The 144,179-nt window shown below is 37.8% G+C and overlaps 2 protein-coding genes and 1 long non-coding RNA gene across 12 annotated transcripts in view; 2 read left to right on the forward strand and 1 right to left on the reverse strand.

Moving 5' to 3' along the window:
- Positions 1 to 34,253: 34,253 nt before the first annotated feature.
- FBXL4 (F-box and leucine rich repeat protein 4) lies at positions 34,254 to 109,193 on the forward strand. Of its 10 annotated transcripts, none has more exons than XM_005552302.4 (11): positions 34,254 to 34,396; positions 53,264 to 53,381; positions 55,425 to 55,504; positions 60,829 to 60,946; positions 61,579 to 62,162; positions 70,877 to 71,222; positions 77,039 to 77,283; positions 83,540 to 83,753; positions 102,991 to 103,062; positions 107,378 to 107,690; positions 108,670 to 109,193. In XM_005552302.4, the coding sequence occupies exons 5-11, from the start codon at positions 61,651 to 61,653 to the stop codon at positions 108,831 to 108,833; spliced, it is 1,866 nt and encodes a 621-aa protein (XP_005552359.2). In that variant the 5' UTR covers positions 34,254 to 34,396; positions 53,264 to 53,381; positions 55,425 to 55,504; positions 60,829 to 60,946; positions 61,579 to 61,650; the 3' UTR covers positions 108,834 to 109,193. The 10 variants fall into 10 exon arrangements, with proteins under 10 accessions (XP_005552359.2, XP_073893521.1, XP_073893525.1 ...); XM_074037420.1 differs by having other exon boundaries at positions 107,613 to 107,690; XM_074037424.1 differs by having other exon boundaries at positions 71,026 to 71,222.
- LOC141410090 (uncharacterized) lies at positions 99,001 to 100,351 on the forward strand. The gene is made up of 2 exons (XR_012433595.1): positions 99,001 to 99,125; positions 100,218 to 100,351. It is a non-coding gene; the product is annotated as an uncharacterized lncRNA (long non-coding RNA).
- A 32,526-nt stretch (positions 109,194 to 141,719) lies between the features above and the next one.
- POU3F2 (POU class 3 homeobox 2) overlaps positions 141,720 to 144,179 on the reverse strand; it is a 4,223-nt gene continuing 1,763 nt past the window's right edge. Inside the window, exon 1 of the mRNA XM_045391255.3 lies at positions 141,720 to 144,179. This exon is cut by the window's right edge and continues 1,763 nt beyond it. The gene's annotated coding sequence lies outside the window, so the exon portion shown is untranslated.

Raw genomic sequence — 144,179 nt, forward strand, 5'->3', positions numbered from 1 at the left:
TTTACAACTCTATTTTTAATGAACTGATTTAACTATAGATATTATAACTGCAAATAAAACACATTTACAAAAAGCTGTTGTCTTTAGAATTGTAAATCTGGCAAGGTTTTTAGCAGTAGAGTCTTAGATAAATAAAAAGTTGCATCTTTTTAAACTGTGGGTGTTAATTGGGCTTTTCTTATCATCATGAAGAGTAAAAGCAGATGTTGATCTGAAACAATGCCTTATCATGCATAGTGGTCCTAAGGGAATGCATTTTCTTTGATGCCCTTATTTTTTCTGATTTATTATCAGCCAGATTTACCTGCTGGTCACATACTTATTCTGACTTGGAAATACCAACCAATGGTAATTCAGGAGATAGCTATTACTAGAGAGAAAGTATCCAACAAGAATGTCACAAACGTGTTTTGTCAGTGGACTATAGCTGTGTCAAGGTGAGATAAACTAATCGTTTCACCTTGACGTGCTAAATTAAGTAGTGTGAAGAAATCAGAAGACAATGGTGAATAAAATGAGCTGAGTGAATAACTTGCTATTTCCTTGCATAAATAAATTTTTTGTGATGATTAGAGCTTAGTGAATAAGTTCGGGGGTGGGGGTGGGAGAGGCAATTATTTCACATAACAGAAGAAAGCATCTATAATTATTTCATGATGACTATTTAGAGTCAAACAGAAGTTATCAGAACGGATGTAGTTGTAAATTTATTTAGTAAGCTAGGAAAGGCAGACTTTGCCGTTCAAACTCTGAAAAGTTGTATTCAAACCCATATCTTTCCAAATGAAAAAGAAATACTATAAACATGGTCATTTAGGAGAAGATCAAGTACTAAGGGAATGAATGTAAATACTAGAACCTGTTGGGTTTAAAGCAAGTAGTAGAAGAATGAACAAAAACAAGAAAGCTTGCTCTTGTCTTCCTCTCTTTCTTGATTGTACTCTTTTTCTCCTTCATTTAGTTCATTTCACTTCAAAGACAGTATTTATTGAACATTTTCTAAGTTCAGGGTTCCATGCCAATAGGCACTATGAATGCAACAGAATCAGTTACTATACACCAGGAACTCTAGGTAGACAGTAGTTCTAGTAGATGAATTTCTTGCTTTATTTAAGTGCTGCCCAACTGGGAGATTTTCCACAACAGATTGGATATGAAAAAGTAGCCTCAAAACAGCTAATCAAGGCTGAACAAAACAAATACATATTACTAGATAAAATGTTGATGAGCAACAGCTTCTTCTTGGGAGTGTGCAGTTAGCGTCTCCCTCAGCTGTGTGTGCACATGTCTGTACATGTACATGTACATGTGTACATGGATATGTGAGTGAGCACATGTCTCTGCTTATGTATGTATTTCTGTGTGTGTATATATATATGTGTGTGTGTATATATATATATGTGCCTCTAGTAGATCAACAGTCAGTATGGCATGGAATCTTGCAAGGTTAAGTGTGTAAGTCCAGGACTTTAATAATTCTGCTTTTATATTACTATTTATTCTATTTCTAAAGTTGGTGATTTTCCATTGTGTATGTATTCTAACAGAAAGCTTCCCCAAATTTCCCTCATTTACATTGTTCCCACTTGCAGGTTTACATTATGCCAACATTTTGGTTGAAACTTCTCTTGCCTACCCTAACTCTCTTTGGTTTATATTCTTTTTTTTTTTTTTTTAACCAATCCTAACTAAAAAAAAAAACTTTACTAAAGCTAGTGCAGCACACATGTACTTGGAATTTTTTTTGCTTTCCTTACAGAGGAGCAAGCTGACAATGTCACTGAGAGTTGTAACATTGCATTTTTTCCATTGAAATGGGGCAAAGCAAGGTCAAATGCCAAACCTATTATGCTTGGCTGCTGCTTACAAGAGTGTAAATTCAGGTTTCCTGCCTAGCACCATATGAGGGTTATGACAAGCTATTGTCATAGGAAGGGTACTGGGCTTAGGCTATGTAGTGGAGGGAGTCTTCCTGGAGGAGGCACTGTCTAAACTGAGATGTGAACGATGAGTAGGAGCTAGCCAGGCAAAAGGGAGAGGAAGAGGGAGAGAAAGCACATTTCAGGTAGAGAACCCAACAAGGGTTATTTCAGAGGTTAGAGAAAGTTATACATTTAAGAAGCTTGTATTAGTTTGCTAGGGCTGCCATAACAAAAGGCTGGATGGCTTAAACAACTGAAATTGATTTTCTCAGCATCCTGGAGGCTAGAAGTCTAAGATTAGGTTGTCAGCATGGTTGGTTTCCCCGAGACCTCTCTCCCAGGCTTACAGATAACTACCTCCCCTCTTGCTGCCTCTTCACATGGTTTTTTTTATCTGCACACTCATATCCCTGATATCTCTCGTTTTGTGTTTAAATTTCTTATTCTTATAAGGACACCAGACAGATTGGATTAAGGCCCATTTTAACAGCCTTGCTTTAACATAATCATCTCTTTAAAGGTTCTGTCTCCAAATACAGTCACATTCTGCATTTGTACTCTGGTGCATAAATACTGGGGATTCAACATATGAATTTTGGGGGACACAATTCAGCCCCATAACACAGCTTAATGCAAAATTCAATATTATCAAAGCACTTATTAAAGACAAAATATATGCCTAAATCTTACAATCAAACCACAACATCAAACACATCAATATTCTGAGACAACTCAAGAGACTGCATTAACTGTTTCACAAGGAACTACTGGTCTATCTCCTCTCCCCTCCAAATGGAACTGAAGACAATACATTTTCTACATGAGTTGAAGATCTGGGGTTAAAAACATCTTAGCAACTTGATAGTAGCAGTTTCTGGAATATTTGTTAGACAAACAAAACCTCTGCTTTAAACCTGAAGGACTTTGGGGAAGAACTAACAACACTACCATGTGTGATTCTTGTCCAAGCACCTAGAGAGACATTGCCATGAAAAGGCCTGTTGGCCAAGAGTTACTTTTGTCAGCTGATGACACAGTGTGCCATCATTTTTATTAAGACTAAAGAAAGTCGGTACATGTATAGAGCATATGCCTGTCTGGGTAAACTTGTAACGAAAAAGGTAATCACAAATAAGGTTTGGGCCTTTGGGGCATATCACGATGGTCTAACTAAGAGAGTGACCTCTGCCTGAGGTGTCAAGAGACCCAATCTGAGTACAAGTTCTGCTGCTTAGTATGATCCTGATGTCACTTTTGGCACTGATATTCTGTGATTCTATATTCCTAGTATATCAAGTCATGTCTGAAAAGGATCACAGCTAAAGAGTTAAGGCTGTACTTATTCTTTGTCAACATCTCCAATCCCGAACGATGAGGTGATGTCAGAAAGCTGGCCTCACATGCCCCCAGCCCTGAGACCGTGGGGATGGCACTATTAATGGTAGGACGCCTCGCTTTTCTTTTCTGGGCCTCTGGGCACTAGGCAGTGAAACCGTGCAAAACTTAGAAAGCTCTTGCCTGCATGATTTATGGCTATAGCCAGTTCTTTATTCCCTCACTTTCATAAGCACCATATTCTCTTAGAAAACTTAGGGGAAAATCTGCCAATCCTGGGCTATTTTGGGGTTTCTTCATCATCTCTTGACCTTTGATTTGACAAGCCAAATAGCGAAATGAAAAATGGGCTCTGTAGTCTTGCCCGTGATTACCAGCCAGGACAGGCAGCATCCGGAAGGAAAAACAAAAAAGCCACCAAGCATTTGGAGTAAAAGGCTCTGAGCTAGTAGCAAAGGAGGAACTTGAGAATTTGGACACAATGTCCCAATAAAGGAAAGTAAATTATTTTAAGTTTGACAAATTTTGTTTCTAATTTGCATCTATCTTTGTGAGATAGAAATGGAAGCTTCAGGAATTGCTTGCTGTTTTAAGTGGCCGTCTGCATCAGGCACATCTTAAAGGGTAATTTTGACATTCTTGACTTCTATGGGAATGAGCCTATTGGGTCTATATAGTCTACTTGGTATTATTAATATCTTTAAGATAGTCTGCAAAGTTAACATTTTAAAATTGTGCTTACCAACAATCATCATTTTCCTGTATCATGTTGTAATTTCATATGAACATCAAGGTATTTCAGTATTGTTGACAGTTTTCCATTCTTGCTATATATAACATGTCTAAATTTGAAAGTGAAAGCAAAGTAATGAGGAAATTTGCAAAGCACAGAAATATATTCCACTCGTTCCCTTCCTGAATTTTTCCTTGCAGGTAAGGAAGAAGGTGCAATGTGCCAGTTAATCTATTTAAATGAAACCATAGCTTTTTAAGATTTGAGGGAAAATATTTTTCAGACATTTACATGCATAAACAATTGCTCTATGAAAGCTAAACTTAGTCATACAATCTACCTAGATCTTTAGAACATGCGCATACATTAAACCACTTCAAAATTAATAAAACTCTCTAAATTATGCATAGCGCAGAGGGTGAAAAAAGTTGATAACAGGAACTGCTGCCTGGCTGGTGCTATGAATTTGGTAATGCACTGAGAGCAACCCTATGGCTATGCACTAGAGAAGATCATAATAAGGTATAATTGTTGCTTGCTCATTTGTTCGAACTCTAAAACTATATCAAATAACACTTAATTATACACATAGAATACCATTACAGCAAAGAACTCACACTTGAATAGCTCAGTATAAGTGAGGACATTTAATATTATTTGGCTCCAATAGGTGCAAAAAAGATACAAAGTAGCAGCTGCTAATTAATCTGGAGTTCTAGGTTTGCAACCTCAAAAGAAAATCTAAAGAATATTTCCTGGAGTTTGAATATGTAAAGTTTTAACTGCTCCATCTGGTACATGCCCTCTGATTATCCACAATGTTGGCTGGCAGTTTGAGGGACGCATTTGATAGCCAGCCAAGTTTAAAGGTCTATTGGAGGTAAAACAATGCCCACCCTTTAACAAGAGTGCCATTGTTCCTTAACAATGAAGCTCTCTGGCTTATTTGAATGTCAACAATTCAGAAAAGTTGATGTTTGGAGCCATCAAATAAAATGTTTTTGTGAAACAGTTTATTATTTCAGTGGTAATTATTTGAATCATTCATGGTAAAGGATGTTTGCTAATGAGAGCTTGGCTGCTGTAAATTCCAGAGAGACTGAATGCTCTTTGTGCTGACAAAAAGACCCAAATCACTGGAGAGCGACTGACTGGACAAATCATTCATCTATGCAAATGCCAGCCGAAATGGTCAGATGCATTTATTACCCTCCTCATTATAGTAAACAAGGCAGGAATCGTGACTGGCAGTTATCAACTTGCCCTGAAGTATGATTTGTTCTCCTACCACTATTTAAATGAGAGGAAAAAAGGCATGCCACCAGGGACTTTGTTGGTTTATAAAAGAGTAAATGTCACATAGCCCAGTGCTTAAAGACTTTTGATTGACAAATGTTTTATTTGACATATCAAACAATGATGGTTTTCATATCAAATAGTCCATATTTGTTAGCAAAAATCTTAACCCCTTGAAGTTTGGCCAATGCTTTTAGCTCGCTTCTGCCAATGCTTAGAAACTAGAACACAGATGGCAAGTTACATTAAAGGCAATACCAAATATCTCTACACATAATGTGCAAAGACCTAAAAATACTCTGCATTGGGTGACAGAAATGACACAGTGTTTTATCACAACACATATAGTGTAAAATGTTCTTCTGAACTGATAATGCAAATTAAAGTGATGTTGACCTACTTGCACTTACTAAGTATTCTTCTGCTGTTTAGTGCAAGATAAGCTAAACATTAAAGAATTTATACAGCATATGTCACAGTGAAATCTAAATTGTCTGGTGTAACTCTTCTTAAATGTCACAACAGTGTCACAACACGCTCAGGGTTTCAGAGCTTACAGTTAAAGCCACAGCACCCTTACATAACCCCTTGTTCTCGTGTGCTCAAAACTTTTCCCTTCTTATTTCCTGTGACTTAAGTTTTATAGGCTTCATTTCAGCCTGGTTGATATTTACAAGTATACCTCATAATACAGAAGCATGCTAGGCAGATATGTGAGCTTATAGAATTTGTAATTGAGGTTGTCACTTGATAAACATCATATGACAACTTGCCTGGGAGACACTTAGGGTGATGTGTTCCCACACATGCTCTCCTCTCCTTTGTTGCTATATTTTAGGCTGTCACCACTGCTGGAGTTTGGTGCCTCTTCATTCTCTGAACTGCAATGGAATTGTTCATTTTGAAAAGCCAGAAGTAACTACAATCACTGGAAAAAGTTCTAAACAAACCTAAAACTGTGGTTTGTTTTCCTAGCATAGAATACGATATGAAATTTTCATGGAAACGAAAGGTTTTTCAGGCCATTGTGTTTCATTCAGTTAAGCTGACGTATTTTTTTGCCTTGAGTATTATATTTCAAAACATAAAAATACGTTTAGTAGTCTTCACTGATATAATTTGAGTATTTAAATATGCATTTTATCAGAAGGAATAATAGCATCCCTCCTTTAAAATATGATTATAAAAGTTTGGTGGTTCTTAAGTAAAATCATATCATCTTGGATTTGAACTTTGTCCATAGAAACATTTCCATTTTATGATAAGTTGTAATCACAAAAGAGAATATAATTGTTAGGGGATAACAGTTATTCCTAATGCTCCTGCTTCCTTCCATGTGCGTGGGGGGGCCGTCCATTAGGAAACCCTCAGCCTATGTTGTCCCCATGACTCAGTGGTTTCTGGGCCTGGTGCACTTGGGAAAAGACTAACCTTTTCTCTGACTGTCACTTTGGGGTACATCTGCCTGGAGAAAGCACGAGCTCTGATCTGCCCCTGGAGTGGGAAGGTTGGATCTTCAGCTCCTCCTGACACTGAGTGTGTAAATCTGCCTAATTCTGGGTGCAGCATTAGGAAGCCCACAGGAATGCCATGGTCTACAGTAGTTCCATTGGAAATTTGAACATTATCCCCTTGACTCTTTTATCTCTCAGTCAGTTCAGAACTTGGATGAGCAGGAGAAGTATATTAATATTAATGTACAATGAAATTTGTTTCATTAACAAGGTTTTGAGAACATATTTCTTCTGTACAAGATGGCACAAATGAATTAAGAAAGTCTGGACTCAGCTGGCTCTGGTAAGTTCAGAGATTTGGGAGTTGAACAAGAAAGAGATGGGATCATGAGAAGTAGTAACACAGAATAAAGTTACTGGGTAGTGCCCTGATAGGGCTGCATGAGAGGGGAAGTGCCTGCTAGCGAGAGACCTTCCAGTAAGAGCAGCAAGAGGCCACCACCTAAAAGGGGTATAGGGCAGGGAAACTCACAAGGGAGAGTGGAAAATCAGAGAGGGGGCTTCCATGTCTAGGTGATGTTGCTCAGCAACAAGGTGGGGTGTTTCGAGGTCAGAGAACTCTGAAAGGCAACAGAGTTTTGGCATCTTTTATAGCTACAGGCTTTGTCTTATCTATGGCGAGCAGATGTTGGGTGCAGTTTCATGGAGTATATAAGTAGGTAGACTCTGAATGGCTAAAAATATGTTTATTTGGACTATATTTAATGGATATGAGGGAATTTGGGTTTGCTGTTGGTGGGTTTTGGGCTAATGGTTCCAGCCTACTGTGAGGAAGTAACATTGGAGTCATTCTAGGCTAATAAAGAGGACCTGTCTCTGGCTCATTTATATAACACTTGCTCAGTCAAATTTCATTTCTTTTAGAGGATATATATATATAAAAAGCACTAGGCTTTGTTCTCTAACTCACTAAAATTTCTCTGGGTTGGGAGATTTTGGCTTAAGCAGAAGGGAATATAAAAGGTCCAAAGTGAAAGAACTTTTCTGACCAAATGAAAACTTGTAGTCCTGAAATCACACTATATACATGGCTACCTATTTCACTTTCCGTATGGGCTGAGAAGTACATTTCTTGATGGAAAGCTTCCCGAGGGCACACTGTTTCAGATCAATGGCATTTGCTTTGGCTTCAGCTATCGACTTTGCAGTTTTTCATTGACAGTGAGATTCCATGTATGAATTTGTCTAGTCGAACCTGGACTAGACCAGCTATTTTTCTTACACTGTCCATAGTCAAACCAAACCCTGTCTTTTGGTTTGTGGTTAAAGCTGCTCCTTAAAGAAATAACCATCTTTGTCACATGGCTTTTGCTGAAGAAATGGTTTCATCTCGCATGGTAATTTCTGTCTATTGCTATTGATGATAAGTATGACATAGTGTTACTCTTCTGGTTTATGCCCCAAACACAGCCTTCATTTTCCAACTATGAGTGTCTTCATCCAATTGACTCTGCCTATTGAAATTCTACTCTCTGAAATGTTACCTTGGTCACCTTTGGATGACAGGATTATGAGCACTGAGATTATTTTTGCTACTTTAGCCCACTTTATATTGTCTTTATGCTTTGCTAAGTTTCATTTTATAATTAAGAAAAGACTATGAAGCTATAAATAGAAAATACTCAGATTCAAATTATGTCATCAGTTGCTCTCTGGTTCCTCTTTCTTTACTGCTGGACTATGCTTTATTTATGTTGATCTTATTCTCAGACTTACATTCTTTTCATTTATGCAAGATGGCTGCCGACTGTCCCTGGGATTACAGTCTTCCTGGCTCATGACCAACAGGAAAATGTGAGAGTGTTAGTTCCAGCATTCTCATTAAAAATCCTGAAATTTACTTTTTTGGACCAGGTTAAGTCATGAGTTTATTTGAACCAACCACTGTGGTCATGAAATATGATATACTGCTTGACTTAGGCCTGGGACTACCCTCTAGAGCCAGGAGGAAGCCTCACCTCACCCCGACAATGAGAACTGGGCATAGGGGAGAGAAGCATCACTAGTCAGGAATTATCCAGTGAAGAACAAATTTCCACTCTGTGTTTTGGCCACCTTCATGTGAAGTGGCCAAAAGAATAGTTACTAACACTACAATGTTGGTAGGATTCTTATGACTCTCTCTACACATACCTGAGTTACCTTTCCTGTGTTGGTGGCTATGATTTTTGTCACAAAGAATTTTAAAAGTTATTTCATTTTTCAGAAGTTCCATATAGTTTCATGTATAGCACCTTGAGTTCCAGTTATTCCAGAACAAAATTTAAAAATAACAATACATTAGCACACATGAAGTTTTGTAAATCATACAGACCTGCTAAGTCAACTGTTGATAGATCTACAATGGGAGATTGAATATACAAACAGGCAATAGCCAGGTTGTATATAAAAATAAAACTCTGGCCCACAGTGTGCAGCAATCACTCCAGGAAACTAACTCATTATCTGCAATAACCAGCATGGAAGTCAGTCTGCTGTAAGTCAGATTTGTAGGAAGTAAGACCACCATCTCTAGCAATTGATTCTAGAAGCCAAATAATAACCTTTGTAACAACTGGCCCCAAATGGCCAGGATTTTATTAGTAACAGACAGCTTTATAGTTTTTCTTCTTGCTCCCAACTTAGGACCAACCAGAGAAAGCCAAATTTGAACCCTTAACCAATCATGTGAGATATCTCACTTTTAGTTGGTCTACCTACAGCTTCCCCATGCCAACAACCTCCAATCAGAGCATACCTAAAGTTTTGTTGTTGTAGTTATTGTTTTTCTCAACTATAAAGCTTTCCCATTCTTCTGCCTGCCTGTGAATCTTTGCCAAAATGCAAGTGATGGTGGCTGACTCCTTCGATATGTTATAGCAAGTCCTGAATATAGAGCCTTTGTTTGTTCTCTTACCAATAGTCTTTATTTATTTCCATAAGTTACTTGAGAAACCACCTAATCAATTAAAGCATGTATCCTCTAGTCTTTTGTATGCCTGCAAAGAAATCTGTAATTCTGTTCACTAGAATGGTATTTTTCAGTTACATAGTAGCAGATGTTTAAAAATATTAATTCTGGCAGAGTCCTCATATTGGCATCTCTATTTTACAAATGAAGTGACCTAAAACCACTAAACTGAGTTACTTATAATGAATAAAAGGCAGAGTTAGAATTTGAACTTGACAGTTTTGTTTCACAACTGATCTTTAAACAAACAGATAATAGAAACTATAAGAGAAAAATAGGGCTAAAATTAGATTTCTTTTTTTATATCAGTGTCTGAAGAGAGAAAAGATTGAAGTTTATAAAATAAAGAAATAAATCTATACCATGGATATCCTCTGATATTTGAAAGGCGACATTAAGGCAAATGAAATAAATTGCTATTTTATTTGGATGACATAAAACATATTTCTTAGTTGCTGTGTTCTTTGAACTGGTAAAGGATAATAGGAAAGTGGAAGAATTGTGTAGTTAAGCAAAAATCAAAGGCCTACCTACTTACTTCCCAGGACTGATTATATCCATCTTAGCAATCATGGACAAGCCACTTTATCTCTCTGGACCTCAATTTTCTCATATTCTAAAATGAGGTTTGTAACCTCTATCTGCAGGGATTAAATGAGGTAACATGTGAGAATATCCTCAGTAACTGGCATTTAATACATACTGGTTCCTTTTTCCTCTCTGTTCAGGGTGTTATCACTATCAGAATCATGGCTGTACATAGATGGCATAGTATCATTATTACTGATTTGCCAGTCATTCTCTCTCCAGATTGGATTTCTCCAGGATAGGAATGGAAACTTAGTTACCTTTGTAAAATTAGTGCCTGCTTGGACATAAACACTCTGCAAATGATCACTAATGTAGATAATCTTGGACTTCAGGAAGCACGTACTCCACAAGAAAAAAATAATGTGTGTGATGTGATAAAGGAATGACATAAGACAGCAAAAACTAAAATGATAAAATGGAAGGCACTGAGTAAATGCACAAAAAAGGGTAGGTGATGTTGGGAAAAACATCACTGGAGATGGATGAGCCTTGAGGTAGACGTTAGCAAGGGAGAGGATTTTGCTACCAAAAAATAGGTACAAAATGTAGTGTAAGAGGAATGTGCAAAGGCATAGAGGTAGAAATAGACATGCATGTCTCGGAGGAATGCTGAAAATATAAGCTTAACTAGTAGAAAATTCATCTGACAATGAAAAAAAAAAAAAGAAGATTGAATAGCTATGGTCACTAATGTAGATAATCTTGGACTTCAGGAAGTACATACTCCACAAGAAAAGAATAACACATGTGATGTAATATAGGAATGACATGAGACAGCAAAAACTAAAGTGATAAAATGTGAGGCACTGTGTTTATGTCCTATCAGGCACTAGTGATACAGAGATAACCGAGTTTCCATTCCTATCCTGGAAAAATTCAATCTGGAGAGAGAATGACCGGCAAATCAATAATGATGATACTATGCCATCAATGTACAGCTATGATTCTATTTAATCTGTTAAATCGGGTCTTGAGTTTGTCAACAAGCATATCTGAGTACCTAATAATTGCCTGTGCTTGCAACAGCCTATATCCTCTGATAAACAAACAAAAGAAAGTCATTACATAAAAACAGACTATTCAAAGAGTAGAGCAAGAGTCCCTACAAAGACTCCCAAAGCCCTGCTGATCTGACCCTCCATGGTGCTGCCCTGACTGCCTCTCCTTCCACTATCCTCCTGGCCTGCTCCGGTCCACTCACACCAGCTTCCTGTTTCTGGAATATTCGAGGCAACGACCCACAGTAGAGTCTTTGCACTTGCTGTTCCCTCTGCCTGGAATGCTCTTTCTTTCTGGCATTTCCTTCACATCCTTCAGGTTTGTTCTCCTTTGTCATCTCCAGGAGGTTGGCTTGATCTCCACCTTTAAAACAGCAGCACCTCCACCCTACCCTACTCTCTTTATTCCTTCCTACCCTGCTCTACATTTTCTTCTTCTCAGAGCACCAATCACCTCCTCACCTACCATAGATGTACTTATTTGTCATGCTTATTTTATATCACCACCCTAGTGTAAGCTTCATGAGTGGAAAGTCTGAGTTTTGTTCACTGAGGTATACTGACTACCTGGCACAGAGTAAGCCTCAACAATCAATCATTCAGCGAATACATGAAGAAATAGAAAATATTCAGTTTTACCAAATGAAAACAAGAATGAGGTTCCAGATTCAAGTAAACCCTCTGTCTAGTAGTCAGTTTTAGGATTATTGTTATTTTAGCATTTTAATTTAAGATCCTGACCATTTTACATATTCAGACCTATACAGAATCTGGACTTGTATTTTTTTCACTCATTTACTCCACTGGAAGTCACTTGAACTTTATAGAAGTTGGAGAAAAAAAGAGAAAATAATAGAGGGCCACAGATTTCACACTGACATTAGCTGCAGCCAAGGAGACAAATGCAGAACGGAAAGCCCTCAATCAATGAACTTGGTTTCAAATGTGTATTAAGAAAGCCTGAAGTCTTAATTCCTTTTCTCAGAAATGAAGAAAGGTCAGGAACCTTGGTGACAGAATTTTGTTTGATCTTTCAGCTGAGGTTTCCAAGTGTTTTCCAGATATTTAAATGTGGATGAAAGGTCAAACATCTTGAACTAAAAATTACAACTAGGCTTTAAAACTTGGTGCGTTAAACACTTACACAAACTAAATCGTCGTTCATCAGGGAGCAAGAGTAACTTAGAAACAAAAGCTATGACACTTACACATTGTCAGCACAAATGGTAATTTGGCAATCAGCTTAATTCTGGGTAAGAAAACTTCTTTTCCCAGTGGGGATAACGGTTCTAAGTGTAATGAGAATCTTGTGCCAAATGGAAGAAAATAATTTAATCGTACACTAAAAATTCAAAGAGAAGTTTCTTATTAGGATGAATAATATTATTTACCCATGGTACTCCAATCATGTGCCTTTGATACTTTAGACAGGAATTAAAAATTGAAACACAGGAGTCGTCTTTAACTTTTGTTTTTTACTTCTTAATACGCTGTATTATATTAATCAATCATCAGAGTTTATAAACTTTTCTTTTGAAATAGAGTGGGCTAGGTCAAGCAGCTCCCTCTCCACCTCCACATCATCACTATCTCTGTTCCTGTCCTCGGTCACCACAGCCACAGACCATTTGCTGTGTCCCCACGAGTGGCTCAGGAGCTCAGACTCTCCCAAATTACTCTTTTGAAAATTTACTAGTGCTTATACCTGTCTTTTGCTCTGGGCAGGTGGTGGGGTCTGAATACCTGAGATCAGTCATATGTCACTGCACGCCTACAAGACTTCAATAGACTAAATGATCTATATGTGGAAACTTAATTCCTAACGTGATATATTTGGAGGTGGGGCCTTTTGAGGTGATTTGGTCATGCCAGTGGAACCCTCATGGATAGGATTAGTGCTCTTATATAAAAGGAACCCCAGAGCACTCCCTTGCCCCTTTCTGCCGTTGAGGTTAGAGTGAGAAGGTACTGTCTATGAAGATATTATGAACCAGAAAATGGCCCTTCTCCAGATACTGAATCTACTACTGCCCTGATCTTGACCTTCCCAGCCTCCTGAACTGTGAGAAATAAATTTCTGTTGTTTAAAAGTGCTGTGGTTTGTCCCCACCAAAAGTCATGCTGAAGTTTAATTGCCAGTGTGGCAGTGTTGGGAGGTAGAGCCTAGTGGAAGGTGTTTGGGTCATGGGAATAGATTAATGCCTGTTAATCTTTGAAGTAAGTGAGTGAGTTCTCACTCTCTCAGGACTGGATTCGTTCTCTCAAGAATGAGTTGTTATAAAGTGACTTGTTTTGTCTCTCTCTGCACATTCCACTTGCCTTTCTGCTTACCCACCACGTCTTGATACAGCACATGGCCATCACCAAAAGCTGAGCAGAGGCTGGCACTTGAACTTTCCAGCCACCACAATCATGAGCTAGAAAAACCTATTTTTTTTTTTTTCAAATAAATTACCCAGCCCCAGGTATTCTGTTATAACAACACAAAATGGACTAAGACAAGAAGTCACTCAGTTTATGGCATTTTGTGATAGCAGCCTGAACAGACTAAGACAATGACCGACCCCAGTAAAAACGTTGAACTCAAGACTCAGTTGAGTTGCTTGTTTGACAACTTCATATATGTTGTCACCCATTGTTGCTGGGAGAATTAGTGTGTCTTTGTGCAACTCCATTGGGAGGGGATACCTAGAAGCTTGTGCCGGGTGTTTCCTGAACTTTGCCCTATGTCTTTTTTCCCTTTGTTGATCTTTATCTGTATCTTCTTAATGTAATAAACCATAATTATGAGTATATTAGTTTTTTTGACTCTTGGTACACATGCATATGCACGCAAACCCACAAATTATTTTTTCAAAAGTAATCACATAATTAGATTTCAAATATCTTTTCAGACAAATTTATGTTTGTTACATTATAAACTATTTTCATCATCTATTAGTTTAATGCCATCATTTTCATCTAATTTAGGGGAGAGTCAGGAGATCAAAGAGTGAAAACATTAGAAAGTGACATCTGCTTTGGGCATTATCCTCAAAAGTACAACCAGCTGGGACATATCCAAGTCCTCAATAGACCATGCTCTGTTCCATACAGGCAGGCTCTTTAGGATAATGGGGCAGTGCTAGTGGCTCATATCAACTCTATTAATATGAAGTGAGTTTCTTGGTTGGAGGAAATGTTTTGTAGAAGGAAATGAGGGTTATAATGTATTCGAAGAGTCAATGAAAAGAGTTTATGGCAAAGGCATCAGGTGTCGAAGGTGGGTAGGGAAACCAAATTCAAATTCAGAATAATTATCTATTCCCAAAAGGACAAACTGCTCTACCCTCTATGATGAAAAGAGGCTAAAATGATCAACTTGTCAGCTGAAATCTGTCATTTCCCACCCAGTCTTATGCTCTGACTACTTTGGGCTCTTCGTGGTTCCCCACATGTATCACAGTATTTCACATCTCTTAGTGTTTGTGCATACTCTCTTCTCTGCTTGGAATACCTTTCCATTGCTTCTCCACATGGGTAACTGCTTATGTAGGTTTTTTTTTTTTTTTTGACTTTCATGCTTAGCAGAGCAGAAACACAGTGAATGTTCATTGAATTAAATGGAAGATGATCTTACCAAAAGAGAATAGAGTGAGAATAAAACCTGATGAAAAACCTTAGAGAATACTTAAATTTAGGCCATATGATATATAATTCTCTATCCAAGGTCTAAATATATATATGATGATATATTATATATTATTACATATAATCAATATATAATTATATATAATATATATCATTAAATTATATATAACATATATAATAAAATAGATTATATCAATTATATATATTATGTTATATATAATATATAATACATGTAGTATACTATTATATATCATTATAAACTATATATCTCCAATACTGTAACTATATTTGGCTATATATATGATGTGAAGTCAAAGAGGAGAGGGTCTCAGGAAGGAGAGTTGATTGACTATCAGATATTGCAGATAAGTTGGGGGACCTAATTAGATCTCATTCTCCAGGCTCCTCATTGGACTTTATTCTCAGACTGATTCTCTCCATATGGTGGTCACTTCCAATTCAATGTTTATATCCTCCTGTTTAAGAATTCCAGTGGAGGCCGGGCGCGGTGGCTCAAGCCTGTAATCCCAGCACTTTGGGAGGCCGAGACGGGCGGATCACGAGGTCAGGAGATCGAGACCATCCTGGCTAACACGGTGAAACCCCTTCTCTACTAAAAAAAATACAAAAAACTAGCCGGGCGAGGTGATGGGCGCCTGTAGTCCCAGCTACTCGGGAGGCTGAGGCAGGAGAATGGCGGGAACCCGGGAGGCGGAGCTTGCAGTGAGCTGAGATCCGGCCACTGCAGTCCAGCCTGGGCGACAGAGCCAGACTCCGTCTCAAAAAAAAAAAAAAAAAAAAAAAAAGAATTCCAGTGGAAAAAAACAGCATCTGTTTCCCAATAACTTCTTCAAGAGACCTACATCTAACCCTCACTGACTCTGATGAACCAGTCACTGGGCAGGGGGACATGATGCTCTGCTGGGCCAATCCTAATTCAAGTGGCCAACCCAGAGCTATTGGGATGGGGTCAGCCCATCTGAATTTCTTCAGTGGATTTTCCCTAAAGAAAGTGCAGGTGGGCCAGGTGTGGTGGCTCATGCCTGCAATCCTAGTACTTTGGGAGGCTGAGTGGGGAAGATCATTTGAGCCTAGGAATTCAAGACCAACCTGGACAACATAGGAAAACCCCAACTCTACAAAAAAAAATAATAATAATAATAATAAAGAAATTAGTCAGGCATGGTGGTACAAATCTGTGGTTCTAGCTCTTTGGGAGGCTGAAGTGGGAGGATCACTTGGGCCTGGGAGTTTGAGGCTTCAGTGAGCCATGAAGGTGCCACTGCACTCCAGCCTGGGTGACAGAACAAGAACCTGTCTCAAAAAAAATTTTTTAAATAAATTTAAAGAAAAGAAAGTTCAGGTGGTGTCACTAGAAAAAGGTGAATGAGTGTTAGGCAAAAACAATAGAAATCCACCCTAGCAGTATTTGAAGTAGCATAATTCTCAGCATAGTTAATAAAATACTCTACCAACATGTAGTTCATAAGAGGAACTACAGAAAGGAAAATTATTTTTAAAAATTCTGTACACGTTTGAATCTGTCTCCCTCCTTCTGTGTGGAATGGCAAAATTTGTGGATGGTGGAGAGCAGTCAGTGCCTTTGGAGTGACTGGAGGAGATCTGTGTGAATGCTTACCTAGAGTTCTGTTTTTGAGGCAACAAATTCCAGACATATGTGTGTATATGTATGCGTGTGTATATGTTTTACATACTACCCCTTAAAATTGGCTACAATATACATTTCAAAGTAATATAAATTAAATTCACTATTTTTTCATTCATTAGTTACATTTTTATTTAAGCTTGAAATACTGGTTAGAAGAGGGTACAACAAAACCATATTTGTATCTATCTTATTATCGCCCATATCTGGCTATATCCATGACGCATTACTTCAAATAATAAAATCTGGCCAGAGCACTTCCTATTAGTAAATCCATTTCCTCATATCAGCATTACAAAGGTATTCTACTATGAATGTAATATGGATTTTAGAGTAGTAAGGGACTACAATTCTGCACTGATCATCCAGCGAGACTGGTCATTTTACAAATGAATAAACTGAAGGCCAGAGAACTGAGTAACTTGCCCAAGATATGTCGATGTCAGAGCCAGATCTAGAGCAGGAAGACTGGGACTAGAATTGTGCTTTTGTTATTATATCCCAATGCTCAATGCTCTCAGACCCTAATGGAAACATCCATAAACATTTAAATACATGTTGCATTTGGATATATGTGGCCCAGTCAAGACTTCTGGTCTTTATTTGAGTCTGTCTCAAAATTTGAAGGATGAGATACTTAGTACACAGGAACTCATCTTAAATCATCATCCTCCTATTCTACTGTTTAGCCTGAAATTCCTAGGAGCTTCTCAGTCTTTTATTCAAGATCTATCTCTCTGTCTCTCTCTCTCGTTCTTTCTCTCTCTGATCCTGAACATTCACCATCCATTATCCTACTCTCCCACTTATCTGTTTATTCCATGCTACCTTTACATGACACATTCTCATGCCACTCACAACTATCTATGGATTATTGTTCTTTCTTCTGCTTTGACTTTTTTATTTTTTAAAGGTAATCCATGTAGATGTTGTGCCTGTTTTTCTCTAAGAGCAAGGATGGGTACAGAAAATACCAGGAGATGCTAGAAGGGCAGTGTGAGGGAAAGCATACACCTATGGAGGTGTACAGTAATTTATACCGAAAAGCCTATCCTTATATTTCAAATCTGGGCTTGCTCTGTCAATAAGCAGAACTGCAGCTCACCCTTGCTCAGGACATCTTTGTTCTCATAAGAAATGATTGTGTGGATTTGCCACCAGTCAAGAAGGAATGCTCCATTTAAACAGGTGTTGGATCCACCATTAGGTTGCCTTTGGTTCCTATATCAAGCTCTTTCGAATCTGCAGTTGCTAAAGTGGCAGAGTTGTTTTGCTTGAAGCTGGAGGCATATCTCATGCCAGCTTTTGAGGGGGGATAAAACACAGTTTAGTAGACTCTCCGTAAAAAGTGGCTGAATATCCTGCAGGCCCTTAGGTCTTCATGGACTTTTGTAACATGACAAGCACACTGCTCCTTCCTTACCCTACAGGTTGTACAATGAACTTAACTATCAATAAATATTCAAAACTCCAGGGCATACCCAGTGTGGTTCCAGGTGTGGCTAAGGTAGTGGTTTCTGTCCTGTTCTGGTTGACTTCTCTTCTTGTATTGAACTGGCTTATTGATTTTTTTTCTGTATCCCACACTGTTCACGTTCTCTATAGTCTGTGTGTTACAGATCACCTCTTCATACCAGAGCTGTTATTGTCAGTTCCCGAGCATGGGCAGCCTTTCCATCAGCATCTGCTTCTTTATCAGCTGTATTTCTCCCCGACAACATGTTCAGCAATAATGCCTGCTGTAGCTGCTTGTTTTCCTAGGAGTGGGGTTTTTATACCTGTGCAGTGTTCGCTGCTCGCTATCTTGTCTCCCTGTAATCTGTACCCTCTCTGCTCCAGGGCAGTGCTGTGGGAAGCACTTTGCAACCCATTCTCCATTTCTGAAAGAAAGGAATAGGTAGAATTAGACCAAAACAAATTCCTCCACTGTACGGAATGTTTGGAGTTTATGATGCTTTGTGGAGTCTCAGGGTTTTATTGTTTAACCATTTCATACCATTTAAAAAGTAGATGATAGTTATGGCAAACGTGGAATATGCATGCATTTTCCTAGTTCAAGTTTATCAAAATAAATGTCCTTTTTGTATTACAGGATGATGACATGATTTTTCTCTTTTGATCTATTAATAAATTTTCTACCATCTAATTAACCTTGCATTTCTGCAATTAATTTACTAGGCCATTCTCTAACATTTAAGAATATTTAAAGTAATTAAGCATATCTTTTGTTTAGGAGTTTTGAGTCAGTTCTTTTAAGGGCGATTGTTCTGAAGTTTGTGCTTTCTTTGTTAGATGGATGCTGACTTCATATAAAGAATAGAGACAGTTTCTTTCTTTATCTATGTTCTGGACCAGTTTATATAGCATAGAAACAATTTGTTCCTGGAAAGTTTGAAATAATTCATCTGTAAAACCATCTGGGTCCTGCACATTTTTGAGGAGTAGTTCTGTGACAACTTTATTTTTTCCATGAAAATTGATTTATTTAGGTTTTCTACCTCTTCAAGGGCCAATTTTGGTAATTTATATTTTCTTAGACTACTGTTCATTTCTTTAAGATTTTATTAATATGGAGTTGTGCAAAGTATTTTCTTGGAGTTCTTTTAATAGTCTCTTGGTTCCCTTTTCATTTCTAAGCTTGTGTATAGGCCACTTCTGACAGCATAATTGGTTCTTGTACAATAGTTAGAAGTCAAGTCATGCTTAGGCAAATTCTTTTTATCCTATTTATGCAATCTTACAAATTAGAGTTCTGGTTCTGTTCATACTATAAAAATACCAATTTTAATCACAGAAGCAAATGCAAGGAAAATACAAAATATACTTGTTAACTAGAAGCAAATATTTATAAATACATAAAACAAATATTTAGAATAAAATATAGATTTCAAATATTTAAAATACTCCATTTGAAAGATTTTTTTTCTGTGGAATTACACTAGGTAAGCTTTTTCAAAGTGAATTTAGAATGTTTGGATAGAGGGTTTTTTTTTTTTTTTTTTTTAACTTTTTTTCTTTTGCTTGAAAATACCTTGAGGCACACAGAGGTCCTCTTCATTAATCCAATGAAGATCTGCCTTGAAAATTTCCATTGCATAAAGTTATTGAATGGTAAATTCTGGAGGATGGGTTTATTTTCATGATAGTTCTATACGGCTCATCATAGGATGACTAGGTAGAGGTGAATCTAGAGACAGAGGCAGGGAGCGGAGAACAATGTGTCATGCATATTATGTACCATATATAGAATTTGGGGCCAGATCTTGTAGATAGTGGGAGGCTATTGAAGAGTTTGAACCATTTGTGTATTAGGTTGGTGCAAAAGGAATCGTGGGTTTGCAATTACTTTTCATTGCAAGAAGCACAATTACTTTTGCACCAACCCATTTTGCACTTTATAAATACAACTCTGACAGCAATGTGAGGCATAGATTAGAAGGAAGAAAACATGAAGGCAGGGATACTAGCTATAACAGAAGGGAAATAAGTTAGAGGTCAGAAGGGTCAGATCCAAGTAATATTTAAAAGGCATAAGGGCAAGACTTAGAGACCAGTTGAACATGAGGAGTAAGGTGAGAAGAAACATTCAGATTGGTTTACAGATCACCCATCGCCTGAATAATTGAATGAATTATGGTAACAATTCAATTACTCAAGGTAATTCAGACAGGCCCCTCCATTTTAGGATTATTTTCTCAAATATTTTTAAATCTAAAACTGCTACTCCCCCTCCCTAGTGGGTTTCAACTGGAGTACACAGTAATGCCTAGTGCCTGCACTTGCATTCTCAGCTGAGAGACTCTTACCCCAGTGACCTCTTATGCCTTCCCAGCCATCTTCTCTGTGTACTGAGCTTGTCAGATGGTTACCAACAAAGCATTACCAGATGACTCGCTTTTCCATTTCTTTGAGTACTCTGTAGACTCCCAGTGAAAATTTATAATGTTGGTGAATGCAATCCTCAGTTGTCCTGGGCAATTTAAAGAATTAAAATTATTGTGTATGTACTCCTTAGAAAATCACTTTCTGATTTAGAATTTCTTCACATACCAATCTGTACTCAAAAACTATTTTCACAGTCTTGATGAAAGCAGGTGAAATTCTGGATAAAACACTTTGAGGAAGGAGATGCTTTACTGTTTTTTCCATAATCCCTCTCTCATCACCAATCCCAATATACTTCCAGCCTTTTTTCCCCTTTGTCTTAGTCTGTTTTTTGCTGCTACAATAGAATACCTAAGACTGGGTAATTTATAATGAAGATAAATTTATTGACTGACAGCTCTGGAGGCTGAGAAGTACAATATCAAGGTGCTAGCATCTGGTGAGGGCCTTCTTGCTGTGTCATCTCATGGTGGAAGGAGGAAGGGCCAAGAGAGGACCCAAGTTATCCTGTGATAATGGCACCAATCCCATCCATAAGGGTAGAGTCCTCATGGCCTAATCACCTCTTAAGGGTCCACCTCTTAATACTGTTACAATGGCAATTAAATTTCAACATGAGTTTTGGAGGGGACAAAATTCAAACAACAGAACCCCTGCATGCTTTTGTTCATGCTACTGTCTTTGTTGGGAAATCCTAGAAATTGTACCTTTTTTTTTAAGCTCAGTTCAATATGCCAACTCCTTTAAAAAGCTGGTCCTAGTGGCAATCTTGTCTTATTTTATGCTCCCATAGATTTTTACTCGTGATACTTTTAAACCCTCTTCTTGTGGATTATTTGTACACATGGATTATGTCCTTGGCTTGATAGTGAGGTCCTTGTTAGTCTTTATTTCTCCTACAACATTTAGCATAGTGCCTTTCACATAATAAATCATCAAAACAAATTTGTTGAGTTAAATTTCTAACTGAAAAGGAATGATAAAATATTATAACAAGGTTTATATGTTATATATTATGATAAGCTTTAGGTATTTTAAACTGATGAGAGGCCTTGACTTGAGACTCGGGGTGTGTGTTCGTGTATATGTATGTGTGTGTGTGCACATGTATATTTCATGCAATATATATTGATATATCATTTCCTTCAGCATTTCTATAAATTATTGTTCTCACTATTTGGACTTAACTTTGTGTATAAATTTGCAAAGATCTGAAGGGCCTACCTGGGAAAACCAAGGAATTTGAGTGATGGCAAGTTATGACACACATCTAGTGTTTAATTTGGATAGTAACTGGAAGTTTATACTAATTATTCAGGTCTGATTACAAATTAACAAACCCTAATAGCAGCTAAATGTGAAAATTTGAACATCAAAAGTGATAGCAAATATTATAAGAAAGAGCAAGAAAGAAATTTCAATACTTTACTATAGTTCCTACTTTAATTTGAAAAATGTATTAGCATTTTGCTATCTCAAAATATTTGCTAGATATATGGAATAGTGTCTATTTTGGAAGGGAGATAAACCTCATAAAGTAGTTATTTAGAACATGTACACATTTATGAATTATATCTCACTAACAATATAATATACATCTTCCATTCAAATATATTAATATCAATTATTTGATATTTGAGAATTTTTTTTTCAGTTGCAGCATTCCAACTAACATAACCATCTCTTTCCATAAACAGGGATCTGTGCTAGTTTCACACTAATTCCTAAGATGATTAATTGATATATTGGATGTAATGCTTTAAAAAATCTGAACCTTGTTTGGTGCTTGAAGTAACAAGCCCTAAGCCATGGGTTAATCAAGAAAACTATACATTGGTCTTCATTAACATATCAAGAATCAGCCCACCAATAACAGAATCACTAAACATGTACATTTACTGTGGAAAACTCAATTACACTTAACTCAGCTTGAAAATATCAGTGTCTTAATAATCTCTTGTTTGATATAGACTAGAACTTTTCCTGTGGAGAGAGCATAGTTCTTTTGCAGATTTTCTTTGATTAACCACATTTAAGAGCAGATACCATTATCCACACTTGACAAAATATCTAGAAAGTGAAGTAATTCAGCCAACGTCACACTGTCAGAGAGAGACCTAAATCAGCTCTAGACATCTTGGCTGCAATTAACATTCTCCTGAATCCAGAAATAAGTAGGAAAACATGTATTTCTATGCTTGGACAGTTCCAAGTTGTTGTAAGGTCCCAGATGATGCTGTCACCAACCTCTGCTTCCCTCCAAATGCTAATGAAGGGTGAAAAGTGATGGAGGAGACACCTGACAGGAGTTTTCCTGGAAAAGGATATAGATGAGAACCTGAGACACGACTATGTGTCCAACTCTTGTGAGCTGTGGATTGGCAACAAACATTCTATATCATGATTTAAATTTGCGATAACGTGGTCATTCGTGAGTGTAGAATGAGTCACAAAGCACCCAAGGGCAATACGTGTCCCTTTGAATATACTGGAGAACAACAGTTGCCATGGATGTGTTCTGGGGATCCCCTGGTGCTGGTTAATGATAAAACAAGAGGTAGGAGAAGTTTGAAGGTAAGGTGAAGTTGGTAGAGTTGTCCTAGGCTCTTGGTATCTTGGTATAATCCTTCCTCAGATTTAATTTTGGTGCCTGGTTGATACTTTTATCTTACATAGAGGATGCCAGAAAATGGGGAAAAGAAAAGGAAAGAAAAGAAAAAAGAAAAGAAGAACATGGAATAGAAGTTTTGGTTGGTATTAGATCTGGATTAGAAAATAAAAGGCACATCTCCTGACATTTCTCTATCATATGGCACTGGAAGTGAAACCTATTTGTCACCGAGGACTAGATGCTCTTTAGAAATCATTCTTAGTTGTATCGTTATTTTATTGCACTTAAGTAAAGAGCTTTTGAAAATTATAGAAGAACAAAATTTATTCCCCACATGCCTTATTCTCATTAATTGCCCTCTGTGAATGCATAGAAGTGTGGCTGTTTTTTTCAAACAGATAACTTAAGGCAAATAAAGTATTACAAGGTCTTATTGACAGCAACAGGTAAAAGAGCAAGATGTCCTCTATTTAGATATAAAAACAGCATAGCTCAAAGAGAACGTGAACTTACTGATTCAACGTGTTTTCAGAAGATGAAGGTCTGTTAGAGTCCTGAAGAAAACAAGACTGAGAAAAGTTTGCCCATAAATCAGCAATTACTGGTGGTTAGTCAATATTACAGGTTTGATAAAGTGCCAGAGCCCACTAATGATATGAGAACATTAAGTCTTTGGTCACAAAGTCACAGCAAGTCCTTGCTCAGATTTACTTTGGAGCTGTCTAGACTTGGAGCTGTTGCTATGAATAATAAATCTGATGTTTTTCTTATGCCCTCATTTCTGTGGCATTGTGCTGCACTCACACTTGGTGAAAACTAAGTTGGGCCGAAATGCAACAGCAGCTGCAGACGTGACACTACTGGTTTAGAATTTTTACATATAGAAAGTGAAACTGATCAAGCTCATGTATTCTTGGTACATGCCAAAATTCTGTCTCCCAAATTCTGCTGATATTGGTTACTGGGTTGCTCAATTACTTTCAAGAAGGGCCAGGTATTTAGTCTTCTGAAATGGAAGGGATGCCCACTTGTGCCATCACCTCCTAGGTTTTTAATCTTGCACTTGCCTTTACAGTAAAATGAAAATAGAATATGGAATACCTCTCCCCATTCCCAAGGAAATTCAAAAACTGTCTAAAGGAGTCAACACAGATTTTTAACAAGATTCTATCCATTTGCTTGGCTTGTGTCTCCAGCTAAAGTTAAGGCATTGCTTTATAATTTTAGTACCTGTTCATGGTCAGTCTTCATAGTTCAGATAAAATATTCTGCAAGTGAAATAGTCTACAACTTTCTACTCAGGTGTAGTTCTGGATTCGGTGACATCTGTATCACCTGGGAGCTTGTTATTAATTTAGAACTCAGGCCCCACCCAGAATCAGAACCTGCATTTTAACATGATCTCCAGAAGATTCATAAGCACATTAAAGTTTGAGAAGTATTGGCCTGTACAACTTTCCTACTTTTACTGCAAATGGTATTTGTCAGGCATTTTATGTAAAAGAATGCCTGCTTAGATACGTGTCTGAGGCAGTTGGAGGCACAAAATGGAATAGAATATCCTACCAAACACAATTTATATGTAAGACCTAACTTGTAGTTTAAGTAAACATAAATTCTTATTAGTGATTGAATAAAATACTAATACTGTTATTACCAAAAAATGGCCTCTCCTGCCATCAAAATGCTATCTTCAAAGAAAGCAGCTCAAAACTCTACACTTCTGAGTTTCAAATACTTGTGTTAGTCCCCTAAAGAGTTTTTTTTAAAGTAATTGCATTAGGATTCCCTTCTAGCTGCACTAATGGCTATGGAAGAGTATTCATTTTTAGGGAAATAGAACATAAAAATATGAAATTAGTTCAAGACCTCTCATCCTATAAAATGGTCCAACACTATATGAATAGCAATCTACTTAGTAAATAGTAAATAAAGTGCTTGGTTCCATAATGGATTGACCACACCGACCATCATTAAATCTTGTCTGATCCAGCTCCAATTTGTTTATACTGCCCTGGCAGCCACAGGCAATCTCAAAGGGCAAGAGGCCAGGAGCCAGGAGGAAGGAAAAATGCTGCCTGCAGCCCTTCCTGGATTATCATCCTCTTGTACTCCTAGTGGCTTGCTTTGTGAGTCATCTGTTTTGAAGGAAAGACCCCTACTCTAAAGCAATCAAATCTCTCACCATTAAAGGCTGAAATTATAAGCAAGAAAAAAATAGTAAGAGAATGATGTAAAAATAGTAAGGAGCTTTATCCTTGGTCACTTTATTATTATCATTATTACACTTGAAGTTCTGGGGTACATGTGCATAAAGTGCAGGTTTGTTGCATAGGTATACACATGCCATGGTGGTTTGCTGCACCCATGAACCCGTCACCTATATTAGCTATTTCTCCTAACGCTATCCCCTGCCAACCCCACCACCCCCTGACAGGCCCCAGTGTGTGATCTTCCCCTCCCTGTGTGCAGGTGTTCTCATTGTTCGACTCCCACTTATGGGTGAGAACATGTGGTGTTTGGTTTCCTGTTTCTGTGTTAGCTTGCTGAGAATCATGGTTTCCAGTTTCATCCATGTCCCTGCAAAGGACATGAACTCATCTTTTATGGCTACATAGTATTCCATGGTGTATATGTGCCACATTTTCTTTATCCAGTCTATCATTGATGGACATTTGGGTTGGTTCCAAGTCTTTGCTATTGTGAATAGTGCTGCAATAAATATACATGTGCATGTGTCTTTATAGTAGAATGATTTATAATCCTTTGGTTATGTACTTAGTAATGGGATTGCTGGGTCAAATGGTATTTCTGGTTCTACATCCTTGAGGAATCGCCACACTGTCTTCCACAATGTTTGAGCTAATTTACACTCCTACCAACAGTGTAAAAGTGTTCCTACTTCTCCACATCCTCTCCAGCATCTGTTGTTTCCTGACTTTTTAATGATTGCCATTCTAACTGGCATGAGATGGCATCTCGTTGTGGTTTTGATTTGCATTTCTCTAATGCTTGGTCACGTTTTTGATCAGCACATTAAAGAGGCAAAGGCATTTTCACCTCAAAATTCTAGAGACCTTCTACCAACGTATAACCAAAAGAAAAAAAGGGAAAGCATATTTTAAAAATCATTTTCTTTATTTCTTTTTAAATGACTCTGAAACGGAGGAATTTTTCCCAACAAGGCACTGAAGAATCTGGCCAAGAAACCCCTTAACAGTTATAGTATCACAAAGGATGATATTTAAAGATGCACTTTAAATTTCTATAGATTAGCATGTCACTGTATGAACAGACCACAGGCACCTGCCTAATACAGATATACAGAAGCTCTTTCGAAAGCATCTCCACTTAAAAAAGGAGAAAGTAGGGAGGAAAGGAATTGTAGCCTCAGTTGAGCTTACCCAAGGCCCTGGCTGTAAGCTTCATTTTCCTAGCTGTTGGTAGGTGTAAAGTTACCTCAGGAAGAGGGCTCTTTGGTCCTTTGTCTCTAGGTAGTATTTCTCCTGCATTACTCCTGACAACTGACAATCTTGATTAATGCTAAGTTTTTGAGTATATAACCCAGGCTACAGAAAAAGGGACAAATCAAATCAAAACAGCACAAACAGAACAAATTGCTGAGGTTTTTGGTTTTCAAATATATTTCAAAATATTGCTTGTAGGCCTGTGTGAATTCAGTTTTAAGTTTTATGATATCATTTTAAAGAACCTTGTAATTGATATTCACTTATTAAGGATATTAGAAATTGTTCAGTGGAAGCTGCAAGTTAAGAGACCTACATTCAAGTCTTCACTTTGCAAGCAACTTGTCACAAATCTTTGGGTAAGTCATCCAGTCTTTCTAGGCTTTTCTTTCTTCTGGTGACAATTAAAAGGGTTAGACTAGAATGAACTTGAAGGTTCTATTCTGACATTTTGTGTTGGAAAGGCTCAATTACTGATCTTCCACGTGTTTTAATAAATATTAATAAAATTCACACATTTGCATACTACCTTGTAGCTCACAAAGTACTTTCATATATATGATCTCTTTTAAATCTCTCTAGTACCTGTGAGTTAGGAACGTTTCATAAAAGCGAGAAAATTCAGAGAAGTTGCAACTTATCTAGGATCACAAAACTACTAAAATGGCAGAGCTGGATAGCAGGTCTTCCTACTTCCAAGTTCAATTTTTCCTTCTATTATATTCAGCTACTTCAAGGTTATGCTAATATGGGAGCATATTTAGTTAAGTTTATTGAAGTGTAAAGAAATATGATATCATAAGAAAAACCCAAATTTTTGAATTTAAAGTCACAGAACTAGATTTCATTGACAGCTCTGTCACTCTGATTTGGAGAATTCATTTTGTCTCTCTAAGCCTCAGTTTCCTCATCTATTAAAAAAAAAAGCGTTTGGACTCCATGGATTTGGACTTCTTATTTAAAATTCTAGTTTTTGGGCCGGGTGTGGTGGCTCACCCCTGTAATCCCAGCACTTTGGGAGGCCCAGGCAGGCAGATTACTTGAGGCCAGGAGTTTGAGACCTGCCTGGCCAACACGGTAAAATCCCGTCACTACTGAAAATACAAAAATCAGTGAAGTGTGGTAGTGCACGGCTGTAATCCCAGCTACTTGGGAGCCTGAGGCATGAGAACCGCTTGAACCCAGTAGGCAGAGGCTGCAGTGAGCCGAGATCGTGCCACTGCACTCCAGCCTGGGAGACAGAACGAGACTCTGTCTCAAAAATAAATAAATAGGTTTTGTGCAGTGGCTCATGCCTGTAATCCCAGTACTTTGAGAGGCAGAGGTGGGTAGATCACTTGAGGTCAGGAGTTTGAGACCAGCCTGGCCAACATGGTGAAACCCTGTCTCTACTAAAAATACAAATAATTAGCTGGGTGTGGTGGTGCACGCCTGTAATCCCAGCTACTCGGGAGGCTGAGACAGGAGAACCTGGGAGGCGGAGGTTGCAGCAAGCTGAGATCATGCCATTGCACTCCAGCCTGGGTGACAGAGTGAGCCTTCATCTCAAAAAGTAAACAAATAAATAAATAAGTAAATAAAATAAAATTATGGTTTTCTTTTTAATAACTGTGACTGCTTCTAGATTAATATTGTGGCAGATTAATATTAATTGAAACCTTTTTATGGACTATAAGAGGTTAAAGAAAAAACTAGACTCCAAAATTAGTCCTACTGGCTACTGTTCATGCTCTTTGGCCACTGGGATATTAAAAATCTGAACTCTGCTTTCCGACAAACTAGTTAACCTAAGATTTCACAGAAGGACAAATTATTTTAGCTGAGTTATGTAGAAAATGTATGGAGTTGCATTTTCTGAGAGATCTTGACTTGAGAGAAGAACTTTCTTAGAAACCAATGATAGAAAACCAAAGGGAACTTATTGTGAAGACATTTTTGAACCTCTGCAATGTTCTGATTCTCTACCCTCTGACATTGTCATGCATACTTACAGTCCTGAAAGTTAATACTTGGTAGACATTTTATTTTAAGATGAAGAAAAATTACTTAAAAATAGTCAAGGGTATGATGGTGAGTGTTTCAAGAGTTAGGGACAAAGAAGAGTTTTGAACCTGCTGCTTTTTTGCCCGCCTCCCCATCTGAGTAGAACATTGCAACTTTTGAAGCTCACATAGAATAGATCATAACCAGCTTGCTGAGTTGGTGACTTTATGCACAATTAAGCCTTGTTTGGACTTTCTTTATTTGTAATAGTGCTGTTACAGCGTGGGAAGCTATTCATTTCCAAACAACATTCCATTTAATAACTAGGCATTAGTTCACCCATTAAATCAGGGCCATCACTAACTGATAAGCATCGCCTTTTTTTTTTTTTTTTTTTTGGCCTCACTTGGTTCTCCTGCCCAGCAAACAAAGCATGACAACAACATGGCCCTTGAGATGTGAAGGTTGGAGGAAGAGTAGATTAAGCAATGATGACCAAAATTCCATCTAGTCACAGAAATCTAACATTCTCCTAGGCTTTTCCTTTCTTTAAATAAGAACTTTTTATTTCTAAGCAGCACTTAAAGTGCCATTACAAACAAAGGTGAACAAAAAAACTAAATAAATAATAGCACCAAATTCCACATCTCTTAAACATTGAAGAGATGAAAATGTATGGAGGGAAATGCAACAGGTATGCACCCAAAAGATAAGAACAAGAATGTTAAGAGCAGCATTGCTTACAATAATCAAAACTAAAAACAGCTCAATGTTTATCAAGAGTAGAACAGATAAATAAATTATGGTATATTTATATAATAGAAACTCAAGAAACTATCATTACACTTGACAACATGAATAACCCTTACAAACTTAATGTTGTGAGAAAGAAGCCAGACTCAGAAGAGTGTGTAACGTATGATCCCATCTACCTAAAGGTCAAAACTTAGGAAAATTAATCTCTGGTGTTAGAATTCAGGACAATGGTTACCTTTGGGCAGGAGTAAGAGGAAGAGATTTAAGAGAGAATCTGGGAGGTTTCTGAGTACTGGTAATTTTTTTTTTTTTTTTATCTGAATGGTGAATACAAGGGTGTGTACACTCATCTTTTGTGTTATCTTCTGAATATACTTTATACTTAAATAAAAACTTTAGACGTTATCTAGGATTAAGAAACCACTGTTAGACTGAATTTGAGCACTGAGTTGATGCTTATCAACTCAATGAAGTCTCACCAGCAACGATAAACAGATCAGTCTTATTTACTTATTATATTTATTTTTAATCCAGTTTTAATTTTATAATTGGTTTAGATTTACAGAAAAGTTCCAGTGAATAGACTGACATTTACAAAAGAGTTGTAATGATAATACAGAGCTCCCATTTATCACTCGTCTAGTTTCCCTTTATTGTTAAAAGCTCATGTTACAATAGTATGTTTATTATAACTAAGAAACCAGTATTGGTGTATTATTATTAAATAAATTCTACTCTTCATTCTAATTTCACTAGTTTTTCTACTAACCTTCATTTTCTGTTCCAGGATCTCATTCAAAATTCGATTTTTTGAAAAGATAAGCAAAATCAACAAACTTTTAGCCAGACTAAGAAAAAATGAGAAATGACCCAAATAAATAAAATCAGAGATAAAATAGGAGACATTACAACTGATACCAGAGGAATATAAAAATCAGAAGAAACTATTAGGAACAATGCTATGCCAACAAATTTGGTAACCCAGACAAAAGGGAAACATTTCTGGACACATACAACCTACCAATACTGAATCATGAAGCTATAGAAAATGTGAACAGATCAGTAACAAGTGGCGGATTGAACTAGTATAAAAGGTTTCCTATTAAAGAAAAGCCCAGGACATGTTGACTTTACTTCTATCAAACATTTAAATAACAAATTCTAATTCTTCTCAAACTCTTCCAAAAAATTGAAGAGGAGGAAATACTGCCAAGGTCCTTCTATGGGGCAGGCATTGCCCTGATAGCAAAATCAGGCAAGGACACAACAAAAATGAAAGCTTATAGGCCAGTACCCCTGATGAATATAAATGCAAAAATCTTCAACAAAAGAGATCACTAACCATGGTCAAGTAGGATTCATAGCAGACATGCAAGAATGATTCAACATAAAGCAAATTAATAAATGTGATACAACACTTTAACAGAATGAAGGACAAAAACCACATTGATCATTTCAATACAGGGAAAGCATTTGACACAATCCATTATTTTTCTCTGAAAAAAAGCTCAGTGAATTAGGTATAAAAGGAATGTACTTCAACACAATAAGGGCCATATATGACAAGCCCACAACAGCTAATATACTGAATAGACAAAAGTTGAATGCTTTTCTTCTAAGAACTGGAACAAGACAAGGATGCCCACTTTCTCACTTCTATTTGACATAGTACTGGCAGTCCTAGCCAGAGCAGTTAGGTAAGAAAAAAAAATAAGGCATCGAAATTGTATAGAAGTTAAATGGTCCTTGTTTGCAGATGACAAGAACTTATATCTAGAAAACCCTAAATACTCCACTAAAAAAAGCTGTTATAACTAATAAATTTAGTAAGTTTGCAGGATATAAAATCAACATACAAAAATCAGTAGCATTTCTATACACAAAAAGCACACTATTTGAAACAGACATCAAGAAAACAATCCCACTTACAATGGCTACAAAAACAACCCATAAAATAAAATACTTAGGAATAAATTTAACCAAGGAGGTGAAAGATCTGTACACTCAAACTATAAAACCCTGATGAAAGAAATTAGAGAAGATGCAATAAATGGAAAGATATTCTGTGTTTATGGATTGGAGGAATAGTTAAAATGCCCATACCTACCCAAAGCAATCTACATATTCAGTGCAATCTCTAACAATATATCAATGACGTTCTTCTCAGAAATAGAACAAAAAAATCCTAAAATTTGTATGGAACCACAGAAAATCCTGGATGGAGAAAACAATGTTGAGCAAAAAGAACAAAACTGAAGTCATCACAATACCTCACTTCAAAATATTTTACAAAGCTATCACAATCGAAACAGCATGGTAGTGGCATAAAAATGGAAAAATTAACCAATGGAACAGAATATAGAGGCCAGATATAAAGCCACACATCTATGGTCAATTGCTTTTTAACAAAAGGTGCCAAGAACACACAATGGAGAAAGGACAGTCTGTTCAGTAGTGTTGGGAAAAACTAATGTCCACATGCAGGAAAATAAAATTAGAAACTTATCTCTCACCATATAGAAAAGCCAACTCAAAATGGATTAAATGCTTAAATTTGAGACTCAAAACTATGAAACTTCTAGAAGAAAACATAGGGAAAAGGCTCCATGACATAAGTCTGGGCAAGATCTTATCTTTTTGGTTAAGATCTCAAACTCATAGGCAACAAAAATGGACAGACAAATGGGATAACATCAAGCTAAAAAGCTTCTGCATGGCAAAAGAAAAAATCAAGTGAAGAGACAACCCACATAATGGGAGAAAATATTTGCAAACTATTTAATTAGCAAGGAATTAATAACCAGAATATTTTATATAAGGAGCTCAAACAACTCAATAGGAAAGCAAAAACAAAAACAAAAACAAATAATCCAATATAAAAAATGGGCAAAAGATCTGAACAGGCATTTCTCAAAAGAAGACATACAAATGGCCAACAGGTATATGAAAAAATGCTCCGTATCACTAATCATCAGATAAATGCAAATCAAAACAATGAGCTATATCACCCCAGCAAGAATGGCTTTTATCAAAAAAACAAAACAAAACAAAACAAAACAGGGAACAACAGATGCTGGTGAGAATGTGGAGAAAGGGGAACCAGTGTGCACTGCTGGTGGAAATGCATATTACTAGAGCCACTGTGAAAAACTGTATGAAGGTTCTTCAGAGAACTAAAAATAGAACTACTATATGATCCAGCAATTCCACTACTGGGTATAGATCCAACAGAAAGGACATACATATATCGAAGAGATATCTGCACTTCTATGTTTATTGCAGCACTATTTACAATAGCCAAGATTTAGGACCTAAGTGTCCATGCAGCAGATGAATGGATAAAGAAAATGGGGTACATATACACAATGGAATATTATTCAGCCATAAAACCCTCCACAAAACTCTTTTATTTGCAGCAACATGGATAGAACTGGAGGTCATTATGATGAGTGAAATAAGCCAAGCACGGAAAGACAAAGAATGCATGTTTTCACTCATATGTGGGAGTTTGGAAAGTTGATCTCAGAGACTGAGAAGTATTGCGGGCGGGCGGGCCGTGGGGGAACGAGGGGAGATAAACATACACTTAGAAGAAACATACACTTAGAAGAAATAAGACCTGGTGTTCCATAGATCAGTAGGATGACTATAGTTAACATTAATCTATAGTAATGTCAAAATAGCTAGAAGAGAATAATTTGAATGTTCCTAGCACAAAGAAAAGATAAATATTTAAGGGGATGAGTAACCCAGTTATGCTGATTACAGAAATGAATCAAATTATCAGGTGTACCATGAAAATATGTACAGCTATTGTGCATCAAAAAGTTGAAGAAAATAAAAATTTTAATTTTTTCATATGCAATATATACTGCATATCGTGTATTGATTCTGTTCATATATAAGTAAATATCCTTACTGTTTTGCCTCATTAAGAGCATTCAGACAGCAAATAATGTGTAGTTCAACATTTTACTAAATATTTTCCATCTTAGTGGATATTTTGTAACAAGATAAATATGATGCAAACTAAAAAAAAGGTGCCAAAGCCGGGCGTGGTGACTCACGCCTGTAATCCTAGCACTTTAGGAGGCTGAGGCGGGAGGATCACAAGGTCAAGAGATCAAGACCATCCTAGCCAATATGGTGAAACCTCGTCTCTACTAAAAATACAAAATATTAGCTGGGCGTGGTGGCACGCCCTTGTAGTCCCAGCTACTCGGGAGGCTGAGGCAGGAGAATCTTGAACCTGGGAGGTGGAGGTTGCAGTGAGCCAAGATCGCGCCACTGCACTCCAGCCTGGCAACAGAGCGAGACTCCGTTAAAAAAAAAAAAAAGGCCATACTGAATCTACCAAAAATAAATCAAAATGGAGTAAGAGAGACTGCCAGACCATCTTCTTCATGAGAGGTAATGGTCAGAGGCTTCTGAACGTTGGTATGGAAATGAGCCTGCAGGCAGGATTTGTATACAGGGCAGAGGAGGTTTGTAAACTAGGTGAATTATACCTTCAGAGCGCATATAATGTATATTATACTTTTCCTCTGCGTATGCGTTCCAGCCGTATTACCTATGTATCACCTGATCCACCAAGTCTAGACTGAAGAAGTCCTAGCAGGACTACACTACACATGGCGAGTCAGTACTTGGAGGAGATTATTCCGAAGAGGATTTGTAGCCACTGCCCACTGTATATTACCTAGGCCCTTTACACTGGCCCCAGTGGAGCGGGAAAGCCAGCAGGAAGCTCCTCCCGCTGGCCTGGGAGCGGGCTGTCCATAGGACCCAAAGCACCTCCCACGGGAGAAACGCCCGGCTTTGCTTCTGGCCCCGCCCCGCCTCCCTCCAGGCCCCTCCCCGCCCCCTCGGCCCCGCCCCACCTCCCCGGCCCCGCCCCTCCTCGCCGCCTCAGCGTCTTCCTTCCGGGTCGCGCTGGGCCGGGTTTGCGGTGGTTGTGCAGCGGCCAGAGAGCTGGGGAGCCGCCCCCGCACCCAGGCCTTCTCGCACTGCCTGGTCGCTGGTGAAGCCCGCTGCGCGCGCCTCTCCCGGACCCTGCAGGGTACGGCCCTTCCTTTATTTCTCCCTCCCGTGGGTCTCTGTCTTCTTCCTTCGGCACTGGGGCGGGGCGGGGCCGAGCCAACGCGCAGCTCCGCGCTTTGGGGAGTCTGGACGGCTGGCAGGGGCCCCCGCTGCCGGCCCCTCCCCGCCCGCTGCCCCGCGCCCCCGCTTCACGCTTGCGGGGCTTGCTGGGGCTCCTGAGAACTGCTGACGTGCTTCGGGCTATTTCTACGCTACAGTCTGCCTGCAGGCTGTGAGGCGTCCTCCGGAAGTGTGCGCGGCTCAGGGTTGTTTACACCAGGGGGGACTGCGGGTCGCCCACACCCGCGCTCTGTGCTGCCCCGGCAGCCACGCGTCGGCCACACGCCCGCCTGTGCTTGTGATTCCTGTGCCTCCTCCCTTGATTTCCCTCTGACATCCGATGGTTTTTGCCTAACCAGGCCTATGTTTTCTTTCTTCAGGACTGCTAGAAGGTGCCCAGCTACAACCTTGTTTCGATGTTTAGGTTTAGGGGTGCCTCTAGAGTGTGATGATGACCATCTGCTTGGCCTCCTTGTCAACATATTTATAACGGGTGGTTTTGGATTTCCTTGATTTCCCAGTGATCATTGCCACAAAGCTTCGAGATGCATTCACAGATTGAAATACAGTATACAAATAACTGTTATAGAAGGTGAAGATGGTATAAGCTTGTAGTCAGGTAATTGCGTCGGCCTGATGCCCGGCTGGCTTTATGCTCCGGAGGGCACACTACCACCAGGTGCAGGGATCTCTGTGGACAGGCTCTGTTCGCAGACACAAGCTGCCTTTTCTGCTGCTTGCGTGCACTCCTCGGTTTCTTAAGTTCAGGTATAGGTATATATTTTTTTCTTTCAGGCTCACTTCCTGCCTCCATTATCCTATAACGCATATTATATCTGTTGGTTGAGTAGAGAGAGATTCATCCAGAGTCATGAACGCTCCAATAGTCCTTTATCAGATTAAGGACTTGGGGGAAATGTGCATTATGCTCTAGTAGGCACTCTAAAAGTTCCTTGAATTGGATTCTTCTTTCCATACTTGTGTTCTGAGTACTAACTTTGTTTTTAACTTCTGTCCCAAAAGTTGGCTTTTCTGAACTCTGCATTTTCAAACTCTTCCCTTCTGTTACTGACTTGAAAATCAGATAAATCAGCTCATTGTAAGATGGATAATTTCTTTACTCACGCAATGATGAAATAATGCAATTATAGTACTCTGCACAATGGTACATATGGTGCTTGCACATATGGTCAGTTAACAAAAACTACCCCTTCTTTCTTTACTGTGTTAGTCTCATCCTCTTAATTTTGCTGTGGTTGACATTCTCGATCTTAACTTCGCGGATCTAACTTCAGCGTCCTTTTAAAAAGGCCTTTATCTACATGAATTATATATAAATATCCACCTCCGTTTTCTTCTAGTATTGTTAATGATCTTATTCATATTTAGTGTGAGATAAGAAGGCTCTAACTTTATGATTTTGTTACTGACTGCATCATCATTTGTTGAATTCTATTTTTCCCTGCTGATCAGTCCTATAAATACCATAGGCCCTAAATTCTCGTGTATTCTTGGGACTTTCTGAACGGTCGTGCAGTGTTCTTTGGCTCCCTGTGGTGATCCTGGCTTCTGTGATGCTCTTACTGCTCTAGGTTTATAATGTGTTTTAATGTCTAGGGATTGGAACGATGCCTGGCATATTGTAGACATCACTAAATATTTTTGAAATGAACACATTTAGTGGGGGCAAGTTGATTCCCTTTCTTTACCTCTTGCCCCTTTAAAATTTTCCTGCCAGTTATTGAGATTCGTTTATTTTAGCTTGCTTTTTCCATGGTCAGTTGAATCATTAACTGTTAGTAAATAAATCCCTTCTGTTGCTCACTCAGAACTTGCGATTAGAGTTGCTCCTTACAGTTACATGGAGAAGTAGCCTGATGAAAAATCTGCATGCCTTATGACTTTGCACTGTATCATAGTAACTGTAGTGTGCCTCTCCCCATCACCTATGATTTAGGATGTTCTGTACCTGGTTTCTAAGAGAAAAAATGGTTATCTGAGAGATAAATGGCTGAAGTGTTCCCTGGGACATCCTCATATCCGTTTGTATTTTACCATCCCAACTGGATATCTCAAATATAATAAATTTTAAGATGTTGTTACTGTGGACACTTAAAACCTTATTAGCTCATGAAATAAATGTATTCATTCTTTAAAAAAGATCAAGCAATACAGAAATCCTCAAAGGTGGAAGTGAAAGTGCTGTGTGCCCACCTACCCAGTAACCTTGTTCCATAAAGATTATCACTGCTTGCAGATTTTAAAAATAATAGATTTAAGTCTACTTTTGTTTCATAAATGGCAGTGTACCATGTATAATTTTCTATAGCTTCCACTTAATAATAATGGATGAACATCCTTCTGTGTCAGTGCATATAATAGTATCTTGTCTTTTTTGTAAGTCTTTTTGGTATTTCATTGTAGGAATAACCCAAAAGTTATTTAGCCAATCCCCTGTTGGCATTATTCCACATTTATTACAAACAGAACTGCAAGGATCATTTTTGTGTTTATTCTGTATATTGTCATATTTGCATGTGAGTTTATTTCCTAAGATATGGAATTGCTAGGTCAGAGGCTACATATAAGTGTTAAATTGTGAGAGATTCTGCCAAAGTATCCTCAAAAGTTGTTGGTAAGAGTAAATTTAGACAATTTATTAAAATGCTGCTTTTGCCACATCACATTGCGAATAATTGTCAAGGATCTGAGATCATACCCTACTTGCAAGCTAACAGTTTCATGGAAACTGGCAGAAAATATGAGACTCCTGACTGAGAGACAAAACACAACAGTAACGGTAGCCAGAGGATCATCTTATGCTGATTTGCTGGAGCCCTGATTTCCACGGGGTGATGTGCCAAGAGCCCAGTGACACTAGCAGGTGAAGTAGGTTGTGTTACAAGAGAGGAATCCTTAGTTTAGGGAACCTGAATCTTTCATAGTGGGCTGCAAATAAACATGTCTGATCTTTGCCAGAGAGGGAGACATTATCTTTATTTTCCTGCATGGTAAACAAACCTGCCCTCTGTACCAGAGGGAGACATCTCTTTATCTGCCAAGGCTATTTGCTGTGTGAACACCACTGAAAAGATGAAAAATAAAGGCCATCAGTGCCTCTGCTTATATGACATGCAGAAACTTGAGAGACTTGCTAAGATGAAATGATTATTTTTTTATATTTAGTAATTTTTTGGATGAAAAATACTGTTTTATTGTGTTAGTGTTGCATTTCTTTGCTTATTGATGGGGTTGACTATCTGTATGTTTGTTGGTCATTTGTATTCATTTTTACTTGCATGATCATATCCTTTGCTTAGGTTTCTGTTGAAATGTTCCTCTTTTCTAATTGATTTGTAATAGCTCTTTACATATTGTGGCTATTAACGATTTGGTTCACCATATGCTAGTATTTTGTCATAGTCTATTTTTTAGTGTTTCTTGGGGCTTTTGCTGTATAAAGGTCTTTATTATTTATGTTGCCAGTTCTGCTGTTGTTTTCCTTTATGGCCTCTGGGTTTCCACCCCAAGATTATTAAAATGCTCTTTGTACACATTCTGTTATCACATATTTAGATTTTTAAAAATGGTTGCTATGGCATAGTATCACAAATTTATTTTTCCAAATTGCTGGACATTTTCCTAAAACATTTATTTCGGTAAACTATCCTTTCCCTGTTATTTGACTTGACACATTTGTTGTAAGATACTATATCCTTAATTTGTTGTTTTCTCAAAGCCAACAAATCAGTAAGCAAAGTATGTTAGATACTTACTGTGATTATGATTTTGGTTGAATTCAGCCTTAAAGATAATATGTGTAATTGTTCTTAGTGGATTTTATCTTAAAAAATATAAAGTGTCTTTTTTGCCCTGTTTAATGATTTTTGCCTGGGAGTCTACATTGTCTTATATCACTCTTGCCTCTCTGTCAGTTTTGTGTGTACCTAGTAGGTCTTTTTTGCCCATATGTTTATTTTCAGTAATTTTACACCATTTTGCTTTACTTGCCTTTCATAAACATCAAACATTCATGTAACTGAGCTGGACTTTTATTTCTCCTTGAAATCTTCCCCCTTTCCAATTTGGAAGTTTGTCTTTTTTTTTTTTTTTTTTTGAGATAGAATCTTGCTCTGTCACCCACGATGGAGTGCAATGGTGTAATTTTGGCTCACTGCAACCTCCATCTCCTGGACTCAAGTGATCCTCCTGCCTCAGCCTCCCAAGTAGCTGGGACTGCAGGTGCACACCACCATTCCTGGCTAATTTTTGTGTTTTTTATAGAGATGGGGCTTCACCGTGTTGCCCAGGCTGGTCTCAAACTCCTGGGCTCAAGTGATTCACCCGCCTTGGCCTCCCAAAGTGCTGGGGTTGTAGGTGTGAGCCACTGTGCCCGACCTGGAAGTTTGTCCTTTTTTTGTTTTTGGTTTGTTTTACATTTTTTAAAACTTTCAAATAAGATCATTGTAGATTCATATACAGTTCTAAGAAATAATACAGAGAGATGTAGTCCTGTGTGTATTCACCCAGTTTCTACCTGTGGTAACACCTTGCATAACTATAGTACAATATTATACTCAGGAAATTGACATTGATACAACCTTATTCAGATTTCACCAGTTTTACATGCACCCATCCCTGTGCCTGTTTAGTCGTAAGTAATTTTATGTAGATTTCCTGTGAACATCACTGCAGTCAAAATATACAAGGGTTCCATCACAAGGTTACCTTGTACAAAATTGCGTTTATCTCTTAATAGGACAATTTAACCTAGTCATATTAACTTTTTTTTCCCCCTCTGCTGCAAGTTTGGAAATTCTGAAACCATCTATAAATGACTCTTTTTTTGCCCTTATTCTTCCCATTAATAAGTTGAGACCTGGATCTCTTGCCTTCTTTACATTCTTGGTTTCATTGATTTGATTTCTTTTCTACAGTTGTATTATTCTGTTCCCACATTGCTATAAAGAAATACCTGAGACTGGGCAGTTTATAAAGTAAAGAGGTTTAATTGGCTCACGGTTCCACAGGCTTACAGGAAGCATGATGCTGGCTTCTACTAGGCTTTTGCGGAGGCCTCAGGAAACTACAATCACTGTGGCAGGCAAAGCAGGAGCAAGGGTCTTATGTGGCAGGAGCAGGAGGAAGAAAGAGTGGGGGATGCTCTACACAGTTTGAAACAAAAAGCTCTCTTCAGAACTCTTATTAGAACACCACTAGGGGCATAGTGCTAAACCATTAGAAACCACCCCTATGATCCAGACACCTCCTTCCAGGCCCCACTTCCAGCACTGGGGATTACATTTCAGCATGCAGACACAGATGCAAAACATATCAGTAGTTCTGTTTTTTTTTTTCTAACCAGTTTTTAAAATTTTACCAGTATCGTATCACTTAGATTTAACTATAAGATCACTGGTTACTTCAATAGTATGTCTTCCCTATTTTTGAAATATTTAATTCTGTTTTTTTTTTTTCCTGGGATACATTTTTAAGTAATAGTTTCAGGAAGAGTTATGGAAGTATACTTGCATATCTAGAATATTTTTTATTTTATTTTGTTATTTCTATGTGAATAAGAGTTATGAGCCATTTTTTTTTCCTTTAGAATTTCCTTGAATTTAAATCAGCTTCAGTCTTTATCTTATATAGATGTTAGGTTTCTTGTATATGTGCACTAGGTCATTTATTTGTGTCTTTTAATTTTCAATTTATTTCAGTCACCACCTTTTAATTTCTGAGAAAATTTTTAAGTTAGTTTGTACTTATTTTATGGATCCTATAACCTATTAGTTTACACTAAATAATGATTTTTAAAAAAAACTGTTGTCCTAATTTTGGCATTAACTTTTATTGAATGCCATTTGCTGTAATTGCTTGTTTCCCTGTCTTTAAAATGGTTAATTCTATTTAGACGTATAAATGCAGATCTATGTTGACCATCTTGTTCCTGGTCTGAAATATTTCATGTCATGAAGATCACTATTTTCTTTTCCAGACAGGTAGTTTCCTAAGGCAAGATGAGTGGTTGGGGCTGTGTGAGCAGGCTTTGCCCTTGGCAGAATAAATGGGCAGAACATGCCAAGTAGTACTTATCTTTAAAGAGAACAGACAAGTAAGCTAGCATGTGCATAAACACATCAATACTAGGGTATCAGGTTTACAACTTGACTTGTTTTGACTGAAAGCAAAAGCACACAGAACAGTTACATCATCCTAAAAATTCCTTTTATGACCCCTTCGTAGTTACTATAGTCAATTTCTCTTTCTTCCCTTAACCCTGGGCAATCACTGATCTATCTGCCTTTCCTATTTGCCTTTTCCAAAGTATCACATAAATGAGATCATACAATATGTAGTTTTTGCATCAGACCTCTGTCACTTAACAAAATGCGTTTTAAGATTCATCTATATTATTGCCTGGATTGGTAGTTCTTTCTTTCTTTTTTTTTTTCCTGAGTAGTAACTCATTGTATGGATATAACACTGTCCATTCATCTGTCAAGGACATCTTAGATGTTTCTAAGTTGGAACGGTTATGAATAAACCTGCTATAAACGTTTGTATACAAGTTTTTGGTTGAATAGGTTTTCAGTACTCTTGAGTAAATACCTTGGAGTGGGATTGCTGGATGGTTTGGTAAGGGTGGATGGAACTTTATAATAAACTGCCAAACTGTCTTTCAAAGTGGCTATATGATTTTGCATTCCCACTAGAAATGTTTGCAGAATCTAATTTGGTATCTTAAAATTTGATTCATTTGTAATTAACTCTTCCCAGGTCTTCCCCTAAGAGTAAATACTTCTCAGGTCTAAGATGAAATACTTTCTCAGGGTTTACTCTTTTTTTTTTTTTTTTTTTTTTTTTTTTGAGACGGAGTCTTGCTCTGTCGCCGAGACTGGAGTGCAGTGGCCGGATCTCGGCTCACTGCAAGCTCCGCCTCCCGGGTTTACGCCATTCTCCTGCCTCAGCCTCCCGAGTAGCTGGGACTACAGGCACCCGCCACCTCGCCCGGCTATTTTTTTTTTTGTATTTTTTACTAGAGACGGGGTTTCACCGTGTTAGCCAGGATGGTCTCGATCTCCTGACCTCGTGATCCGCCCGTCTCGGCCTCCCAAAGTGCTGGGATTACAGGCTTGAGCCACCGCGCCCGGCCAGGGTTTACTCTTTTGAAACTGTACTTGATCTTACTCTTCAGTAATATGTTTGCTAGGACATGTACAAGTATCCCGTAAGAGAAAAAAAGATATTATCAAGTAGATGAAAGGGCAAGCACAGACTGGGAGAAAACGTCTGCAAAAACGTCTAACAAAGAATGTGTATCCAGTGCATATAAAGAACTCTTACAACTCCATAATAAGAAAACAACAACAACAAAAAAATGGATTAGAAAATAGACACTGCACTAAAGAAGATACAGATGGCAAATAAGCACATGAAAAGATGTTCCATGTCATTAATCAATTGAGAAGTTCAAATTAAAACCACAGGGTATCACCACCCACCCACTAGAATGGATGAAGATAGACCATATTAACTATTGATGAGGATGTGGAGCAACTGGAACTCTCATATGTTGATGTCAGAATGTAAAATGCTACAGCCACTTTGGAAATAATTTGGTACTAGAAACAACCCAAATGGTTCACAACAACTGAATTGATATGCCTATGTAGCTGACCCTTGAACAACATGGGTTTGAACTGTGAAGGTATTTGCTTATATGCAGTTTTTTTCCGATAAATATAGAAAAATTTTGGAGGTTTGCAACAATTTGAAAAAACTTGCAGATTGCATAGCCTGGAAATATATATATATATAAAAGGTATTTCACGAATACATGAAATATTTGTAGATACTAGTCTATTTTATAATTTACTGCCATGAATAGCACACAAATATGTTATAAAAAGTTAAAATTTATCAAAAGGTGATCACACACTTACAGAATGTACATGCTTCCATTTGCAGTTGAGAGAAATGTAAACAAATGTAAATTCAATATTAAATCATAACTGCATAAAATTAGATGTAGTACATGCTATACTACTGTAATAATTTCATGATCACCTCCAGTTGCTATTGCAGTGAGCTCAAATATTGCAGCTATCAGCTTCCAGTGCTGTGTGAAGCTAATCATCTACACATGAGCAGTTTGTCTCTCTAGTAAATTGTGTATTACAGTAAGAAGTGATTTCTTTCTGATTCTCATGTATTTTTCACTGTGTTTAGTGTAATACCATAAAATTTGAATAACACCATGGGACTCTTAGAAAGTGCCACTGGTAATGCTGGGAGTGTTTCCAAGAAACAGAGAGAAGTCATGACATTACAAGCAAAAACTGAATTGCTTGTTATGTACCATAGATTACAGTCTGCAGCTATGGTTACCTGTCATTTCAAGACAAATGAATCCAGCAAAAGGACCACTGTAAAAAAAGAAAAGAGAATTTATGTAGCTGTTGCTACAGTTATATCAGCAGGTGCAAAGTGGTATTGTGAAATACCACTTTATCTCATATTGAAAATGCAGCTCTTATGTGGGTGCAGGATTGCTATAAGAAAGGCATACTTGTAGACTCTAATATGTTTTGAGAGAAAGTGAAGTTAATGTATGACAGCTTAAAGCAAAAGGAAGGTGAAGGATCTAATGCTAGAGAATTTAATGCCAGCAAAGGATGGTTTGATAATTGTAGAAAGAAGTTTGACTTTACAATGTTAAGATAACAGGAAAGGCAGTTGCTACTGTTCAAGAGGCAGCAGATGATTTCCCAGATACCATTAAAATAATTGAGGAGAAAGGCTATCTGCTTAAATGGGGTTCTTTCTCTCTTGTTTTGTTTGTTTTGTTTTGTTTCGTTTCATTTTGTTTCGTTTCCATCCTTCCATCCATCCATCCTTCTTTTTTTTTAAATTATACTTTATGTTCTAGGGTACATGTGCACAATGTGCAGGTATGTTACATATGTATACATGTGCCATGTTGATGTGCTGTATCCATTAACTCGTCATTTACATTAGGTATATCTCCTAATGCTATCCCTTCCCTCTCCCACCACCCCGCAACAGGCCCTGGTGTGTGATGTTCCCCTTCCTGTGTCCAAGTAATCTCATTGCTCAGTTCCCACCTATGAGTGAGAACATGCGGTGTTTGGTTTTCTGTTCTTGCAATAGTTTGCTGAGAATGATGGTTTCCAGCTACATCCATGTCCCTACAAAGGACATGAACTCATCCTTTCTTATGGCTGCATAGTATTCCATGGTGTATATGTGCCATGTTTTCTTAATCCAGTCTGTTGTTGATGGACATTTGGGTTGGTTCCAAGTCTTTGCTATTGTGAATGGTGCCGCAGTAAACATACATGTGCATGTGTCTTTATAGCAGCATGATTTATAATCCTTTGGGTATATACCCTGTAATGGGATGGCTGGGTGAAATGGTATTTCTAGTTCTAGATCCTTGAGGAATCGCCACACTGTCTTCCACAATGGTTGAACTAGTTTACAGTCCCGCCAACAGTGTAAAAGTGTTCCTGTTCCTCCACATCCTCTCCAGCACCTGTTGTTTCCTGACTTTTTAATGATTGCCATTCTAACTGGTGTGAGATGGTATCTCATTGTGGTTTTGATTTGCATTTCTCTGAAGGTGAGTGATGATGAGCTTTTTTTCATGTGTGTGTTGGCTGCATAAATGTCTTCTTTTGAGAAGTGTCTGTTCATATCCTTTGCCCACTTTTTGATGGGGTTGTTTATTTTTTTCTTGTAAATTTGTTTGAGTTCTTTGTAGGTTCTGGATATTAGCCCTTTGTCAGATGAGTAGATTGCAAAAATTTTCTCCCATTCTGTAGGTTGCCTGTTCACTCTGATGGTAGTTTCTTTTGCTGTGCAGAAGCTCTTTAGTTTAATGAGATCCCATTTGTCAATTTTGGCTTTTGTTGCCATTGCTTTTGGTGTTTTCGACATGAAGTCCTTGCCTATGCCTGTGTCCTGAATGGTATTGCCTAAGTTTTCTTCTAGGGTTTTTATGGTTTTAGGTCTAACATTTAAGTCTCTAAGCCATCTTGAATTAATTTTTGTATAAGGAGTAAGGAAGGGATCCAGTTTCAGCTTTCTACATATGGCTAGCCAGTTTTCCCAGCACCATTTATTAAATAGGGAATCCTTTTCCCATTTCTTGTTTTTCTCAGGTTTGTCAAAGATAAGATGGTTGTAGATGTGTGGTATTATTTCTGAGGGCTCTGTTCTGTTCCATTGGTCTATATCTCTGTTTTGGTACCAGTGCCGTGCTGTTTTGGTTACTGTAGCCTTGTAGTATAGTTTGAAGTCAGGTAGCATGATGTCTCCAGCTTTGTTCTTTTGACTTAGAATTTTCTTGGCAATGCGGGCTCTTTTTTGGTTCCATATGAACTTTAAAGTAGTTTTTTCTAATTCTGTGAAGAAAGTCATTGGTAGCTTAATGGGGACGGCATTGAATCTATAAATTACCTTGGGCAGTATGGCCATTTTCATGATATTAATTCTTCCTATCCATGAGCATGGTATGTTCTTCCATTTGTTTGTGTCCTCTTTTATTTCATTGAGCAGTGGTTTGTAGTTCTCCTTGAAGGGGTCCTTCACATCCCTTGTAAGTTGGATTCCTAGGTATTTTATTCTCTTTGAAGCTATTGTGAATGGGAGTTCATTCATGATTTGGCTCTCTGTTTGTCTGTTATTGGTGTATATGAATGCTTGTGATTTTTGCACATTGATTTTGTATCCTGAGACTTTGCTGAAGTTGCTTATCAGCTTAGGGAGAGTTTCAGCTGAGACGATGAGGTTTTCTAAATATACAATCATGTCATCTGCAAACAGGGACAATTTGACTTCTTTTCCTAATTGAATACCCTTTATTTCTTTCTATTGCCTGATTTCCCTGGCCAGAACTTCCAACACTGTGTTGAATAGGAGTGGTGAGAGAGGGCATCCCTGTCTTGTGCCAGTTTTTAAGGGGAATGCTTCCAGTTTTTGCCCCTTCAGTATGATATTGGCTGTGGGTTTGTCATAAATAGCTCTTATTATTTTGAGATATGTTCCATCAATACCAAATTTATTGAGAGTTTTTAGCATGAAGGGCTGTTGAATTTTGTCAAAGGCCTTTTCTGCATCTATTGAGATAATCATGTGGTTTTTGTCTTTGGTTCTGTTTATATGCTGGATTACGTTTATCGATTTGCGTATGTTGACCCAGCCTTGCATCCCAGGGATGAAGCCCACTTGATCATGGTGGAAAAGCTTTTTGATGTGCTGCTGGATTCGATTTTCCAGTATTTTATTGAGGATTTTTGCATCGATGTTCATCAGGAATATTAATCTTAAATTCTCTTTTTTCGTTGTGTCTCTGCCAGGCTTTGGTATCAGGATGATGTTGGCCTTATAAAATGGGTTAGGGAGGATTCCCTCTTTTTTTATTGATTGGAATAGTTTCAGAAGGAATGGTACCAGCTCCTCCTTGTACGTCTGGTAGAATTCAGCTGTGAATCCGTCTCGTCCTGGACTTTTTTTCGTTGTTAGGCTATTAATTATTGCCTCAATTTCAGAGCCTGCTATTGGTCTATTCAGGGATTCAGCTTCTTCCTGGTTTAGTCTTGGGAGAGTGTATGTGTCCAGGAATTTGTCCATTTCTTCTAGGTTTTCTAGTATATTTGTGTAGAGCTGTTTATAGTATTCTCTGATGGTAGTTTGTATTTCTGTGGGGTTGGTGGTGATATCCCCTTTATCATTTTTTATTGCGTCTATTTGATACTTCTCTCTTTTCTTCTTTATTCGTCTTGCTAGTGGTCTATCAATTTTGTTGATCTTTTCAAAAAACCAGCTCCTGGATTCATTGATTTTTTTGAAGGATTTTTTTGTGTCTCCATCTCCTTCAGTTCTGCTCTGATCTTAGTTTTTTCTTGCCTTCTGCTAGCTTTCGAATGTGTTTGCTCTTGCTTCTCTAGTTCTTTTAACTGTGATGTTAGGGTGTCAATTTTAGATCTTTCCTGCTTTCTCTTGTGGGCATTTAGTGCTATAAATTTCCCTCACACACTGCTTTAAATGTGACCCAGAGATTCTGGTATGTTGTATCTTTGTTCTCATTGGTTTGAAAGAACATCTTTATTTCTGCCTCCATTTTGTTATGTACCCAGTAGTCATTCAGGAGTAGGTTGTTCAGTTTCCATGTAGTTGAGCGGTTTTGATTGAGTTTCTTAGTCCTGAGTTCTAATTTGATGGCACTGTGGTCTGAGAGACAGTTGGTTATAATTTCTGTTCTTGTACATTTGCTGAGGAGTGCTTGACTTCCAACTATGTGGTCAATTTTGGAATAAGTGCAATGTGGTGCTGAGAAGAATGTATATTCTGTTGATTTGGGGTGGAGAGTTCTGTAGATGTCTATTAGGTCTGCTTGGTGCAGAGTTGAGTTCAATTCCTGGATATCTTTGTTAACTTTCTGTCTCATTGATCTGTCTAATGTTGACAGTGGGGTGTTAAAGTCTCCCATTATTATGGTATGGGAGTCTAAGTCTGGGTGCTCCTGTATCGGGTGCACATGTATTTAGGATAGTTAGCTTTTCTTGTTCAATTGATCCCTTACCATTATGTAATGGCCTTCTTTGTCTCTTTTGATCTTTGATGGTTTAAAGTCTGTTTTATCAGAGTAGGATTGCAACCCCTGCCTTTTTCTGCTTTCCATTTGCTTGGTAGATCTTCCTCCATCCCTTTATTTTGAGCCTATGTGTGTCTCTGCATGTGAGATGGGTCTCCTGAATATAGCCAACTGATGGGCCTTGACTCTTTATCCAATTTTCCAGTCTGTCTTTTAATTGGACCATTTAGCCCATTTACATTTAAGGTTAATATTATTGTGTGTGAACTTGATTCTGTCATTATGTTAGCTGGTTATTTTGCTCGTTAGTTCATGCAGTTTCTTCCTAGCATGGATGGTCTTTACAATTTGGCATGTTTTTGCAATGGCTGGTTTGGGTTGTTCCTTTCCATGTTTAGTGTTTCCTTCAGGAGCTCTTGTAGGGCAGGCCTGGTGGTGACAAAATCTCTCAGCATTTGCTTGTCTGTAAAGGATTTTATTTCTCCTTCACTGATGAAACTTAGTTTGGCTGGATATGAAATTCTGGGTTGAAAATTCCTTTCTTTAAGAATGTCGAATATTGGCCCCCACTCTCTTATGGCTTGTAGAGTTTCTGCCGAGAGATCTGCTGTTAGTCTGATGGGCTTCCCTTTGTGGGTAACCTGACCTTTCTCTCTGGCTGCCTTTAACATTTTTTCCTTCATTTCAACTTTGGTGAATCTGACAATTATGTGTCTTGGAGTTGCTCTTCTCGAGGAGTATCTTTGTGGCGTTCTCTGGATTTCCTGAATTTGAATGTTGGCCTGCCTTGCTAGGTTGGGGAAGTTCTCCTGGATAATATCCTGCAGAGTGTTTTCCAACTTTGTTCCATTCTCACTGTCACTTTCTAGGTACACCAATCAGACGTAGATTTGGTCTTTTCACGTAATCCCGTATTTCTTGGAGGCTTTGTTCATTTCTTTTTACTCTTTTTTCTCTAAACTTCTCTTCTCGCTTCGTTTCATTCATTTGATCTTCAATCACTGATACTCTTTCTTCCAGTTGATCGAGTCGGTTACTGAAGCTTGTGCATTTGTCACGTAGTTCTCGTGTCATGGTTTTCATCTCTATCAGGTCGTTTATGGACTTCTCTGCATTGGTTATTCTAGTTATCCATTCGTAAAATCTTTTTTCAAGGTTTTTAATTTCTTTGCGCTGGGTTCATAGTTCCTTCTTTAGCTCTGAGAAGTTTGATCGACTGAAGCCTTCTTCTCTCAACTTGTCAAAGTCATTCTCCGTCCAGCTTTGTTCCTTTGCTGGCGAGGAGCTACGTTTCTTTGGAGGGGGAGAGGCCCTCTGATTTTTTGAATTTTCAGCTGTTCTGCACTGCTTTTTCCCCATCTTTGTGGTTTTAACTACCTTTGGTCTTTGATGATGGTGACATACAGACGGGATTTTGGTATGGATGTCCTTTCTGTTTGTTAGTTTTCCTTCTAAGAGTCAGGACCCCTCGGCTACAGGTCTGTTGGAGTTTGCTTGAGGTCCACTCCAGACCCTGTTTCCCTGGTTATCAGCAGCGGAGGCTGCAGAAGAGAGAATATTGCTGAACAACAAGTGTTGCTGTCTGATCGTTCCTCTGGAAGCTTCGTCTCAGAGGTGTACCTGTCCGTGTGAGGTGTGAGGTGTCAGTCTGCCCCTAGTGGGGGATGTCTCTCAGTTAGGCTATTCGGGAGTCAGGGACCCACTTGAGCAGGCAGTCTGTCAGTTCTGAGATCTCAGCCTCCGTGTTGGAAGAATCACTACTCTCTTCAAAGCTGTCAGACAGGGACATTTACATCTGCAGAGGTTTCTGCTGCTTTTTGTTTAGCTATGCCCTGCCCCAGAGATGGAGTCTACAGAGGCAGGCAGGCCTCCTTGAGCTGTGGTGGGCTCCACCCAGTTCGAACTTCCCGGCAGCTTACCTACTTAAGCTTCAGCAATGGTGGGTGCCACTCCCCCAGCCTCGCTGCCGCCTTGCAGTTAGATCTCAGACTGCTGTGCTAGCAATGAGGGTGGGACCCTCTGAGCCAGGTGTGGGATATAATCTCCTGGTGTGCCATTTGCTAAGAACTTGGTAAAGCACAGTATTAGGGTGGGAGTGACCTAATTTTCCAGGTGTTGTGTGTCATGGTTTCCCTTGGCTAGGAAAGGGAATTCCCTTCCCCCTTGTGCTTCCCAGGTGAGGGGATGCCTTGCCCTGCTTTTGCTCTCACTCGTTGGGCTGCACCCACTGTCTTGCACTGACTGTCTGACACGCCCCAGTGAGATGAACCTGGTACCTCAGTTGGAAATGCGGAAATCACCCGTCTTCTCTGTCGCTCACACTGGGAGCTGGAGGCTGGAGCTCTTCCTATTCGGCCATCTTGGCACCCAATCCCATCCATCCTTCTTGACTTGTCTTCCTTCCGTTTTGTCTTGTCTTTTTTTTTTTTTTTTTGAGACAGGATCTTGCTCTGTCACCCAGGCTGGAGTGCAATGGCATGATCACAGCTTACTGTAGCCCCAGGCTCCTGAGGTGGAAGCAGTCCTCCCAGGTAGCTAGGATTACAGGTGCACACCACCACACTTGGCAATTTTTTTATGTTTTATTTTTGTAGAGGCAGGGTCTCCCTGTGTTGCTTAGGCTGGTCTTGAACTCCTGGTCTCAAGTGATCCTTCTGCCTTGGCCTCCCAAAGTGCATGAGCCACTGCGCCCAGCCTCAGTCAGGTTTTAAATGCAGATGAAGTGCCCTATTCTGGGGGAAAAAAAGCCACAAAAGACATTTGTTATTGAAGAAGTAAAGCAAGCACCAAGATTTAAGGCAGGAAGGGACAGAGTAACTCTGGTGTTTTGTGCAAATGCATCTGCGTTTATGATCAAGATTCCCCTTATTTGTAAAGCTACTAACCCCCAGCCTTAAACAGAAAAGGTAAATGCCACTTATCAGTCTTTTGGTTATGTAACAAGAAGGCCTGGACAGTGAGAATTCTTTTTCTTGATTGATTTCATCAATGCTTTCTCCCTGAAGTCAGGAGGTATTAATACCTTGCTATAAGGGACTGCCTTTTAAAGTTCTTTTGGTATCAGACAAGGTCCCTGGCCACCCAGAACTCCACGAGTTTAACACTGAAGATGTCAAAGTATTCCAGTTGTCCCCACATGCAATGTCCCTAATTCAGCCTGCAGATCAGGGAGTCGTAAGGAGCTTTAAGGCTTATTATACATGGTACTCTATGGAAAGAACTGTCAACTCTGTGGATGAGAACCTCAACAGAGATAACCTGTATGTTTGGAAGGATTACACCATAAATATGCCATTGTTACAGAAAAAACTGTGAAGGCCATCAAGACTCAAACAATAAGAAAATTAAAGAAAACTGTACCGATAGTGTACATGACTTCACAGGATATATGACAGAACCAATCAAGGAAATCATGAAAGAGATTGTAGATATGGCAAAAAAAAAAAAAAAAAAAGGTGCAGGGGGAGGAGGATGAAGGATTTCAAAATATGGATCTTAGAGAAATTCAAGAGCTAATAGACTCCACACCAGAGGAGTTAACAGAAAACGACTTGGTGGAGATGAGTGTTTCTGAATTAGTGCCAGATGACGAGGAAGAAGACATAAAAGAAGCAGTGCCAGAAAACAAATTGACATTAGACAATCTGGCAGAAAGTTCCAATTATTCTGGACGGTTTTGACTTCTTTTACAACATGGACCCTTCTGTGACATGGACACTGCAACTAAAGCAAACGGTAGAAGAAGGATTGGTACTGTATAGAGATATTTTTGGAGAAATGAAAAAGCAAAAAGTCAGGCAGAAATTATAGTATATTTCCATAAAGTTGCACCAAATGTGCCTGTCTCTCCTGCCTCTTTTTATACCTCCTCCATCACTTTCACCTCTGTAGTCTGAATAGCAAGGTCTACCCCTCCTCTTCCTCCTCCCTCCTCAGCCTACCCAGCCTACTCAACATGAAGATCAGACTGAAGACCTTTGTGGTAATTCACTTTCACTTAATGAGTAGTCAGTATATTTTCTCTTATGATTTTCTTAACAATACTTCCTTTTCTCTAGCTTACTTTATGGTAAGAATACATTATATAACTTACAAAATATGTTAATCAACTGTTTATGTTGTTGGTAAGCCTTCTGGTCGACAGTAGGCTATTAGTAAAGTTTTGGGTAAGTCAAAAGTTATACTCAGATTTTTAAAAATTTATTTTTAGTAGAGACAGTGTTTTTCCATATTGGCCAGGCCGGTCTCAAACTCCTGACCTCTGGTGATCCACCTGCCTCAGCTTCCCAGAGTGCTGGGATTACAGGCATGAGCCTCTATGCCAGCCTATATTCAGATTTTTTACTTCACAGGGGGTCAGTGCCCCAATCCCATACATTGTTCAAGGGTCAACTGTATAATAGGATTTGATTCAGAATAAAAAGGAACTGAATTACTCATACACATAGCATCATGGGTACATCTGGAAGACAGGCTGAATAAAATAAGCTAGATGTAAAATAATGCAGTTGATCCTCAAACAACATGAAGGTTAGGGGTGCCGATCCCCCATGCAGTTGATCTAGCTATAATTTTTTACTCCCCATAAGCTTAAATACCACTGAATACCCTATGGTTGACTGGAAGCCTTACTGATAACATATACAGTTGGTTAATATATGTTTTATATGTTATATGTATTGTATACTGTACTCTTACAATGAAATAGGCTAGAGAAAGAAAATATTAAGAAAATCATAAGAAAGAGAAAATATATTTACTCTTCATTAAGTGGAAATGGGTCATCATAAAGGTCTTCATCCTCATTGTCGTCATGTTAAATAGGCTGAGAGGGAGGAAGAGGATGGGTCAGTCTTGCTGTCTCGGAGGTCGCAGAGACAGAAGAAAAGGCACATATAAGTGGACCCACACAGTTCAAACCTGTGTTGTTTAAGGGTCAACTATACATACTATATTATTTCACTTTCATATAATTCTGGAATAAAGGACAATCTGGTTTGTAGTGACAGAAAGCAGATCAGTTTTTGCCTGGTGCAGGTTGTGGATAGGTGATTGACTAGGGAACCTTTTAGGCTGGGGTAATATTCTGTCTCTTGGTTTTGGTGGTGGTTATGTTGGTTTCTGTCATTGTCAAAACTCATCAAATTATATGCTTAAAGTGGGGTGTTGTTTTATACTAAAGTTAATTTAACAGTATTAAACCATTTTAGTTAGTTGCTATTTTAACTATAATGGCAAGCTATGACAGACGTATTGTCCTTGGATTTTTGTTAGGCGGGGTGTAAATCCACTATATTTTTTTCTAGGTAAAATGTTCTCTGTTAATGTACAAAAATATATGGCTAATATTTGGCTAAAGTAAATTCACATAATTAGTATGACTTTAATAAACAAAATATCATTTTTTCTTTCTTCTGTAAGTTCCTTAAATTTATCCTTAACCAGATATCTCCAATTTTTAATATTTCAGTTAAATATGCATTGCATATCTGCTAAAGATTTAGGGTTATTCCAGATTCACAGTTCTTCTCATTCAGATGGCTTATTCTTACCCATCATTAAACCCTGAAGAAAAAGGTAATATATAGGTAATATAACAATGGAATGTATTTCTAAGTTATGTTGTGTCATCGTACCTGTGTAATTAGAAACATATCCTTTCTTGTCACTCTGAGATAGCATCTTGGTCAGGAAGAGGGTTTCCAGATCCATTATATCAGAAAAACAACAACAACAAAAAAATCATTCCACTCATCCTATAGCTCTACTTTAAAAAAAAAAAAAAAAAAAAGATTTCTTCAATTCCTTTTTCTGCTTTTCTTGCTACTAAAGATCGATTATGAAATATTTCAGAAGTTTAGATATGCTTGTTAAACTCTAGGAAAGAAAGAATACATTCTGCAGAACTAACCTTTATCAATTCGTAGTTTAAATTTGTTCTGAATCTTATCTCTTGTTTTCCAATAGATTCGTTCCTAGTTGACTTCTTGGTTACCTCTTGCTTAGTTCCTGCCATTTATTCATTAACTCAGCAGAGGATTTTGCAGAGTCTACTGTGTTCCAGACTTTTTGCATCATTTCCTTGATTTTTGAGATCTACCTTGATTCCTTGAAGAGAGTGGTACTATTTACCTCTGGTTTTTAAGATTTTTGCTCTCCTTTTAGATTTTTCTTTCTGGCCTGGTTCCCTTGCCTTCTCCATTTGCTTTATTTGCTTGGATTTTCAAGAAGCTTTGAAGCTGGATAGGAGTCTCCAGTTTTCCTCTTGATCCATATGTTTCAGGTAAGAACTCCACCTATTTTTTCTACATTGGGGCCTTATTGATTTAAAAAATACAGTCATAATAAATTTTTTTTTTTTTTTTTGAGACGGAGTCTCGCTCTGTGGCCCAGGCTGGAGTGCAGTGGCCAGATCTCAGCTCACTGCAAGCTCCGCCTCCCGGGTTTACGCCATTCTCCTGCCTCAGCCTCCCGAGTAGCTGGGACTACACGCGCCCGCCATCTCGCCCGGCGAGTTTTTTGTATTTTTTTAGTAGAGACGGGGTTTCACCGGGTTAGCCAGGATGGTCTCGATCTTCTGACCTCGTGATCCGCCCGTCTCGGCCTCCCAAAGTGCTGGGATTACAGGCTTGAGCCACCGCGCCTGGCCAATAAAAATGTTTTAACTGGGGAAGAATTTATTTAGAGGAAGAGAGAGGCACATAAAGCCTAAGATACCATCCCAAGTAATTTCCATGCTGACACTATTACATTTTTTCAGTGTTAGTTTTTTAAGATCTAGTACAATTAGAATATCAATAATTATGATGAAGAAAAAGAGGAGTTTTTCCAGTGCTTGGCTCCTTTACATCCATCTAATACCAGAACAATATTAACCTGTTTTGTTACCTTTGCTCTTATATTACAGCCTGTCTCTTCTCTCTCTCTCTCTCTCTCTCTTTTTTTTTTTTTTTTTTTTTGAGACAGAGTCTCGCTCTGTCGCCCAGGCTGGAGTGCAGTGGTGCGATCTTTGCTCACTGCAACTTCTGCCTCCCGGGTTCAAGCGATTTTTCGTCTCTTTTGTCTTAACTCGTAGGTTATCTCTTTAAGAAATTCTGTTTCGGCCATAGTTTTTCCAGTTCTCCATAATCAACCTACCACTTTAACATAGATTTGGAGTGCAAAAACATCGTTGTATTTGAGGAAGTAGCTTTCTTTTACCTCTCTAATCATCTCTTTCATGAATCTTTCTTTAATTTCAATCAGAGTTTCTTTGTGACCAGAATCAAGACTCTTATGTATTCAGAAGCTGCTTTTGTACTAACAGAAGTTGCTACTTTTTTCATTCTCTTTGAACAGTAAAATTTCAATATATGTACTATTCCTTCTTGGATGGCTTCAAAGAAGTTCATACATTTGATTCTTACCTGTTGCGTTTCAGTTTTTATTACCCATTTCCTCTCTCTTTTTCTCTGTATCAAGATATGGAACATTTCTTGCATCATTTTTTGGTTTACATGTGCCTTATCATGAAGAATCGCTGGTTTCATTTCTGTGTTTATTTTAAACTGATTTATTTTAATTATTTTATGCCGTCTACTCTTCCAATCTCCGTAAAACAACACATGTTTATTGAGCATATATTGGCATGTGCTAGGCCTTAAGGGTATAGTTATAATTAAGGCATGTTCTCCAAACTTGAGGGATTCATAGTCTATTCAGGTAGAGAAACATTTCAGCATGTAAGGAATAGCAAATAATATGAACATAGAAGAGCAGAGGAAAGGTGCATGGTAGATAAAGTATGAACCTGACCTTGAAGGTTGAGTAAGAGAGTGCCAAGCAGTGGAAGAGAGTGGGCATTCCAGAGCCATCCAGCCTCAGTTGAAGATTTCAGGATGCTGAGGCATGAAAGCAGGAGTGCTGCTGAGGGCATGGTGGAGGTTCTGATGGATCTACAGCAAGGGTGGTGGGTGTGGACATGAAAGGGAAGGGGAGGGCGGGCTCAAAGTTAGATTGAATGTTCTTGTATATCATGTTATCAAAAAGACAGCCTTCCTTTAATGGTACCTCTGTGTATATGAGAAGAATTAGGAAGAAGAAAACCTGGGAGGAGACTGAGAAGTTACCAGAGGCAAGAGGGGGCAAAAGAGCACAAGTTGGTATAAAGCTAGAGGGGGCTATAGTTGGTATAAAGGGGCTATAGTTGGCTATAGTTGGTATAAAGCACAAGTTGGTATAAAGCTAGAGAACTGATAGAAATTTCAGATGCTGCATCAAATTCACGTATCATTCCCCTCTTTTTCCATTAATGCTTTCTTTCATTCTCCTATGTTTTGATTTCTAGATTCAAGCAGAAAAGTCCTTCCTCAAAATAGTGTGTCTTGATCGGTTTCAGCAGGATTCAGAAATAATAATCATTTAAGGGTCGGTCTTTTTTCTTGAGTCATTACCACATTGAGCATTCTAATTACATTTTGGTACTATGTAGCAAAGCTGTCTAAACTTACTCTTTTTTTTTTTTCCCTATGACTTCATTGACATGTCTCTCTGGGCTCTTTTGCAAGTAAATATTGTTACAATTTGCCTTCTATGTATGCCTGTGCCTTATTGCCTGTCGTTTTTGTCTTTTTCCATGTTTTTTCACTTTAGTATATGTTGAGAATCCTCTTTTCAGTTTTAAAGTTGTTTTCAGGTTCTTTCATCTCACTGTGAACCTAGCCTTTACACTATCCTGGCTCTAGTTCATTCTGATCACTCCCTTTGTTATTTTATTAACAGTCCTTTTCCTTCCTCCTTTTCCCTTCGAAGTACAAGCCGACTTCTCGGCAGCTCCTGCCATCCTGCTTCTCTCCGCCTCATCGATTCCCCATCTCACTTCAAATCTCAGTAGTAAACATATGTTCTCCCTTGTCTATACCTCTTAATTTCTCTTTTCCACTGTTACTGCTTTCTCTGTAATTGTGTTATTTAACTTTGTTAAGCATTTTATAATATGGAAGATGTGGTTGAAACCTAAGTTGTATTATAAAAAAATCATGTCGTATAAAAGCAAGTTGTTTCCCAAGGAGTACGAAAGTCTCATGATACAAGTTAAAATGGCTGTTGTTTTGGTATTCCTTGATTGTGCTAGTATAAATGTTCAGTGTAGAGAATTTCTCACTTATAGTCATTGTTTATCAGTGATTGAATTAAGCAACAAATGAAATGAAGATCATCCTAATTCTGACTTATTCTAAATGGAAAATAATATTTTTATATGTTGTGAGTCTTTAAAATTAAAATAGCTTTTTGAATGAACAAGAAAAGAGAATGTCTCCCGGAAGGTCCATTTTATAATCACTCTTTTGGACAAATTAAAGTGTTCCTGACTAATATTTATTTATTTGCACCAGGTGGGAAAAATAATTTTATCTTTGAATCCCATTCTCCTCATAAAATAGAGTTATTGTATCTTTTACACTTGGTTCATTGCCCACTGGGATATTCATTGGTTACCACAAATTGCCTCCATGCCTTGGCAGAAGTCCAGACAGCACCTGGACAATTTGGACTTCTGCATTGGTCGTTGCTCCCCACATGAGTCCTGAGACAATGGCTTCATTCCCTTTTTCAGCTTCATTTCCCAGGGAAAAGTAGAGAGAGCTATCCTTTCTTCTCCATATGTTCTTCCCCACCCCTAAAACACTTTTATGTGTCATCTTAGTAGATTGGAAAGGAGTTTAGAATCAATGAAGGACGTTAGCAATGGGTTTGTACATTTGTCTTTTTTATTTCTATGCCTTGCTTATTTTCAAAAACAGGTTTTAACTTCTATAACATTTTCCGAATAGCACTGCTGGAAAAAGAATAAATATATTTGCTTTTTCAGTGTATCATACACTGCATTTCCTTCCTTTAAAAATTTCTTTTGCCATTTTTAACTTTATTTCCTGAAAAAATTAGCATTAAATATTATTTTTATCCATAGTTGGAAAAAACTAAAGCATCCATTTTACATTTCTATATTGAAGAAGTTTGAACATATAACACATATATTTACAGTTTATAACTCACTTTTACATATGTTGCCTCAATGCAAAATTTTGCTTAACTTTAACACAGCTTAAATATAATACTGCCCATATGACAGTCTTGCTGCTTTTGATATTATCTTATAATCTACAATGGTAAAAGCTGGGAAACAGTTTCAAAGTTTGTGGCTTGGTATGTCAAACAGAATATGACTTTCACAATTTGTCTAAAATCTTTTTGCCAAAAATGCTTGTGAAAATTCACATGAATGATGATATCTTATTTTGCAGGTATTTCTTTGGTTTTAAAAAACTGTTTTACTTTTTGATAAACACAGTTTTATAAAGAAAGTGGGAGGAGCTTAGTTGAAGCAATTTATAGACCGTAGAGTGAGACATGATGTCCAAAGATTAAGCAGTCAACTTATTCATCCACTGTGGCAGATGGTTTTCTGTCCTTCCTTTGATGGTGTCCAGGAATAACACATCCATAGTCTTCCAAATTAGCTGATTTGTCAATTGGTTTGAATATGTGTTATACGTTGTTCTTTATTTCCTAAATTTTATTTTTGCATTTTAACTTATTTGTTAATTCTGTTTCTTTTTGAAAAGAGGAGACTCAAGTAACTTCTTTGAAAAATGATTCTTAATTTATCTGCAGCCCTATTTTGAAATAAAGTGTATATGGTAAAAGAAAGATTTGTGCCATTTCAGATTTTTGTGTTAAGGATTGAGACTTGAGTTGTGAAAAATTGTCTGTTTGTTTGTTTTTGAGACAGGGTCTTGCTCTGTGGCTCAGGCTGAAGTGCAGTGATACGATCATGACTCACTACAGCCTTTAACTTCTGGGCTCAAGTGATCCTCCAGCCTCAGCCTTAAATATATATTTTTTTAATTTGACAGATTTATACTCGTGGTAGGTGAAATGTTTGAATAAAGAAGTAATATAACAGGTAGTTATTTCTTCCCCCAATTTTAACATGACATACTTCAGTATTTGGTATAATATGTCCTGAGGTGAATCTGGTTCATTGACTCATGAATACATCCAATAAGTGTATGCTACAGAAACACCTTATTTATTTGTTTGTTTGTTTGTTTGTTTGAGACAGGGTCTGGCTTTGTCACCCAGGCTGGAGTGCAGTGGTGCAATTCTGGCTCACTGCAACTTCCGCCCCGCTGGGCTCAAGTGATTCTCCCACCTCAGCCTACCAAAGTGTTGGGATTACAGGCATGAGCTATCATGCCCAGCCTATTTATTTTAATATATGCTTTGTTGCCCTTCTTTGGAAAAAGTCTTATTCTGGTTATTCCGTTATTTCTTGTTCTTGTGCTGTAAATCCCTCTATTTGGTGAGTCCACTGACTGTCTCTCGTCATGGTTCATTTTCTATTCTGGTCTGTAACTTATTACTGTGATGCATCATTAGTAAAGGTTTAGTCTGTTCTGTGCTTTGGAAGCATTCCTGCAAAGAGTTTTCACATTTGCTCTTACCAGGTCCTAAAGTTTCACCAGTTCAGGACTACTTTTCTTTTTTCAGTTTTTGGCATGAGGATAGGGTGGGATTCTAAACCATGAAGGTTGTGTGAATTTAGTCCCACACTCTATGTGTGGTTCATGCCTAATATGGTTCTGATTTCCTCTGGTGACTTTCCCCCCATTGCCTTAGTTGATATCATGCCTACTTGGGCTTCCTCGCCAGTGAGCTAACTTTTTATAGTCCCGGTTTCATGGATAGGGTGATCCTTTCAGAGTTTTGGCTTTATGAAGGTCCTTCCAACTGTGACCGGTGTCTTGAAATAACGTCTCTCATTGGGTGTTAGGGAGCCCCCTTGTAACCATTTTGGCCTGTAACTGGTTCCATGAGTCATATTAGCTTGAGCCCCTCACCTCTGCTCCTTGACTTTCTTTTTTCTGCTCATTGACTTTTTTTTTTGAGACAGAGTTTTGCTGTTGTTGTCTAGGCTGGAGTGCAATGGCGCGATCTTGGCTCACTGCAACCTCCACCGCCCGGGTTCAAGCAGTTCTCCTGCCTTACCCCCCTGAGGAGCTGGAATTACAGGCATGTGCCACCATGCCCGGCTAATTTTGTATTTTCAGTAGAGATGGGGTTTCTCCATTTTCATCAGGCTGGTCTCAAACTCCCGACCTAAGGTGATCCACCTGCCTCGGCCTCTCAAAGTGCTGGGATTACAGGTGTGAGCCACCATGCCCAGCTGACTTTCTTCTTAGTTTCTTATAACTGTGGATTCTCTGCACTTATTTCAAGTTCAGTTCTTTAAGTAGCGTTTCAGTGCTTATATTTTTAAGCATTTCAGTGTGTTTGGATCTGTCTGGGAATGAGACGCAAAGGGATGCTGTTATACAATTTAAAATTATTTGGATTTTTACAATTTTTTAGTTTGCTCATCACCTTTCTATCAACATGTCAAACATTTTGTGCCTATTATGTACTGTGTACTTTGAGAAATAAAGATCTTTGGCTAGATTCCCTCCTTCAAGAGACTTACTCCTAATATAAACCCTAGAGGAACTAAGGTGTATATGTCTTATAGAAATGCAGTGCCAGTAGGTGTCAGAAAGTAAGGCTACTGATGTGGAAAAAAGTGGTTAGAAAAGAAATGATAGAGGAAGCGAGACTTAACGTAAAATACGAAGCTTGGTTAGAACTTGATTGGGTTTGCTGGGTTAGACAAGAAGAGATTGGTCCAGCTTGAAGAGAGCCTTAAAATACCAAACCAAAGAATTTAGATTATATCTTATAGGTAAGAAAAAGGCATTGGAGGTTTTTGAGTGGAAGGGACACTTAGTGCAAATAATGTTTTATAATCTTAGTGCTAAAGTTTTGGAAGACTAGTACGTCACTCTATTAAAGAAAAGTTGGGACCGGGCGTGGTGGCTCATGCCTGTAATCCCAGAACTTTGGGAGGCCGAGGCAGGCGGATCACATGAGGTCAGGAGTTCAAATCAGCCTTGCCAACGTGTTGAAACCCCGTGTTTACTAAAAACACAAAAAATTAGCTGGACGTGGTATCGTATGCCTGTAGTCCTAGCTACTCGGGAGGCTGAGTCATGAAAATCGCTTGAAACCAGGAGGCAGAGGTTGCAGTGAGCCGAGATTGTGCCACAGCACTCCAGCCTGGGCGACAAGAGCAAGACTCTGACTCAAAAAAAAAAAAAAAAAAAAAAAAAAAAAAAAAAAAAAGAAAAGTTGGTACATCTCCTTTCTTAGAAGTTAAACTCAGGACTTTACAGGTACAAAAATAAGTTTGTTTCATAGTTCCTTGTTTTTGTCAACAAAAGTTTACCTGCTCAATGAGGATGGGCCCCAGCCTATGTTGTAAATGAGTGGAGCTGGCTGGGAACAAGAGTGGCCACTGAGAGAGCTCGTGCCTCTTGGGGTCTTATTGATTGTTGAAGGTTACAAACTAGATCAAATTTTTAAAAAACACTGTTTGGCCTCGGTAAAATGTGTATGCAAACATAGTTTGAAACAAAAGCTGTGAGTTTGCAACCTCTCTATAGATAGTGTTCATTATTAAATCTTTATTATATTCTAGCATAACATTTAAAAAATACATTATTTTACGGTATTTAAAATTGTGTACAAAATAGAAATATGTGGCCTGTTTGATTTGAAAGGTTGAATAACTGGCTGTTTACTTATAATCATATTTTTGGATATTTTGACTTTGAGACTTGGACATAAAAATATTTTCCAAAACTCTTGTCTTACAGGTAAAAGAATGTCACATGTCAGCATTTGTACCTGAAGTCAGTATGAAAATTTCAGGGTACATGGATGAATGCCAACTTTTGCATTTCCCATGTGTATCCTGTGGCCATTCTATCCGAGGTGAGTGATTTCTAAGAGTAGCTGGCAACAAACCAGATGCCAGCCAGTCGTGGACTGCCCTAACAAATAATGCTAAGAGTTATAAATTAAACACTGTCTGGTGATCTGTGATGTGTACGGCAGTTAATTTAGTTCATCTGGATTAACTGTCAGCACCAAAAAAACTATATTCCCATAATGTGAAATCTGAATTTAGTATGTTTGGAAGAGAGTAATAATTAACAGTAGGGAATTATTTGTTAACATGTAAAATTACAGCAGTGCCTAAGATTCTTTTGAATTTACAGCAGCATTTTAGTTGTTCACCATGTAATTTAAATAATTTTAATTTCAGATTCAAAGACTTAGTATTTCTTGAGTGATGGCTATAATTTTGTATAAAATACGGCTTTTTGGATTATATATCTTCCATTGCCTTATAATATAGTTTTGCTTCCTATATTGTATACATAACAATATTTAGGTTTCTTAAAAATACATTAGAAAATGACTTCACATTTGTATTTTAAAACTTGTTTTTTTAGTTTCATTCTGGGAAATTACATTGAGGGTAGAGCCTGTTTGTTACCTTATCCATGCATTTTTCGGCTTATTTAAATTATTTTACTTCACCAAACCATTCATTTTTTTAGAACATCCTTCAAAGAGTTCATGCGTCTTACTGAGGACACCTGACCTTTTGAAGCTTCATAATTCACATCTAGATGTCACCGGTCTTTCCCATGTTAACAGTTCTGACTATGTTTTATTATATATGCCTTCGGCGCCGAGCCAGGACAGCTACAAGAGGAGAGATGATGAACAGCCATAGAACTATAGAATCAAACAGCCGGACTTCCCCTCTCAATGCGGAGGTAGTCCAGTATGCCAAAGAAGTAGTGGATTTCAGTTCCCATTATGGAAGTGAGAATAGTATGTCCTATACTATGAGGAATTTGGCTGGCGTACCAAATGTATTCCCAAGTTCTGGTGACTTTACTCAGACAGCTGTGTTTCGAACTTATGGGACATGGTGGGATCAGTGTCCTAGTGCTTCCTTGCCATTCAAGAGGACACCACCTAATTTTCAGAGCCAGGACTATGTGGAACTTACTTTTGAACAACAGGTGTATCCTACAGCTGTTCATGTTCTAGAAACCTATCATCCTGGAGCAGTCATCAGAATTCTCGCTTGTTCTGCAAATCCTTATTCCCCAAATCCACCAACTGAAATAAGGTAAGACTGATTTTTTAATGATCTAAGTTATATGGTAGAAAGGTTTTGGTTGTTTTAATATTGGATATCTTTTTTATTGCAAGCATTCTTTATAGTGATTTACATGAATTTGATTTTGAAAATATTCCTTAGTTTTCTGATGGGGAAGAGAGATCACTCATATAAAGATTTAATGCAGGCTTTATACCTTTAGTACCTCACACTATAATATTCATGGCTTATGCTATTTGCATCTCATAAAATTTACCAAAACCAAAAAACACAATTTGAACTCATAGGGACCATTCTGAGACGTTAGTATGAAATATGACTTTGAAAATATTTTCAAACAGGCATCATGTTATTACTTTTAAATCTTTTCAACAACTCACAATAGGCCTGTGAGTGATACTTAAGAGGAGGTCCTTAGGGGATTTGGTTTAATGTTAGTTGAGTGTTTTTGCAACAAGCATATTCATTTAAAAATCAATGTTGCTTTAAGTAATTCATGCATTCTCCCTATAAGCCTATTTTGCACATAGCAGCTCCTTGGCTCTCATTTTTGTCATTCAACCTCCTAATTAAAAAAAATATTAATATAATGCAGTCTTGCACGTACCCTGTTCTCCATGTGCCTAGGACCCATTCTGCCCTCAAATAAACCACTTTTATCACTCATTTTGTATCTTTCCAGAATTTCTTTGTGCAGATACAAGCAAATACAAATATAATTTTATTTTTTTATGCATAAAAGTAAGCATATTTATCACATTGTACTGTACCTTGTTTGTTTCACACAGTAGTATATATTGGTTCTTTTCATGTAAGTACAAAGAGAGCTTCCTCATTCTTTCCTGCAGTTGCAAGTAATGCATAGTGTGTATGAACCCCAACTTATTAACTAGTCCCCCATTGATGGGCACTTAGTTGTTTCTAGTCTTTTGCTGTTATAAACATTAATGCAGGGAATTACCTTATCATAAGTCACTTCACATGTGTGCAAGTATATCTGTGGGATAAATTTCCCAGAAGAAGGTTACTCAACCAAGGATAATTTGATAATTTTGTAATGTTTAGCATTTGTTTTTGCATTTTAACAATTTATTTTTAATTACATTTAATTTTAATTTTTAACAGTTGTAATTTTGATATATAATGCCAAATTCCTCTCCAAAGTGTCTGTACTATTTATATTCCCACTAGCAGGGCATGTACATGAGTGTTTTGCCAAAGCCTCGCCTACGGAGTATGTTAATAAATTTCAATATTTTTGCAATTTAATAGGTGAAAAATGTTATCTCATGTTAACTGTTAAAATTCTTTTATTATCTCTGAGGTTGAAATCTTTTCATATGTTTAAAAACCATTTATATTTCTTTTTCCTTTAACTATCTGATCATATTATTTGCTGATTTTTTCTATTACTTATGAATCTTAGCAGTTCCTAGGACTTTATATCACTTTATTAAATCACTCATTCATTAAATATTTTAGTGTCTACCATGTGCTAGGTGTTGTTCTAGGTATTAGAGATGTGTCAGTGAGCAATGAACAAAGTAAATAAAAATCCCTGCTCTCAGGAGCTTATTCTAGCCTGAGAGCAGATCAGGGCGCCTGTTCAGCTGTAGGATGGCCAGCTGCCAGTGCAGGAGGAGGTGGGCAGGGGTCAGCTGCTACCTCTGTAACATGCTGCTCCTCTGATGTCTCTGTCCCCTCATCTCTAAGGGAACACTTCCAGGGCCTGCCAGAAAGCATACAGGGTACAGCTCAACTTGAAGATTGCTGGTATAATCTTTACTTTTTTTCCCCCAGAACTACCTAATAATTCATTGCAAATAATGTTATTAGTCATTTTTTAATCTCAGAAAGCCAGTATACTTTAATTAAAATCAGATTTTTTTTTCTCCTTAAGAAGAAAAAAAAAGTATTACTGGGATAGGATCTTTTGTTTTGTTTTGTTTTGAGACAGGGTCTCTCTCTCTGTCGCCCAGGCTAGAGTATAGTGGCATGGTCTCGGCTCACTGCAACCTCTGGCTCCTGGGTTCACGAGATTCTCCTGCCTCAGCCGCTTGAGTAGCTGGGATTACAGGTACATGCCACCATGCCTGGCTAATTTTTATAGTTTTAGTAGAGATGGGGTTTCACCATGTTGGGCAGGCTGATCTCAAACTCTTGACCACAGGTGATCCGCCCGCCTCGGCCTCCCAAAATGCTGGGATTACAGACATGAGCCACCGTGCATGGCAGGATCTTTTCTTACATGAGAATTGTTTTATTAGGACTCTGTCATTCTTCTTACAAACTTATCCACTTTTTTCCAAGAATCTGAAAAGATTTAGGGACGAGATCAATGGAACATGTAATGTGTTTTCTCCAGTGTAAAACTTAACAGCTGTATAACTAATTTTAAGTATAAATCATGCTCTTGGGTTACTGAGAGTTATTGGTGTGTGATTGTGATTAAAGTTAAAACTTTATTTATACGTGTATCTCTGATTTTCTTTACTGATTTTCAGCTTTAGTCTACTGAAAATATCATTACATTTTAAGAGAAAAAAAGGTGACCAATATATTATTAAGGTATATGAAAAGCCTTTTTAAATTTTACTGATTATGAAATCAATAGCTGTTTCATTGTTTAAAAAGAAGCTAGAAAATACAAAAAAAAGGAAAATATATATGAAAAAAATCTGTAATTCTTCTGCCCAAATTCAGTAACTGTTAACATTTGGGTGAATTTTTTTATACAATCAGAAACATTTATTGAACACCCTCTCTGCTAGTTTACTGCTAGGAACCAAGTAGAGAGTCAGACAGAGATGGCTCTTTTTTGAGCTTACAGGCCAGCCTAGAAGAGGACCATGTAGAACATGTATTGGCAGAGGGGAGAACCTAATCTATGGGCTCAGAGAAGGCTTCCCTGGGGAAGTGACTTACCTGCAACCTGAGGGTTGAGTGAGGCCCCAGGGTGGATAGGAAAGGAGGAGAAACGACAGCACATTTGAAGGTGAGATCGTGAGCTAAGATCATGGTGTTTGAAGAAGTGAGAAAAGTCCAAGAATGCAGAGAATAAGCTATTGGCAAATGCAGACATGGGAGTGACATTCCTAAAATTTAAACTAGTGGTTTCTAGACTTTTGGATTTTATAGAATTTTGGATCCAGCTTCCCAGAAGAATATCTTGAGGCGACTATTCCTGTGCAATTTATTATGCAAAAACTGTGGGAGAAGCTAGTAAGGGAGTAGAGGAAGCACGATGGGAAAAAGTCAAGCAAGGATGCAATATCATGTGAAGTCCCAGTCTGCTGGGAGGCAAAGTTGCTAGAGAGCTGGGCTTTCGTACTCCTGCACCAACCAGACTTCGACCATGGGCTGGAAGGGTGGGAATGGGGACTGTCAGTCTTCCAGGCACATGTCATTCCCTAGATGAAGCCCAAGGTAGTTTTGTGAAGAAGGTTGTAGGTGTAAACCCTTAGGAGCAAAGCAAGCCTATCTGCAGGGTGGCACATAGAACTGATGAGATGGGGGGTGTGCAGGTGAATGGAGTTCAAGTGGGAGGAGTCAGTCACAATAAACTAGTAACAATAATGATCATAAACATTAGGGAACTCATAGACTTGTTGGATTATTTACTGTGCTAAATTAATGTACAGTGAAAAGACAAAATACCAATTTTATCTATCATCACCATCATTTCATAAAAGTTTATGCATCTGTTTTAAAAAAAAATTAACCAGCGATGAGCTTGGTCAATTCCAAGTTAAATGACAAAATCATGTTTCTTTGCCAACAAAGTCGAAAGGACCAGATCATGACAAATTTGTGAAATGATTACTTAAGCAACTCAGTTTATACCAAGAAATTAGCATGATTAGAATCTTGAATAAAGATTTTTTTTCAATTTTATAAGAACATATATGTGTGATAGGTGCATACTAAATGTGCATTCTCACATTTAGTGATGGAAAACTCCATCTTGTACTACTGTTTGGGAACCACTGGGCTGCACTGCCTATTATTTTAATTTTATATCCCCCCCTTAGAAGTTAACAAACAAGAGTGTGTTGGAGTAGCTCAGGAATTTGCAGGAAATTAACTACTTTTAGTCCCAGAACATTTAAAATTTAAAACCAGTCTTTTCCTATTTCATGTGATTGCATTTCTTTGTTCAGTAAATGAAGTGGAAAAGTTACAGGCAGTTCTACCAGATCTTAAAGTCTTTTCATTTCTTGCTTAATACCTTATTAAGAGGAAAAGGAAAAGGCCAGGCATAGTGGCTCACGCCTGTAATCCCAGCACTTTGGGAGGCCCAGGTGGGTGGGTCACAAGGTCAGGAGTTCGAGACCAGCCTGGCCAAAATAGTGAAACCCCATCTCTACTAAAAATACAAAAATTAGCCAGGCATGGTGGTGGGCGCCTGTAATTCCAGCTATTCGGGAGACTGAGGCAGGAGAATCGCTTGAAACCAGAAGGTGGAGGTTGCAGGTTTTAGAGCGCCCTAGTCCTGTGAATAATATCTTAATGGATGCCTATGTAAGACTCAGAAAGTAGGCTAGCTCAGGGTTACCATTTGGAAGAGAGAGACAAGGAAAAGGGGAAGAGGAAGATGACAAATAGAGGTCAGATTAAAGAAACCAATTGGAATAAAGTTATTTGGGAATGAAATTTAATGATGTGGAATTTTTTTTCAGTGTACAAAGCACTCCAACTATATAATATTGAAATTAAGAAAGCAGGGAGAAACAAAGAGGCTTTCATAGAATTTGCTACCAAATTGAGTTAAGTAACGATTTCACAAATTTGTCATGACCTGGTCCTTTCGACTCTGTGGGCCCAGAAACATGATTTTGTCATTTAACTCAGAATTGACTGAGCTCTTCGCGAGTTAATTTTTTTTTTTTTTTAAGTACATGCTAGTTTATTAGTTTCCAATTAGAAATGGTCTGGGAGGCAGGGAGTGAATAGATACACCTGTCAGAATACTTTTTACTTTTATTTCTGTTTTCCTATACTATTCCTTTACTTTCAGCTAGTGAAATGGAACAGGGTTGGCAAGATAACTTTCTTTGCTGGCTACTAGATATACTAACTGGCTAGGATAAATTTTGGTTGCAGGGAAGCTTTATGTACTCATGTGCCTGGCATCAAACCTCAATACAGGTTAGAAAACTTGCTTTCTTTGATTTCCATTAATGAAACATCTCTCTTCCTCTCATCTACCCACTGCTTCCTGGTTGCCCTGGAGAATGTTTCTCAGTGGTATAACAGCAAGTCAACAGTCATAGAGAGAATGGTTTATTGTTTCTGAGCACTGGACACATAGTAGTCATCCAGTACAATCAACAGAAAGAACATTAAATGGGCTGTGCTGGTTACCATCCCAGAATTGAATGCTCCAGATGCAGACTGTAAGCCTAGTCTCAAAGACATTCCGGGCTGAAATTTGCACATGTGATACTCGAGATTTAAAATACTTAAAGAGTACATTAGAGTTTGTCAGATTTGTCCAGTAGATAAATACAGTGTATGAGCATAATACTAAACATGTAAATGTACATATTACAGAGGCCATGACCTAAAGGAGTTTAATCATATCAACTCTGCCCTGGGGCTAGAGAATTAAAGGAGTTGGGCTTTCTCCAGAATGTGTGTGTGTTTGTGCGTGTGTATGTGTGTGTACCCCTGTGTACATGTGCATATGTTTATGTTTGTTTTCTTGTTGTCACTGACTAGTTTTTATTATTCTGGCTTTAGTTTTCCAGAATAAAAAGAAATTTGAATATTCTCTTGTTGGGTAAGATAGATACCTTTCTCTTTTTAACTTTGAAATGATACATTTTAGCTCTGTTGGGGAATTTTAAACAAAAACTTTAATGCAGATAGCAGAAAATCTATTTGTATTGGTCTCATAGTTAATATTAATTCAAGTGTCCACAGACCTAGAAATAATTTTTGTCTTTTTTTTCTTGTTGCTTTTTCGATTATCAAGAAAAATAAAAGTAAAATATAAAAACTAATGATTTACTTGCAAATTTTTAATATTTAGACATATTTTTAAATCTTTCTAAAGACAGGTACGATCCTGATATTCTACTTTAAGTATAATTTTTGCAGCTTCTGATATATGTGTAACTAAATAATCTTCATGCTATATAGAAGTCAGAAGCAAGAATGATGCTAAAATAACATTAATCCTAATAAGTTTAAACATGCTAGAAATGTTAAGGAAGTCAGTTTAAAGCATCATCTCAACCCTGTCTATTTTGCATGTTCTGCAAGGTAGCTAGAGAGGAGTTTTGTAGATTAATGCATTATTAAAATGGAATATTTATGTTCTAATCAATATCTTTATACTTATATTTATAATTTTTTAATTTGATTTACATTATAATGCATTTCAAAGTATACATGAAGACCTGTATTGTGTGCATATTTATTTATTGCTAAGCACTTGGCAGACGTTATTTCTATATTATATTTTCAGTGTTTTTCTTAGGCCTCACAAAACTCCCCATTGAAACTAAACAAAAAGGTTGGTTTGGTTCACATGTGCTGTAAACCAGTATAGGTGGTTATTTCATAGGGTCTTGAGGGGTCCTTGTTTCTTGGAGATGTTCCTCCAGCATTGTCTGGTGTCAATTTGCAGTAGTGACGAAAGAGTAAGACCAAAATTTGAATTTTCTCACCAGTATTGTTTTAGATATTTCAGCTCCTGTTCCCCAGCACCTATATGACTAGCTCTGTTTTACTGCATATATTTACATTAGAGTTATTCAAATCAATTCCTTTGTTAGGAACCTTTGATTTTACAAGCTAATCTCTAGGGACACTTCTTAGGTTCAGGTTGGCAAGCCAGGTTTATTTTTCTGCCTTGTCACTGGAAGAAGATACCCACCTGCTTCTCTTTCCTCATTAAACCTGCCACAGCCTGCTCTATTCTTTGGAACTCTTTCCCTGCCTTGCAAGATTGGTTATAGATTGTAACTAATTTCTCCATTGCTACTTTATTGTTGCCTCTGAATACAAGTACTCACAGGCTATTTATGTTTGATGGATTTTATTCCTACATTTCAGGAGAGAATCAGCAAAAATAACAAGTATGGGATTTTAAACATTCTAGAAACTTCAATAAAAGTCCCTACTGTTAAAGTTCCCTGTTCTGTGGTTCCTGATTCCCTTCGTGATATGTTTATTAGAATTCCTCTGGAGCTTGCTTTTATTCCTGGACGTGGAAATTGCCATACTTCCCTCTCTATTCTTCCAAGATTGTGGCTATATGCTTTTCTTGGTCCCTTCTTGGGCCTAAAACAGTTGGAGTACCTATATGTTGATGGCTTCTATAGTTTTGGCTCTGATTTCTTCCTTGAATTTCAAATTCTTTTTTTTTTTTTTTCTCAGTTTCCTCTATGCTTTGCCATTATCAGTTTTTACTTAGATCTCAGTAGGTCATTGGGCCAGGAAAATAAGCGAACAATTTATTGGTGGAAAAAAATCTCATGTAATTAATGAGTATATAAAAAAATTAAGTGTTATTAGTAATCAGTGAATTACAAATTACATCATAAGGAGATATGGCTCACAATCAAACTAGAGATTATTTTTAATGCTTTCAGTGATCATTCTTATGTACTATTGGCATAAGCTTTTTTGAAAGCAGTTTGTAGTGTATATTGAGAGACTTAAAAATATTCTTATTCTTTGATGTAAAATCTTTATTAAAAAATTTTACTAGCCACAGTAAATAATTAAGAATAGAGGAAGGATGATAATTGAAGTATTTTTAAAATGTTTCTAATTTTCTCTTCTCTATTAGAAACAATATTAGAGAAATAGTTAACTGACATATAAGTATATTAAGTACCTGATGATACTATGATTATGAAGAATCTTTAATTTTGGAAAATAGTTCTATAAGAAGACTTATATGGAGATGGAATATAAGTTAGGCCTTGAAGAATAGATAGGCAGATAATAGTAGGTTGGGCATTTCATGGGGAGGAAGATAACACGAGCAAAGACATAAAGGTGGAAATAAGTTTATTGCATGGAAAATAATGATTAATCTAGCTGGGAAGCAGGAGTTCATTTGGAGAAATAGGAGAATGTTATTCCCCTTTTATGTGTTTAGATATTTGCTAGATACTAAGGATATAAGGATAACTTAAAGATGGCAAAAATGGAAATTCAGGAGAAGGGCGTATATAAGAAACACTTTCTTGAAACATTTGATGAAACTTCATGATTTGATAAAATAAAGAGAAAAAGATAATATGAAAATTTTGCGTTTATATGAGGCTAGTGACAGAAATGGAAAGGCTGAAGTAGGAGACCTTTGTGAAGCAAAATGATCAGTTTAGTTTTTGCGGTTGGTTTAAGCTATGTACACAGGAGAGCTTCATCTTCGTGTGTTTTATTCTTACTTTGAGTTTACTTATCTTGTAAAATGGAATGTTGTTCAGCTACCTCTAACTACATGTTCCGGTTTTTAAACTGACCAATGTGAAATCTATAAAAAAAGGACTGTTTGGGGACTTATAAAAATAAATTATGTAATAAGGTCTGTGGCATTTGGTGTTTTAAAGTCTTTATATCTCGGGAACAATACTTATATTGGATTCTGTTTATTTTGATGACTTTGTTTCACACTGTGACATATTGGGCATGGGGCTATAACCTTAAGGGACCAGTAGATCTCATTCTAAGCTGTATTATAGGGAAGTTTCTTTTTTTGGCAGATGGGAGATTCTTTGGTCAGAGAGACCTACGAAGTTGAATGCTTCCCAAGCTCGCCAGTTTAAACCTTGTATTAAGCAGATAAATTTTCCCACAAATCTTATACGACTGGAAGTAAATAGTTCTCTTCTGGATTATTACACTGAATTAGATGCAGTTGTGCTACATGGTGTGAAGGACAAGCCAGTGCTTTCTCTCAAGACTTCACTTATTGACATGAATGATATAGATGATGATGCCTATGAAGAAAAGGATGGTTGTGGAATGGACAATCTTAACAAAAAGTTTAGCAGTGCTGTCCTCAGGGAAGGGCCAAATAATGGATATTTTGATAAACTACCTTATGAGGTAAGCCAAAAATATTTAGCAGCAGTATTGGATAAAACACTATAGATTTTTAGTCTTTAGATATTAATGTTTACTGAGCATTGGTAATTGAGCATTGGTAAGGTATATGTAATTTGATGTGTTGTATATTTTGATTTTGGAAAAACTAGACAAAATCATGTTTTAACTAATTTCACTGCTTTTGTTTTGGTTTGGCTTTAGTGTTTCTGGATAAACTATTAAGTATATATTTTCATATTGCTAATAACCAAATACAAAAATCAGTAATAAGTAACAATCCACTTTAATTCATATTACACAGTTTAAGTATGGGCAATACATGCATAACTTTGTATTAGTTATGTTAAAGATGATTTGCTATTAAAAATAAGAATATTAAGATTGTGAGATGAATGCTTATTCTATTTAATCCATAATTTAATCCATAGTTTCTCTAAGTGTCATTTTTTTTTTTTCTATACTAACTCTATTCTGTATTCTCCTAACTGTAATTTTTGGTCTAGGCAGGTAGTGCTTTTACCTTGGAATTATTAATACTTTTTGTTTTGTTTTGTTTTGAGATGGAGTCTCACTGTGTCGCACAGGCTGGAGTGCAGTGGCATAATCTCAGCTCACTGCAACCTCCGCCTCCTGGGTTCACGCCATTCTCCTGCCTCAGTCTCCCAAGTAGCTGGGACTACAGGCACCCGCAACCATGCCCAGCTAATTTTTGTATTTTTAGCAGAGACGGGGTTTCACCATGTTAGCCAGGAAGGTCTCGATCTCCTGACCTCGTGATCCGCCTGCCTCGGCCTCCCAGGGTGCTGGGATTACAGGCGTGAGCCACCGCGCCCGGCCTGGAATTATTAATACTTTTTTATGTGTCTAGTCTGAAGTCTTGTTTTCAGTGTGTCCCTACTAGGGTGTCTCTGAGGTATATTTAGCATCCCAGGCTCCCGATGTCAAATGCTAGTAGCATTCCAGGACCATGTGATACCAAAACCTCTCCCCACCAGTTTCGAAATATTCCTAGGGGTGAGAGTAGGGCCAAGCATTTCTGTCTCCCACTGAAAACTACTGTGTGGCTAAAAATGTATAATCAGTTTTCTTTTTAAGAAAACTTTATAGACTCAAATTTTAACCAACTGAGATATCCCTCTTCCAAATTGATGGGTATTTCAGATTTCATGGAAATAACACAAATAGCTTAACTTTCATGAAACAATAAGATAGCCTCTTGAATGTGTTAGAGTAATAGTAGCTATAATGCCTCTCCAACATATTACAGTTAAAATGCCATGGCACGTCCTGTGAAGTAGCTAAAGTTGCCACATAAAGATGAATTTAAGTGTCCAAGGTAATTTGGTCTTTAAGCCATGGGACCAGGGTCCCACCCAGACCGCATGTGATGGAAAGGAAGCTTCACAGATTGGACAAGACTGGCCTTTACTGGGAGGAGGGAGGAAAGATGAAGGAAAAGCTGGGTTTGTGGGGGGAGAGAAGCATGAGATACTGACAGTGTTGCTCCTCAGGGCTCTGAGGAGGGTCTGTTGTGGCAGCAGTGGGAGCAGTTCATCTGGAGTAGAGTGAATCGCTGCTTTGATTCTTACCCACTTGCAAAAACTGTAAAATAGAAGTTTAATTTCAGCAAATACATCTTAAACAGTTTATTGAATTTTTTCCAGACCTGATAAAATGCTTGACCCATAGAATTTGAATGAAGGCCAGAGGACACTTTAGGCAAAGGGAAGAGAAGATACAAAGATGAGAAGTGAAACTGTGTGACTTGTTTGGGAACTCCAGTATTTCAGTGTGGCCAAAACATAGGATTTGATAGGGAAAACTGTAGGAGATGGAATTGGATGGAGGCTCAGGGCTGCCTCAGTGCACAGCTCCATGCACATAGATGACAGTGATTGGGACTCCCTGTCTTTGGCTGTGCGGAGTCTATTCTGCTGCATCATAGAGGGCTGTCTGGGTTTCACCAAGAGATTTGCATTTTATCCTTTCAGCCAGTGGTCTTCAGGGTGGTCCAGTATACAGCAAAATTAGTCAAGGGGAGTCACAGATACTTTAGACTTTACAGATAATTTACTTTTGCTAAAAAATTAGAACATGCCCTAGAGTAGAAAAATATAATAAAGTAAAAATATCAGTTTTCCTTAGTGTATTCAATGAAGTCCCAATTAAAATGCTAGCAGAATTTTTTTTAAATTGAAAAGTTGGCCTAAAAATATGAAAATACTCAGGAAAATTCTGGAAAAGAGTGATAGAGGGGTATTAGTCCTGATTCTCATTTGCAGCCAAACAATCCACGACATTCCAACACATAAACTTTAAAAAACCTAGTTATTTTACTTGGAGGACTATTGATATGGGAGAAATAACATATAGATAAATGAACAGAGTAGAGTCCAGGAACAGGCCAAGAGGATAGAGGGAAATGTATTGACAACTCCTCTGGGAAGCTGTTATATTTATGTCGTTAAAAAAAAAGAAACAGAAATAAAAACAGTTTTATATCTTTTCTTCCTTTTTTGCCTTTTGGAATAAAAAAGTTTTGATACCAGTGTTGTCTAGGATAGAAGCAAAAGGGTACTTTTTTTTTTTTTGGAGACAGAGTCTTGCTCTGTCACCCAGGCTGGAGTGCAGTGGCGCAATCTTGGCTCACTGCAAGCTCCAACTCCTGGGTTCACGCCATTCTCCTGCCTCAGCCTCCTGTGTAGCTGGGACCAAAGGCACCTGCCACCATGCCTGGTTAATTTTTTTTTTGTATTTTTAGTAGAGATGGGGTTTCACCGTGTTAGCCAGGATGGTTTTGATCTCCTGACCTCATGATCTGCCCATCTCGGCCTCCCAAAGTGCTGGGATTACAGGCATGAGCCACTGCCCCCGGCCACAAAAGGGTACTTTCATACAGTTTTTGTGGATATATAAATTGATGTGAACATTCTGAATGGCAATTTTCCACTTCCATCAAAACTTTTAAATGCATGTAATTTACTATAAGGATATATTTTCAAAGTTTGCCAAGATGAACATACATGCGTAATACATACACACAATGATATTGCAGTATTATATGCAATAGGAAAAAAAGCAGGAAATGCATCAATGAGAAACTAGTTGAATTATGTCACTTCTATGAAATGGAAGGAGGTGGGTCTGTATGTGCAGATATGGAAAGATCTACAAGATATATCATTAAATGAGAAAAGCAAGTTGCAGAATGGTGTATATAGTATCATTGTTTTAGTGCAAATTCAAGAACACAATTTCATATACATTTATTTGGAAGAGATCAGAAAAACTTAACAATGCTTATCTTTGGGGAGAGGGATGGTTAGAACTGAGTGTAGAGAGGCAGAAACTTCTCATTTTAGACCTTTCTTCAATGTTTGGGTTTACTTTTTACTTGAAATTGTTGATTTTTGTTCGTGTAATATTTTACACATCAACAGCTGTGTCTGGATGATGAGATTTGTTAAAGAAAAATTACTCAATCGTGCTAGGTATAGGGACCACTACAGTGGGATTTTGCAGTGTGAGAGGGAGATTGGGTTCAACAGCATGGGCAAGTGGGAATTAATAGCCAGGGAGCACTGGGTAGAAAATTACTAAGAAACATCAGGAGTAAGGAGATTCTGGATACCTCCTCTTTAAACTTATTTTAAAGATCCTATTGTTGTTACTCTGTGTTTTGTGATATTTTGACTTAAAACAGTGAAATTCTGACCTGAGATTAATACTGAGCCTAGATAACAAAATAAATTGAAGAAGAGCATTTAGGTTAATTGCAAAACAAAAAATTTAGCTAGATAAATACATTAAATTAAAAAAACCCCTCTCTCATCTAAATAAGTTGTTTAACATTTAGCAAATATTTAGTGTCTTTTTCTTTATAGTTTTTAGTTCAGAATAGGCTATTTAAACAGTACTTCTTTGAAACTAGAAGCCCCCAACTGTTAAGAAAAAATAAATCTTGCAGTAATTCGATAAGATAATTTTAATTAGAGAAAGCAATGTTTTGAATTCTGCCTTCTTAATAATTCTTGTATCTGTTTGCTACTCCATCATCACTGCCAGCTACCTTAAGCAGACCCCTTATTTCCTGTTTCCTAGAATTCTGTATTAGCCCCATGGCTGGTTTCTCTTCCTGCCTCCTTGCTTCCAGTAGCACCCCCGCAATGTTCTTTCTGAAACACAAATGTGAACATGTCACTCTAGTTTAAAACCCTTCAGGACAACTCATTGCTTTCAGGATAAACCCAAGCTCCTCTGTGAGGCTTTCATAACACAGTCTTTACCATTAGACTCTCTTTTCACCTGGTTTGCCCCTGACTCGTTAAAGCTGAATGTTCCAGCATAAGAAACTATCATCAGAGTGATCAGGCAACCTACAGAATGGGAGAAAATTTTTGCAATCTATCCATCTGACAAAGGGCTAATATCTAGAATCTACAAGAAGTTAAACAAATTTCAAGAGAAAAACAACCCCATCGAAAAGTGGGCAAGGGATATGAACAGACACTGCTCAAAAGAAGACATTTATGCAGCCAACAAACATAAGAAAAAATGTTAATCATCACTGGTCATTAGAGAAATGCAAATCAGAATCACAATGAGATACCATCTCATGCTAGTTAGAATGGTGATCATTAAAAGGTCAGGAAACAACAGATGCTGGAGAGGATGTGGAGAAATAGGACCACTTTTACACTGTTGGTGGGAATGTAAATTAGTCAACCATTGTGGAAGACAGTGTGGCAATTTCTCAAGGATCTAGAACTAGAAATACCATTTGACCCAGCAATCCCATTACTGGGTATATACCCCAAGGATTATGAATCATTCTACTATAAGGACACATACACATGTATATTTATTGCAGCACTGTTCACAATAGCAAAGACTTGGAACCAACCCAAATGTCCATCATTGATAGACTGGATAAAGAAAATGTGGCACATATACACCATGGAATACTATGCAGCCATAAAGAAGGATGAGTTCATGTCCTTTGCAGTGACATGGATGAAGCTGGAAACCATCATTCTCAGCAAACTAACACAGGAACAGAAAACCAAGCACTGCATGTTCTCACTCATAAGTGGGAGTTGAACAATGAGAACACCTGGACACAGGGAGGGGAACATCACACACTGGGGCCTGTTGGGGGGTAGGGGGCTAGGGGAGGGATAACATTAGGAGAAATACCTACTGTAGGTGACGGGTTGATGGGTGCAGCAAACCACCATGGCACGTGTATACCTATGTAACAAACCTGCACATTCTGTACATGTACCCCAGAACTTAACAGTATATATACATAAAAAAAAAAAGCTGAGTGTTCCTGGCACAGGTACACTTTCACTTTGGAGCTAGGCCTGCTTGGCTTTAGTAGCATTCTGTGTTTCTTTTTGTCAAAGCTATTAAAATGTATCATTGTCCTTACCAATCCCCACTGGACTGTAAGCACTATGAGAATGGGCACTCTTTCTTTTCTGTCCCCAGTGTCTGGCACGTAGTAGCTGTTCAGTGATGTTGAGTATGACAATTTGTATTATTCAATAGATTACCAAAATGTATCTTTGCACCTAAGAAAATGAGTAGGCAATATGTGCTGAGTATACTTTGAACAGTCTTGAAATGTACTATAGTCAAATGCATGCATGATTTCTTCTCTTTGGATAATTCCGTTGAATGTTTTTATTTACTATATGAAAATATTGTTATAAAATGTATGACATTTTATTCCTTATTAGATCATGTTATATGTTTCATAAAATGATACTGCTTTTCATTCTTGATGATCTTGGTTTCTCTGTCTTATTTAGCTTATTCAACTGATTCTGAATCATCTTACACTACCAGACCTGTGTAGATTAGCACAGACTTGCAAACTACTGAGCCAGCATTGCTGTGATCCTCTACAATACATCCATCTCAATCTGCAACCATACTGGGCAAAACTAGATGACACCTCTTTGGAATTTCTACAGTCTCGATGCACTCTTGTCCAGTGGCTTAATTTATCTTGGACTGGCAATAGAGGCTTCATCTCTGTTGCAGGATTTAGCAGGTTAGTATAAAGGCTTGATGAAGTTTTTTTTGTTTTTTGTTTTTTTCCCCAGCAGCAGGCTATACTTATGTAGTGGTTTTCATAATAAAAGTTTGAAAGTATGTAACATGTACCTTACAAAAATAAAAAGGAAATAAATTTTGAGTGTCATGTTTAGAATGCTGCTGCTTATAAAAAATGAGTGTTTTACTATCCTCTTCAGCTAAATTTTATATGACTATGAAGGGAAACTATACCCTTTACTTCAGGGCTCCTGTTTCTTCTTTCTCATATTTTCAGCACAGATGATTAACACATTTTAAAAACTATTTCCAAATCAAAATCTACCTCTCTAATGTGATTTGTCAGGAATGGAAAACAATTTATTATAGAACATTTTTAATTAAATCTTAATTACATGTGCAATACATCACCCAGATTTAGAAGCTCATTTAAACTAATTATGTTGAAAATGCAATTGCATGCTAAATAGGCGACCACACTTGCAGACCTGCCCAGGTGTTTCTGCTCCTTTCTATTTAAGCATTTTGTTTCCTTACTATTAAATGTCACCTGTTAAGCATTTGAAAGCTTGCACAAGTGCATGTTCATTTAGTAATGCCACAGTCATTTTTCTTAGGATACAAACAGGAGTTTTTCTCCTAACCTTGATTATGGTTTTTCTCACGGTATGTTACATATAATCCCAGCATTTTCATGAAGTTAAATAATGAAGGAGTAGAAACTTTAGAGAAATTTTCTGTTATTTTTAACTAATGAATACTCTTGTATTCTATTTTTAAAAATGAAAAATGAACTATAGCAATCCCTACACATATCCCCAGTGAATACATTCTAGAACACTGGTTTATGAATTAGAAATTCGTATGTAGAGCCTTGTTTCCTCTTAACTCAGATTGTAAAAATAAAGATGCAGTTCCAGAAATAAAGATTTGATATTGTTAGATTTAAATGAAGTAATGATGTTTGAAATAGTAACAATGTGTTCCAAATACTGACCTTGATAGTTTATGCATCAGAGTGAAAAATAAACCAAGCAGTAATGGCCAGTAGCAAGTGTTGAAACCGTGGATGCGCTGAGTTTCTTTTCTGCCAGAAATTGAGCCAGGGGAAGGGGTTCATTGCTAGATATTTGGCAGCTGTCCAGTGAAACAGAATTTAGTCCTTTCTACTTCCCCTTGCACCAAACACACACATTTCAAATTCTTTTCTCTGCTAATAGGACTAAGAAAGAACTGAAGCTAATGAAGACTGTGAATATTTAGAGCATACATTATCATAAACCAAGACTAACTGAATATGAGAACAGATAGAACAAGTGGTGTCAGTAAGCATTATTTTACATTATATAGACCTTTGGGGCATTTTAATCACCCTCATAGCTCTTTCCCAATGTTTTCCATTATTAAGAATTTATTAAATGTTTGTTTTCACCCTTTGTGTGCAAGGAGTTTCAGTGGGTGTTGATCGTATGCAGAGACATATGAGATATATAATATAGTTCCTGCCTTCAGGCTACAGAGAAGATAAAGATATTAAGATAAACATATAAGCATATCCCTTATTTATTTTTGTAAACAGAATAACTGGGTAGTAACTAAGTGTAGACGTTAAAGAAAACATTGGTCATGAATGGCTGAAGTCCAGCTTCACTGGCAAAGTGCTGCATATGACTGTGATAATGAGTAAAATATAAAGCTAATATTAATCAATTTTTAAGTTTCTTTATGTAGCTTCTTCTAGCACATGAGAAGAAACATCACTTATAAGAAGAAAACTTAGCCATGCCATTTAAAAAATTTTTATACTAGTAATGGATAAAGATCTTTTGCAAAGTTAGAGTTTCTATCTACTTCTAACCCACAATTTATCGTCCATTTTCAATTCACCCAGGGTAGTTGCCGTAGAGCAGTTTGAATAATCAGAACAAGCCATATATAGATTTAAGTTCTTATATTTTACTGTAGTATTTCAGCCAGTAAAATCATAAATCTTGATGGCATTCCTTTAAGTGTAGTCACTATTCCCATTAAGAAAAGAAAAAGTTGAAGCAAGAGGGAGAGAGAACCTTTTCTTGGGCGGGGCGTGTTGGAGTTTTCCCTACTGATTACTGTTGGCCCCCATGACTTGACTGCTGAATTGATAGTTACTATGGCTTGTAGGCAGCATTCCCAGAATAAACAATAAATATGCATGGCTTGATTATTAATGAGTAATCTATGAATAAGTATGGTCTATTTATGCTCATTACTATGAAGACTTATTTGTAATATTTTAAAGAAGAAAAGCACATTTAAAAACTAGACACTAATGTTGATGAGCTGTTTTTTGAACAAATCTTTGGGAAAAAGTTTGATGCAGTTTATTTTTGTTGCTTAAAAACCTTATCTCACAAGTCAGAACTGTTTAACTGGATTTTCAATAACTTTTTAGGAATTTTTATTATTCATCATAGCAGAGAAATAGGTTACATTGGAATAAAGAGAACTTAAAACTTTTAATCAGTTATTAAAATCTTAATCTAGCTACGGATTTGTGATTTGCTACTTTGAGTACTGTTCATGCATATCATTACTCATTAAAATCACATCTATTATAATTCCGCTTTTCTAATATGGTTCCCTGAAGTCTTAGATGTTCCTTTGCCTGCCTGCCTGTTTGTGCTTTAGAACTTAATTGTATCATTCTGTTCAAAAAGCCTTAGGTTCATTTGTTCCCTACCATTTTTCTTCAAATAGTTGCTGAACAGCCTTGTCTCCCCCTCAGTTATGTGTGGGTTTTTACTCTAAACCCCTCTTACTTGTTCTCAGTAGTTTATATTCACTCCTTTAGGAAACATTCTTGGATGCTTTCTAGATTCGAGAACTTTATTAGGTATTTTGACATAGAGCTAAAGTTTTATGGTATGAAGAGCTTATTTTCCACTAATATATTTATTCAGTTGCCTGCCTATATTTTATACAGTTGTGTCTTAGATTGTCAACTCTAGAAAGTAGGGACCATTTTAAGATGTTCTTTTCCCTTCTTTCTTTTTTTTTTTTTTTTGAGACGGAGTCTGGCCCTGTCGCCCAGGCTGGAATGCAGTGGCGCGATCTCCACTCACTGCAAGCTCCGCTTCCTGGGTTCACGCCATTCTCCTGCCTCAGCCTCCTGTGTAGCTGGGATTACAGGCGCCCGCCACCGTGCCCAGCTAATTTTTTTTTTTTGTATTTTTAGTAGAGACGGGGTTTCACCGTGTTAGCCAGGATGGTCTCGATCTCCTGACCTCATGATCCGCCCGTCTCGGCCTCCCAAAGTGCTGGGATTACAGGCGTGAGCCACCGCGCCTGGTCTTCCCTTCTTTCTGTCATTGTTGGATACTACCCCTATACAGTTAAGTAGAAGTTTTGTTTTTAATGGCTTTATTTTGGATCAGCTATGTTAAATTATGTTCCAAGTTATTTGGGATTAAGATTATCTTGAATTTACTGTTTTAGAAAACTTAGTGAGGGTCAGCTAAAAACCATGAGATTAGGAATTCAGAAGTCATAGATATTTTATATCTAATTCTTCTCTTTTTATACTTGAGGCAATTTCTGAGGACTATTACCTTTTATTTTGTGATAAGTAGACTCAAATCGTTCATTCCTGTGATCTTAATTATTTTAGGGTGCAAGTTACCATTTAGTAAATTACTTCTTATGTACTTGTATTATTCTGGACAAATTAATTCACCTCATAATGATAAGCAATTTATTTTTCTCTCCAGAGATTCCTTTTCTCATAGCAGGAGACTAGTCTGGGATTGTTTATATGAACTTAGGTCCTCTCATAAAATCTTCAGTATAAGAAAATACTTTATGAGCACAATGTAGAATGAACTGACTGCAGGAAATAAACAAGCTGAGTTCTCCTTTCAAATGATCAGTGGCACAGTTGAGATGAATAAATACATATATGTAATTATGCATTAAAATAAAACCTGCATGAGGAACATTAAGGAAAGAAGTAAGAGCTGTGTGCAGCTAATTGAGTCTGCTACTGTCTCTGCCCTCTTGGGATGTAGATATGAAAAGGTAGGTAGTATATGTTTTGAAAATTTAAGTAGAGATAATATGAGGGTATTAATCAAATAATCTGCTCAGAGTAAAAATATGCAGTACAGGATTCTTGATAAAGAGAAAGAAAGAAAGGTAGTATAGGTATAGACTTTATCTCATTGTGCTTTCAAATTCTATCATTCATGAAATCAACTTGGGAAGTTTCCTATTGTCTGCTAACAGTTTGCTTTCTGGTATAAAGCCAGAGTCTTTATAGTGACACACACTGTGTGAACGGTCCCTCATCTCTGATCTACTCATCTCTCCATCATTTTGTGCCTCCTGTATCCCCCATCTCACTGTTCTTCACTCTGCTTGTTATCCTGCCCTGGACTGCCCTTCCCTTTGCCTAGAATGCTCCTCCTCCAGATACCTGCTTTGTCACCCTCTCGCTTCCTTCAGGGTTTTACTCTGAAGCTTTTCACATCTCTGAAGCTTTTCTGACTACTCTGTCCATCCTTGACACTTTCTGTTGCGCTTCCCTGCTGTTATTTTCTCCTGGGCACTTTTCGCGAATTTGCGACCTACTTTATGCATTTGGTTATCTTCTCCTTCTCTCTTCAAAACATTAGTAAGCTTCATGAGAGCAGGGATTTTGTTTTGTCCACTGTTATCTCCCCAGTGCCTAGACTGTTACCTGGATGATAGTAGAAGCTCAGTGCATATTTGTTGAATGAATGAATGAATGAATGTGCTTCATGCGAACTGCAGTTTAGCTAATACAACTAGCAAAGGAAGCAGCAGTGAGAGGAGTTGGAGGAGATCCAAAAGAGGCAGTTAACGTGAGGAGTGTCAGAGTTTTAAGGAAGGAGTGTGCAGTTGTATGAAATGTCACAAATTAAATAATACAAGTTTGAATTTAGAATAAACGGGTGTTCAGGTGTAAATAAGATGTGCGGGCTACTGGGTTATTTACAATATTTAAATTTGCAGCAACTGAATTTTTTTATTGTTTAAATGTGAATTGGCCAAGATTTAACTTATACTTAATGTTTATGGGGTGCTTTGACCTTTAAAAACTGCATTTGCATAGTATTTCAGCTTCAATTCCACTAGGCAGTGTGGTGAATGTTGTTACATACTTCAAGTCTGCATTTACAGCTGAGGAAATGCTAAGATTTGGGTAAATGCCTTTTCCAAGGTCTTTGCTAGGAACTAGTAGAACAATGCAAAAAACCACATCTTTTAACCAGTGTTACTTGATTTATTTACACAACTAATCTGATTTAGTCAATTTTATTTTGTATGTGTACTTATAAGCTCATTAAATCATTTAGGAATAAAGACGTGGCATAAATTGACTAACAGTATATTACTGATGTGACACTGGTGGGAAGATTATGTCAAGAGACCTGGACAGTCATAATTGGTGCACTGTTAAGAGGGTTCAGTTTGCTTAGTTGATAAAGTTTCATGGATTCAAATACTCCTAGATTCATGTTTACTTTTAGATTGTTTTCAGGGGATGATCATGGACAGGACTATTTTTCCCCCAGCTATAATATAACTGAGATAAATACTGTGATAATTACTCTGATAAAGCATTTTGTGACCTTCATCTTGGATTATTTCTATGTATTTTATGTGAAGCTGCAATTGAATATTTTCAACATCAAGCAGTCTAGCTGCTAAAGAGTAACAGCTGCAAGGACCATAACAGTGCTCTAGTTAAACCCACGTAGACATTTTCTGAGTTGAGGGGAGCCTAGTCTGATTTGTTTTGAGGTTACTTAATTAAAGTTGTCACTTTCATGTGCAGTGTTCAAAATATATTATCCAGTACTGGATAGGTACTGTTGAGGGGGAAATATCTCCCAAGAGTTTCGAGTTTTGTTATGTTTTGATTTTTTTTTTTTTTTTTTTTGGCTTTACCAACTCAGATGTGAATTATAGGTAAGTAGGGAAAATATATCTTCTACTTTCTTAATTTTCCACTTAGCATTAGCTGACTTTTTATATGATGTGAATTCATTTTATCCTCTCAAGTTGATTTTTTTAGCCTAACCATTCATATTTCAGCATGCAGTGAATAAGAATTTAAGCAAAACAAATTTTACATTTTCCCTAATAGAAATCTATCCTTTTAAATGTATCTGCTTAGAGTTGCTAAAATTGCAAAGTTCTTGCAAAAATATCTTTTAGTTTTATAAAATTCACATGGAATGTTGTTCTTGCAGGTTTCTGAAGGTTTGTGGATCTGAATTAGTACGCCTTGAATTGTCTTGCAGCCACTTTCTTAATGAAACTTGCTTAGAAGTTATTTCTGAGATGTGTCCAAATCTACAAGCCTTAAATCTCTCCTCCTGTGATAAGCTACCACCTCAAGCTTTCAACCACATTGCCAAGTTATGCAGCCTTAAACGACTTGTTCTCTATCGAACAAAAGTAGAGGTAAGAATAATTCATAATTTTCATCTTTGCTATTATAGTGGCCAACTGAATATTTAGTTTTCTTTAATTACTCATAATGTGTTTTTTTAATTTTTAAATCAAGTTTATGATGCCATCTGACTACTCTGAAATCATTAGAGCTGATTCAGTCATTGTGAAGTTATTTCAAACCTAATGTGTTTTGAAATTATAAGGAAATGTTCTTCTCTGTGCTCTTAAAATTTTCGTGATGCTATTCATGTCCCCAGGAAAAGAAAGAAACAGTTGGTTGAGGTAAGCCAAAATGCTGGCAGGGAACGAATTAGAGAAAGGTAGGAGGATAGTGTGCAAGAGGACATTTGCTTGCAGCAGGGGGAAGCAAAGTGGTATTTATCCTGGACCAGACTTAGGGGTTAAAATTTGTAATACCATAGTTAATGAGTCTCATTAAGAAATGGAATCATGTCATATATATTAGTCTGCTTGCTTTTTCACATAATATCTCTAGGACATGTTTCCAGGTCAGTGCATATATTATCTAACTCTCTTACTGTAATAGTATATGTTATACCATAATCTATTTAACATTCTCCAAATGATCAACAGACTGGTTGATCAACATTTGGTTTTTCCAGTTGTTTTCCTTTTACAAACTACCTAGCACTAAGATTCTTCTGTGTGTAGTTTTGTTTTCTTCTTCTTCTTTTTTTTTGAGACAGAGTCTCACTCTGTCACCCAGACTGGAGTGCAATGGCGTGATTTCAGCTCACTGCAACCTCCGCCTGGCCCGTTCAAGCGATTCTCCTGCCTCAGCCTCCTGAGTATCTGGGATTACAGGTGCCTGCCACCATGCCCAGCTAATTTTTGTATTTTTAGTAGAGACGGGGTTTCACCACCAGCCTGTGCATGGTTTTACACATACTTACTATTACTGCTATTGGATAGAGTCTTAGAGGTGGTATTGCTAGGTTAAAGAGTATGTGACTGGGCCCCTGTAGTACACACTGTCATGTATTTGTTCCCTCTGCTCCACACATACTGGCTTTCTTTCTATTCCTTGAATGTTCTGACCTGGTCCCAGCTCAGGGCTTTTATTCTTTTGCCTATCTGAAATGTTTGTCTAGCTCATTATGGCTGCCATTTTTTCAGCTCAGTGTTCAACTTGCATATTTTTTGGACATGGCTTCCTGGACACTCATAAAATATAGCACCCCTTCTAGTTTGTTTCCTTCAGTTTTATTTCCTTTTTAACATCCTTGTCACTCTCTGACATGATACTTGTATTCTTGCTTATTTTCTTTTTTTTTTTTTTTAATTTATTTATTATTATTGTACTTTAAGTTGTAGGGTACATGTGCATAACGTGCAGGTTTGTTACATATGTATACTTGTGCCATGTTGGTGTGCTGCACCCATCAACTCATCATTTACATCAGGTATAACTCCCAATGCTACATCAGGTATAACTCCCAATGCGCTTATTTTCATTCTTCTCACATTAGGATATAATGGTAGAAGACTTGTCGGTCTTTTTCATTGTCGTGTTTCCAGAATCTAGAATAGTACTTGGTAAAGATTGGCCATTCAGTAAATATGTGTTAAGTAAATGAATAAAGATAACCAAATTACTTTTCCAAAATGATATACCAGTGACTTGGGAGACTGCATTAGTTCTGGTGGGAATGGTTTGGTTCCCAAGAGAGCAGGTTGTTGTAAAGTGAGAATGCCCTTTGTGTTTGACCTCTTTGCACCCTCTGCTTCCCCTTTGATCTTCTGCCATGTTAAGACACAGCAGGAAAGCCCTTACCAGAAGCCGAGCAGATGACAGTGCCATGCCCCTTGAAATTCCCAGCCTGCATACCTGTGAGCTAAATAAACTCTTTTTCTTTATGAGCTACCCAACCTCAGGTATTTTGTTATAGCAACAACGAATGAACTATGACGGCATTGTTCTCAATTTTGGGCAGAATATTTAGCTAGACTTTAGCAGGTGACCTGGCATGGTGGAAAAAAGACTTTGATTCTAGTTCTAGCCCTGCCAGCGATAAGCTTGGTAATCTAGGTGAAGACATTGTCTCAGATTTCCAGATTTGTTATTTGTAAAATGAAAGAATTATTGTCCCAGAATGCCAGATGATACTAGCCTGTGTTTTCATTGGTATGTGGTGAACTGACTCCCCATTTGTGTGAGTATAAAATTGTTAGCTATCTTTTCTTGGGTAGGACTGTTCATTCTGAAATTATGCCATACCTGCTTTTTATTGGCACATTTACTATTTTATGGGCCTGTGTACTATAAACTGAAATCCTCTGAGCAAGGAAGATTTAAATGCCCCATTTAAAAATTTCTGATTAATAAGAAATATAGCACACATAATTATTAAATATAATTATTAAATGAGCCTTTGAGAAGAAAAATAGGGTAAAAACCAAAAAAATATCAACTTGCTAGGCATCTTATATCTGTGGTGGCTTGAAATATATCCCATGAGATGTTTTTGAAATGTTATATAGTAATGTGATCTAAGTGTCAGAGAATTATTAAATAGTCTACAGTTTTCTTGAATTTGTCTCAGACTGATAGATATGACTAAATTTTTTAAGTGTGATTTATGAGGATTAAGAAGATTTCATATCTCAAGAGTAGAAATTTATACATATGTACCTAAGTCTAGATAGCATAAGCTCTGATTTTCCTCAGTTACTTAAATACGGATGTAAAATCATTGTATGAATGTATTAAATAAAATTTAGGTTGTACCCTCTGTTACTTCCTATTAAATTTTTTTATTAGCCCATCTGGTAAAATGTCATAAACACTACACAATTTTTCTGACATTGAATATGTAGAAAAAAACTATAAAATTGAGTTTTCATTGATCTATGGTTGACTTAAAATTAAAGATGCTGTTATTTTAGTGATATAAATGGCAAATGTGAAATTGAGAAAATCTTACCCAGGCAGTGTTTACTTTTAATGCTTCCCAACTCATTGCTTTCTACCTATACTTCACTCACTTCTGTTATTATCTCCTCATTCTTGGGATCTATATCAGAGTCCGACATGGGCACTAAGTAAATCAGAAAAAGGAGAACTGGCAAAATAATCAGCTGGTTTCTTTGAAAACAAACAGAAGCTACAGCACTGGTATTTATATCAATCTGTAAACACCTCCATTGTCACTTAAGCAAAGTGTTATGTCACCTCCTTCTTCCTTTGATACACACCTTTCACCTTGCACCTAATGATGTTGGTGGATGAGAGCAAACAGAATGAGAAGGCAAGATGTAGGAGACTGGTCTGTCTTTAAACGTTCCACATATTCACTGGCAGTATATTCTCATATTCTAGACTCTGTTTTGAAGAAGGAGCAGTACTTGATTTCAAATGCCTCTGCTTGCTCTAAGGACATACATGAAAAGAAAAAGAAAATAACCATTTTAGTTTTCTGGGAGATGTTATTTTGTTTTAAAAGGGCTACAAATTATCCAGGACCACTTTAACCCATTTTTCTGAACCCTACAAAATTCTAAAATAAACAAAAATTAGTATGACAAAATAATGGATTGTATTACAGCATATTAACCTCACAGAGACCAGTTGATGATGCAATACAGTTACAGTTTATGTGCCTTTACATAATTTACATTAGTAAGTATAGTATATTTATGCCATTTTACAAGACTTAGACAAGTCCGTATGCATAGTGAATAAAGCTTTTGAGTATTTTGGAGACCTGGATTTTTAGTCCCAAAGTTTGGGAAAACCTACTGAATATATTCCGTTGGCTGTCCTAGACATTTTGCATTATTATTTCTTTATACTAGTCTGAATAGGATTGGTGGTATTCTCATCTTTACACATAATTAAATTAAGATCTTAAAAGATTAATAAATTGCCTACTGGCACAAGCCATAGAGTCAGGATTTGAACTCAGGTCTTGTGGCCTTGATGTGGTAGTTAAAATCATAAGATATATAAAAGCATAGAATTGTAGTTATTCTGATAGCTTGGCTATTTATCTAAAACAAGGATTTTCTTTACTACTTATTATTTCTAATTTGTAGTTGGTAAGGAGATATAGCATAGTAACTAACATATACAACATTATAATCCATGATAAAATACAAACTTAATAGTATATCTTAAGTATATAAACTTGAATAAATGTCTTCTGCAGGAAAATGGATTTTTTGTCTTTTTACTATGAACAAGCTTAGTTTGAAGTCTTAGTTGTTCTGAATTTATAAATCAAAATTTGTTATTCAAATTACATTTAGAAACATTTAAGTGAAAGTTTGTGGAATCAATACATAATTAACTGCTTTAAGCAAATAGTTTATACAGGCCTACTCTCAATTTTATACTGTAATGGAGAGCAGCATTGAGACAGACAATCCTCAAAATAATTTTGACATGTAAAATGATATGTTGTTGATAGCTAGGTGATGTGTTCTTAAGTGGTTAGCCATAGCCAGGCATGCAGCAGGCCTGATGACTCAGTAAGAATGAGACCTCAGGAGAATAGAACGGTGGCAGGGTCAGAATTGTCTTGTATGCTGGTAGGTAAATTCTGGGATGCTGATGTGGTCCCTCCTTGCATCGGTGGTCGTTCAAAATTTTTAGGCTTATAAGATAGTAAAATATAGTTCAGCTTGGTTTCTTAATTTATTTCATGAGATCTTTTTCTTTCTTTAGATGTGTTAAGGATTACAATGAAAAATGACTTCATCAGAGAAATAACAAATGTCTTATTAATTTAGCAAAGAAAATTCACTAAGTAAGCTATGTGTGGAGTCAGTGGCATGTATTTGTTGAATTTCATTAGATGCAGAGCATTAAATACATGCCTAGTAAAGAACAAGATACTATTACATTAATAAAAGACAGGGTGAACAGGTATACAGTAAGCCCAAATATATGCTAGCATTGTCACAGGCTTGTCCTTAGTTGGAGGATGATCTGCATTGGGAAACCTTTCTAGAAGAAATTACCATTGAGCTGAGATTTATGCCCTGTTTACTGTGTGATCCCAGAATTACTAGTGAAATGGGTTGCTAAATAGGGTAATTTTTTTTCCTCCTGAAATTGGTGCATCTTTTAGAGTTGAATAGACAGCACTTTCTGCAACAGATGGGAACTTAGACAGGAAAGACACTCTAGTTGTGCTTATTTTCTTCTACCATCCGTGGCATGGAAATAATTAGGTATTATAATGATTTAAAGGAGTTAAGTTCAGTCTTTTTGGTTCTTTTCTTCTCTATTCATAAGATTCTTATTATGTACGATAAAACATTGATTGCAAGTACTTCTTTAACCATACATGATGATGTATTTTCGTGAAAGTAGAGCTGTAAAAATCTAGCCCATTCAGCTGGGCTCAGGGTCTCATGCCGGTAATCCCAGCACTTTGGGAGGCTGAGGCAGAAGGATCACTTGAGATCAGGAGTTCAAGACCAACCTGAGCAACATAGCGAGACCCCATCGCTACAGAAAATTTAACAAATTAGCTGGACATGCCCCTGTAGTCCCACTCAGGAGACTGAGGTGGGAGGATCGCTTGAGCCCAGGAGGTCAAGGCTACAGTGAGCTGTGATTGTGCCACTGCACTCCAGCCTGAGTGACAGAGCAAGACCCTGTCTCAAAAATACAATAAATCTGACTCATTAAATAGATTTTTAGATACTTGAAAAAAAACTTTTATTTTGAAATAATTTCAGACTTACAGAAAATTGAAAAAAAAAAATGATTTCTTTTGTACTTTCACCCAGGTTCCCCTACTATAATGCATAATTGTTTCATTGAACCATTTGAAAAATAAGTTGAAAACATAATAACCCTTTACCCCTGGGGCATTATAAGTGAAAGACATAATTTGCCCCTGAAAGGGCATGTATCTGTAATCTACTTTCAGATACTTGTGTTATGGGCTGAATTGTATCTCCCCAAAATTCGTACTTTGAAATCCTACCCCCCAGTACTTAAGAATGTGACTGTATTTGGAGACAGGATTTTTAAAGAGGTGATTAAGGTTAAATGAGGTCATTAGGGTGGAGCCTAATCCAATATGATGGGTGTCCTTAAGGAAGAGGAGATTAGGACACACACGCACAAGAAAGACCGTGTGAAGACAATGGAAGAAGATGAACCGCTATAAGCCAGTAAGAGAAGTCTTAGAGGAAACCAACTCTGTTGACACCTAGTTCTCAGATTTCTAGCCTCCAGAATTGTAAGCAAGTAAATTTCTGATGGTTAAACTACCTAATCTATGATACTTTGTTATAGCAGCCCTAGAAAGGTAATACACACCTTGTATAGGATAGCATAAGAAAAACTTTTTAACATAGTGCATGAGAATGTCTTTAAGATAAGTCCCACACACGTACTAAAACAATCTGGACTAGTGCTAGAAGTTTGAACCTGTTTACCTTTCCTCTGTTTGGGGAAAAAAAAATCTGGAGTCAGGGGTGAGAGTGGGGCATGATAGGTAGCTCAGTAAGAATGTTATTCTGTTGCTTAGCAGCAGACTAGAAAACCAGGAGTGTTTTTTAAAAGTTGGAGTTATAAATGGAACACCTGCATCCAGTTTTGATTGCCTCGCTTCAAGAATGATAGAGCATAAATTGAAAGAATCTGAAGAAGTGAAAAAACTGATGATAGGTATTGTGGGGGACTAGTATATGACAGTAATCCGTAAGTATGGTTCGGCATCTGTTTACTTGGCCTGCTCGGCTGTGTCGACAGTTTCAAGGACCCCTCTGCTTTTATCTTCATGAACTAGAAGACAACAAAAGAAGTTGATCTTTACTTCTGTAAGATATTAACACTCTCCTATTTTTTTCTTTCTGTGCCAGTTTATTTGGCAGATCACATATATGAGTAAAATTGCACACCACCCTGACTGTTGATGAAAGCGGCTGGGCTTTCTACAAAAGATATATTAACTATCTTTTGAAAGAGTGCAATTTAATTTAGTGCTATGAATTTGTTTTCTGACCTGTGTATGTGGTGGTCTCCTTATCGCATTCTTATTTGATTTAAACAATACATTATTGTATGTTGATAAGTAGAGCAGGGATGGCCTTTCTTTTAAAAGAGCCATGGCAACTAACCAAGTCAGACTATAAGACCAAACTTATTGGCAAATGAAGAGGGTGGCTTCTCAGTTACAGAGCCAGTGCTGATAAATAAGACCAGGGTGAGAAATTAAAATAGAAAGAACCGGCTTTGGTCACCTAAATTAACTAATGCACGCTGTTGTTAGTTGTCATCTAAAATGCAGTCTATTTAAAACAGAAATGTTAATATAGCTAGATAATATATAAAACAGAAAGATATTAGTAGTTATTTTGTTCTTAAACACAATCAAGAATCAATAGTTTTAATAGCTGATAATAAGTTTAATTTATCACAGATAAAACTAACTAACTTTCTTAGAGTCCTTGGTATGTGTCTGTAGGCTATATTTCTGTATCCTGATTGGCCTTGTAGAACTTTCAATGGGAATAGGAGACTTGGTGGGGTATGTGTGCCCTGAATGAATGGGTTGTAGTTGAGTTAGAGTCAAGAAGCCTAACTTGTGAGTGCAGTGGTGGAGGAGATCATCTTTTAATGAGGGCAGACTCCTTATCAAACACAACCATGACAGTGACCAATAAGCCAGGTATAAGAAATCTACCTGGAAAGAACACCATTCATTAGAGATGGCTGATTAGGCTGGGCGCGGTGGCTCAAGCCTGTAATCCCAGCACTTTGGGAGACCGAGACGGGTGGATCATGAGGTCAGGAGATCGAGACCATCCTGGCTAACACGGTGAAACCCCGTCTCTACTAAAAATACAAAAAACTAGCCGGGTGAGGTGGCGGGCGCCTGTAGTCCCAGCTACTCGGGATGCTGAGGCAGGAGAATGGCGTGAACCCGGGAGGCGGAGCTTGCAGTGAGCTGAGATCCGGCCACTGCACTCCAGCCTGGGCGACAGAGCAAGACTCCATCTCAAAAAAAAAAAAAAAAAAAAAAAGAGAGAGATGGCTGATTAGCCCATCCTCTCTGTTGGCATGTCCTGAGGAAAGCTAAATTAAAGTTACAGGACTGAAATTTGTAAACTGTCATGTCTTTATTTTATTTTATTTTTTTTGTAGAGATAGGGTCTCACTGTGTTACTCAGGTTGGTCTCAACCTCCTGGGCTCAAGTGATCCTCCTGCCTCAGCCTTCCAAGTGCTGGGATTACATGCATGACCCACCACACCCAGTCCCATGTCTTTTTGACTGCAAATCTCTGCATCCATTATAGGTTGTTATACACATTGATCAGTTGATTGATCAGTTGATCAGTTGAGTATCTATGAGGAAAGATGTATTCGACTATATTATTATAGGAAAGATCCAATACAGTGATAAATATAGGCTTCAAAATGAGACTGCAGGGCAAGGCAAAGGTGTGTGAACATTTAGTCTTAGATTTTGTTTCATCACACGCAAGAATTTTAAGAATTTGACAAATTATCTGAACCTGAAACTGAAACTTGTATGTTAGAGCTAAAATTCTGAGTCTGTAGTCTAGGGTAGCTATTAAACATCTACAGTTAGGTTTAGAGAACTTTCTTCTTTTTCCTCAAAGGTAGTGTAAGGAGCTTTATTAATTTTTATGATTTATGATATTTAGCCTTTTCTTTTTAGAGTTCTGTCAGAATTCCAACTCCCCATTACAATGTTGATCTTAAAGTTGTGAAAGACAATATTATTTTCAGGTTGTGATTATGTATCAGTGTATAATCTATACCATATTGTGTATTTGAACTGTATAAAAGAATAACTTCTAGTAGATGGTTCATAGTAAATCTGGATAAAGTAATTGAATTTAAATATTATAAAATGGTGATTATTTCTACATATGTTTAGTTTCAAGTACTTTAAATAGTTCTCAAAATACTTCAACTTTTTTTGTTGTTTTTTTTTTTGTTGTTGTTGTTTTTGAGACAGAGTCTCGCGACGCCCAGGCTGAAGTGCAGTGGAGCGATCTTGGCTCACTGCAACCTCCGCGTCCCTGGTTCAAGCGATTCTCCTGCCCCAGCCTCCCGAGTAGCTGGGACTACAGGCGTGTGCCACCATGCCCAGCTGATTTTTATATTTTTAGTAGAGATGGGGTTTCACCGTATTTGCCAGGCTGGTCTCAAACTCCTGACTTCAAGTAATCTGCCCATCTCAGCCTCCCAAAATGCTGGGATTATAGGCGTGAGCCACTGCACCTGACCTTCAACTTTTATTCTATATTCTTCTTCACCAAGTTTATTGAAATTGTAAGAGGAGCAAAACAATTTTTAATTAGAGAAAGATTTACACTTATATATATATTTTACACTCCAGTAATTGAGTGGTTGTGTTCTTAGGATTTCTTTGGAGATATTTGTTATGCAAATTTATGCATTTTCATTTAGTGAATATACTTTTATAAAATTTCACCTTCTTACTCAGAGATAGTGCTCTGATGTGTTTGAAATGTATTATAATCAATGAAAGTACATTTGTTTCTGATGATGTTATATAACTAGTCTATATTTTAGCTAGTCTTTGTCTGTAATATGTACACTTGTTACCTGGCCCTTATTAATATGCTTTCTAGGAATCATATTTTAGAATGGAGAATACTAATTTGGAATCCTACTGTCCTATATTGAGTGTTATAATTAAGGGTTACATTCTTTATTAAAGATAACCAACAATTCTTAACATTGAATAAAAAAGGTCATAAACTAGTTGTAACAGCTAAAAACCTACATTAATGTAAAATAGCAAGCATATTACTGCATACATTAATTATACAAGGTTCTCAGTACATTATAAAATGTACAGGTATGCATAAATATAATTCTAAGCTATAAATCTGGACTATCTAAAAGTTATATATGAGTATAATAAACAGTTATTTTTATTAAGTATTTTTGCTTAGCACTTTAGAAGTCTGGAGGGTGGGAAGTTATGAAGTTTATGGATAGCATTTCTTAAAAAGCTGTCAATGAAAATGTGAATTCATGCCTTTTATCTATTAATAAATTTCTTTGTAACAAGTAAAGGCATTAATAATAATTCTGTATAACTGAATGGCACTTCATATCTGCATACACCAAACTTCCACATCTGTTATCCATCATTTCACTAACTAAATTATTTTTGAAATTGAAATCATTCTTGTTTTTTTTTTTTCCTTGAGACAGGGTGTCACTCTGTTGCCCAGGCTAGAGTGCAGTGGTGTGATCTCAGCTCACTGCAACCTCTGCCTGCCAGGTTCAAGTGATCCTTCCAGCTCAACCTCCCAAGTATCTGGGACTATAGGCTTGCACCACTGTGCCAGGCTAATTTTTGTATTTTTTGTAGAGATGGGGTTTTGCCATGTTCCCAGGTCTCAAACTCCTGAGCTCAAGTGATCTATCTTCCCACCTCAGCCTTCCAAAGTGAAACCATTTTCTTAGCAATAGTCATTGTAATCATTGTAGTAGTCTTAAGTATTTGGAGGCTTCACTAAAGGACGCTAAGGGGAATAAAATTGCTAAACAAACAAGAAGGCAGTTGTGAAAGTAGGGGGAAACAGTCTTTCTCCTGTTATAATCATCAGAGTATGATGTTTATGGACTAATTCCTTTACAGTCCTTTTGTGAGTTGTAGAGGATGGTCTGGAACCCTGATGCTGTAAGCATGCTTTACCGTTGTTTTTGCCTAGTTGCATTAATAAAAACTGTTCACATTGAACTTGTCTCTTGCTTTTCTCTCCAGTTATAACTTGTTATAATATTTTGCTGTTTACTTCTTTACCTTTGGCATTTCGCTATCCAAAATGGCTGAGTGTCATGTAACCCACTTGAATATTTAATTATGTGTTTACTCTTCCAGTTTGGTCTCAGGTTGAGAAGTGTATGCTTCTTTACCTGGATGTGTGGGGAGTTGTTGAATTTATTACTTAAAGTTATCCATTGGGTTTTGAAGCTGCTGTACAGGTTTAACAGGTAGATTTTAGGTGGAATGTAAAATAAATCTTTCTTTATGAACACGTATTCTACTGCTAAATGACAGCGTGCACCTAGAGTATGTTTTAGTAATTCTGTAGAAGAAATAATCATGGACCCAGTCACTCCTTAGTGAATTCCTTGCCATAGTTGTTTAAGTAAGGTTGCCCTTTGTTTGAAAATTACAAACTCATTTGAAATGAACCTTGCATTATTAAAGCTGCTATTTTAATTATATTTTAGTTTTATAGAACTACTCTTGTACTTCCATTGAATGAGTTTTCAAGACCTAACCAGCAGAATACGTAGACTTGGGGACCTAAAAGATACTTTATGTCTTGAATCAGAGGTTCATATAATTTTTCAGTTTTCATTTCTGAATAAATAAAATATGGTGCCATTTTCACAGTACACCTAATAATACAGCTTTGATCCATCCATTTGTGTGTTCTAGATATGTAGCAGTGCTGCATATACTCATTATAGTAGAATTGTTTTGTTCTCCTAAGTAGAGATTGGCAAACTTTTTCTGTGAAGGGCTAGGTAGTAAATACTTTAGGCCTCACAAGCCTCATGGTTCTGTCACAGCTACTCTATCCTGCTGTTGTAGTGTGAAAACAGTCACCGACAATACATTAATGAGTGGATATGCCTGTGTTCCAATAAAACTTTATTTACAAAAACAGGCAATAGACTGGATTTGGCCTGTGGACAGTAGTTTGCCAACTTCTGCTCTAAACTATTGAGTTGGTGCTCTCTACAAAATCAGGCCCTTTTATATCTGGAAGTGAAGAGTTAATTTCCCCGTAGTTTATTATCTTTGCTTTGACATCAGTAACAACATTTTAATTCTGAATGCTAACAACATGGAGAAAGAATATTCTAAAGATATTTTAGGAGGAAACGGGTTAACTGGATTTAAAGACGTTGTCAACTGGTTCTATAGGCATGTTCTCTAAACCTGGGTACTCCCACAGTCTCTGGCTTTCACTGATGAGCTTTGCTGGAGAAAGCCATGAAACTGTGTTAATTTGTGCTTACTCACCTCAGTGCTACCTGTCAGCCCTTTGATTTATCTCTATTTGACTTCTTGTTAATTTCTCACAGTATCTCTTCCAAGGTCATTGTTGTTCTTTCCATTACCATCACCTCCATCTCGCAATATCTTGGTCTCAGCATTTGATCTCATATCTCTCATTCAGAAAGATCAGTTATATCATTCAACATAAATCTCTTGTTCTATGTTCCTTTTCAAGCTGAGGATTTTAAAAATGATAGTTCTAATATTAAATGATTTTTAATTCACAGTTTAATGTACAGACTGATATAAGTTACTATAAAATATTTGTTGTGAATTCCTCTTCTATGACTTGAAATTCTCTCAGAGAAAATAATGCATCTACTTGAAATTCTCCCGGAGAAAATAATGCATCACAAATGTTTTCTAGACATATATAATTAGACTTTAGTTCAAAAATGAGTTAGGACGATATGCTGTTAGGTCTGTGCCTTAAAGTTACAATCTTTAAGATACGCAATAAGCAAAAGTTGTGATTTCTCTGAGGAACAGTCCAGACAGGTTATATAGTATTCTTGACAATAAATATTTTTTCTTACTATTACCCTACTTTTTTTGTTTGTTTGTTTTGCAGACAAGTTCTTGCTCATTCGCTCAGGCTGGAGTACAGTGGCATGATTGCAGCTCATTGCAGCCTTGACCTCCAGGTGTCAAGCAGTCTTCCCACCTCAGCCTCCCAAGTAGCTGGGACCACAGGCATGTGCCACTATGCCTGGCTAATGTTTTTATTTTTATTTATTTATATCTTTTTGTAGAGATGAGGTTGCACCATGTTGCCCAGGCTGGTTTTGAAATCCTGGGCTCAAGCTATCCTCCCTCCTTGGTCTCCCAGAGTGTTAAGATTATAAGCATGAGCCACCACACCTGGCCTTACTCTTACTTTTAATTGAAAGAACTGATTCTATAGGGAATTTATCTCAAACTATATCATGAGAATCTTATTGTCCCAGTCTGGGGATAATCAGCTAGGTGACAGTGTTCCAAGCCACCCCAGGAGTTTGGATGGAAGTCTTAGAGAAAGAAGAGGTTTTGTTCTGGGCAGATACACCAAAAAGTATATAGTGACCTGCCATTGGCCATGCCTTCTGGTCAGAACTGAGCTAAGCCTTCTACTGGTCCTGCAGTATCCACAGTGCCACTGCAGAGCAGGACCTCTGTACCTTCAGCAGAAGTCCTGGTTCTAGAAGGGGGCAATGTGCAAGACCCTTAAACAAGGAGGAATAAAAAAAGATGGGGTTGAGAGATGGCAGTTCAAAGAAATAAGTGAAAGCACCTTGTGAAAAAGAACTAGAAAATTTGAAACATAAATAGACTAAAACAAGAACACATAGTTGTGAAAACAACTGATTAGAAATCTATCAAATAGTCATTAGGAAATAATAAATAGATGGGATAAATTCTAAATTGGACACAGGATTGCTAAATTAGAAGAGAAGTCTGAAGAATGTACTCAAATTTGTAAAAGGTATGTCAGGAACTGCTGTAAGGTTTATACACACCCACACAATCTCAATCTCTCTCTCTGTCACACACACACATATTTACTCCTAAGGCAAGGCAGTCCTACTCATTTAATAAATATATATTGTGCCTACTATATACTAGTGACTCTGTTATTTATCCATTGCCATATATCAATTGCTTCAAAATTAGTGGCTTAAAACAACCTGCATGTATTATCTCACATGTTTTCTGTGGGTCAGGTTTAGCTGGGTAGTTTTGGCTCAGGGTCTCTAAGGAGGTTGCAGCCAGGTTGTTATCTGGTGCTCTAGTCATATCAAGGCTTGACTATGGCTGGTGGCTCAGCTTCCAAACTCAGGGTGATGTTGTTACAGTTTCCCTTCAGCTTGTGGCCAAAAGCCCCTGTTCTCTCCACACAGGCCTCTCCACAGGCTGCTTGAGTGTCCTCATGACATGGCAGCTGGCTTCCCCCAAGGGAACAAGTTGGGAGGGAGGAAGCCAAGACAGGAGCCACAGCCTTTTTATAACTGTATTAGGAGGGTTCTGAATCAGAACCAATAGGAGGTAAAGATATTTATTATAAGGAATTGGCTGACATGATGATGAAGCTGGCGAGTCTCAAAATCTGCAGGACGAATTGGCAAGCTGGAGACCCAGGAGAACTAGTGTAGTTCTAGTCTGACAGGTAGCAGGCTTAAGACCCAGGAAGAGCTGATGTTTCAGTTTACATCCAAATTCAGGAAGAAATCAGTGTCCCAGTTTGAAGACCATCAGACATTGTTTTTTTCCTGAATTTGGAAGAGTTCTCTCTTATTTGAGGGAGGGTCACCCTGTTTGTTCTATTCAGGTCTTCAACTGATTGGATGAGGCCCACCCACAGTAGGTAGGGCAATGTGCTTTATTCAGTCTACTGATTTAAATGTTAATCTCATCCAAAAACAACCTCACAGAAACACCCAGAATTGGCAGGGGGCAGTGGCTCACACCTGTAATTTCAGCAGTTTGAGAGGCCGAGGCGGGTGGATCATGAGGTCAGCAGATTGAGACCATCCTGGCCAACATGGTGAAACCCCATCTCTACTAATAATACAAAAATTAGCTAGGTGTGGTGAAACGTACCTGTAATCCCAGCCACTCGGGATTCTGAGGCAGGAGAGTCGCTTGAATCAGGGAGTCGGAGGTTGCAGTGAGCTGAGATTATGCCACTGCACTCCAGCCTGGGGAGAGAGTGAGACTCCGTCTCAAAAACAAACAAATACCCAGAATTATGTTTAACTAAATATCTGGGCACCCCATGGCCTAGTAAGGCTGATACATAAAATTAACTATCATAAATGTAATATTCAAAGTGACCTGTATCACCTCTACAATATAATGTTTGTTAAAAGTGAGTTGCTAAGTTAAGCCCACTCTCTCAAAGGGAGAAGAATTAAGCTCTACCTCTGGAAGGAAAGCGTATAGAATAACATGTGGACATATTTTTCAAACCACTCTAACCGCTGGTACTAGGAGACTCCAGTGTTCATAGAATAGAAGTTACTGAAGAAAAAAATGGAAGGAATGGTAGAGAAGTAACATTTGAAGAGAGAAATGTTTAGAATCATCATCTTTCATGAAGAGAGAGATGAGTCTTCAAATCAAAATGGGCACTTAGGGTTTTAAACAAAATAAATGAAAATAAATTTTTAGACAGATTGTGATAAAATTGCAGGAGATCAAAAATAAAGGGACAAGAGCTATCAGAGAGAAAAGATATATCACCTGCAGAGGAAAACAATTCGATTGACAATAGACTTCTTATCAAGTAAGAGACTGATAAGCAATGGAGTAATGTTTTCAAAGTGTTGAAAGAAGGTAACTGTCATCTTAAAATTCTAAGTCTAGCTAAACTTTCATTCAAGATTGAGGACAAATCTCAAATATGCACAATAAAATTTATTTTTTAAAAAAGATTGGGGGTAAATATTAAACTAAGTTATTTAACTTTCTGTCACTCTGATTCCCCATTTATAATGATAGGATAGGTAAATAACAATATTTACCTTACAGGCTGTTAACTTTTCTGTTCACTGTTACATCCCAAGTGCCTAACACATAGTAGGCATGCAATAACAGTTTATTAAATGAACGGATGAGTTAATAGGATTGTTGTGAGGATTTATGTATGTAAAGAATTTACAGCAATGCTGCCTGACATGTTAATAAGTACTCAATAAATGTTTGTTGTTAAGATTTTATGACCCATAGACACTCAGAATGACTAAAAATATTTCTCAACAAAAAGAAAAATTCTGTAAGGAAGTATCAGATATAAAAAAAATTATGACACAGAAATTGATAAAATGCTAGTAAATTAACTAATGACCATGGAGAGGAGATTAAGAAAAATTAATCTTTTTGTATTATTTCTAAAAGGTAAAAACTGAAACCTTTAAGGTGATTCTAAAGTTCACATGAAAGAGCAAAGGGCCAACAGCAGCTAAGAGATGTTTGAAGAATGAGGAAAGGCTATTTGCCATACTAGATTTAAAGACTTATGAACTATAATAATTAAGACAGAAATGTTGGTACAGGGAATGGAAAATAGACCAGTGAAACAAAATGACCCAGAAGTAGACTCATGCATATATGGAAACCTTATATATGATAGAAAGCATTACAAATCAGTGGATACAATGGAGTCTTCAGTAAATCAAACTGGAACAATGTGGGGAAAATGAAATTTGATATCCTACCATATAAAAATCAATTGTAGTTGGGTTAAAAACCTAAGTGCAAAAAAGAAAGACTCTAAAACTCTGATTTTAAAAAAGAAGAATCTTAGATTCTTCCTTAGCTAAAGAAGAACTTTTTGGAAAAAAACAACAGAATACAAACATAAGGGGGAAAAGGATTAATGCCACATTTAATATAGTCATATTAAAATTTAAAATGTTCATGTCTCAGAAAATCCAGTAAACAGTGAAAAGACATGCCTCAGAGAAGGTATTTATAGCTGATATAACAGAAAGATTGGTATCCAGCATGAATAAAGAATTCCAAAAGTCAAGAAGGAAGAAACAACCCAATGGAAAGAAAAATCAGCAAAGGATGTGATGAAGCAATTTACATAGCAGGAAATATGAATGGCCAATGAACATATGAAAAGATCTTCAGTCTCACTGGTAATCAGACTAATGCAAATTATACCATTCCGTACTCATCAGACAGGCAGACATGTAAAAGGATGAAAAGTCTATGTATGTTGATAAAGATGTGGGAATGTAACACTCTTACACTACTGATGGGAGAATAGGTTGATTTAAGCACTCAGAAGAGCTATTTTGCAAAGCCAAATAAAGTCAAAGAATACGTAAACACCTGGAAATTCTCCTTCTGGTATGTGCTCTAGAGAAATACTGTTCTATAAATGCACAAGGAAGCATGTAAAGGAATGTTTATTCTAACACTGTTTGTAATGGTGAAAATTGTAAGCAACTAAATATCAATCAAATGAGAGTGTATGCTGTAATATATTTGCATAATGGAATATTATACAACAATTTCTAATGTTAATATTATATGCTACTTATGGATACATAACATATACTAAAATTATGTATTTTCAGGCATGTTTTAAACACCAAGCCTTAATAAAAGTTACCTCTGAGGAAGTACATGAATGGATGGAGGGATACAAAAATGTAGTGAGATAAGCAAAGAAGACAAAATATTAAGAGTTGATAAACTGAGTGGTGGCTACATGGTTATTATGGGCGTTCTTTTGGACCCTATACTTGTTTGTATATTTGAGATTCTTCATAGTAAGTAATTTAAAAATAAATTACCAAACAAGTTTCATTAAAAATTAGTGAATTAGAGCTATATGTATTTACATGGACAGGTCCCTCACACTGATGAAGAAGATGCAGAAGTATATTGACATTGTAATAGCGTTTATATAGAAACTATATAGAACAGTATTATGTGCTACTTATGGATACATAATGTATTGTAAAATTATATACTTTCAAGCATGTTTTAAACACCAAGTCATGATAAAGGTTACCTCTGAGGAAGTATGTGAATGGATGGATGGAGCCAAGCAAGAATGTAGCCGGATAAGCAAAGAATGTCGAAATGTTAAGAGTCGATAAAACTTAGTGGTGGCTACATGGGTGTTATATTGGAACCTATACTTGTTTGTGTATTTGGGATTCTTCATAGTAAGTAATTTAAAAATAAATTACCAAACAAGTTCTGTGAATTATTTGTATGTGTGTATGTATGTATTTTTTTTTAATTTAAAATTTCTTACCAACAAAAATTTATGAGATTCTTTCTAAAAAATCTAATATTCTCTGGATCTTACTTAAGGGAAAATCTTATAAAACAACCTTTTAATATGGATGTGGTCCTGTAATTTAAAAAAAAAAAAACCCTAATGTTATGTTCCTATCTGTTAATAAGTTCACATGGCTAAGTATTGTGGAGAACCTGAAAATTAAATTATCTTTATATACTCTTTCTAATGTTACCATTCTGAGAGCTACATGGGATTGTTTTACAAATGTTGTTATGTTGAAACTTAAGTATAAAATCAATATAAACTTTTTTTGTTTAAATTCAAAGAAATGCTCAATGATGAAATAATTAGACAAGTATAATAGCGCTCTGTGACCTATTGTAACTATTATTATTTTTGCTTTAAGTAACCTTACATTATGAGAAATATTTTATTACTTTATTTTCTCTATGAGAATCTTATCTGGGATTTGACCAAATGTTTTACATTTTCATTGACACATTCTTCACCTCTCCCTCAACTGATACTTTTTAGTTTCTGAACACTTGGAATAGATTTTTACAGAAGTTGTATAATATCTTAATTTTTAAATATATTAAAATTGTATAAGATATTTTGCCATGTAAGTTTGAATAGTTTTCTCCTTAATTGATAAAAGAAAAATTAGAAATTTGAATATTTTGCATTTTTTGCTTTTCACAGTTTTTCAAGGCAGACATGTTTTTAAAAACATTTCACGGTGCCATGATTATGTAGCAGTCTTTGGATTTCTTTAGTGGTGAGACCGTTTTCATTGCACAGGATAGATGGGCTTAAATGGCAGGAACATGACTAGAAAGTGCATGTTATATATATTTCAGTCAGCATGTTGCTACTGACAGGTGCTCAATGGTTGTTGGTATCCTTGTCAGCAAAGAGAATCCTTTGACATTAAAGTCACCAGCTCAATCCTGATTTGGGGTGACTCTATTGGCAGTTCCATCAGGCTGCAGCTGATCAGTGAATGTCAGAGCTGCAGCTGTTCTTCAGGAGTGTCACCAGCCTACTGTGGGTTTTTTGTCTTTTTGTTTCTGTTTGTGGAGGGAGGAGTGGTTTAGCTTGTCTTGGTGTTCAATCTTAGCCAGACTTTCAAATTGCTTACCTTTGGGAAATGAACTGAGAGGTCATAGGGAATATAGGTATCTTTAGGGCATCCAAAACCATATACAAAGTGACGACTTAAATGGAGACTAGTAATGATTACCTTGACTCCAAGCCAATCAATGGTGGAGCCTCTGGGGACTCATTAAATGGCATTTGTGGACTCTGTAACCTAGCTTTTGAGCTGCATTTCAGGAAAAGCAGTGACAGCCTTTAATGTCTAATTGACCTCTTCTCTTTGTTTCACTTTCATTCACTTTCCATATTTGCCTCTGATGTGGTCCCTAATGGCAGCAAACAGCACTGCTCAGCATTTTGAACTTCTGTTCAGAGCTTCAGCACCTCAGTTTGGGCAGTTGTGTCATGGTAAGTGTTTGAGAATTCTTTATACTTCTCAGTTACTTGTTCTCTTTTTCTTCCTATGGGTGAAATATATCCTGACTCACCCTGCCCCGTACACACCCACAGGTTTTCAGATTTATGGTTCTCTTCTTTGTCCCTTGCTTTCAAAAGTATGTCTTCGAAACACTGATGTTATTTGTCCAGGAGAGCAAAGAAAGAAGTATAGTGTGGTGGAATATAGTATAGTTCTGCCTCAAACCAGATGTTGTCTCCGACAGCTAATCACCTCTCTAGGTTTCTTCACACACTTAAGATGTTAGTCATACCCAAATGCCAATAGTTTAGTAAGTTTTTCGCTAAGCTTATTTTAGCTTTTAAATCCTGAGATAATTTTCTTGAAATTTTAATGATAATAGATAAGTTTATTTTATCTGTTTGTTTTTGTGTTTGTTTTACTGTCCTTATTGGTCAAAACAGAAAGATTAACACCCTATGTTGGAACTCTTTTTTTGTGTGTGGAAATTTTACTGGTCTGTGAAATCTAAAAGCTTAGGGACTGTTGGACTAGATAAACTTTAAAGTCCTTCCAGATTTAAAATATGATTTTATGTGACCTTGAAAGAGCTCATGGGAAGAGTTAAATCTTTTAATCTAACCACATAATTACATAGCTTTTAAATAATACTGAGATGTAAAGGACAATAGAAATCTTATGTGGAGAAGGTGTGCATGTGCGTGTGTGTGTGTGCACACATGCCGTAAGTGAATCTTTCAGTGTAACTGACTGGAAGAATTCATTCCTCCTCATTTGTCCTCTGTTTCCTAAAACAATGTAGGTTTAGGAGATCCCCAGACCATTCCAGTTTTGCCTTGCATTCACTTAGTAGGAAGACTTGAATAAGCAAAATGATTGCAAGATTCTAGAAAACTGGTATGCTAGGCTTAGAGTCAATAGACAGTGTCCCTGACCTAAAATAAGTCCCATTTGAACACCTCTTAGAGCTCAGCCTGGCTTCAGAAATGCCCCAGGATTTGGCAGTGTAGACTAAATAGGCCTCTTATGATGACATATTTATCTCCGTGTCCCCATGGTCTTTAAAATTCTGTGGTTAGGTTTTATTAAACCCCAAGTATGGGCACAGGTCGTCTCAGTCTCTAGATTGGGAGCCCACTAGATTTTCCTCACTTCTGGTCAAATTCTTTCCATAGTAAGCCATTTGATAGGCTTCTGTGGGTCTCTCTAGTGACTCTTCTTGATGGGCCCGGTGACATTTGATGGCCTTTTCTGTCACAACAAACCAGCCAGTTACTGCCACTTGGATCTTCCTTATTGCTAGCCTGCCCTCTTTAGATTGGTAAGGACCATTTAACTTTGCTTAGACGTACCATATTCTGCTTGTTATTTACCTCCCCTTAAACTGAAGCAACATTCCTTAGAAAATCAAGCCTCTGACCATAGATGCTTTACCGTTGGAATTATATATATGCGTATGGTTGGAATTATATTATTTTAAGTTAGCATTTTCCAGAGTTGACATGTGGAAAATTAGCTCTAAAGGATAATCAGTTTTAAAGGCTGTGTATTTGGGAGTGGAGTGGAGATTCCTAATGAAATTACGAAGCCAGGTATGGTTGCTCACACATATAGTCCCAACTACTCTGGAGGCTGATGTAGGAGGATTGCTTGAGCCCAGGTGTTCGAGGCTGCAGTGAGCTATGGTTATACTACTGCACTCCAGCCTGGTCTTAGAGTTTTACAGTGGTTTGTCCTACAACAAAGAAACTGTTTACTTTTGCTAAAACCAGTGTTTTCAAACCTTGCCTGACTACTGAACTCATTTTTCTATATTACATTTTATTGTTAACTGTCAATATAATAGCAATTTTTAGATTTGTGATATTTATGAAGCAACTGTTCACAGTATACACACATAGAGCACTGTGTTGACTTTGCCATGGTGATTGTGGTGTATTATATACCTTTGCTGAGTATTCACCTCATGGCATACTTTCTCTGTAGTGAGTTTAATGTAGATACTAAATTAGTTGTGTCACTTTTTTTCTGAAACTAATCTTTGTACCACAAGTGCCAGTTAGATTTGCAGTGACAAGAACTTCTGAGGAGTAGTGTCTCACCTGTAATAAACCTGAATATTCTAGTCAATGCCGTAAACATTTTTTTAGGACTCCTTAGAAATACTTATTTTTTCTCTTGATTGAGAAAGAGACAAAATGTATCTATTTCTTTATACTTTTAAAAAATGACTTTAAAAAGTTTAAATTTCACTATTATATAGTGCTGATTGAAGTGATTTAAAGTTGCCTAAATTAAGGAATCGTAAGACCTGCCTGGTATTTTCTTAAGTTTCCTGCTAATTATGTGATCCTAGTCAGGTCCCTTAAATTCTTGCTGATGGTTCCTCTGTGGCATTTGCCCTGTTTTTAAAATTAGATAATGAATAAGAAAATAAATATGTCTAATATTTTGGGGGGAAAAGGAGTCCTGCATAATATCTAAAATTTAGAAGGAATTGTAGTTAATAAAGGAGGGATAGGTGGCCTTTGTTCCAGTAAAAAGTATTTAGTTTCATTTTTATTTTCCTAGCCCTGAATTTGGCATGAGTAGTGCTGTGAAAATTTCACAACAACAAAAAACTTTTGAGGGAATTTCTCACTGTATTCTCTGCTGGTAGAGAATTTGTTCAAATGCTGCTGAGATTGGCCAGGCACAGATTGGGCACAATCAGAATCATGGGTTTCAGAAAGTTTTTTAATTTTTTGTTTTCTAAATAAGCTAATTGGCTGTCCTGATTATCAAACCCACAGTTTTGTATTGTTCAGGTATACTCGATGAAAGAAATCCCAAACTTGTTTTCGTGGACTTCAGCATGATTCCACCATACATACACTGACATCCACAACCTTAGAAATCATTACCCCTATATCTAATCTGTCAGCCTTTGGTTCCACCTCAAAAATACAGCCCCAAATCTATCAGATTTCTACAATTCCACCATTGCTACCTTAATCCAAGCCCGTGTCATCTGTCCTTTACACTGTTGCAGGCCTCCTCAATCAGCTTCCTCCTCTGTCCCTCCCCACCATCGGCCCATCCTCCAGACAGAAGCCAGAGGTGGTTTTGCATCGGTTTTTATGTCAATAATAATATGTCACTCCTTTGCTTAGAACCCTCCATTGACTTCCTTAGTACTTGAAAGAAAAATCTAACTCCTTCATGGTCTAAATGGCCTGGCCACTGCGTGACTCTGCCCTTGGGCCATATGGATCTCATTTTTGTTCCTCGAATGCATCAACCTCATTCCTGGAGATTTGAGCAATTACCACCTCTTCTGTCAACCCCTTACACTCTGATCACTCTCACATCACTGTTTTATTATTTTCCCACCATATGTCACTCTTTGAATGTATTTTTTCCTTACTTAATTAGTCTGTGTGTCTTTCCCAAAAATGTGGACAATATTCTCCTTTTTTCAGTTTACTGCTGGTCCTAGCATCTGGAGTGGTGCATAAATGTTTGTTGAAAATACAATTAAACAAAAGAACAAAAGGAAATAATCAGTGTAATTGTTTACTATTTTGTTTCCTTTTGATTTCTTGTGATAATTTTAATATCTGATTTTAACAAAATCAAATGAACCTCTTAAAATAACCTATTTAAAGGAACATTATTAAAGCATATAAAGCCCAAGAACTGAAATGTTTAATCCTTGATTAGTAGAGTCTTATCCTATAATCATAAGGTAAGCACTGGACACCTCCAATAACTGACTGTTGATTAACATATGTAATCTACATTATTTTCATGTTGTATGTGCAGTCCCCAAATGCCTCATTTAACCCAAAACTAGTATCCTTATTAGTATTATCAGCATTTCCACATAGTGTTTTAGAGCCTACAAGATGCACATCAGGGAGCTCTTATATACCTGCCAAAGTATATTAGCCATATATAACATGGAAGAAAGTAGGTGCTGTCAATGAGTAGCAGCAGCAAGGTTGAAATGGTGGGCATAAAAGAAGAACACATAATCCTTTAATTCTTCATGAGAGACCAAAGACTTCAGACTGCTTTGGGATTTAATTCATTAACGTCTTCTGTCTGGAGTTCTCTTAAATGGATTTTTAAATAAATGAGTACTCCTGGCTGTTTTATGAAACGGTGGCAGATCCGTGAGATGAGTGGGCAGATCTGTATTAACAAGGATGTGGATTTGTTTAAATGGGAGCAAAGCAATAGGTTGTAATTAAGAATCTGACTTACTCTTAACAGTTTGCATGTCTGAGCATAACATGTAAAAGATTGGAATTTGATTTCCAGATTGAAGACTATGATGTGATAGCTAGCATGATAGGAGCCAAGTGTAAAAAACTCCGGACCCTGGATCTATGGAGATGTAAGAATATTACTGAGAATGGAATAGCAGAACTGGCTTCTGGGTGTCCACTTCTGGAGGAACTTGACCTCGGCTGGTGCCCAACTCTGCAGAGCAGCACCGGGTGCTTCACCAGACTGGCACGCCAGCTCCCACACTTGCAAAAACTCTTTCTTACAGCTAACAGATCTGTATGTGACACAGACATTGAAGAATTGGCATGTAATTGTACCAGGTTACAGCAGCTGGACATACTAGGTAAGGATGCAATGTATAAATTTGTTTTAAATGTCTGTTTCCTTGACATAAAAGCCAATCTCAGACTTTTTGTAAGGAGAAAGAAAATTTTTGGGTTCAATAAAAATTTTTTCCTGATAAGACTGCTTGGTTTGATAGGAAATGCAAGATAGATCAGTTAATTTAGGGAATAATTATATATGTACTTTAATAAAATAGTGAGGACAGTAACAGAGTTTTATAGTTGAAACTACCAAAAACTCTAACCATTAATTCTTGGTCTACTTGGAAGAGTGAGAATTTACGTGAGCTGTGCTCTCTATTTTTATTAAGGAGAGAAAAGAAATTGATTCATTTGTATAATGAATTCAAGCTAGTTTTTTTTTTTAAGTTTCTTAATTAAAATTCTTGATTAAGGAATATTATGAAATCTTTATCCCTGATAATTCTAGTGTTTAGGAATAGTTCTACCCCATGCAGATCTATTGAAAATCTTTTCCAACTGTGGGATTTTTTGTATCCCTACTGCGTTCATCAGAAAGGAACCCTATGTAATTTTGTTACTTCTTACTTTTAGCCAGGGGTGCTAGCAGTGTCACAGTAGTTATCATTGTGCACACAATTGATACTTTGTGAAGTCACATCGCACTTGCACATTTTACATCAAATGCATGGTGAAAACCATTTTGAACTGGGGTGACAGAAATAGGAAAGTCTGGAGGAGCTGATTTGAAGGGGTAGGAGGTAGGAATGAAGATAGTGGGTAGGATATTGGCAAGATTCAGGTCCTAGATGCTAAATTGGCTGGAAAATTCAACTTTTACTTTTTTTAACAAAATCATTTCAATATGAAGTTATGTTTGAAAAAATGATTTTAATTTGTAAAGGGTTATTTCAGGTTCATTACAAACAATAAATCATTAATGGATTAATTGTTAGCACTTTATATAAATGTTATATTTAAGGTGTTCTTTTGCTTTGTTTTGTTTTCCTTAAATAGGAACAAGAATGGTAAGTCCGGCATCCTTAAGAAAACTCCTGGAATCTTGTAAAGATCTTTCTTTACTTGATGTGTCCTTCTGTTCGCAGATTGATAACAGAGCTGTGCTAGAACTGAATGCAAGCTTTCCAAAAGTGTTCATAAAAAAGAGCTTTACTCAGTGACTTAATATATGTTCTGTAATAAAATTAATGTGCTTTGGTGGGGTTTATTTTGGGATTGGTTTTGGGTTTTGGTTTTAGTTGTTTTAATGGTAAGAATTAAGATATTTGTAGATTTTAAAGAAAAATATGAAATGGACTGTCCATTAAATCAAGTAAAAATGTGCACAAATGTTTTCATAAAATATTACAAGCACTTCTCTTCAAGAATATGTGAGTGGATGATATTTTTACCTTATGTTAATCAGTGATATGCTGTAGTCAATAATATGATTGATAAAAGAATAACATGGAAACATGCTAACTTATTTTCAAAGGAACACTAAGCAATAAAGTATCATGGTATTTATGCAAAAAAAAAAAGTAATTTTTTACACCTCCATGTAAAGATGTCTTATTAAGCCTGTGACCTGGCAAGTGTTTTGTTCAGTATGTACAAAATGGTCAGAGCTAGTTGGAGAAAGAGACCTGCTTTTCCAGCTGTTTGGTTATTTCTTTGAATTAATTGTTCAACTGGAAAATTTGTAGTTTTTCTAGCCAGATGTGGTGGCACACACTTGTAGTCCTAGTGGCACAGGAGGTGGAGGCAGGAGGATTACTTGAGATGGGATTTTGAGACTCTAGTGTACTTACGACTACACCTGTGAACAGCCACTGCACTCCAACCTGGGCAATGTAGCAAGTCCCTTTCTCTTAAAGAAAATTGTAGTGTTTCCACTTTTCTTCTGATATTTTTGTCTATTTCACTACTGGATAATGCCAATATAAAAATTTTGGTATAATCAAGAATAAGAGGTAAACTACTAAATAAAAAAGCTTTCCAACTGCTATAAGCAGATGCCTTAACATTTTGCAAAAGGTAAAGTTTTGAGGTTTCTGAATATATGTGGATTTTCTTTATATATTAAAAAAATCATAAATGTGGATATATATATATATATATAATTATACAAATTATACAGAAACATACATTGTTTTGTTAAAAAATTAATTCTGCTACTGAGAAAGTAGAAAATATTTTGTGGCACAAAAAGGCACAGCTGTTTTGAACAGAAAACTAATATTAACTGTAGTATAACAAAATTCATTGTCCTACTCAGTGCAAAACGGTTATATTCCAGCATCCACACACCCTAGCGTGATCCTGTAGAACTGTGGTAATACTGTAGCCACTAAAATAGCCGCTAATATGGCTATTTTATTAATTTTAATTGAATTCAAGTAGGATTTCACTGTTTCAGTTGCACTAGCTACATGTCAAGTGTTCAGTAGTCATATGAGGATAATGCTTCCTTTGTGCCTGGCCCTGTTTCTTGTGCTTTGCATTTACTAATTCAGTTGTCACAACAACCCTGTAAGATAAATGCCATTACTAACCCCCATTTACAGATGAGGAAACTGAAGCAAAAAAAGATTGAAGAATTTACTCATGATCCTAAAGCTGCTAATGGCAGAGCCAACATATAAACCCAGGCCATCTGGCTTCTGAGGCATTGCATTCAACCTGTGCTTTTAAATGTTCAGGGTAGCTTCTGGCTCTAGGGCAGAGGTCAGGAAACTTTTTCTATAAAGGGCCAGATAGTAAATATTTTAGGCTTTGTGGGCTAAGAGGTAAAACTGAGATTGTTATGTAGGTACTTAAATAACTGGAGAGAAATAACATTTGCACAAAAATTTTATTGACAAAATTCAAAACAATAATTGAGAACTATCTTTTTGTAATACGGGTTTACCAATGAAAATAATTTATTTAGGGGGAGGATCAAAGTTAATGTTTCGTGTCATTAAAGTTGATTATAAGTACTTACTTGCTAATGCTGATCTGTAATAAGATTTTACGTATCTTACTTCTGAATATAATTTTTGTTGAGCATATTCATCACTTCGAAGGTAACTTCTTTGGATATTTTCCTTTTAGCATGTTATTATATTGCAGCTTAATCACTTCCAATTGAAGATTAGGTAGGAGCTTCTCAACTGCACTGGGTTAAATCGATTTTGAAAAATGGAAATTTCCTTTGCACTTGCAAACTCCAAACTCCAAATGGGAACTATAGTGTGAACTACAAATTTGTGTGAGAATGGAGATCCCACTTTGTTGTCTTACCTTTTGATAGCACAGGAAATGTGTGAAGCAGCTTGTTGTTACTTGTAATTCAAATAGTGTTGTCATCAAAATGACTTTTGTTGACATGTTTCACATGTAAACACTTGTTTTGCCTTGTAATTTTGGCTTGAATTCATTTCAAAATTTTATTAAGTCTTGAGCAAAAGCTAAATTCCAAAGCCATTCAGTGTTCCATAATAGTGGTTGAGGACATGTCTTCTTTTTCAGAAAAATGTCAATATCAACCCTGCACGTAAAAGCTCATAATAGAACTAACACTATTATGCCAGTGTGGTTGGGCAAATTGGAACATTCATCTTCTGTATCTGACAAAAGATAACTGAACCATTGGTGTTTAATCTGTCAGAAACTATGAGAGCAAATGAAGTTCACCATTGATACTAGTAGTTCAATAATACAAAGTTGAGTCAAATATATCCCACAAAGTATCTGCTGATGAATAATACAGTAAATAACCATAGATTTTAAATACCTTCTTACCTTTTCACTGGCTTAAAAAATTTGACAAACTTAAATCTTTTTGCTTCACACATTTTAGCACCACCAGTTGTAACATATCTTAGCAGATTCTACTTCAGGTTGCATGAAGTTTGTGTTTTCTTCTTAGAAAATATTCATGCTTGTAATTGTTCCACACAGATAATTTATAGAGACTAATTTCAGTCACTTCAACATTGGCATTGACTTATCAAATAAGCAATAACTAGGCAGTATCAGTAACATCTGTTGACTCATCAAGAGCCAAGGAAAACCACTCAGGGTCATTTGCCTTTTTTATTGACTGTTGCTGTTGTTCCCAGTGTTCTCAATTCTTAAAGCAACCATTCTTGCCAAAAGGCTAATTTAATAGTCTTAAGCAAGTTTACTTTGGGCACGTTCCTTCAGCTGATGGAATCAAACACAATTTAGTCATCGTTAGTAAAATGTTTTCCTTGCTTGGTTAACAACTGAATCACTTTGGCTGCGACTTTATCTTCATTTTTGATTTTTTTTTTTTTTTTCTGAGACTGAATCTTGTTCTGTTGCCCAGGCTGTAGTGCAGTGGCATGATCTCAGCTCACTGCAACCTCCACCCTGCAGGTTCAAGTGATTCTCCTGCCTCAGCCTCCCGAGTAGCTGAGATTACAGGCACAAGCCACCACGCCTAGCTAATTTTTGTGTTTTTAGTAGAGATGGGGTTTTACCATGTTGTCCAGGCTGGTCTTGAACTCCTGACCTCAAGTGATCCACCCACCTCGGCCTCCCAAAGTGCTTGGATTATAGGCATGAACCACCGCCCCTGACTGCACTATATAGTATTCTTTAAGAACAGCTCTAATGACATTGCATATTAAACATCATACTCTGACGTGTCATCTGATTTTTAAAAATCCATATACTAATGTGCCTTAAAAATGTCACTTCAAGTCTACTTTTCTTTTTTTCTCTTGTTTTGATGTTATGGGTAAGCACTAGTAATAAATTTAAAAATATTGTGGTATGACAATATATGTAGCACTCAAAATGTTGGTAACTGCATTACTGCAATTTTTAGTGTGCCAAGGAGCAGTGCAAAATGATGACAGCACCACATAAGCCTCTTTTGCACTTATTCAACTCTGCCATTCTATTGTGAAAGCAATCATAGACAATACCTAAACGAATGAGTGTGGCCGTGTTCCGATAAAATTTCATGAGCACTGAAAGTTGAATTTTACATAATTCCTTGTGTTACAAAATACTACTCTGTTAGCCATTAGATTTTTTTCAGCCATTAGAAAATGTAAAACTATTCTTATGAGCTGGCTGGATTTGGCCTGTGGACCAAATCTGTGACCCCTATTCCAGAGTATTTTCGAGTCAGTTAATCCATGCTTGCCAGTTCCAAATTTTATAAACCACATTCAAACCTGTTAATCCGCTGTTACCTTTCTCATTTTGCCGTTTAGGTTTTAAAATGAAGAGCAGTGTTTTGTTAGAAAAAACAAAGTGTTTACCATAACAAGAAAGATATGTAGACAAGAAAGATATTTATGTAGACTCTCTGTTCATTAAATTTTGAAGCCAGATGACGCATTGTTAGTTTTGACAACTGACTTAAATTTTTGTATAATTATTTATCTTTGCATTTTGCTCAGGTAAATTATCTTCCCAGAGTCTAAAAATAAAGATATCCCTGATCCTGTTTAAAAACATAAATAATCCTCTCAATGTAAATTGTTTTGAAATAAGATCTTAAAAGTACAAAATGTAGACAATTAATATTCAGGTGCTTAATTTTGAGCCAATATGTAGAAAAGAAAAACTAATTTCTCTGTGGCAGTATTTTTATTTTTTGGCATTTCCCAGGAATTAACTGAAGACTAAAAACTCATATGTGCAAGTGTAATGACACTAACCAAAGAGTCAGTAAAAATTACACTTGGCTACCACATATGTATGTATATATGTATGTATGTATGTGTGTGTATTACATATGTGAGACAGGGTCTCTGTTGCCCCAGGCTGGAGTACAGTGGCATGATCTCAGCTTACTGCAGCCTCAATCTCCCAGGCTGAAGCAATCCTCCCTCTCGGCCTCCCGAGTACCTGGGACTACAGACACCACCACGCCTGGCTAATTTTTAAATTTTTTATAGAGACACAGTCTTGCCATGTTGCCTGTGTTGGTCTTGAACTCCTGAGCTCAAGTAATTGTCCCACCTTGGCCTCCTGTAGTGCTGAAATTACAGGCATAAGCCACTGTGTCCGGCCCCATGTATGTTAATAGTGAATGTTTGGCTTTTCATTTGTTTCTTTCAGCTAGTAAAGGATACCTGTTACAGACACATCAAAAATTTCACTTTCAAAGTCATTTTTGACACATCAGTGCTGCATCTACTTTTCTCCCTTTAGCTCATTTGATATTGATACTTCCGAGAAACTTTATAACTACCCTTAAAATCTTGTCAGTGACCATTAACTGCCAATCATCACCTCATTTCCTTTTATTGACAACATACTACTAGAAGCCTAGGCTGTGAGTATAAAACCATAGCTGTTAGAGTGATTTTTTGGCAATAGCTCACATTCTGTTAAGAGTCATTTGCTTTAATCAAAGATCATGATTTTATTTTATTTTTTTTATAAGTAGGGATGGGGCCAAGATTACTCCTCTGGCACAGCAGTAAGTGTACTCAAGGTCTGTGCCTGTAAGCTTGAGTATTTGGCTTAAATTTTGTACATATAAATACTGTTAAAGGTATATTTGACTACATTTTGAAAGGAAAAAGGTAGTCCTGCTAAAATTGACATTTAGGGATATTTTAATCTATGTATTTGGTAAAGTAATTAGTGAAGTATTAGTTATAAAAATTTTAAGGAAAACATTTAAAAGCACAATAGTCATATCAGATAGAGTAGAATATACCAAAGATAAAACAAGTCTCTGTTACAAATGAAGTTGTCTGTACAGACAACTGAGATATTTTAATTTTATTTACATAAAAATGCTGTTCAATATCTAATGATTTCTGTTGTTTGTATTCTGTACTTTAGAGTAGTAAAATAAGTTTGAGTATCTCTTTAGTTCACTTTCAAAATTGATCATTTCAGGACACCACTGAACATAACGGAAGGTTTGGGAAAATAGGTTTGTGTCACAGCCCCTATGAAATTATCAGCCTAGATGAGGAGCCATCGCCTGTGTACAGAACTCTTAACAATCCATCCACATGCTGTGAAATGACATCAATTTGGGTGCATTTTAAACCCTGAGATTACAGGAGTCTGCAACTACATTCTAAACTGAGTTCACACTGTTATTTATTTCTACCTTCTCAATCATTCCTCCAAATTAAGATTTACTTAAAAGTTTGATTTGCTACTTAAACGAAAATTTGATACAGCGTTTTCCTCCTTTTACTCCCAGAGCATCATGTATTGGCCTTTTGTAGAAACCAGTCCCTTCATTACTATAATTCTTCTGTTGTTCCACAGTTCTTAGCCCCAAACTACTTTTGGTGAGCTAGGATGGAATGAATGACACTGTTTAGTCAATATATATTGACAACAAAAATACATTGATAGCTTTGAGCTAGGCACAGATTGAGGTAAGGGTGCTGGGTATAGAAAAGGCATACAAACAACCACAGTACAATTTCCCAAAATGGTTATGTATCAAGACATTTAGGTTTCTTTACTGCTGAACTTCAGGGACTTTAAAAGGCTAATGGACAGACACTGTGAAGGTGAGTTAAGATTTGTACTGTTTGCCAGACTTCTGTGAATACCTATCAACTTCTCTTAGAAATTAGTTTTTCAGAGCACAGTTTGGAAAATGCCACTAACAGCATTGTAGGATGTATTATGAAAAGTATTCACTAAGGTCACTTTTAACCTTCTCATTAAAGATTATGCATTGTAATTTTGTTTCTTTTAAAAGTATTTTTTATTTATTAAGAGGAATCCTTGGAAGTTACTAATATTTTGGTGATGTGATTTTAAAAATATTTTTGAGCGTGATTACTTTTTATTTTGACCCATAATTTCTAAGTCCATTTTTTATTAATGTATTATAGTTTTAGAACATTCATTTACTTCTAGTATCATAAAATTCTGTGAAATACAACTCGTAGTCTAGTAATTGGGAATACCTTAAGGGCCTGCTGTTCCAGTTGATGATTTTAATTTGAATATTTGTATGTAGGATTTAACTGTCAAGTGCTTTAATTAATATTTACATGTTGTGCTGGTCCATAAACTATTTTAACCATCCATTATATAGTAATAGAAAAAAGTAGAAATTTTAGATTAACTTCTGATAAGTGACTATTTTAAAAATGTTTATGTAACTTTTGTAAAAAAGTATAGTAAAAATTCACTGCTAGCATCTGTTTTGCTGAAGTCTGAGAATGAAGGAAAAGGGGTAGTTTATCATGAGAATCATTTCTTTACAAATAAATACTTTAAATGTGAACCCTATTATATGTATAGTCATACATATGTATACATACATGTATATATACACACCTACATATACTTATTTCAGCTTCTCCAGTAAATATATGCTAATTTTGTTAAACTTTTTTTTTTTAGTGGGAAGTTATATTTCTGCAACGCTTTCTATAGCATATTTATAAATTGCTGCTAAGATTACAACAACCAAGGCAAGAGAATTGTTAATACTAACATAAATTCTGACACACCATTCTTCTTACTTGATATGTTTTTTGCTGACAGATACCCCAAATAGAGTCAATATTGTTGAAGCCCTAGTAACTTCATTTGAAAGTCATAACTCCATCCAGTAAAATCTAAAATAAATGTTCTTAAGTCCTAATAATCAGAAATATTTGTCAAATTGAAAGAATTTACAAGATGTGTCCCTATTATATGTTATCTTCACTGTCAGCAGGGTATGTCTGGACATGTGCACAGAAAAGAGAAACACGTAGATTGAGGACTGTTCTGCCTTTGTCTTTCAAAGTGCCTTCCGCTTTACGATCTATATACACTCCTTGCAAAATCAAGAGTCTTTTTCATTTCCTGCTCTAGGTGCATCCATTTTACCAGGGCCTAGAGTATGAATGGAGAGTGCTCCTGGAGCATCATCAGGCCACGTTCCTCAGTGCCTTCAGCCCTTATAAACCTGTGTAGCAAGCCACTAGCTTCAGTTCTCCATAACCTTAAGTCTCCCCTCATAAACATCTGGGCGATTAAAAAAATATTTTAAACATTAAAATACCAAGTGTCAAAGAAGGGGAATTTCTTAAGCCTAGTGGTACACTGATAAGTGGTTAGCTACCAACTCTTGGGAGAAAAAAAAGCTCCAATTTGTAGTGCTTCCCAATTTTTGTCATGTAATACTCCCATCTGGCTGATTTCAAGCTATCAATGTGAAGTCACTTAATGCTGAGTTGGAATGAGACACACATACTTTGCTCTTTTGAGATGATATGAACTGGCTCCAGGTCCCCTCTGCCAGATAAAGTTATTAAACATTGATCCCATAATTTCTGAAAAATAGTCATAATAAGCTATAGCATTACGTGTAGTTAAATGATCCTTCAAAATCTATGAAATTCCTATTTGCCATCAAATACATTACAAGAATAAAATTAAAAGAAATGTTCTAAACAATAATAATCTAGGAAAATTAAGCATATAAAAGCTTTGGAAAATTTTATAAGCAAATTATTTTGCTGATGTAAATCTGACATAAATCATATAAATTGATAAAAGCATTGTGTGTTTATGGGATTATAATTTTTTTAAAGAGTTTCCCTGTATTTCCATGGCTTTGAAAATTATATCCCCAGATAAATTGTGACATTTCCTTTGTGCATGTTGGTGCAATTTTACATTATAAAATTGTCGTGTAGATTCATTACACCTATTTTCCAAACAAAAATGACCATAATTCAGATATGAACCTATCATATACCAAGCTCTAAACCGTATAAAAACATTCTATCACTAATGTATTTGCAGGCACATTAATAAGATATTTACCCATTTTGTAACAAAGATTCTTGGTCAGAAAACCTCGGAATTTTTACTTTTGATAATCTGTCTGTTTCAGGTACCAGACTTGATCCAGATTTGGGAGCTTGTATGTATTAGCTTTTATTAGAGTACAATGGGTAACAGACTACCTCCATTGTTTCAGTAGCTTTCAACAACATGTATTTTTCATTGTGTGGCTTGTTGGCTGCTGTGGGTTAATTGCTGTGGCTGCACTTCAGGATGTGATTCAGGTTCAGGTTTACTCTATTCAGGCCCCAGGCTGAAAGAGAAGGCCCTACCTGGGATATGCCCTTCTAGTGGCAGAGGGCATTAAAGCAAGAGAACTGGCAGCATTGTGAAATGCACTGAAAAGTTCATCAAGTCTGTTTGCATTGTGTTGACCAAGCAAGTCACGTGGCTAAACCCAGTCATTGGTCAGCAAAGCTGCTCTTCCTATAGGGAACCATTGTAAGTCACATCCAAAGGTTTTGGGAACAAATAATTCTGAATAATAATACCCGAGGTACTACAGTGTACTACAGATATTTCAGCTCTTTAAGTAGCCAAAATATCTCAATATAAAACAAAATAAGATCTTAATTTTTTAAAAAGAAGTATAATATTGAATACACTGGTTTAGGTTCAGAATTTTTAGAAAGATCCTCACTCTTTTTAAGATTTTACTCAAATAATCACCTAATTCCATGGGAAATAAAAAATAGGATAAACTAATAGAAATATTTCCGAAACGAGTCGTGAGGAATCCATAATCAACTGTGCTACCTTTTGACTATTTAACTTTGAGTCTCAACTTCCTCATCTGTAAACTAAGCAAGTTGTTCCAAAAGGTTCCTAAGGTCGTTCTCAGTGTAAAGGTCTCATTCTAATGCTTTTTTATTGTCACCTAATTAACAAAGCATATCCTGCAATTTTTATTATAGTTTAACTCAGTTTTTTTTAGAAGTATGGCAGAGCAGTAAAACTTTAATTTTCTTTTATTTGTATCCCTCTATTCAAAAATGGATTTGAGATAAAGTAATAGGATATGATCTTCCTTGTTTTTACTTAGTATTCAAGTAGCGGAACCTAGCTTTAAAATAGTCAAGTCACTAAAATTCTCTTGCTTTACCATAGAGTCACTGATTTAAACATGTATATATAAGAATCATCTGGAAGCTTGTTTAAAATGTAAATTTCGAGTCCACAAACCCCTGGAGATTCTGATACTACAAGGCCAGAAAACTACATTTTTAACAAGTACCCCAGGTTTCCGAAGTAACCTAAGCAGTACAAACCCTATAAATTATTTTGGTGATAATAGGGAAAAAAAAACCTTTCACATGCTGGGATACTACATACTTAGTATAATAATTTAAAATTAATTATTAATACCATGTGTCTCATTATTTGGTGTTTGTATTTTATCTTTATGAATTAATTTTTGTCACTACATTTAGTGTATTGGACTATACACTAGTCCAATGCTATAAATTGTCACTGTAAGTGATGGTATTATTTTCATATATAAAGTTTAGAAATGTAGAAACCAAAATACCTTAATGTTCCTTTGAAATGAAAGTGCTTTGATTAGTATTAGCATTCCCCAGAAACATACAGGGTAGGTCAATCTCAGAATGAAATACTATGAAATGAGAACTACTGTTGAATTAGTGCATCCAATCTCTTTGCTTCTTCCTTGTTTCCTTACAATCTAGTCCTCCTTTTAAAACATAGTCAGATAATGTCATTTCTGTGCCTAAAACCCTTCAGAATAAAAACCAAAGCCCTTTATCTTTGCTACCTTTGAAACCTTATGTCCCCAGCTCCTTCCCCTACTCCCATCCCCACCCCCAGCTCTCTGCACCCTGCTCCTTGCTGAAATACTCCACTTAAAGTGCTCTTCCCTATGTATCTTCAGCCCTCCAGGTCTCACTTTCTTCAGGTCTCTGCTCAAATATTGCCTATGCACAGAGGCCTTTATTGACCACCCAAACTAAAACAGCATATTCCCCTCTCCTCATCAATCGTTAGCCCTTATAACTTGCTATAGTTTTATTTATAGCACTTTTGACTATTTGACATGTATTCATTTGTATCCACTCCTCTATAATTTTAAGTTCTTCAAGCACAAGTACTTTGTCTTGGCACTGCTATATTGCTAGGACTTACAATAGTATCTGGCACATAGTAGGTGCTCAGTAAATAATTGTTTGACAAATACTGGTGATTACCCACAGCTTGGCCTGTCTCCAGTATAAGGCAAGGCTATTAAAATCCAAGTTTAATAAAGTAGGCAATGTTTTTAAAGGCAGTTTTATTTTCTCTTAATTTCCCATCTATTTGAAAGTCATTTTAATTTAAAATACTTTCAGAATTATCATCCCTTTTGCAAACTCTGTTCTTCCCATCTTTTTCTTGTCTGTTTTGCAGATATATGAGATAATTTATTTTGAATTATGGCAATTGAAAGTTGATGTTTAATTTCAACAGGATTTAATTACTTAATTGAAATATGAAACTCCAACTGTGAATTCAATGTTGGGGAAAGCACCAGATTTACCTTCCCATAAGCACTTGACTTTCATAGGATACATATATGGGAAAGGTGTATGAATGGCTAATAACATTCAGAATTTCCTCTGAAAACTAGAAATCTTGATTAAAAAACTGACTAAAAGAATAATTTGGCCAGGTGCAGTGGCTCATGCCTGTAATCCCAGCACTTTGGGAGCCTGAGGGGGGCAGATCGCTTGAGCCCAGGAGTTCAAGACCTGGCTGGGCAACATGGTGAAACCCTGTCTGTACAAAAAAATACAAAAATTAGCTGGGCATGATGGCACACACCTGTGATCTCAGCTATTTGGGAGGCTGAGATGGGAGGATGGCTTGAGCCAGGAGGCAGAACTTGTAGTGAGATCACACCACTGCATTCAAGCCTGGGTGACAGAGCGAGACCCTGTCTCAAAAAAAAAAAAAAAAAAAAAAAAAAATCTGGTGCATGCGCTCTAACACAATATACGCACTGGTAGAGGTTATTATGCCATAAAGATATTCCTGTCTGTAACAAAACCAAGGTTCTTTAGACCAGAGGTTCAAAGGACTTTGAATATTGAAGGGAAAAAAGTAGCTGTTGTATTAAATATTTTTAGTAAAATAAGATTGAACCAGATTAAAACTGTCCACTTTTTAGGACATTTCTCCCTCTGTGGCCCAGACTTTTCTGTTTATTACTTTACACCTGCTCTAGTGCTTGGAAATGCCCATGTGTCTGTACACTGTCAAGTGACCTACAGATCTGCTTGGGCTAATGCTCAAGTAACACCTGTCTTAAGAACTTAAGCTCAGCACCAAACAGTTGAGTAGTGGACCCAGCAGTTTCTCCAAATGATATACAGCTTTAGAGTCCAATGAGGCCCGGCTATGGAATCTCCTATGTTTAGCACACAGAAAAGTCAGTTCCCTGAAAATATGATAGTTCTTGTGTCATTTTATTACCAGTAGACATACCCTAAATTATCCGTAAGATTCCAGCTTTTATGCAATCATACCTAGTGGCAGGTTCATTACATTGGACTGCTTCCATCATAGAAGGGGCATCATTTTCTTCTTTCTGGGATAAACACTTCAGATATGGATTTGCCTTCCCTGCACACAGTGCTTCTGCCAAAACTACCATCTGTGGACTTATGAAATGCCTTATCTGCCATCATAGTATTCCATAAAGCATTACTTCTGATCAAACAAGGCTCATGAAATTCAGTGGTCTTACCATGTTCTGCACCATCCTGAAGCAGCTGGCTTGATAGAGTGGTGGAATGGCCTTTTGAAGGTCAGTTACAGTGCCAGCTAGGTGACAATACTTTACAGGACTGGAGCAAGGTTCTCTGGGAAGCTGGGTAAGTTCTGAATCTGTGTCAATATATGGTCCCATCTCTCCCATAGCTAGGATACACAGGTCCAGGAATCAAGGGGGGGAAATGGAAGTAGCACTGCTCACTTTTACTTCTAGTGACCCATTAGCAAAATTTTTGCTTTCTATGACCTTATACTCTGCTGGCCTGGAGGTCTTATTTTTAAAAGGAGGACAGCTTCTACCAGGAGGAACAACAATTATTCCGTTGAATTGGAAATCAAAACTGCCACCTGGCCCCTTGAGGTTCCTTATGCCTTTGAGTCAACAGACAAAAAAGGTAGTTATGATGTTGGCTGGGGTGATTGATCCTGATTACCAAGGGGCAACTGGAATGCTAATGGAAGGAAGGAAGCATATGTCTGGAAGATCCCTTAGGGCTGGCTCTTAATATTACCATGCTCTGTGATTACGGTCAATAGAAACACAAAACAACCCAATCTAGCGATACTACTAATATCCCAGACTCTTCAGGAATAAAGATTTGGGCCACCCAAGCAGGTTAAGAACTATAACCAGCTGAGATGCTTGCTGAAGGCAATGGGAATGGGTAGTGGAATAAGGTAGTTATGAATTCTAGCTATGACCACATGACCAGTTACAGAAATGAGGACTGTAACTGTCTTGTGTATTTCCTCATACTGTTTTGAATATGTGTATGTGTAGCAAACATCTGTGTTTTCTTTCCCCTGTTATCTCCTTATCATGTAACATAAGATGTATTGACTTTATATCATAGTATTTAAGTAGTGTTAACTTTATAGTATTTAGGTTATGGGATATGGAGGAGAAGAGAAAACATCATCCAGGGACTTTGCATCCTTTTCTGAGGAAAGGCTGTATTTTTGGTTGTACATAGGATTGTTTTATCATTTTAGGTGGAAGTATGATGATGTAGTTTGGATGTCTGTCTCCACCTAAATCTCATGGTGAATTGTAATCCTCAGTGCTGGAGGTGGAGCCTGGTGGGAGGTGTTTTGGTCATGGAGGCAGATCCCTCATGGCTTGGCACTGTCTTCATGATAGTGAGTGAGTTCTCACGAGATCTGGTCGTTTAAAAGTATGTGACACCTCTCCTACCCCACCTCTCTCTCTATCTTGCTCCTGCTTTTGCCCTGTGAAGTGCCTGCTCCTGCTTTGCCTTCCATCATGAGTAAAAGCTCCCTGAGCCCTCACCAGAAGCCCAGTGATGTTAGTGCCATGCTTGTACAGCCTGCAGAACTGTGAGCCAGTTAAACCTCTTTTCTTTATAAATTATTCAGTCTCCGGTAGTTCTTTATAGAAACACAAGAACAGCCTAATACATATGACTTTGTTATTGTCTTTATATGATGATTAAGTGTGGTTCAAGGAGACGCATATGGGTGCCAACTTGGCAGGGACTGGACTTGTGATGGTTAATTTCATCTGTCAACTTGGCTGGACCATAGGATGCGCAGATAATTAGTCAAACATTATTCTGGGTGTTTCTGTGAGAGTATTTTGGGTGAGAGTATTTTGGATGAGAGTAACATTTAAATTGGTGGACTTTGAGTAAAGCAGATTGCCCTCCATAATGTCGGTGGGCCTCATTTAATCATTTGAAGGCCTGCAGAGAACAAAAAGACTGCCCTCCCTAATGCAAGACAGAATTTCTCCATCAGCCTGCCTTTGGACTTCACTGCAATCTTGACTCTTCCTGGTTCTACCACAGACTACCTTCACAAATTGGAACACTGGCTCTCCAGCCTGCTGGCCTTCAGACTGGAACTTCAGAGCATCAGCTTTCCTGGGTCTCCAGCCCACCAGCCTTCCCTGAAGATTTTGTACTTGCCAGCGTTCATAATCACAGGAGCCAATTCCTATAATAAGTCTCTTTCTCTGTATATACACATTCTGTTGGTTCTGAATAACTAATATTCTTCCCAATAAAGCCAAAAACGCTAGTGACCTACAATTATATACAGGAAAAGAAAGATATTTTATTAACTGGATTCAAAACATTTTACAGATTCTAAAGTCCATGACAGACAATTACTCAGAGCTAACAGAAGTTTGCACTATATATACTTTATCTGAGAGATCTAGTCATTCATTGGATGTTAAGTGTGTAGACTTTTCTACTAGCATACTCTTGCCTACCTTACAAACATCGACTTAATCTTTTTAATAAACACCATTTTTTGTAGGACTTTTGCTTAAGAATATTTAAGTTAAATATTTTATCACTGCGTTTTAAAAAATTCTGTAAGCTAACATAACACTGATACACAATGAAATCTACTTTCAACTTTCATTTATTACCAATAATGGTGATTTAGTTTCTTTTTTAATAAAATGTTTTTTGATGCATCCAGCACTACCTAATATATGTAAGCTGAATACAAGCTAGGAAGCAAAATAAAAATCAGATTAAGTATTTTGCTACTACATTCGTTAAATCAATTATGATACTGGGCTACAGAAAAAATTACAAAATTATGGAATATGGTTTGAAAATCTCAAACTTTTGTGAGATATTGAGGCTCTGTAGAACAGTTCACAAAACAAAATGCAAGAAATTATGTATAGTATTCGTAGGCTTCTTATAAGAAAAAAAGCAATTTTTGAAGTTCCTTCAAGGACAAAAGATAATGGATGTTTTTATAGTTTGCATCTGGACTAACTCTATTGGCATCATTAGTGGTAATGTATTCCAGAAGCCATTTAATGTAATTATGCAGATAATATTTTTTTCATTAAGAATGTTGTGGAATTTCAAATAAGAACATTTTTAAGATGAAATATTTTACTTTTTTAAGAGCAGTTTTCTCAAAAGATCTATTACCTATATAGAAAGAAATAGGAAAACTGTAGGTTAAAGACTACCAAAAATCCTCACTTTTGTAACTCACCTACATATTGGTACAACCAATAAGTTGCTAAGTCAAGATAGAAAGGAAAAAGTTCCTTCACTTTTATGTCTTAGCCTAGAGATGTTTAAAATATAAGCATTATTATATTAAAAGTACATTGATTATATGGACATGATTTTTAATTCCTTTTTTTTTTTTTCTATTCAGCCACCTTTTAACCTTTCTTGAACCTCCATCCTGACTTTCTTTGGAAAAACACCACTCTCAGACTCTCAGGACATGTGGTTTGGGTGGAGCTATTTCCTTGGTTTTAAAGATTGATATATGATGTGGAAACTGGGCAATCAAAGCACCTCCCCACTTCCACACTCTGCCCCTATGTGCTTGCATGCACGCGCGCACACATGCACATGCACACACACACTCAATAAAGTTTTCTGGGCTTGGGTGGCTGGGACTTCTGGTAGTACCAAATAGATGCCTAACATACTACCAAGCTTTCTAGACATCAGAATGAGTTCACATGCCAGGAAAGGAAGACAACCAGACTCAGTCCTGATAATCTAGTTTGTCCTCAGGGATAGAGCCACTGCAGAAATTGCATGATCTAATAAATCTTTGTTTGAGTTTTTTTGTTTGTTAAGTCTATGTTAGTTTCAGTTGTTTGCAAATGAAAGAGTCCTAATAGTCATACACTACTATTTTTTAAAAATACATTCTTACAAGCAACTCTTTCTCCTACCCATTTCTTAAAAAGGACAATATCCCTTTGTCATTTCCAGTTGTTCTCCACAGAAAGTATCATCCTACTTCTTCCTGCTAAATATCACTTTCTCATATTAATAAACACTGCAAAATCATTTTCTTCTATTACCCCTCGTAGGTTTGAATTCTTTTCCAACTAAGGATTTAAATTGAGTCAGCTTGCACCTAATATTCACCTGCCTCTGTTCTTCTAGAGGTTGGTATGAATTTATGGTCTTGGGTTATAAATTCCTCGTGGCACTTATAAGTAAGATTGATATTTGAGTAGTTCAGGGTTTCCCACACACTTAGCAATAAGTGTCAAGCAATATCATTTGGACTGGTTAGTTGAAAATTGTATCTAGTGTAAAGTCCTTCACTCACATTTGACATACCTCAGAGGATTGTAAGTTGGGCAGGAATGGCACCTCAAGAACCTTTAAATGTTGAGTTTTACCCTGATGCAGAACAGGTAAGATTTTTTTCTTTGTGAAAATTTTCCTATAACTTGACCTCACAGTGCAAATATGCTAAACTTACAACACAAACCCATTCTCATATCACTCTTTCAGTTATTTGTTGCTGTAGTGTAACCCTTCAAAATGTATGTCTTAAAGCAATAAAGATTAATTATTTCTCACGATTCTGTGGACTGTTTGGGCAATTCTGTTCTCTGGAAATGGGTATGTGTTTGTGTTGTGTTGGTATGTATTATGTATCTGAGCTCACTTGGGGCTTCATTCAGCTAGCTGATTGGCTGGGTTTGGGGTCAGCTGGGTTGTTTGCTGGGTACCTCGTTTCTCCTCTCAGCACTTCCAAGACTGCAAAAATAGAAGTTACAAGGTCTCTTAAAACTTAACTTTGCAAGCCATCTAGGGTCATTTCTAAAACTGCATTTTATTGATCAAAACAAGAACCAGCCCAGCTTAGGTAGGGTTGGTGATGGTGGGAATAACTTTACCACTTGAGAGATGTGGCAAAATCTCACTGTAGAAAGTGTGTAGGATGGAGGCTATTGTGACCATCTTTGGGCACAATCTACCACACTTGTTTTTATTTATAATTGGAGAAAAAACTATTATACCTTTTTTATTTCTGAATCCTTTCGATGCATACGGCAGAATTCTTCCTGAATCATTTGATACTCATAAAAGTATTCAAAATGAAAAATGTTTTTCATTCAGAAGTAAATATTTCTGAAGTGGAAACTGTTAGAACACTCAGTTATTTATAAGTCACACATATGCTGGGATATTTTCTTTTTCTTATATACACAACTGAGCTGATAATCTGTAAAACATATAGGCCTTGCTATTATTTAAAAAGGCAAAATATAAATATTGTTACCACTATCCATTCTGTCTTTTACTTTTCTCTGTAGTGTTTCAAGTTTTTGAAAAAATAAATGGTTTGGAAGGGCCATATAGGCCTTTAAACCAAAATATTGCATTATGTAAGTCTGAAAAGTGCAACAGTATATGCAAGATGATTGTCTTTTGCATTTGAGATACTTTTAAATGTTCTATGAAGTGTGATTTATTCAAAAGTTTTACATAATTTATATAGTTTTAAAACACAAACTCTCAAGTATACAAATATGTGTGTAAAAATATAAAGAAATTCGTAGAAATGGTAAATACCAAATTCAGCATGGTGGATACCTCGGTTGAAGAAGAGAGGAAAAGGCGATCAAGCAGCTGTAACTCAGGGGAAGTAACATGTTGGCAGTGCTTTATTTCTTAAACTGTATGGTAGGTGTGCAGGTAATTGGTAAATTTTTCTTTTTATCTTTCTATGGAAAATACTGCAAAATTATAAAAATTTTATATTTTATATTTATCATCTAATTAAGATGCCATTCAGATCTATGCTACATGAAGCTCTTTCAGAAATAAACTTTTTTACTGGTTTCTAAAATGCTGCCTCACTATAGAGATAATTCTGAAAATTCAGCCCCCCATGCAGTACCATTTCATGATAGCTTTTTCTTTTCTTTCCAATTTGAGAGACCATGCTAATAACAGCAGAGAAGTAGGGCATCCTGCAACTTTTCCCACTCCATACATACACCTTCTAACTCAGAGCCAGTAGCCTCTCTAGTCCACTTAGTTGCATCTGAGAGGTTATCGTACATTTTTTCAAATATACAGGGGTATATGTGGGAGTAGTATGTCTACATCTGAAAAGATGCTAGCAAAATGACTCCGAAAACTTTAATTCCCTTAACAAATTAGAGCAAAATTTTATTCTGACAAATGTTAGAGAAAATAATTTCTCATTTTTTCCCAGCAGCCTAAAAATTTTAATTTCTAACATTTTTAGGTGAAAAGTATTTTTAAAAAAATTCTGAATACTATGTAGGGAGCTTCCAAGTAAAAGAAATTAATGACCTCTGGTTAGCTTTCTTTCAAATAGGAAGTGGAAAATAGAACTGACTTAGGTTGACTATCTATGGCATAGAGAAGAAGAAGAGAAATTATATGGAAGTCAGTCCACGCTCTGTTTTTATTTTTCCCCTAGCTTTATTAAGGTATAATTAACAAATAAAAACTCTATATATTTATGGTATATAACATTTTGATATATGTATATATTATGACATGATTACATCAAGCTAATTAATACATCATCCATCGGGAGGCCAAGGCGGGCAGATCACGAGGTCAGGAGATCGAGACCATCTTGGCTAACACGGTGAAACCCCGTCTCTACTAAAAATACAATGAAAAATTAGCCAGGCGTGGTGGCGGGCGCCTGTAGTCCCAGCTACTGAGGCAGGAGAATGTCGTGACCCCGGGAGGTGGAACTTGCAGTGAGCTGAGATTGCGCCACTGCACTCCATCCTGGGTGACAGAGTGAGACTCCGTCTCAAAAAATAAAAAAAATAAAATAAAATTATATATATATATATATATATATATATATATATATGTATATTCCATCACTTCATATACTTATTGAGGTGAGAATATTTAAGATCTAATCTATTAGAAATTTTCAAAAATACATTGTTGTTAACTATATTCATCATAATAAAAAATAGATCTCCATAACTTAGTCACCTTGTCTAACTGAAACTCTGTACCCTTTAAGCAACATTTCCCCACCCCCACCTCCAGCCCCTGGCACCATTTTACTCTCTGTTCTATGTGTTCAACTTTTTTAGATTCCTCATGTATGTGACATCATGCAGTATTGTCTTTGGGTGCTTTGCTTTTGTCACTTAACATAAATTTCTCTAGGTTCGCCCATGTTGTCACAAATGACAGGATGTTCTTTTTTAAGGCTTCGTAGTATTCGTGTGTGTGTGTGTGTTATTCCTTTATCCATTCATCCATTGATGGACACTTAGATTGATTCCATATCTTGACTATCGTAAATAATGCAGCAATGAACATGGGAGTGCAATTATCTCTTTGACAAACGGATTTTATTTCCTTTGAATATATATCTAGAAGTGGAATTGCTGGATCATAGGGTAGTTCTATTTCTTTAATTTTTTGAGGAGACTCCATACTGTTTCCCATAATAGCTGTACTAATTTAATTTCCAACCAATAATGGACAAGGGTTCTTGTTTCTTCACATCCTCTCCAACACTTATTTTTTCTCTTTTTTATAGTAACCATTCTAACAGATGTGAGGTGATATCTCACTGTGGTTTTAATTTGCTTTTCTCCAGTGATTAATGATGTTGAGCTTTTTTTTAATACACCTGTTGACCATTTATATGTCTTCTTTTGAGAAATATCTATTCAGGTCCTCTGACCATTAAAAAAATGAGCTATTTGTTTTCTTGCTACTGAATTGAGTTTCTTATATGATTTGGATATTAACCCTTTATCAGAGGTATGGTTTGCCAATATTGTCTGTTCACTCTGTTGATTGTTTCCTTTGCTGTGGAAAGCTTTTTAAGTTTGATGCAATCCCATTTTTCTATTTTTGCTTCCCTGCCTGTGTTTTATGGTCAAATCCAAAAAAATCATTCTCCAGACCAATGTCAAGGAGCTTTCACACTATTTGTTCTTCTAGTAGTTTTACAGTTTCATTAATTCTTTAATCCATTTTGAGTTGATTTTTGTATATAGTGTGAGATACAGGTCCAATTTCATTTTTCTATGGGTGGATATACAGTTGTCCCAATGTAATTTATTGAAGAGACTATCCTTTCCCCACTGTGTGTTCTAGGCACTTTTGTGAAAGATTAATTGACTGTAAATGTATAGATTTACGTCTGGACTCTCTATTCTGTTCTATTGGTCTATGTGTCTGTTTTTATGCCGGCACTATATTGTTTTGATTACTTAACATTTTGCAACATACTTTGAAATCAGGTAGTGTGATGCCTCTAGCTTTGTTGTTTTTGCTCAAGATTACTTTGGCTATTCAGGCTCTTTTGTGGTTCCAGATAAATTTTAGAATTGCTTTTTTCTATTTCTTTGAAAAATATCATTGGAATTTTGATAGGGATTGCAATGAATCTGTCGATCATTTGGGGTCATATGGACATTTTAACAAATATCAATTCTTCCAGTCCATGAACACAGGATATATTTCCATTTATTTGTGTCTTCAATTTCTTTCATCAATGTTTTATAGTTTTCACTGTACATCTTTCACCTCCTTAGTTAAATTTATTCCTAAATATTTTATTTTTTGGTTGCTATTATAAATGGGATTAATTTCTTGGTTTCTTTCTCAGTTTTTTTGTTGGTGTATAGAAATGCTACTGATTTTTTGTTTGTTGGTTTTATATTCTAAAACTTTATTGAATTCATGTACTAGTTCTAAAAGTTTTTTGATGTAGTCTTTGGGGTTTTCTATATGTAAGATCATGTCACATACAAACAGAGACCATTTTATTTCATTCTTTCCAATTCTCATGCCTTTTACTTCTTTTTCTTGCTTAAATGCTCTGGTTAAAACTTACAATACTATATTGAATGAAAGTGGTGAGAGTGGGCACCTTAGTCTTGTTCTTGATCTAAGAGGAAAAGTTTTCAATTTTTCGTATGCTCTGTATTTAAAACCAGGCAATCTCAGTTACTTTACACTATATTCAAGAGAATATTGGCATATTTGTGTTCCACTGGCCCCTATTCAAATTGCCTTCCTTTTTCCTAACTGAAAGCAATACAGTATACCACTCCTATCTTTTAAAGTCTAGGAAACCTTAGAGAGTGGTTTTTGTGTTTTAGGAAGTGATATTAAATATAAACAAATGTCTTCTCCCCAAATATGACCTCCCATAGTTTTAGTTGACTGAATGTGTTAAACAAGGAAAGTTTAATGTATGTCTAAATTTCTTTAAAATAGACTCCTTTCTTTAGCTGTCTTGGAAACAAATAAACATTTGGATGAAAATATGTGGCAGAAGATACATGAAAAAGAAATGATGTGTCTCAAGCAGGTCTCCTTCTCAAGCCTGGCTGCCGTCTTTCTATAAAAATTTCTCCACACCATGGATAGCACCTACTACAAATGAAAAATGTGAGGCCTCTGGCCAGGCGTGGTGGCTCACGCTTGTAATTCCAGCACTTTGGGAGGCCGAGGCGGGCAGATCACGAGGTCAGGAGATTGAAACCATCCTGGCTAACACGGTGAAACCCCGTCTCTACTAAAAATACATAAAATTAGCTGGGCGTGGTGGTGGGTGCCTGTAGTCCCAGCTACTCGGGAGGCTGAGACAGAAGAATGGTGTGAACCTGGGAGGTGGAGCTTGCAGTGAGCTGGGATAGCGCCACTGCACTCCTACCTGGGTGACAGAGTGAGACTCCCTCTCAAAAAAAAAAAAAAAAAAAAAGTGAGGCCTCTGATCATGTACATTTTTTTCCTTCACATTCTCATAGTTACAGAGGTACCATTTATTAGCATGTATGAGGTTCTTAATGAAATTTCCTGAATTGAAATTAAGTTGCTTTTACTAGGGTCAGCACTAGAGGTAGTTTCAGTAAATAGCTAAATGTTGCTGAAAAACCTGCTATCCTGATGACTTCGTGATATTCCTAGGAGGAGGTGGGGGAGATGGAGGAAGGAAAAGAGAAATAAACTAGTAAAACTAGCACATGTAAAACTGAACACAATTTCTACAATTCTCTTTTGTTCTCATCTCTCTATGCTTGCCCATTTGCTTCCCCCCAAATGTAATCATGGTCTCACCATTCTTCCTTTTTTGTTTTTTGACCCTACAGCAATTCAGGCACCAATCATTTGCCTATCCTTTTCAAACTTCCCTGACTGACCACTTTGAGTCAGATCTACACCAGCAACCTCCTACTAGTTAACCTCCCTGCTTTCATCCTTACCACTTTCCAACCTATCCGATGCACTGTGCCAACTTTCTTCCTTCCAGGAGCATTATTTCCATCGAATCTCCCCCTCTACGACGGCTCTTAATTGCCTTTTGAGTCTAATTAAAACTTCTTCCAGACCCTTTACCAATTAACTCCATACACTGTTTCCCTTAGCAGCCCTCTTATGCCAGGTGCCAGCTCCAGCTCCCCGGCCCAGCCCAGCAAACCTGCTCGCCCTCTGCCTTTTCCTGCTTCCTGCCTCACATTGTGCCAGTTGCCTCCTACCCAGAGTGCCTACTCCACTTCTCTCTTCTTTCTGCCAAAGCACTCTTCCTTTTTTGTTTTTGAGATTGCTAAACCACCTCCTAACTTGGATTTCTCTAAGGATCCCAAAGTTCTGTATTTAGGTCTGCTCTTTTGGAAATGCATGTGTCTTCACGTACCTGCATTATCCACACCTTGCAGGGAGCAGTGCCCACACGTCCTGGTTCAGGGACTCCGGCGCTTGGCGGGAAGTCCTGCAGTCTTTGGGGCTAGCAGGCTAGCAGCTTGGTCTTTTCCACAATCTGGTGAAAAGTTCCTCTACTGCCAAGGCCTTGGGTCATGTCAGACCTGCATTCTCCCTGGATGTCCTGGTTCCTGCCTTGACTTCCCTTTCCCGCCTGAAACCCTGTAAGGTCTCAGGCAACCGCAGCCGCCCCTCTCCCCCTCCCCCCGACCCCATTGCGGTGGAACACGGGAACGGTCAGGGCCCTCCAGGCGTTCGGAAGGTAACTATCTAGGAGACAGCGGCCGGGCGTGGGCTGGGGCCGCCTGGGGAGGGGACCATAGGCTGCAGGTGGCTTCCGGCAGAGGCCGCTTCCTGGTCTTCGTGAGGCGGCTTGGCCCAAGTCCTGAAAGGTGGCGGAGCGGCGGAGGGAGCCGCCAAGCCGAGGCCCCGCTGCTCCCCGAGGCCCTACCGCTCCCCTGTGTGTCGCGGCTTCAGACCCAGACCGCCTCTCGCCACCCCCGTGAGCTCCTGAGGACACGAAGTGTTTGTAACTCTTGACCCCAGCACAGCCCAGGAGGCCCTGAGCTGCTCACGCGGCAAGACGGAGGCCAGGCGGGCCCAGGCGCAGCCCTCGAGCCTCCCGCCGCGAAGCCGTTCCTTCGCCCCTGCTTCAGCCATGGGAGCCTGCCCGACACGCACAGGAGCCCGGGTTCCCCCTACGCCAGGCCTGGCTGGGCGCCCCAGGGGTCCTCCGCGGTCACCCAAAGGAGTGCCTGGCCTGGGCCGCTGCTCTGCTCGCTGCTCTGCTCGAGTGGCGGAGTGACCCCCACATTGCGCCGGCAGAAGGGCCCTTGGGGAGGTGAGGGGACTTTCTGAGTGGAATAGGACCCCTAAGCCCATTCTAGGCACCGGCTTTCTCCGCAGCGCATCTCCTGGCGACTCCAGGGTGTCGCGGGGCGCCTGTGGGATCCACAGCGTCCTGATTGCCAAGTCCAGGGACTGAATGTGGCCCTGGGCCACTGGGGCTCTCTGGACGGTAGGCATGTGTGGATTCGTGATAAGCTGCGGGTGATTAGTGGTGCTGCTGTTTCGTGTGTGTGCTTGGTTTTAAGTGCGTGAGCCTAGTATTCTCTTCCTAATCCAGGCTGCTATAAATGACACCACAGATGGACACTATAAACGTCAAGATTTTTGAAGATGTTGAAGAAATGGAGTGCTCTGCAAGAGTACGAGGCTAGCCATCGCATCACAGGAGCTACAGTCGCTGCAATCACTGGTGTGTGGCGCCGGTGGCCCGACTGATGGTTTCAGCTACAAGTAAGGACCTGAATATGCTAACCATAAAATGTCTCCTGAGTTGCAGCCCCAATTTAAGGCTAACCAGAATCGGTGGTGCCTTCCCTGGAAAATGCAACTGAGATGACTGTTCCTGCATTTCTCTTCCCCCACACAAATAGACATAAGTTGTTTTTAAGTCAGAAAACGTTTCTTAAGCCAGGCACAGTGGCTCACACCTATAATCCCAGCACTTTGGGAGGCCGAGGTGGGAGAATTGCTTGAGCTTAGGAGTTCCAGACCAGACTCTGCAACAAAGTGAGACGTGGTGGCACATGCCTATAGTCCTAGTTACTGGGGAGGCTGAGATGGGAAGATCCCTTGAGCTCAGGAGTTCGAGGCTGAAGTAAGCTATGATTGCACCACTGCAATCCAGTCTGGGCGATGGAGAGAGACCCTGTCTCAAAAAACAAAACAAACAACAAACATTTCTTATTAGACAGTCACAGCAGAGGCCTCCACTGCAGTTGGCAACAGTAGTGCTTCAGGTTGAATTTGCGCTAATTTATACAATGCTTTCATATATATTATTTCATCTGAGCCTTACTTCAACCCTGTTGCAAATTTTAAAAAGGAATATTATCCACATTCTGCACATGAGAAAACTGAGATCTGAAGATGTCAACTGACTTTCCCCCGTTGCTGGTTAGTAAGCATAGAAGGATGGATAGTAAGCATGTATTCTGACTTCAAGTCCATTGCCCAGTTCCATTAATACTGCTGGGATCTGCCTGAAGTCCATGTCCTTTCTCTTCTCCTCCTTGTGTTACTTGGGATAAAGGCGGAGGAAGAAAACAACATTCGTGGTGCAAATGGCCCATAGTAAGGGTGGACAAATGCACTGGGCTCTGAGAGAAGCAAAGTTCAGCTTCACAGGCTGAATTGATACTTTGGTGGGAGTTTCTAGGGGAACGTTTTCCCTAGAATTCTTCCACGGATGAGTCTTGTTCAAGTGATCCACTTTTTTAAAAACTCACTTTTGAATGGTAAAACTGAACAAATCTACTATAGAGTAAGAAGTGTCGGATGAAACCTGGGCTGGGTTAAAATAGCATTTGCTGGACTCCATTTTTGCTGATTGAAGCATTCTACCCGTTATTAACCGTGACTTCTAACTTGGTATTCTGGTCTTAATGCCTGCCAAAAGCTGAGGCTTTAGAGAGACTGAAGACTTATCTACAACAGCCTCAACATGTAGGAACTAAGGAACTGGGGAAGTGATTCTTCTTACCTTTGGGAACTTTTCTGGTATAGAACGTAGTGTCTTTTCTGGCTAAACTTTTCCAATATCTACTCAGGAATTACCTAGAACTAAATGTTTAGAAACCCTTGAAGGGGTCATATGCGTAGTCACCTTCGTAAGTGTTTGCCTAGGAAGGGTTGAGGGAAAGAATGTAGAGTGAGGAAGGAGAGGAGGAGTAAGGGGAAGGAGAATTGGATCTGAAACAAAACAGTTGTGCGGACTGGGAGGCTGTAAAATCAAGGGTAGTTCCGAGTCGATGCCACTGTGGGGCGCCAAAGTTCTACTCGGCTAAGGCCCGCCGCCTTCTTGGGTGCGAGGACAGAAGTCCTGGAGAACAGATGCACTGGGGGAAGAGAAGCCGGGAGGAAGGAGGGAAGGGAAACGAAAGGAGGGGTGGGGCTAGGGTGTCCTTTATTCTCCAGTTAAACTCGCCTGGGAGACTTTGTTACATAACAAGTCTGTGCGTGGGGGAAAGAAGACTTTGTTAGACGGAAAGAAGGAGGGTGTGGGGAGGGGGTGAAGCTCTTAGAAAAGAAGAAAGTCTCGGAATACTGAGTTGACTTGGGAGCACAAACGGTCCTCGTGGCTTCAGAGATGCTGGGGCTTATTCTCAAACTGGGGCCACCACCTTTTTTAAAGAGGGCTAGCGAGGAGGGGAGATAGGTTTGGAAAGGGTCCGTTCCCCGACCCCCCACCCAACAGACACAAACCAGAGACCCCGCCCAACCTCCCGGCCCCTGACCCCACTCGCTACCCCGTCCCATGCCTGGGGGCTGCTGCCTCCAGGAAGCTGCGCTCTTTCTCCTCTGGCCGCCGCGGCTCCATCTGCAGCCCCCGAGGACTCCTCAGCCGGGATAAAGGGCGGCCTCCCCCGCCTGCCAGCGCCCAGGATGCTCAGCCGTCAGCTGCAGGGAGGAGCTGATTTCATTTCGGCTCGGCTTTCGCTGCGGGCGGCGAGGGGCGGAGGGGCCGGGGCCCGCGGGGCGGGGCGGGACGGGGGAGGGAGGCGGCGGCCGCGACCTGGGGAGGCTGAGCGCCCCGGCCCCGCCAGGATTTATTACATCCCAGCCACTGGCAAAGGTTAGGAACGCGCATTTAGAGACGGGATAATCCGAGTTTAAATATTAAAAGTAAAAGCAGAATCGGTCGAATATTTACCTAGAGACTGAGCAGATCTCCCTTCGTGAGGGGAGAGGACTACGGAGGAGCCCGGCTCCCAGGCCCGCGGCACTAGCTCTGAGCTTCCCCAGTGGCATCGCCCATCCGGCCAGGACCCACCTCTGAAGCTTCCTCAGACTGTGGTTAAGGGGGGTGGACCGCGTATCCCCTCGCTCTCCCAAGTCGATTGGAGTCTGTGGGGCTCGGTCCAGATCTTCTGCTTTGTCATATTCTCCTTTTTAAGGGCCTCCCGGACTAACACAAAAGGTGGCGGAAAGTACGTTGGATCAATAGCAAAGATTGTTATTTAGATAACGAATTAATCTCCCTGTTATAATACTTTTTATAGTGAACTTTGCACCCCTTTCATAAGAAAAAGGAATTTAAAGGGAGAAGAAAGTCTCAAACAGGATTAAGGTTTTAATTACAATTCCCTATCGAAATAGTATGTTTGATGAGCTGATCTTATCAATTAATAGTAACATTAAGGCACAAGAAACAGATTCACGGAAATATGCCTAAAGGAGCCTTTTAAAAGTAATCGCACTCGGGGAAGTAGCGGGGCAGGCGGCCAGCGATGCTGCGTCCGAGCAGATTTCGAATTCCCCCTCGGATCGGACTGGTCCAGAGAAGGGCGCATCTGGGGCACAGGACGGGGCGAGGGCGGCGGGCACGGCGCTGGGAGACCAGGCTACGCTGGTAGGAGGGAAATAATAAATAACAGACGCCTCTTCCAAGCCAAGGCCGACATCAAAGTTGGGGCCCCACAAGGGCCGTGCAGTTCACTGCGTTTGGGTCAGCGTTATATTCCAGGGGCAAATAAAGTAATTTGAACATGCACCAACAGTTTTCCATAAAATACGAGTTAAAAGAAGTAATAGAACTAATCACTGTCTCCTCAAATCAAGTAGAAAACATTTCAATGCACTAATTAGAGTAATTAGAATAATAAGCCTCTGCCTATATGTGGTAAGACAATGTGTACAAACAACTTTATTTAATGTATACTGGTAATCAGCGATGCGTGCCTGCTTGAATGCTTAGCGCAATAAAACTACCCTCCGTCCGCCCAAACAATCAAATACAAATTAGTTTAATGATTGTGCCTGCTGAATGTCTTAGAAATCTACAGGCAGAGGCGAGTAAATAGAAGCATCCTTGTTTGCGTGCGACCCCGCCCGGGCTGGCCGCGGGGCTGGGTGAGTGGCCGCGGGCGGGTGCGGCGGGAGCAATCGGGAGGCTCTGCCGCGCCGGCGGAGGCCAGGCCCGGCGCCAGCATAGACCTGCGCCCCACAGGAGCCCCTGCTGCTGCCCTTGGTCGCCTTCCCACTCCTCTCCGGCCAGCTTCCCGCCTCTGCGGTCCTGCGGTGCAGCTCTGGGCCCCAAACCCGCACATCCCAGCTCGGCCTCACCTCCTCCGAGAGGAGAAAGGCCGCTTTAGAACTCTCCCACCGCCAGTTCGTGACGCTTTTCAGAGCTGAGTGATTTCCTCTCCCGGGGCGACTCCTTCCAGGGGCCTCGGAGGGCTAAGGGGGATTTCTGCGGGCCCTGAGAGCCCCAGTTCTCGGAGATGGACACTAGGTCTCCAGTACTGAGGCGTGGCCCCTTACTTTCGCTACCCTCAGCTCTGGCTTGAGATGCCGGGGTGCCCAGAGGGGCTCCCAGGCTCTCCTCTCTAGGGGACTGACTTTCCTCTGCTGGGAACTGACTTTAGGCCCAGCAGGGGAGTAGTTTCCAGGGGGTCTAAGAATTCGTTTTCCTCCGTGCTTCAGCGCGTGAAGAGTAGGTTCCTCTTCATTGGAGGTAGGGAACTGAGGTCAGAAACACCCAGAAGTTTGATGGGTAGGAGCTGAAGGAAGCCTGCCTCAGAACTTTGCTCCCCAGCTCTCAGCTGTCCCCCTCCATTCTCACCAATACCGCCCCCCGCTCAAAAAAGCAGGAAAAGCCCAGATGACTGTACTTCCCTGGGCAGCTGTCCCCCTTTCCTCTCTAGTCTTCCTGCACTTATCTCATCTCCCTCTTTCTCTTGGGGCACCGTCTTCCACAATTGCCTCTCCTATGCAGGTGCAATGTCCTGGGCCCGACTCTGCAGAGTCAAGTGGAAAAGCCGGGCAGGCAGAAAGCTAGGAGACTCTCCTCCCGGCCTCGACCCCTTGTCACTCCTAGGCCCACCGCATCTCTGCCCAAGTCACGCGCGCCCCCAGAGAGGCCCTGCCAACTCCTTCGTCTAGATCCCACTTTTCCGGGGCGACGGCTATACCCAAGACACCTGGACTCCTCCTAACCGCCACCTCTAGCCTCTGCTGGGGGTGGGGGGCAAACACACCAACTGTCCCCCTTTCCCCCACCCCCCTTCCTTGGGAAGCGAGAGAGTGGAACAGCTCGACGTCCGAGCTGTTGACCCTTCCCCTGGGGGTCCGGGCGACGGAGCCTGGGGAGCCGCAGAGAATCCCTGATTTCCAGGCAGGCACTCAGGGACTGTTGGCAGCGTCCTGAGCAAAGGCCGGGGCTGAAAGTGCAGGGAGTGCCCCGCTCCTTTCCCTCTCTCTCCTCCCCGCACAGCCCAGTCGAGCTGTCTGGGCCTTCGCGACAGCGGCCAGGGTCCCCGAGGTGGGGGGTGCGCGGCAAGGCCAAGGCACCTCTTTTGCGACTGGGCAAGGAGCAGATGCTGGCCGGCAGCACACTCGCCCGCCTTGTCCAGGCGCTGCACCAATTTTGAAGGAATATTTGTTAGGGGAACAACATCAACAAAAAGTTACTAATGTCAAATAATTATCTCCATAATCATGTGCTGTGGAACATAAAAATTCCTCTGACGAAATGAGATTTCTTAACAGGAGGAGAAAAAGAACTCCTAACACTTTCCATATAGATTTGCCTGAACCTTGAAGCCCAGTGATTTGCAACGGCTAATTTGTGTTACAAACCCACAAGAAACTTTCTTTTTTCCCATTCTCCTTCCAAACTCTGTGGCCACATTTTTTGGTGTCTGGCCTTTTTTTCCTTCTTTCCTTTTTAAACAACAAACCCAGAGGAAACACTGGTGGGAGGAAAAATATATTACCCAAATAAAAAAGGACGCAAATTCACATTTACTCCACAGTGAGATTTCCTATTGCCGTCGCTCGACACACAGAGTTAATCGTATACAATTCATAAAAATCAAAATCCCCTCCATATCCCTCAGATAGGGTCCTAGTGCTACCCCGTCTTCCTAAAACTGGTGACAACTACGTCTTTGTGGGGGATTTATTTCCTTCTTTTTTCCTATATGACAGCTCCCCATTCTGAGAGCAGAGAGCTGTTTGCCGCCAACTAGAGACCACTCCTGAGCCTAGGCTCTTCACGCACAAACCGCGTATGGAAGTCCTCCTCTACCCGAATCCCAGACAAAGAGCTATAAAAACTCAGAAAGACGTGGAAGGAATAAACTTTAGGCTATAGATGCACTTTTACTGGTGTATTAAATAACATTTCAGGCTTAAAAAAAAAAAAAAGAAATACAACTTAATGTTACCAACAATCAGAATTCTAGGAACAATAAAAGAGGCCAGGATTGTTTTGATGGCATAATAAATTATTTCTAAAACCTCTAACAGCTAAGTCAAGCAGAGGTGTCTTTAAGATAAAGGAAGGTACTGTATGATAAAGTTTATTAAGTTTTCTTCTTTTAAAGGAGGGAACAAATTTCCTAGTTTCCCACCAAACACCAGAAAAATGTTAAAATATTCGTTGTTTCCTTATCTCCTTATCAGTCAAGCAAGGCCTTAGGAAAACGAAAAAAGCCATTTTCTGGTACCCTCATGCCTGCCTGATAAGGAAGCATTAAAATAACACTGGCCCAGTTCTGAAAACATGGGTCAGTTAATTCCATGATTTGTTAGCTGGGTGGCAGGCCCCTGCCACTTTTGCCTTGTTTCCCATCCTGAATCAAATGGTGGGAATAGGTATCAGAAGCCCTGATTCTTTCCTACCGCCGTCTGCCCCCGTTAAAAGAATATGCATGATTGAAAAGTAAACTTTCCTAAACAGGGAAAATGTTTATATAAAACATAGTTGTACATTCCATTTAGTTTTAATATCAAGATTCATAGTACTTCAAGATGCATGTTTTTCTTTCACTTTAAATAAACACTGTGCTTTGCCCTACTCACTGAAATATACAAGCAGACCCAAAGAATCACTTTTACCTTTGACCCTCACTGCACCAGCCTTCTTTCTTTTTCTGTACAAGTTTCATTATTTGCCTCATTTTAAAACTTGTGTAGAAATTCAATAGAATCTAGAACAGAGTTCTATAAACTGTTTGAAAAAATCAACCAAGCCAAATCATGGAGACTAGTGATAGAGAGATAATTTAACCTGGCTCCCCAGCACTATTCAAGCTGCCTCCAAAGTAAGGCAAGTGAAAAGCAAATGAATGCAGCATATAGACATATATGTGCAGGTACCAATGCACCCAAATGCCACCCCCCTCCCCCATTGTTGCTGTTGCATCTCTTTATTAGTTGCTTTTGAAAAAATAAGAAGGTAGATGAATGTCTTTACCAAAGCCATTTCACCAGAAATTTTGCCAAACAGTGTGTGGCCTCCACTGGTAGGAGCAGGAAGGGAAGGGGAAGAGACCAGTGCTTTTGTTGCTACCATCTGAAATGTAAAGGCGGTTACTTCGTGGGAACCGAGAATGTTTAGGACTGCCAAACGTAATATTATTTGTGGCTATTCCCTCCATCTGACCTTCACATAACTCTTTTTCACATGATCATTTCTCCCCCATATTATTACATAAATTTTAAAAGTAACATACTTTGAAGAAACACAGGAGGTCTTTGGGACAGCTGTATTCTGCATTGTCTTAGGAGAAAGAAAGGGTTTGTTGTTATGGCTAGCCAACATCTTAGGGGCAACTGACCCACAAATTTCTCCCAGTGGCAGTGATGGGGTTTTCCACATTAGTGTGTAATACATTCCCCAAACCAGTGTGGCAACTACCTGAGTAGCCTTATGATCTGAACAGCAAGCATGGGTCAAAACCACGGTGTGCACGTTTAACATGTGATGGTTTCCAGTCAGCAGCCCCTGTGGCTAAGAACAAAAATGCCTTCTCAAGGTCCACTAAAATGCCCTGCAGAGGGCAGATGCTGCTTGTTTTCTGCCTGCAGTAGAGCAGAATATTGACCCAGAACTCAAATCTATACCCAGCTTAAACATTTTACCCATCAGCATGTCTGTGGTCACAAAACACTTCTTCTTTCTGTCACTTCTCGTTCAGACTATTGAGAAGATCATTTGGTGGAATCTGTTTGAGACCCATGTAATATTGACTAGGAGTTAGAAAAGATGATCAGATGTAATAAGCCCAGAAACTACCTTTCAAAATGGACATTTATACTTAAACCAATGTTCCAAGGAGGGGTTTAAATACATCATCAAACTTGTAAAGTGATCCAACACTGCTTGAAATTCTCACTAACCTTAAAACGGATTTTTGGTACTGTGTCATCTAAGATTGTCTGAAACAATCTGTTATTAGCATCACGGCTTGAATCTCTCCCATATGTTCTTTTTTTTTTTTTTCTTTACTTGCTTTAAAGCCCATTTGTATGCCTAATGAAAAATAGACACAATTGTATAAACCATTGTAAAATTCATCTTTTTATGCAAACCAAACAGGAATAATGTATAGGATCTACTTCTAATCATTTAGTAAACACACAATAGCATACTATCAGGGTTATTCTTTGTTAAGAGATACTTGTAAATTATTACAAATAATAATCTCCTAAATCCTGCCTTTCTGTAGATCCCAAATTATATGAGGACCTGTGGGTAGAGATTAAAGTCCACCTAGTTCCACTGATGTTCTCCAAAACTGCACAATTGAATAAGGTACAGTTAACCTGGAAAGAAGATGCAGGCATATCTGCACATATTTAAAGGGGACAAACATCTCAACAAATTGAAGCTCAAACCCAATGACCATTTCTATTTAATGCTACAGGCATAGTGGCTGAAAGATTTGGGACTAATAGTTTTTGCAAAGAAAAGTGAATTAGACCAGTAGTCTCCATTTAAAAAAAAAAAAGCCTCTGAAAGTTATGAACATGAAATCTGGCAGTATATGCATAAAATTTATTCCAAAACTTTATGAAGTATAAAGGAAGGGAAGTGTTTTACACACAACTCAACTCAGTCAATTTAAGGTCTAGGGTTTTCCCCCCTTAAAACTTGGCACTATCTTTAAAAATAAAATAAAGATATTTCAATAATTAGAACAAACTATGAAGGTATTGTGCATTTCTGTTTTATGTAGATAATAAAATATTACTTTAACATAAATATATAAGGATCTCTGCGTTTTTATTTTCCCCACAAGCACAACCAAATGTACCAAAAACAAAGTATTTTTTAAGAGACTGAACAAAAAAATTACATCCCATATAGATTTTGCTCACCTATTCATTTAAAGCTACAGAAAAACAGTTTCCAGAACCTTTTTGCTTCAAAAGAAATAAATATACATTGAGGCAGGCCACTTAAAAATGATATGAAAATATTTCCCTGGGTAGCATTAAAAAAAAGAAAAATAGACAAAGAAACATTTAAACTATTTCTGCATTTCAAAAGACAGATATTAAACATATATACATAGTGGTAAGGTTCAGTGGTAACTTTCATCTTAGTAAACCTATAAGAGTCAGAGAAGCTGTAGATACATCCTCTGAACTCCAGCTTCTGACCTTACCTACTTGGTAATAAGTATCTGAAAATTCATTTCCTCCCTTCACCAGTGGCTATTTGCCCTGCTCTGGATAGCTTCACTAAAGGCCAGTCCCCATACCTCAGGAACGAGCAGCGTGATGTACCCGAAGCAGCTCCGTGCCCATCTCCTTGTGACATTCATTGGGGGAAATGAAATACAGGCAAATAAATATGCCCATTATAAGTCACCATTTATCTTGCAAAAACATTGAAAATGAAACAATCACAGGTGTTTGAAAAGACAATATAAAGCATATTTCCTAAAACCTTAAAGACTAATGAGTGCAATGCTAATCTGATGCTGAACCATAATTTTATGGTAGTGAGACTTTCATTTTTTAAAATAAAAATTTATCTAATACCTAACTGGAAAAAAAAACCCCAAACTTTTAAGATTAATAAAAAGTGTTTTCCCTTTTAGCGCCCTTTTGTGCTGATTTTTCTTTTAAATTTTAACTGATCACAGTTTAATGGTATTTATTTTCAATACAGTTACAAGTTTTTTCACCTACACTTTCCAGTAGAGTCTTTTGTGTTTGGAGTTAACCGTTTTCCATCAAGATAAGGTCAAAAATGCACTTAAAACTATTAACAAAGGGGAGAAAGGAAGGATTGAAAATGGCATTTTTTCCCCCTTCATTTGCCTTCCTTAGTGAAAGAGGGGGGAGAAAGCTGTCCAAGTCAAAGTGGTATATTCTGCAATAAATTACAGGAAAAGAGGGCGTGGGACCCTAAATATGACTTGACAAACAAATGAGCTAGTGAAGACAAAACCTGTCTACTGCGTGGAGATCGTCTATGTATGCTGTGGGTATTTGTGTGCTAAAAAACACAGCCTTATGCATACACTATTAAGTTCTTGGGTCCTTTTTTATGTAAAAAAAAAAAAAAAGCTTATTAGAGAAACAAAGTTTAACTGCTGCTGTCAGCATAAAGAATTCTTCATAATTGTTACTAAAACTGAAGGTAGAGAACTATATAGGGATATCTGAAGATATATACTTCCCTAGTTCTCTTCAAAGTGCCACTTTCTTTCTGCTGGACAACTCTGGAAATATATTTAACCTCCACATTTCCTCTGAGCTCTTTCACAATGGGCCCGCCTGATAAAATGAAGCAATCAGTCACTCACTATCGATTTTTCTTTTTCTTCCCTCCATAACCTCCCCCAGAAACACTGCCTGAAAATGAAGTTTACTTTGTGGCTCGTATCAACAACCAATGCTTATTTTTATATTGCAAACTGGATTCTTGCCTTGGATAAAGCGGGTAGACCACGCACATTTCCTGAAAGCAGAGAATTGTCTATTTTGTATGAAGCCAATCGTTTTGCTTTGGTAAGAGGAACAAATAGATGTTACACCCTTGTAAGGGGAATCTGAAGGTAACCAAAGTTCACAAACAGTACGAATAAGGGGCAACACAAGAACATTAGAAATGGAGAGAGGCCAAGAGCTGGCTTCAACTCTCTCCGATGAATAAAGCAAAGCAAAACAAAATCCCCCAAAACGGCAATTCCCAAATTAACGGTGGGGAGAAAGAGAAAATATGTTCATGAATTTGTTCATGTAAACTTCAATTTTCTTGCAGTGCAAATTTATGTGGTTAAATTTTGCCTATATCAAAGAACGTGTGTATTTTTTCCTCTTTCCTGATGGGAATCCACATCAAATAAACACAGCAGCATGTGCCAACTCCAAGCATCAGGAAGCTGCGTCTTGTGTTTATCATGGTTTGGTGGATATTTTTTCCCTTTTTGGTAATTTATTTAGTTTTGCCAGGTATTTATCTCAGTGCTTGCCATCTCTCTATCTCTCTCTCTCTTTCTATCTATCACACACTCTCCTCACTCTCTCCAGGAGACACTCCACTCCATTGCCTGGTTACTCGTCTGCAAAGGTCAAAACACATCATTACACCTGCTACCTTTAAAGGATAGTCCAGTGTCTTAGTTGCTTTCCTTTTTCCTTATTTTTTTTTTCTTTTTA

This window comes from Macaca fascicularis, chromosome 4, assembly GCF_037993035.2.
Source record: "Macaca fascicularis isolate 582-1 chromosome 4, T2T-MFA8v1.1".
In the NCBI taxonomy this organism is placed as follows: Eukaryota; Metazoa; Chordata; class Mammalia; order Primates; family Cercopithecidae; genus Macaca; species Macaca fascicularis.

Bases quoted from the DNA above. Each gene is read 5' to 3' on its own strand.
- FBXL4 (XM_005552302.4), top strand. From the start codon at position 61,651: ATGTCACCGGTCTTTCCCATGTTAACAGTTCTGACTATGTTTTATTAT. The intron at 103,063-107,377 runs GTAAGTGTTTGA...TTTGATTTCCAG, and splicing joins GTTTGGGCAGTTGTGTCATG to ATTGAAGACTATGATGTGAT. The intron at 107,691-108,669 runs GTAAGGATGCAA...TTCCTTAAATAG, and splicing joins ACAGCAGCTGGACATACTAG to GAACAAGAATGGTAAGTCCG.